This window comes from Lynx rufus, unplaced genomic scaffold (assembly GCF_022079265.1).
Source record: "Lynx rufus isolate CCGP_SWC_20201006 ecotype Redwood Valley unplaced genomic scaffold, mLynRuf1.p SCAF_3, whole genome shotgun sequence".
Taxonomy (NCBI): domain Eukaryota; kingdom Metazoa; phylum Chordata; class Mammalia; order Carnivora; family Felidae; genus Lynx; species Lynx rufus.
In genome coordinates, this window is record NW_025814845.1 from 162,129,336 (window position 1) to 162,255,415 (window position 126,080).

The 126,080-nt window shown below is 42.6% G+C and overlaps 1 protein-coding gene and 1 pseudogene across 4 annotated transcripts; one reads left to right on the forward strand and one right to left on the reverse strand.

Annotated features, from left to right (window-relative positions):
- Positions 1–27,487: 27,487 nt before the first annotated feature.
- Positions 27,488–106,860, forward strand: IKBKB (inhibitor of nuclear factor kappa B kinase subunit beta). Of its 4 annotated transcripts, none has more exons than XM_047092389.1 (22): positions 27,488–27,623; positions 28,308–28,430; positions 48,336–48,430; positions 49,575–49,692; positions 52,283–52,352; positions 82,987–83,075; positions 84,147–84,236; positions 86,311–86,435; positions 90,262–90,369; positions 91,522–91,651; positions 92,017–92,211; positions 93,071–93,185; positions 94,546–94,669; positions 95,225–95,376; positions 95,546–95,607; positions 96,638–96,759; positions 98,179–98,228; positions 98,336–98,435; positions 98,644–98,791; positions 101,814–101,941; positions 104,341–104,431; positions 105,479–106,860. In XM_047092389.1, exons 2-22 carry the CDS (start codon positions 28,326–28,328, stop codon positions 105,542–105,544), a joined length of 2,283 nt encoding a protein of 760 aa, XP_046948345.1. In that variant the 5' UTR covers positions 27,488–27,623; positions 28,308–28,325; the 3' UTR covers positions 105,545–106,860. The 4 variants fall into 4 exon arrangements, with proteins under 4 accessions (XP_046948345.1, XP_046948347.1, XP_046948346.1 ...); XM_047092390.1 differs by having other exon boundaries at positions 27,489–27,623; positions 96,650–96,759; XM_047092391.1 differs by lacking the exon at positions 84,147–84,236.
- On the reverse strand, positions 64,677–77,153 carry LOC124520412 (SIN3-HDAC complex-associated factor-like; annotated as a pseudogene).
- Positions 106,861–126,080: the final 19,220 nt, after the last annotated feature.

Genomic DNA, 126,080 nt, shown 5'->3' on the forward strand with positions numbered 1-126,080 from the left:
ATTTAACTAACTCATATGCATTTATGCCCATGGGCATATCTTCACTACACATTAATTTTCACAAAATAAGGATTTATTTTATTTTACTTCTCACAAGCATTCAGTAAATAGCATTTATAGATTACATGTTGCAAGTTCTTAGATTCTATTTAGGTTTTTATGAACATAGCTGGATTATAGCATCTCCCTCATTTAATAAGATCCCATGTGATCTGAGTGATGTCAAGCTGTCCTCTTATAATTTATGTGCTTTTCTATATGTGTATTAAGGTTACCTTAAAACAAAATAAAACAAAAGATGAAAACACTGTTAAGTGTGACTATGAACCAATCAGTCATGAATTCGTTGTCATGATGTTTTATTTAAGAGGAATTAAGGGCAGTTTTAAGTTGTATGATCTTGAAAAAAAGCTATGCATAGCTCAGCTTAGAAACTGCTTTGAAGGGCTCCCTGCTGGTTCAGTCAGTAGGTAGAGCATGTGACTCTTGATTATGGGGTTTTGAGTTCAAGCCCCATGTTGGGTAGAGAGCTAACTTTAAAAAAGGAAATTAATTGGATTTGATACAATTAAAGAAAAAAGTCTATGGTGTTGAAAGGTGCCTGGCTAGCTCAGTCGCTGGAGCATGCAACTCTTGATCTTGGGGTTACGAGTTGGAGCCCCACGTTGGGTGTAGAGATTACTAGAAGAAGAAGAAGAAGAAGAAGAAGAAGAAGAAGAAGAAGAGGAGGAGGGAGAAAGGGGGAAAGGGGGAGGAGGGAGAAGGAAGAAACTGCTCTGAACAATGGGCCAGGACCAGAAAGATCTTCTCCAACAGGGTTGCTGTTTTTTTTTTGTTTTTTTTTTTTTGTTTTTGTTTTTGTTTATGAGTTTACTGATTACAGAAAGAATGTAGAGATGATATGCATGGAGATAGTATGCGATAGGACCCATCAAAAGAGTAATCATACTTTGCCTTTAAAAAAAAAGCTAATGCAGGGGTGCCTGGGTGGCTCAGTAGGTTAAGCATCCAACTTTGGCTCAGGTCATGATCTCACAGTTCTTGAGCCATGATCTCACGGTTCGTGAGTTTGACCCCTACATCGGGCTCTCTGCTGTCAGCACAGAGCCCACTTCAGATTCTCTGTCCCCTCTCTCCCTGCCTCTACCTCTCCACCAAAATAAATAAGCATTAAAAAATATATAATTAAAAAAATAATTAAAAATGCTAATGCAACAAATATGGCAAAATGTTAACATTTGTGTTTAAATTAGTAGTGGATATACAGCTGTCATATTATTTTCTCTACTTTCTGAAGGTTAATATATTTTACAATTTATCGTTTAAAAATTATACTAGAAAAAGCATTCCACTAAAGTGAGGTACTAAAGATGAGCAATAAAGAGGAAGGATGAGATTAGGCTACCCGTCTTACAAACGTCTTGTTAATCATTAAAAGCTGTGATTAATAGAGCTCAGGTACATGAATAAAATTGCTTTAACATAAGCATTGTTTAGATGTAAAAGATTTTTAAGTACTTTGCTTAATTCCAGTTGGTATTATTATTATTTCTAGCAGGTAGAAAGTTGAAATAGGAACAATTTAAGAAAAATGTTTTAAAAATAGACTTTACTTTTAGGTTCATAGCAAAATTTAAAGGAAGATATAGAAAGGTCCCACACACCCCCTGCTCCCCCAGCTAGTACAGTCTCCTTCTACCATCAACATCCCCTACCAGAGTGATACTTTTGTTACAATTGACAAAAGTGCATTGGCATGCCATTATTGCCCAAAGTCTATTGTTTTCATTAGGGTTCACTCTTGACGTTATACATTCTATGGATTTGGACAAATGTATCCAACATTATTCACATACAAAATAGTTTCACTTCTCTAAAAATCCTATGTGCTCCACCTTTTCATCCCTCCCTGCCCCCTAACTCCTGGCAACCACTGATGTTTTTATTGTCTCCATAGTTTTGCCTTTTCCAGAATTTCATGTAGTTGGAATCATATAGTCTATAGCATTTTCAGGTTGCCTTCTTTCATTTAGTAATATGCATTTTAATTTTCTCCATGTCTTATCATGGCTTGATAGCTCATATCTTTTTAGTGCTGATGTTAGGGAAGGTCATCAAAAAGGCATGACTGCCAGTTGACCTATGAGCTGCAGGTGGTTATCAGAGTTTCCTTACCCCCTTCCCTGTCCTAGAAATGTGAGTTCCTCTCGCCTTTATTGATCTCAGAGCCTGCTCCAAGGACAGAGCGTTGAGATAGTGATGTGGTGTTGAAAATACCTGCACAGTGTACATGGCTGAACCCAGTTATAAAAAGATATGAACTTTTAAGATTCAGCGGGGGCGGTAGGGGGGAGTGGTACAGGGATCCTTCTGTCTTGCTGCTACCCAAGCCTTATATGTAAGTTCCCTCTCTTATTAAAACTCCCACCTCCCAACCTGGAGAGGCCTGCCTCTTTCCTCGTTCTCTCCCTGCTCTCTGACTAGAGGGGCCAGTCTTAGGTTGTACCCAGAAAGCTCCCAGGAGGGCTGCAAACCAACAGCTGAATACATTTCCATTGTTTGGATGTACCACAGGTTATTTGTCCCTTCATCTATTGAAGGACATCTTGGTTGATTCCAAATTCTGGCAATTATAAATAAAGCTGCTATAAACATCCGGGTGTGGATTTTTGCGTAGACATATGTTTTCAACTCATCTGGGTAAATACCAAGGAGCAGGATTGTGGGATCATATGTAGAATATGTTTCCTTTTGTAATAGATGAAATAAATAAACTGTCTTCTAAAATGGCTGTGCCTTTGCATTCCCACTAGCAGTGAATGAGAGATTTCTTGTTGCCCCACATCTTTGCCAACATTTGATATGGTCAGTATTCTGGATTTTGGCCATTCTAATAGGTGTGTAGTGGTACCCCGTTGTTTTGATTTGTAATTCCTTAATGACATATGATGAGGAGCACCTTTTCATATGCTTATTTACCATCTATATATCTTCTTTCTAAGTAGGTTTGATTAATTCCAGTTGGCATCATTGTTACTCCTAATAGGTCAAAAGTTGAAAAAGGAACTATTTTTAAAATATAGTTTTTTAATAGATTGCTGTAAGTAGTATTGTCTGGGCTCATAAACAGAGGATTATGGTTTAAGTGTTTTGTTTTGATTTGTTTCCTTTTGTTTTACTTTCCCTAGGGGATATTAGATTCAGATAGTGTAAATAAACCCTGTTCCTACTTTTTTCCGGGAATGAGGTAAGGTTGTTAAGAGTGGAGAATTCTACAGTAGAAGGCAGTCATGACCAGAGGCCATACTGGGGTGATTTCTTAGGTGCTTCAAGTAATCCCGAAATGGGTCCCCAAATAGTGTTGATTCTAAAAATTAGCTAGGGGTGCCTGGGTGCCTCATTCGGTCAAGGGTCCGACTTTGGCTCAGGTCATGGTCTCGAGGTCTGTGAGTGTCAGGCTGTGTGCTGGCAGCTTGGAGCTTGGAGCTCAGAGCCTGCTTTGGATTCTGTCTTCTGCTCTCTCTGCCCCTCCCCCACTCATGATGTGTCTGTCTCTCTCTCAAAAAATAAACGTTAAAAAAAATTAGCTAAAAGCTTATGAAGTAGAGTTGGTTATAAATTTTTCAAAACATTCAAAGCTGACTTCTTCAACATAGTTACAGAGAACTTCTTGGAGGAGATGCTGTGTTTGCATCTGTTTGACCATAATCATTAACCAATTAATAACATGACATAATTTCTATGCCTTCTTAGTCCATAAAAAGTCTGATAATATTGTTAAGAACAATTATATATAGTGATTATAAATAAGGGTAAATGTTTAAAGTAATTGATTAATACTTAAATAAGTATGTACTAACTTTTGAAAATTTCAGAATTGACCATGTTGTTATTAAAGGGGAAGGAATAAAGGTTACTGAAATAGAATTAAACTTAACACTTATGATTAGCTTAAATACTTGGATTATTGATTGATACAGGTTTGAAATAGAAGTCATCTGTTCTGCATTACTAAATATAAGACCAGGGACAAGACTGGTTATAAAGGCATGGGGGAATATATATTTAAAGGTAACGTGAATATTAATATAACTTATTCAAATGTGTGGATAATGTAGAAAAAGCAGTCATCAGGTTATTACAATTAAAATGGTAAATATAATAATACTTTTTAATTTGGAGTAGCACCTAAAATCAAAAAATAACTACCATTATCTAAAATCTGAAGGACCCCCCCCCCAACCCTGCCACGGTTATACAAGTAAAAGGAATTGGAAATTCTTAAAAATCTTTCTTAGAAGTAATAAACTTCTCTTAGTGAATCATAATCCAAGGTTTAATTTAAATTGTATTTGTAGTACTTGAACCTGAGAATAGTTTTAGGATTAAGTTACAGGAGTACAAGAGAGATTACATGTAAATTTATGTATGTATGTTTATATATAAAAGATGGGTTAGTACAATTAAAATGGTATATAGATGTGCTACATTCTATTTTAATGACGCTGTACAATTGTAAAGAGTTCTAATAACTAAATTTGGACCTATCAGTAAAGCAGTAATGTTTAGTTTAAAAAAAAAAAAAAAGAAGAAGCATTAGTTACAAATTTGCTCCAGTTAGATTAACAGGAGGAAAAAAGCTAGCTTGTTAATTCAGCTGATTGCAATGTTCATAGTCCTCAGATAAATACGTAGTACTCCAATGAGTTTTCTCATGATTTCAATTACCAAATAAGTAATATAGAAGTTCAACCATGAGAGAGTATAAGAGTTTTTGAGCCTATAAACTTTCATATGCTTGAATTAGTGCTGCAGCTAGTATTACTGATGAAAAAGCCATTTGTGATTTTAAATCTTGTTATAAATACATCCCTTACAGGAAATAGTAAAAATGGGTAAGTTCTTCTGCTTCTGGGAAGATGGTGTAGATATGCTCTTCTCTATTCCTCCTGCTAAGTACAACTAGAAACCGTGGACATTACATATAAAATAAACTTAAGATGGTGCCTGAGTGGCTAACTTGGTTAAGTGGTCAACTCGGGTCGTGATCTCATGGTTCGTGAGATTGAGCCCTGTGTCGGTCTCTGTGCTGGCAGCATGAAGCCTGCTTGGGATTCTCTGTCTCCTAGCTCTCTGTTTCCCCCCCACTCACGAAGTCTCGGTCTCTCTCAAAATAAATAAATACACTGAAAAAAACCTTAAGACTCTGAAATGTGGAGAGAAGACAGATTGTCAGGAGCAGTAAGACCCAAGAAACAACATGGTGGTATTTTTCCTGGGCTTTCTTTGTGCCTCACATATCCCACACGTGGAGCTGAAGAAGTGAGCCACTTAGAAATGCCAGTGGGGTGCAGACACACACACAAAGTCCTTAAGAAAAGCCTGCTTTCTGTAGCCAAAGGATCAAGGAAGGGGCAGCCTAGCAAAACAGAAAACTTGTAGACGATAGCTCTACCGTCTCCAAACATTGCAGAAAAACTGGACCACACTCACCCACACCAGAGAGACTGAGCAGGGAGCCTAGACCATCACTCTCTCCCACCTAGAATGAAGTGTTCCTGCCATCCGTCCTCTTTGGAGCCTAGTGAAGAACAAGGACTTTCTCCACCACTAGCAGTAACAAGGTTCCCCCCCCACCCACTGGGTGTCAGTGGAGACAAGATGGGGGGCTGGAACTCCTATAGGGCTCTGCAGTAAAGAGGAGCCCCCACCCCATATCAACATTGGCTCAGTGGGAAAAAATTATAACTACGTGTGAGGATGAATGTTAACTAGATTTGACCCTTGAACAACACTAGGTTAGGGACACTGACCCCCACACAGCCAAAAATCCATGTATAACTTTTGACCCCCCCCCAAATTTAACTACTAATAGCCTACTGTTGGACAGAAGACTTACCAATAACATAGTCACTTAACACATATTTTGTATGTCATACATATTGCATACTGTATTCTTAAGGTAAAGCTAGAAAAGCTAGTAAGCTACAAAGTAAGCTAGAAAAAAGAAAATGTGATTTAGAAAATCATAAGAAGACAACACATTTACAGTGCTGGAGTGAATTTATTTTTAAAAATCCACATGTAGCCAGCATTGCCTTGATTCTAAAACCAGAAAAAGACCCCACTAAAAAGGAGAACTACAGACCAATTTCCCTGATGAACATGGATGCAAAAATTCTCAACAAGATATAGCCAACCAGATCCAACAATACATTAAAAGAATTATTTGCCATGATAAGTGGGATTTATACCTGGAATGCACAGCTGGTTCAATATCTGCAATCAATCAATGTGATACATTATATTAACAAAAGAAAGAATAAGAACCACGTGATCCTCTCAATAGATGCAGAGAAAGAATTTGACAAAATAAAGCATCCTTTCTTCACAAATACCCTCAATAGGGGGGCACCTGAGTGGCTCAGTTGGTTGAGTGTCCAACTTTGGCTCAGGTCATGATCTCGTGGTTCATGAGTTCTAGCCCCACATCAGGCTCTGCGCTGACATCGCAGAGCCTGGAGCCTGTTTCAGATTCTGTGTCTCCCTCTCTCTCTCTCTCTGCCCCTCCCTTGCTTGCTCTCTGTCTCTCTCTCTCTCAAAAATAAATAAACATTTTTTAAAAACCCTCAATAAAGTAGGGATGGAAGGGTCATACCTCAAGATCATAAAAGCCATATACTAAAGACCCACTGCAAATATCATCCTCAATGGGGAAAAATTAAGAGCTTTCCCCCTAAGGCCAGGAACACAATAAGGAACACTCTTACCACTGTTATTCAACATAGTGTTAGAAGTCTTAGATTCAGCAACCAGACAACACAAAGAAATAAAAGGCATCCAAAGTGGCAAGGAGAAATTCAAACTTTCACTCTTCGCAGATGACATTATACTCTATGTGGAAAACCCAAAGATTCCACCAAAAAACTGCCAGAAATGAGCCATGAATTTAACAAAGTCACAGGATATAAAATCAATGCACAGAAATCGGTTACATTTCTATACACCAACAGTGAAGCACCAGAAAGAGAAATCAAGAAATCAATCCCTTGGGGCGCCTGGGTGGCTCAGTCGTTTAAGCATCCGACTTCCGCTCAGGTCATGATCTCACGGTTCGTGAGTTCGAGCCCCGCGTCAGGCTCGGTGCTGACAGCTCAGAGCCTGGAGCCTGCTTTGGATTCTGTGTTTCCCTCTCTCTCTGCCCTTCCCCTGTTCATGCTCTGTCTCTCTGTCTCAAAAATAAATAAAAACATTAAAAAAATTAAAAAAAAAAAGAAAAAGAAATCAATCCCATTTACAATTGCACCAAAAACCATAAAATATCTAGGAATAAACCTAACCAAAGAGGTGAAAAATCTATACACTGCAAAGTATAGAAGGCTTATGAAAGAAATTGAAGAAGACACACACACACAAAAAGGAAAAATATTCCACACTCATGGATTGGAAGAACAAATATTGTTAAAATGTCAATACCACCCAAAGCAATCTATATATTCAATGCAATCCCTATCAAAATAACACCAGCATTCTTTACAGAGCTAGAACAAACAATCCTAAAATTTGTATGGAACAACAAAAGAAGTCAAATAGCCAAAGCAATCCTGAAAAAGAAAACCAAAGCTATAGGCATCACAATTCCAGACTTCATGTATTGTAAAGCTGTAATCATCAAGACAGTGTGGTATTGGCACAAAAACAGACACTCAGATCAATGGAACAGAATAGAGAACCCAGAAATGGGTCCACAAATGTATGGCCAACTAATCTTTGACAAAGCAGGAAAGAATATCCAATGGAATAGACATTGGGGGGGGTGCAAAAAAGGTGATTTTATTTAATTAATTAATTAATTAATTAATTAATTAATTTATAAATTCACATCCAAGTTAGTTAGTATATAGTGCAACAATGATTTCAGGAGTAAATTCCTTAATGCCCCTTACCCATTTAGCCCATCCCCCCACCCACAACCCCACTAGCAACCCTCTGTTTGTTCTCCATATTTAAGTCTTTTATGTTTTGTCCCCCTTTCTGTTTTTATATTATTTTTGCTTCCCTTCCCTTATGTTCATCTGTTTTGTATCTTAAATTCCACATATAAGTGAAGTCACATGATATTTGTCTTTCTCCGACTAATTTCACTTACCATAATACACTCTAGTTCCATCCACATAGTTGGAAATGGCAAGATTTCATTCTTTTTTGTGTATATATATATATATATGTACATATATATACCATGTCTTCTTTATCCATTCATTCATTGATGGACATTTGGGTTCTTTCCATACTCTGGCTATTGTCGATAGCACTGCTATAAACATTGGGGCACATGTGCCCCTTCGAAACAGCACACCTGTATCCCTTGGATAAATACCTAGTAGTGCAATTGCTGGGTCATAGGGTAGTTCTATTTTTAATTTTTTGAAGAGCCTCCATACTGTTTTCCAGAGTGGCTGCACCAGTTTGCATTCCCACCAGCAATGCAAAATCCTCTTTTCCACATCCTTGCCAACATCTGTTGTTGCCTGAGTTGTTAATTTTAGCCATTCTGACAGGCGTGAGGTGGTATCTCATCGTGGTTTTGATTTGTATTTCCCTAATGATGAGTGATGATGAGCATATTTTCATGTGTCTGTTGGCCATCTGGATGTCTTCTTTGGAGAAGTGTCTATTCATGTCTTTTGCCCATGTCTTCACCGGATTATTTGTTTTTTGGGTGTTGAGTTTGATAAGTTCTTTATAGAGTTTGGATACTAACCCTTTATCTGATATGTCATTTGCAAATATCTTCTCCCATTCCGTCGGTTGCCTTTTAGTTTTGCTGATTGTTCCCTTTGCCATGCAGAAGTTTTTATATTGATGAGGTCCCAATAGTTCATTTTTGCTTTTGTTCTGCTTACCTCCAGAGATGTGTTGAGTAAGAAGTTGCTGTGGCCGAAGTCAAAGAGGTTTTTGCTTGCTTTCTCCTTGAGGATTTTGATGGCTTCCTGTCTTACATTTAGAGTTTTGAGTTTATTTTTGTGTATGGTGTAAGAAAGTGATCCAGGTTCATTCTTCTGCATGTTGTTGTCCAGTTTTCCCAGCACCACTTGCTGAAGGGACTGTCTTTATTCCATTGGATATTCTTTCCTGCTTTGTCAAAGATTAGTTGACCATTAGTTTGTGAGTCCATTTCTGGGTTCTCTATTCTGTTCTATTGATCTGAGTGTCTGTTTTTGTGCCAAAAACAGTCTTTTCAGCAAACGGTGCTGGGAAAACTGGACAGTGACATGCAAAAAAATGAACCTGAACCACTTTCTTACACCACACACAAAAATAAACTCAAAATGCATGAAAGACCTAAATGTCTTTCATGAGAGAGCTGGGGAGGGGCAGAGACAGAATTCTAAGTAGGCTCCATGCCGCCAGTGTAGAGCCCAACATGGGACTTGAACTCCCAAACTGTGAGATCATGACCTGAGCCGAAGTCGGACGTTTAACTGACTGAGCCACCCAGGCATCCCAGTTTTTCATTTTTTAAAAAGGTATATTTATTTTTGACAGAGTGCAAGCATGGGAGGGGCAGAGAGAAGGCGGGGACACAGGATCTGAAGCAGGCTCTGTGCTGACAGCAGCAAACCTGATGTGGGGCTCAAACTCATGAACCACAAAATCATGTCCTGAGCCCAAGTTGGACACTCAACAGACTGAGCCATCCAGGTGCCCCTCTTTTATTTTATTTTTATTTTTATTTTTTAAGATTTTATTTTTAAGGAGTGCCTGGGTGGCTCAGTAGGTTGAGCATCCGACTTCAGCTCAGGTCATATGCCACATTTTGGGAATTCAAGCCCTCTGCTGTCAGAGTCTCCTTCGGATTTTCTGTTCCCCCCTCTCTCTCTGACCTTACCCTGCTCATGTTCTCTCTCTCCTTTCAAACTGGAAAAAAAAAAAAGATTTTATTTTATAATTTTAAAAGTTTTTATTTATTTGAGAGAGACAATGTGAGTGGGGGAGGGGCAGAGAGAGAGGGAAAGAGAGAAGACCAAGCAGGCTCCTTGCTAGCAGCAGAGCCCCATGTGGGGCTCGAACTCATGAAACCGAGAGGTCATGACCTGAGCTAAAACCAAGAGTCAGCCACACAGGGCTGCTCTCTGTAATTGGGCCAGGGACTGGAAGGCAGTATCCAGACTGAGGAAATACAGTGAGGATTATTTCCCAAACTGTACCAGGCTGGACTGTGCACCAGGTCTATCCCTGTATTCTATTTTATACCCTGTTGAGGAAGGTCTTTTGTTGCATGATCCGACATGCAACAGAGACTGATCCGAGCGTTTGTTGTTGCCAAAATGATTTATTTTCAGCGTTCCTCAATAATAATAATTTATATTTATTAACTAATTTAAAGCCGAGTTTGTGTGTGTTCTTCATTTCATCCTCATGCCAACCTAGTGGGACAGTTACTATCACCCCACCTTAGCAGGTTAAAGAGGTTGACCACAGGTCAGAACCAGGCTGGCCCCAGGTCAGCCATGCACAGGGCTCCACTGGAAGGCAGCATCCTCAACCTCCAGGTGAAGGTGGTGAAGACAGGGAGCCCGCTGCTGACTGACCAGGCCCATGCTGCAAACACAAGATGACTTTGTGGTTCGTTTTGCTTTTATTCTTTTTAAAGATTTTTTATTTTTAAGTAATCTCTACGCCCAACACGGGGCTCAAACTCACTACCCCGAGGTCGAGAGCCGCGTGCTCCACTGACTGAGCCAGCCAGGCGTCCCTTGTGGTTCACTTTGATTTTCAAAGTCCCAGCTGTTACTCGGTCCCATGCAGAGAAGTGTGTATAAGAAAGCTGTCTGTATAGGGGCACCTGGGTGGCTCAGTCGGTGAAGCGTCCAACTTCAGCTCAGGTCATGATCTCACCATTCGTGAGCTCAAGGCCTGTGTCCCACTCTGTACTGACAGCTCAGAGCCTGGAGCCTGCTTCAGATTCTCTGTCTCCTCTCTCTGCCCCTTCCTTGCTTGTGTTATCTTTCTCTCTCTCTCTCAAAAATAAATAAACATTTTTTTTTTAATTAAAAAAAAAGAAAGCTGTCTGTATTCTTCAATCTGGTCACTTGGTTGTAAGACAGTGGTTCTCCTAACAGTGGGCTAAGGAATCTTCTGAATTTGCCTCATGGCAGATTCCTGGGCCCCTCTTCCTGGAGTCCGATTCCATAGGCTGGGGGTGAGGCCCAGGAACCTGAACTCTTAAGAAACGAATGGTCTGCTGGACACACTTTTGAGAAACAACATAGGCTCTACATTGGAGAGAACTAGCATGGACTTTGAAAAAAAATGTTTAATTGTTGTAAAATACACATAACATTAAATTTGCCGTCTCAGCCGTTTTTGAAGCGTACGTTCAGTGGGATTAAATATATTCACAATGCTGGGCAACTGTCACCAACACACATCTCCAGGACTCTTTTCAACATGCAAAACAAAAACCCTGTATTCATTAAACAATAACTCCCCACTTCCCCTTTCCTTAGCCCCTTGGCAACCACCATTCTACTCTGTTTGTATGACTTTAGCTACTCTAGGTACCTCATATAAGTGGAATCATGCAGTCTTTGTCTTTTTGTGACTGGCTTATCTCACTTAGCATAATGTTCTCAAGGTTTGTCCATGTTGTAGCACGTGTCAGACTTTCCCTCCTTTTTAAGGGTGAGTTATATCCCATTGTGTTCATGTAGCACTTTTACTCATCCGTTCATTTGTCAATGGACACTTGGGTTGCTTCGATCTTTTGCATATTGCAAATAATGCTGCTATGAACATAGATGTACAAATACTCTTCAAGTCTCTGCTTTCAGTTGCTTGGGGTATGTATCCAGAAGGTGGATTGCTGGATCATATGGTAATTCTATTTTTAATTTTTTGAGGAACTGCCATACTGTTTTCCACATACACTTCACTGTTTTACATTCTCACCAATGGTGTACAAAGGTTCTGATTTCTCCACATCTTCACCAACACTTGTTATTTCCTGGTGTTTTTCTGTAGGTTTTTTTTTTTTTTTATAGTAACCGTCCTAATAGATGTAAGGTGGGATCTCATTGTGGTTTTGATTTGCATTTCCCTAATGATTAGTGATGCTGAGCACCTTTTCACGTACCTATTGATCATTTGTGTGTTTTCTTTGGAAAAATCTCAGCTCAGGTCCTTTGCCCATTTTAAATTTGATTATTTGGGATTTTTTTGCTATTGAGTTGTATATGATCCACCTTCAGTTAATTTTTATATGTGGTATAAGGTAAGGGCCCAATTTCATTTTTTATGTGTGGATATCCAATTTTTCCAAGACCATTTGTTGAAAAGACTGCCCATTCCCTAGTATAGGCTTTGGAATCAGTAAGACCTGGGTTCAGATACTGATTGCTCAGATACTGTCCACTCCAACAATACATAGGAAGTCCTCAAGAAAATCTCCTACAAACGAACTTGCCCTCTAAATGGAAGTCAGTCGGATACACAGGCTGGTGTCTGTCTGTTTTCCTAAACCAGCCCTACTAAGGTCTGTGAGCCTTTTCCCAGACAGAGGGCACATCTGCAATTTAGGGGATGATTAAAGGACATCAAGAAAGCCCTGGCCTAAAGGGTCTCTTAAGCATTTGTTTAAAAATCACACTTTTTACAATTCCCTGCACATGAGAAATAGCTCTCCATTTTCCTCTCCTCCCCCCAAAGAAGTGAGAGCATTGTGATTGGATGTCACCAGAGGTCTGCAGCTTCTGATCTGAGGAAAGCAGTAAAACAGGTCAAGAAACTTCATCCCCTCAGAACCTCCAACTGACTGGGCGCACAAAGGCTCAGCAGCAGGTCAGGTCGCTGGCCACCTGTCAGCAGTGCCCAGGGGCCACCTGGCTCTGGGGCGGAGAAACTGTTGGGTGGTTGACAATCACACAGGCAGGCAGAGAGCAGTGTGGGCTTTATGTGCACACCACTTGCTAAGAGTCTGACAGAAAATAAAGAGTGATACCCTGTCTCCAGGATCCTGTAGTTTCATCTTACTGTGATCACAAGAGAATCAAAGACTCAGGCTGAAAGGGGAAAGACATCCCTTAGTTTACCAGACACAAGAGCCCTCCCACAGAAAATGCCTGAAAGCGTAAACATTTTAGAAAGCAATTTGGCAATAACTATTACAACATTTATGTCTGCATACTTCTTGAACTCACAATTCCACTTCTAGGGATTTTATGCAACTCTTGACATGTGTGCAAAGGTACACACACAGGGATGTTTACTGCAGTGTGTATAATGGCGGATATTTAGAACAGCCATTAGTGGGTAAATGGTTAAGAAGTGATACGTCCATCTGATAGGATATTAAGCTGCTATTAGAAAGAACAAGAATGGACAGAGATATATTTTCAAGACACGGTATTATGTAGAAAAAGATTGCAAGGGAGTATCTCTGTACGTGGTCCCGTGGGCGTTTTCACTTTCTGTACTATACGTTGCTGTATTGTTCTGATTTCCCCCCCTGAAATATATTGTAATACATTTAAAAATGCATTTAAATAGGAAAAATGTATGTAATGAAAAATATGTATAAGGATCCAATTTATAAAAGTATATATTTATATAAAGCCCCTAGCACAGATCAGCCATGGAGTGATGCTCACGAAATCCAAGCTCTGCAATATCAGTAAACATCTCTGTGCAATAGACACTTTTTTGATCTTGTTGCAGAAAACCACAGCATCTCAGTGAGGAGAGCCAGTGGAAAACAGTTTCTCCAGCAGTTTTCTGCCCTTTGGCTGTCCCTGTAACAGCAATTGCAAGTTTCCTAAGGAAGATAAACTGGTTCTTTAGACCACTGATACCATCATTTGTCCCACTGGCCATTTTTGCCAGACAAGTGTTCAGTGACTATCAGGTACTGGTGAAATAGAGAGGATGCTCCCCAGAAACCCTTATCTATACCTTATTGCTTCTTTCACAGATGTCTTTGGTTTTACCGCACACTGGCCATCATGTGTGGGGTAGGTATGCCTCTTTTTAGGAGACCCAGATATCCTCTCCAAATATGAATCACAAAACAGATAAGTGTAGAGGCCACTTTTAGGCAACCAACTTGAACAACGGAAATCTGAGTTAAGATAGAAGGGCCCACAGTGACCTCAAACCCCCTGGCTGAGTACAGTCAGGCCCATGAGGTGACCCACTTCAAAATATCCATAAGCCCTAGCTGACCCATGGGTTACTTACACCCGGACACAGGTATCAAGAAAGGAAAATGCCTTATGTTCCCATACCTCCTCACAATCCCCCTCCAACTATAGACCCCCATCACTGCCTCATGACAGTCTCTCCCACACTGTCCTGCCCGCCACTTCTTGCAATGTATTCAGTAAACTTCTATCTCCTTTGTTCTGCTTTGGGTCAATCCTTTCACTGTCCATGCCACCAGCCTCTACCCAATCGGGTCACCCCACATTTGGTAACCCCCATCTGATCGGAAGACCCCTGCCCCGGCCCATGAAGGAGCAAATTTTACAATTACAAAAAGACTCTGCCCTAAGAGAAGATCTTTAAAGAGTTCTCTTCAACAGAGACTCTTTCTGGTTCCTATGAAAAAGGATTCACTTTATAAAAATTGGTTAATTCAACCTTTCATAAACATCTGTTACATGGAGTGAGGAATATCTCCATTAACTGGGGCTAAGATTAACTGCAAGACTTTTACTGTTGCGGGGGACAGTCAGGGTGCAGGGAGCAGCTCTGACAACTCCTCTGAAATCCTAGTGAGATGTCAGAACCTACTAGGCCCTGCTGTTAGGCAGTGCGTTCCAAACAAGTCCTGAAAAGGAAAGGAGAGGCTGGTGTGGGGAGAATGCAGGCATTCTCCTACTTCTCTGTAGTCTGGGGTGAGCTGCTTCATCCCTGTTCCATTTCCTCATTAGCAATGACAGGAGAAATATTTTCATGTATTATCTTCCACGTATTATCTTTTCCACTTATTATCTTTCATATATTATCTTTCCATGTATTAAAACATATTATGAAGCTACAATAATTGCAATAGTTTTTCCCCCTGGAGAATAAGAGAGAACTGAACTAAACAAAACAGAGTTCAGAAATAGACTCAAAACAAATGAAAATGATAAAGGTAGCATTTCAGGGCAGTGAGAAATAAGATGGATTTATAAATAAATGGCTGGAACAATAAACTAGCTCCTTGGGGGAGAAAAATAATGCAGAAACCCTACCTTATTCTTCATACCAAAAGAACTTCTAAATGGATCCTTAACCCCAAGGGCCCCTGGGTGGCTCAGTCAGTTGAGCGTCTGACTCAGGTCATGATCTCACAGTTTGTGAGTTTGAGCCCTGTGTCGGGCTCCACGCTTGACAGTGAAGAGCCTGCCTGGAAGTCTTGCTCTCTTCTTCTCTCCCCGCTCCTCCCCTTGTCTCTCTTTCAAAATAAATAAATAAACTTTAAAAAATGGATTGTTAACCCTAAAAAAGAAAGAAAGAAAGAAACTACAAAATACAAACAGAAAATTTGATTTCTTTATAATTTTGTAGTAGGAACGTGTTGTCTAATCAGAACATAAAGCCCAGAAACCACAAAACATCAGGAAATTGGCTATAGCAAATGTTTTAAAGTTTTTCACAACAACAAAAAACCATACTAAGTAGTTTCAGAAAAGAAGTTGGGAAAAATTTTGTCAAAAGGCTAATTTTCTCAGTTTGTAGGGAAGACATATATATCAATACGAATAAAGAAAATATATACTTGTGAGAAAAAATGTGACCAGGCGGTATGAAATACATATAACCTATAAACCAATAGAAGACATTCAACATCACTTGAAACACAAGAAACCAAAGTCAAATTGACAAATTTTAAAAATTTTGATAGTATTTACAGTTAGTAAGATTTGGATTAATGGACATTCCCATACCCCCTTGTTGGGAAAATATGTGAATCAGTATAACTTTATAATATTAAGTAAAAATTGGAAACATATCATATTTTTGAGTGTATAAACTTGATCTAGCACTTCACTGCTAGAAATTTGCTCTACAGGGGCGCCTGGGTGGCTCAGTCAGTTAAGCCTCTGACTTCGGGTCAGGTCATGATCTCACAGTTCGTGGGTTTGAGCCCCTTGTTGGGGTCTGTGCTGACAGCTCAGAGCCTGGAACCTGCTTCAGATTCTGTGTCTCCCTCTCGCTGTCCCTCCCCCATTCACACTCTGTCTCTCGCTCTCTCTGTCTCTGTCTCTCTCTCAAAAATGAATAAACATTGGAGCGCCTGGGTGGCTCAGTAGGTTACACATCCAACTTCAGCCCAGGTCATGATCTCACAGTTCGTGAGTTCAAGCCGCGTGTCGGGCTCTGTGCTGAAAGCTCAGAGCCTGGAGCCTGCTTTGGATTCTGTAGCTCTCTCTCTCTGCCCCTCCCCTACTGGCACTCTATCTCTCTCTCAAAAATAAATAAACACTAAACAAATGAATAAACATTAAAAAAAAAAAAAGAAATTTGCTCTACAGACATATTCCCAAATGTAAGCCAAGATATATGTGCAAGAATATTCACAGCAGCAAACAACTGGTAACACTCCAAACGTCCATTGAAGGTGACTAGTTATATAAATCATGTTACATACATACCATAGAATAATACCCAGCTGATAAATCAATTAGGTGAAAATGTATGAGCTGCTAGCTGCCTGCTTTTGGTTTCCAAACATCATTCTCCACTAAAAGGAGCCAGGACTCCTGGGAGAAAAGGCTGATCCCAGGGCTGTCGCATAGAAAGCGTAAGATGACCCTAAAACATCCTGTTGCACCAGAATGTAAGGAAGAGCTCAAAGAATGATGGGGACATACCAAAAGGACCTTTAAATTTCAAGTGGCTTTCACTGACCAGCTGGGACAGTGTGATTCTCAAAATAAGTAAAAATAATGGCATTGGATTATAACTCATTGAATCACATAAGAATTTATGAGTTTACACTAATATAAACAAACACATAAATAAATAAATGGCAGAGAAAGGAAACCTCTTTTTTTTTTATAGTACAATGCCAGCTAAAAAAATCAGCTTCTTTACTGTAGATTCCAATTATAAGAATGATGGTAGAAAACCATCCATGGATGCTGAATTGAATGGACGAAAGTTTGATGAAGAATTGGACATTTCCACAAATCACCTTAATTACAAAGGGAAAATAGTAACTTTACAAGGTAGAAATCTGGCAGACCTCGCCTTAACCAAACGATCAAAGTCAAGGGCACCAGAAATGGGTGCGATGAAATGACATAGTGTGTCCCCTGAGATGCTACTCTGAGAAAGACCCAGCATCATGTCAGAGGAACCCATATTCTACAAAATAACTGTCATGTGCTCCTTAAAAAATGCTAAAATGAAGGAATACAAAGAAAGGCTGGGGAAACTTTCCAGAATAAAGGACAGTAAAGGATAGGAAATCAAATGCAGTATTTGATCCTGGACTGGATCCTGGACTGAGGGAAAACAGCTAAAAAGAATATTACTGGAACAACTGACAGAATTTAAGTATGCACTGCGAATCAGTTTTGTATCAGTGTTAAGTCTCCTAATTGTAATAATTGAACTGTGGTTATGTAAAAGAAAAATCCTGTTCTTAGCAAATACACACTGAGGAAATTATGGGGTAGGGGTACAATGTCTCCAACATACTTGAAAATGGTTCAGGAAAAATGATATGTAGATAGATAGATAGATACAGAGAAAATGATTCGGTAAAAGGAGTGAAGTATAAATAATTGGTGAATCCTTGTCATGAATTCTTTCTATTATTCTTGCAGGTTTTCTTTAAGTTTAAAATTATATCAAAGTTAATATATATGCTGGCATGGAAAACACTCCAAGATGAATTATATGGCGATAAAAGGAAGGTGCAAAGCCAAGTCTATATTATGTTGCTTTTAAATTTTTTTTTTCAACGTTTATTTATTTTTGGGACAGAGAGAGACAGAGCATGAACGGGGTAGGGGCAGAGAGAGAGGGAGACACAGAATCGGAAACAGGCTCCAGGCTCTGAGCCATCAGCCCAGAGCCCGACGCGGGGCTCGAACTCACGGACCGCGAGATCGTGACCTGGCTGAAGTCGGACGCTTAACCGACTGCGCCACCCAGGCGCCCCAGTATTATTATGTTGCTTTTAAACAATCTCCCCCCTTCCCCCCCTGCAAAGGACATACAATAAATGTTTGACAATGTCAGCTCTTGGGGGACAGTCTAGGAATCAAGACCTGGAGAGAGAAGTTTTTACTTTTCATTTTGCATCTTTCTTATTGTTTGAATTTTTCCTGCCTCTGGTAAAAGATGTTCAATACATATGAATTTACTTCCTTCTTTTCCTTCTTCCAACTAAAAATCAAATGCTCCAACAAAGGGCCCCACTCATAGAAAAGGGCCTGAACTTGGAGACAGGCCCAGAGGAGAAAGGAGCTGGATGCACTGAGATAGAGCCCCCAACACCAGAGCTGGGAAGGGGTGGTGACCAGTGGCCCGAGACACAGTTTACCTATTTGGGGATTTGGCAGCCCTGAGTGGCCCGCAGCCTCCCTCAGAAAGGGGAAGTTGGCAGGTAGGTGGGACAGAGCCCTGACAAGGGGAAGTGCTGAGGGCAGCCTGAGCGCTCGATGGATTCGGGTCTGACTGTTGAATTGCAACACAGCCCTTGGCCTGTAATTAAAGTTCCCATCTCCGCTGGCTGTGTGGCCTTCTTCCCCACCCAGACTGTGCACTGTCTTTTCCCTTTCCTCTCTGTTCCTCATTCTTGGCATAAACATGGCAGCCTCGGTGATTAGCAGTCCTTCCCGCCTAGGCTAGCTCAGCCTTGCGTTATTCTGAAACCCTTCCCTGCTGGGTCAGTTGTTTGGTCATCTTTGGCCTCTGACTCTTCGGCATGAGAAATCCAGCCCAACCCAGCAGTCTGGCCACAGCTTAGCAGTTCTCTAGAAATGGTTACTAAAAAGTTAAATTAAAATGGAACAAACTGTAAAACTACAATGACTGTATCAGTGGTTGCCAGGGGCTGGGGGAGGGGGTTTATGGTGAGGGAGTATGGGGTGATAGATATGTTCTATAGGGTGTTTCTTACGATAGTTACTAGGCTACATACAATTGTAAAATAACCCATTAAGTTGTACACTTAAAATTGGTAAATTTCATTATATGTAAATTGCATCTTTATAAACCTGATTTTTTTAAATTTTTTTTTCAACGTTTATTTATTTTTGGGACAGAGAGAGACAGAGCATGAACGGGGTAGGGGCAGAGAGAGAGGGAGACACAGAATCAGAAACAGGCTCCAGGCTCTGAGCCATCAGCCCAGAGCCCGATGCGGGGCTCGAACTCACGGACCGCGAGATCGTGACCTGGCTGAAATCGGACGCTTAACCGACTGCGCCACCCAGGCGCCCCAAACCTGATTTTTTTAAAAGGACCAAAATGAAGTAAAGAAATTGTCCGTGTATTTAAATTATATGACATCATCTGATAACAAAATGAGTAGGAGTCTATAGTTCTTTCTCCCCAAGGAATCGACCTTGGGAGTCATGCCATTTTTGCCCACTTTGCAGCCTGCCCAGTGGACCAGTGTGAATTGATTTGGTTTGGCATTTCTGTCTTCTAAGGGCAGGCACGATTCCTAGGAAGTCACTACAGATCCCTTTTTTCTTTTTTTTTTTAAGTTTTTTTTTTTAATGTTTATTTTTCAGACAGAGAGAAACAGAGCAGAGAGAAACAGAAACAGAGAGAAACAGACCCTCCCCTGACGGGGGGAGGGTCAGAGAGAGGGAGACACAGAATCCGAAACAGGCTCCAGGTGGTCAGCACAGAGCCTGACGCAGGGCTCGAACTCGCGACCCCAAGATCATGACCTGAGCCGAAGTTGGACGCCTAACCAACTGAGCTACCAGGCGCCCAGATCCCTTTTTTCTTACAGAAAGTAGTGTTGGGCAGGGACACAGAAAGAAATTAGACATAGCATAGATGACCTGTTGAGCTCAGAACTTGCTCATGCCAAGGGGAGGCTTTCAAGGGGTGGCAGAGGGTCTAGAATGGGTCATGTCAGCCTGAGAAGCTGCAGCTTGTGAGCTGGTGGATGTGGCATCAGCAGGAACTCCGGGCAGGTTTGGGCTGCAGGCCAAGGCAGTGGGAACCATAATGGAAGGCAGAGGCTGTGCTGGGCATCTCACAGCCCCTGGTTGCAAGCTTCTGTTCAGGACCTCGCTGAGGTTGGGGGTTGTGGCTGAGGAGAACTGCTTGCTTTTCGTGAAAAACCAGGAGGGATCTGTTCTTTGTTCAAGAGCAGAAGGTCTGGGAAGCTGGGGGTAGGGAGAATTGGGAGGGGCTAAAATCCAGGTGGCGGAAATGGGAACTTCTAAAGAGAAATTGTCTGATGTTTAATTTCAAATTGTTGTGGCACTGTGATGTACATCTTTCCATCTTGCCAGACCTTTGGTGAAATCTGTGAAATACCAAGTCCTTCTGTTAATGATCATTGAGAGGAATTTGAAGAAAAGGGTTGACTTCCATGCCTGGGCAAAGAACAGGATCCACAAGCCCAGGATGGCAAAATGATCCAGAAACTGATGACATTCTTTTTATTTTTTTAACGTTTATTTATTTTTGAGACAGAGAGAGACAGAGCATGAACGGGGGAGGGGCAGAGAGGGAGACACAGAATCGGAAGCAGGCTCTGGGCTCCGAGCTATCAGCACAGAGCCTGACATGGGGCTCGAACTCATGGACCACGAGATCATGACCTGAGCCGAAGTCGGATGCTTAACAGACTGAGCCACCCAGGCACCCCTGATGACATTCTTCCAATACAGAAAGAATTATAGAGCACCCACCACACAGTCCTAAATGTTTGCTATTATGATGATGTTGTTGTTATTGTAGCCCCTAGTAGGTGATGTGGGGGACAGAATAGGCAGGCAGGAAGCTGCCACCAGGAGGTGGGCAGTAAACAGTAAACTAATATTGTGTTAAGTATTTCTGTAGTTGTGCTAACGTGCTCAGTCCTTCCAAGGAAGGCTGAGCTGGAGTAGGCCCTTACTTCACATGGCAACTAACTAGCACCACGGCAGGCACGCGCTAGCCTGGCACTCACTGGCACCATGGCCTCAATCGGAGTTCGCCTCTGTCTATTCAGCCCTTGAAGGGGATTGGAATATGTAACCCCAAAGTATGCCACTTTGGCTTGTGGATTATTTGCAGCTGAAGGCCATCAAGACCAAGCAGACTCAAGAAAAACTTTTACCTCCTTCTTAACCACCTAAAAGAATTTAGATGGGAAGTATGGCTCAGAGAGAGTGCTAGTACCAGAGACAATTTTATCTGAATGACCCATCTGGATGGCAGGGTAAACCTCTTATTACCAAATACTTGCTCTTCTTATTGTCCTGTGACTCATCCTGGCCAATGTCAATATTGGGAACTTGAGCTGCAATGTAGGAGCCGGTACCCTGCCCCAGCAGGAGGTCCAACCACCTCCAAGGCTGCTGCCTCAGCACAGAAGAGACTGGATGCAAAGAAAGAAGCAAGGAAGGGTCCAATGATGACTTTGGTCTTTACAATTAGATCTCTTTTGTAACATGTTCCATTAAAAGCTGAACTCTCTAGGGGCTCCTGGGTGGCTCAGTCGGTTAAAAGTACGACTTTGGCTCAGGTCGTGATCTTACAGTTAGTGGGTTCGAGTCCTGCATCGGGCTGTGTGCTGATAGCTCAGAGCCTGGAGCCTGCTTCAGATTCTGTGTCTCCCTCTCTATCTGACCCTCCCCTGCTCATGCTCTGTCTGTCTCTCTCTCTCAAAAATAAACATTAAAAAAAAGCTGAACTCTCTAAAAAAGATTAGTAGTGCTCTGAAGGACTAGACTAGAGGTGTAGGGATAAAATAGGGAGTTACGGTAGAGAGAAGGACTTATTTTATTTTTATTTATTTATTTATTTATTAAAAAAATTTTTTTAATGTTTATTTATTTTTCAGAGAGAGACACACAGTACAAGTGGGAGAGGGGCAGAGAGAGAAGGAGACAGAATCTGAAGCAGGCTCCAGGCTCTGAGCTATCTGCACAGAGCCCAACACTAGGCTGGAAACCAGGAACCACAAGATCATGACCTGAACCAAAGTCGGATGCTTAACTGACTGAGCCACCCAGGTTAAAGTTTATTTATTTTGAGAGCTGGGGAAGGAGTGGAGAGAGAATCCAAAGCAAGCTCCACACTGTCCTTGCAGAGCCCAATGCAGGGCTTGAATTCACTAACCATGAGATCATGACCTGAGCCAAAGTCAGACACTTAACTGACTGAGCCACCCAGGCGTCCTGAGGACCTATTTTAAAAGGGTGATTAAGAATTTTGCAAAAGTAGGAGCTCAGAATCTGAGGTTAACTAAGAAACATGCCACCCACCTCACCCACCATCACACACCACCACCTCTTATACCAAATTTATGGAGAGATGCGAAAGGTGCAAGGACTGGAAAGCTTTCACTGTAAGGGGCAGAGGGGGGTTTGAAACCCTTTCATTTTGAACCACAGAACACAGGGACCTCAGCTGACTTTGGGATTATTGCATTTAAAAAATAATAGCATTAATAACTATGACTCAGAGGGCTTAATAAGCACCAAGCTCTATATTAGACACTTTGTATAATCTCATTTATACCTTAGAACCATGGGGAGTAAATTTTATCGGCCCCCATTTTACAGACGAGAAAACGGAGGTGCAGTAAGGTTTAATAAACTGCCTGAGTCTTCAAAGCCAAGAAAATGCAGAGCTACCATTAGAACCTGTGTCTCTCAGGGGCACCTAGGTGGCTCAGTCGGTTAAGTGTCTTGACTTCGGCTCAGGTCACGATCTCACAGTTCATGAGTTAGAGCCCCATATCGGGCTCTCCGCTGTCATTGTGGAGCCCGCTTTGGATCCTCTGTCTTCTTCTTTCTGCCCCTCCTCCATCTCACACGTGTTCTCTCTCTCTCAAAAATAAATAAACATTAAAAACAAAAAAAAAGAACCCGTGTCTCAGACTCCAGATGCCATGTATAACCAAGTACTAAAGTATACAGTATCTTCACATTGGCTGATTCTTTCATTCAGTCAGTCAGTCAGCCAGTAAATTTACATTGAGTCACATCTCTACCATGTACAGGAGTTGGGAATGTAGCAGTGAACAAAATCTCTGCTTCCATGGAGTAAAAGCTCAGAACAAAAGTGAAAGAAGAAACGTATCTGCCAGGAAACACATACACCCAGCCCATATTCACGGTCTCCCTGCCATCATTGCCAAGGGGTGGGCAGCTGTTCTTTAGTTACTTCTTTCTCTTTAGTTTGATTTACTGGAATAAAAATATGTGTGTGTAAAAATGAGGGGAACATGCAAAGTGTTTTCCTCCCTCAAGCTATGTTTCTCCCGAAAGGGTGACTCAGTGCCCTAAATCCTCAGCTTTCAGTGCTTCACGCAAGATTTGAGGCACAGTGGCCCCGCAGGGTCTGCTTCTCTAAAGTTTCACTATTGGCCCAGATCTCATTCACAGAGATGGAAGTTAGCCACGTTTTCTTTTTCTTTCTTCTGCAGCTAGCTCAGCGCTGATCCCTGAGGGGTCCTGGCTGATGCTCCTGTTCACCCTCAGTCTCCATCAGCCCATCCCCATCTCCCAACTCCCCTGGAAGAAAAGCCGTTCCTTCATGTCTTCCAACTAACGAGTTTTCCAACTTTTCTGGCAGAATTTTTGTTTGTTGAAGGAGCAAGTCCTGACTTGCAGAGTCTTCTCTCTGCAGGGCTGGGGTAAAACAAACTTGGAAAGATAATGAGAGTTGCTGAAATCACTGAACCACAGCTGACTCTCTGGGGTGTGAGGGAAATCCTTCTTATTCCGAGTGGTCTGTTTTGTCACCTTCCTATCTGTTAAGCTGGCTTCTCTTATTATGACTCAGCTTCCAGATTGTTCAGAGAACAATTCTTTCCTCATTCAAAAGAGCTCAGTACTGCTTTGCCTGGCTGCTATTAGGTGAGAGAGCAGAGTTTTCTCATCTGATGACACAAAAAGACTGCGTAAGAAGATAGTTATCTCTGACTTACCCTCGGAAGAAGAATTTATTTTAAAATAAACCCCTTAGAAAATTTATCCTTATCACTAGTACTGTGTACTGCCTCCACAGCAGAACAAATTAGCACAGATTTTTTTTATTGCCTGGTCCTAATTACTCATCACTTGATGGGTCTCCGTGGGTCCTTATGTCCTTAATAAGATTCTGGGTGCCTCTGATGAGAGTTACGTTGCTTATATCCCCTGTGTTGGTGGTGCCCGGGGACTGTGTGAAGCACTCAGGCTGCTCAGTGTTTCCTGATTACCCTATAGTCACTGCTAAAACAGCATTAAGCCCCAAAGCAGGAAGAAAAAGGAATATTTTTTTTTTTGCTGCATCTGAAAGTATTTTTTTTAAACAGTTTGCTCACGTCTCTCTAGAGCAGGATAGAAAACAGACGTAGGCAGTGGACATGTCTTATCTGGACGGAAAATGGGGCTTAAGATGATAAATATCGTGGGATATGATAAAATCTGGAGGCCCCTTTCTGGGCCATCATCAAATTTTTAAAAATCTAAATATATGTGATCTTACCAGAGGGATATATGTTCAGTTGAAAACCAAGTTATTTTGAGCTTAGCAACTGAGAACTCTTTTTTTTTTTTAAAGGATTTTGTTATTATGTAATCTCTATACCCAATGTGGGGCCCAAACTCACAGCCCTGAGATCAAGAGTCACATGCTCCACTGACTGAGCCAGCCAGGGACCCCCAGAACTCTTAAATTATAATGATGCAGAATAAATTTTTGCAGATCTGTGGATCTGCAAAGTTTCTCATAGACAGTGATTTGCAGAAGTGACAGAAGAGAAATTATTTTATGATGTCATATAGGAAATAGACTTTACATAGAGCCAGCATATATAGGTGTTCAATAAATGTTTTATGTATTAAATAAAAACTTATATTGCACTTAGAATGCTTTACAGCTATTTACTTATGTCTATTTCTCTTCTTGCTTTGAAACTGAATGTGCTAATTAGCAGTGAGGATAGGGTAAATTGAGAAATACCAGGTGGCCCTGGGTACCGATGACCCATCTCATCTGTTTGGGTTGATGTATGTGCACACACGAGTGTCCTCTGTGTCAGGCATAACTATGGCCATGAACTCCTCTGTCTACAATAACCCTGCTGATTCCTTTCTCTGACTTGTGTGCCCTCTTTTCCTCCAGTGACTCTTAGGCTGAACTGGATGAAACCACTTATGTTTGTTGCTGTTTCAACTGTTTTTGTTTTTTGTTTGGTTGTTTGTTTAAATTTTTTATGTTTATTTTTGAGAGAGAAAGACAGAACGTGAGTGGGGGAAGGGCAGAGAGAGGGAGTGAGACAGAGAATCCAAAGTAGGCTCCAGGCTCGGAGCTGTCAGCACAGAGCCCAATGCAGTGCTCGAACTCACAGACTGGACAGTGAGATCACTATCTGAGCCGAAGTCAGACACTAAACCGGCTGAGCCACCCAGGCGTCCCTGTTTGTTTGTTTGTTTTAAAGTTTATTTATTTTGGGGCTCCTGGGTGGCTCAGTCGGTTAAGCATCCGACTTCGGCTCAGGTCATGATCTTCCGGCTTGTGAGTTCCGGCCCCAGGTCGGCTCTGTGCTGACAGCTCCGAGCCTAGAGCCTGCTTTGGAGTCTGTGTCTTCCTCTCTCTCTGCCCCCCCCCCCACCCCCACTTGTGCTCTGTCTCTCTCTCTCAAAAATAAATTTTCAAAAATGTATAGTTTATTTTGAGGGGGGCATGGGTGGCTCAGTCAGTTGAGTGTCCGACTTCCCCTCAGGTCATAATCTCATGGTGAGTTTGAGCCCTGCATGGGGCTCTGTGCTGACAGCTTGGAGCCTGGAGCCTGCTTCGGATTCTGTGTCTTCCTCTCTCTGTGTCCCTCCCTTGTTTGCACTCTGTCTCTCTCTCTCTCAAAAATAAATAAAAATTAAAAAATTAAAAAATATAAAGTTATTTTGAGAGAGACAAAGAGTTGGGGAGGGGCAGAGAGAAAGGGAGAGAGAGAATCCCAAGCAGCCATGGAGCCCGACACCACGCTCAAACTCACAAACCCCAAGATCAGGACCTGAGCTGAAACCAGAGTCAGGCGCTTAACCAACTGAGCAATCCAGGTGCCCCACAACTGTTTTTGTTTCATTAAAGAAAACGACAATTTCATGTGATTCAACCTAATGTTGTCCACGTTTTAAAGAAGAGTGGTTACCACCCCATGCTTGGAGTGGTTCAGTAATTGGCCCTAAAACCTCAAAGTAGTCAATAACAGCGTATTAGGATTCAAAATCCAGTTTACCTCCTTTTGAATTTTTTAGTATGCCCCTTTTAACCAAATAGTAAAAGCTTGGGCCCAAGAACTAGCTGCTTGGGTTGGAATATCAGTTCATCCACTTACTGGCCTGTGACTTTGACATATTTTCCTCTCCCTGCATTAGTTTTCTCTTCCGTGTAATGGGGTTAACAATAATGCAGTTACTGTCCAATTTGTAGGATTGCCTTGAGGACTGAACGACGAATTCTAGGTACAGTTTAGACAGTGCCTGGCCCTTGGTAAGCACTCTATAAATGTGAGCTATTATCTTCATGTTTCCTTTAATAATTTTTTTCCTGCTTGAGTAAACCAACACACACACACACCTTTGTGTGATAATATAATTCCACAGAACCAAGAAACTCAATAGCAAAGACCTTATTTTATGTCAAGTAGGTAGGAGTTGAACCATAAACCTCAGCGCTGCGAGTTTCTCTGGCAATTTCCCTACATCACTGCGGCTGAAACTGCAGTTTCGTGTGAACACTACTAGATTTTTCTTTATTTTTTTCTTAAGCGGGTGGGGGGGGGGGGCTGTCATTTCCAGGGAGTACAGCTGCGATTTATCATTCTCGATACTGAGCCAAAAATCCTCCAGATAAGGGGGATGCAGCCTGAGGAGAGGAGGCCCGCGGCAATTCTTGTAAACACTCTCTAAATCAATCCTGGCGGGGGCGCGGGAAATTCCACCTAGTTAGAAGTCTAGGAAGCGTGTCAAGTTCACCCCAGGAGGGCTCCAGAGAGGAAATCCCCATCTCCCCAGTCCCAGAAACCGCTTCAGGTTAAAGTCACTGTCTAAAGAGGACGCGGGCGTATTCGGGTTCATCTCAGGGCCGCTTTTATCTCAAGGAGCAATGCCTGTCTAAGTCCGACCGGGGCCGTCTAGAAGCCATATGCTGCCCCCCTTGAATCACCTGGGTCAGGGACCCGGGGTCCTGCCCGGTGGCGTGGCCTAGGACCGCGAGCAAGGGGCGTGGCCTAGGCTGGCGCCCCCCGCGGCGCCTTTAAGGGCGGGCCGCGGCCCACGTGCTCTGTGACGTCAGAGCAGGAAGTGTTTGAGGAAGTCGCGCTGGGCTGGGAGGTTTAAGATTCCCGCATTTTAATGTCTTTGGGGAGGTGCCATAGCCCCCGGTTTTTTCACCTCAGCCCCGCCTCCCCCGCCCCGGGGAGCGGCTCCCCTGCCCTGCGTCCCTGACGACAGGTGAGTCCCTTGGGCGGCCGCGGGGACCCCCTGGTGCCACCTGCAGACCCTGCGTCTCCTCTGCAACGGCGAGCTGGCACCTCCCTCTTCACTTGAGGCTGCTGAAGAAACTTCTGTCGAGTTTAAAAGTCGGGGTTTTCCGGTCGTAGAAGCCTTTCTCTTGTGCGGGTTGGACTTGGGAGGTCCAGAGCAGCCCTGGGCGGGGTGGGTACAGGTGGCCGCTTCGAGGTGGGTGGCTTTGGGAGAGAGCCGTGATTCATTTGGACTGAGTGAAGACAACACGTGACCATGACCATGGGGAAACTCAGCAACAGATTCTGTCCCAGCCACCCTAAACAGAATGCGCGCGGGGCAGGGCGCCCCTTGCTGGAGTCCAGGCTGGGATGCCCTTTCGAGGTGGGGGTGGGGGTGGGGGGGCGGAGTATTCTCTCTTTCCAGTGACTTTCCTGCCTGTCTCCTACAACAGCCCAGGTGGGGGGAGGGGGAAAGGTGAGAGAGAAAAACAAGTTTGCCACCAAAACCCCGAAATAAGTTAGACAACATGGTTTATTTATAAATGAAAACCAGCTCGTTTTTTTCTTCTCTCTTATTGAAGGGCAAGGGTATCTCTTACCTTCTCCCTCTCTTTGAGTTACATTTTTTCTTAACTTTAATCTTTTATCCCCCACACCAAATTGCTTACAGAGTTAGCACATCCTCAGTATGAGCTGGTCACCTTCGCTGCCAACCCAGACATGTGGGGCCTGGGAGATGAAAGAACGACTTGGGACAGGGGGATTTGGAAACGTCATTCGATGGCACAATCAGGTAGGGGCTCTGGAGCTGGGAAGAACCAAGGGCGACCAGGGGTAGGAGCTGGGGAAGACAGGCTCCCCTCAAATTGCCTCTCCCCAACACTGTGCTGGATGGGAGAATGGGGCTCACCTTTGGTTATAGACTTGTTGAGTGAGAAAGGGGAACTGGGAAGGGGCTTCAGGGCTGCTGAGCTGACTCTAAGTGGTCTCCAAGCTTTACTGGCTATGCCCCCGAAATAAATAGTAAACATTTTAAGTTTTCACCTCCAATTATATATATTTTATTTTATTATTATTGTTTTTTAATATTTGTTTTTGAGAGAGAGAGAGAGAGAGAGAGAGCGCGCGCGCACCAGTGGGGGAGGGGCAGAGAGAGAGACACAGAATCCCAAGCAAGCTCTGGGCTCTGAGCTGTCAGCACAGAGCTGGAGGTGAGGTTGGAACCCCTGAAGTGGGATGCTTAACCGACTGAGCCACCCAGGCGCCCCTCAATTATATATATTTTAAATTAGGATCTGTGTTGCCATTATACTGTCATGTACTGATATGTTGTATACTAATATATTACGTGTTCTAAAACATACAAAAATAGAAAAAGTAAGAAAAATTTAAAGGATGAGCATAGTGAAATATACTTAAGTGTTTAAAAAATTAGAAATTTTTTTTAATGTTTTTATTTTATTTTTGAGACGGAGACAGAGCATGAGTGGGGGAGGGGCAGAGAGAGAGAGGGAGACACAGAATCTGAAACAGGCTCCGGGCTCTGAGCTGTCAGCACAGAGCCCTACGCGGGGCTCGAACCCATGAACCATGAAATCATGACCTGAGCCGAAGTCAGACGCTTAACTGACTGAGCCACCCAGGCGCCCCTAAAAAATTAATTTAAAAACATTTTAAATACGTATCAATTATGACATCGTTCCAGTGTTTGCAGTACTGCACAGCACACAGTATACAGATCCATATGAAAGAATTACCATTAGAGATAGTGGAGGAAAATCCATAATTCAAACAATTTTTATAATTTTGAATTATTTGGACTAATTTCTTAAAAAAATTTTTTTTAAATGTTTTATTTATTTTTGAGACAGAGAGAGACAGAGCATGAGCAGGGGAGGGGCAGAGAGGGAGACACAGAATCCAAAGCAGGCTCCAGGCTCTGAGCTGTCAGCATAGAGCCTGACGCAGGGCTCAAACTCATGAACTGTGAGATCATGACCTGAGCCGAAGTCGGACACCTAACCAACTGAGCCACCCAGGCGCCCCTGGACTGATTTCTTTTTAGATCTGATTTGATCCTTATCGTTTTTACTCCTTATGTGTCTGAAATTAGTTTCTCATAGAAGTGTTAGTTCTTCCATATTCCTGTTTGCTTATGCTGATGTTACATGTACTAAATAAAGTTCACTACAGGAATTTCTTTAGCCATTTGTCCATTTTATGAGAGTCATTTTATTGAAATTGGATAATATAATCCATAATCTACCTAAGCGGGGCACTTGGAACCTGCAGCATGCCTCCATAGGCCCCTGTCTGTACCATGCGTGATATGTGCGTGACCTCCTGAAAAATTATCTGAGAGTGCTATAAAGTTAATATCAGAAAAGCTTAACCAAAACTTAACCAAAAGCTTAACCAAGTAGCTAAAATTAGCTTCCTGACCCCAAAATCAGACCTCTGAAGTCCTTGAAGGAGGGCACCTGCTTTTTGATCAGGGGCTGCGGAGCACTTTTTTGGACCAAAGGAATGGCAAATTGTGCACCACTTCCCAGGAGCCTGCTGTGGCAGCCAGTGCGGGGGGGTGGGAGTGGGGGTCCTCAAGGCTACTGGCCAGCCATGTCAGAGCATCATTCCAGACAGCCACCCTCCTTTATCAGTGGTTGGAAGACATTCTAAACCCTGCCTGAGTCCTATCAGCTCTGAGTGGATGAAACGACCCGTGGAGGAATGTGGGGGGTCGGAGCTGGAGGGCAGAGTACAGTTCTGTAGGTGGTAATTTCCACATTCAACTAGGAAACCAGAATTCCAGCAAACCCTCTGGCTGAGGGGGCCTTAGAAACACAACTGGCTTGGAGCGCCTGCATGGCTCAGTCTGGTTAAGCATCCAACTTCAGCTCAGGTCATGATCTCATGGTTCACAAGTTTGAGCGCTGCATTGGGCTCTGTGCTGACAGCTCAGAGCCTGGGGCCTGCTTTGGATTCTGTGTGTCCCTCTCCCTCGCTGCCCCTCCCCTGCTTGTACTCTGTCTTTCTCTCTCAAAAATAAATTTAAAAAAAAGAATAAAAAAGAATCACAACTGGCTCAAATATATTCTGGTCTGAGTATAGCTACGGGCTTAACATTACAACAGAAGACTCAGACTGTTCTGTGGCCCACAGATACCTGGGCTGGGCTGCTCTAGACAGGCCAAGGCTTTTGGATTCTTGACTACAGCAAGTATCTCGCAGCAGCTGAACTAGAGACGTTTGGTTTCCCTCGAAAGGAGTTTTGTCCAGATGCGCCATGTGTCTGTCATCTCTAGCTCAAAATGGCCTCCATCTGCTCCATGAGTTTGGAAAGCTATTGTCAGTTGGAATTTGTTCCTGGCTTTATAGATATGGGCCTGAAAATGTGTAAATGTGTGTGTATGTGTATGAATTAGTCTTCTAAGATTACTACTTTCAAGTTCCTTCCCCTGTTCAAAAATTAATTTGTTTTTCATTTTTACTTAATGTTTAATTGAAGTATAGTTGGCATACATTGTTATAATAGTTTTAGGTGTACAACATAGTGATTTGGTGATTCTGTACATTATACAGTGCTCACCATGGTAAATATAGTTACCATCTGTCACCAAACAATGTTATCACAGTATTATTGACTATGTGTATATATATGTATATATACAATGCTGTACTTTTCATCCCCAAGATTTATTGTACAACTGAAAGTTTGTATCTCTTACTCCCCTTCACCTATTTCACCCATCCCCCAACTCCTTCCCCTCTGGCACCCACCAGTTTTCTGTGTTTATGAGTCTGTTTCTCCTTTTTTTGTTTATTCGTTTTGTTTAGATTCCACATGAAGTGAAATCGTATGACCTTTCTTTCTTCTAACTTATTTCACTTAGCATAATACCCTTTACATCCATCCACGTTGTCATGAATGGCAAGATTTCATTCTTTTTATGGCTGAGTAATATTCTTTATCCATTCCTCTATTGATGGAAACTTGGGTTGCTTCACTGTGTTGGCTGTTGTAAATAATTCTGCAGTAAATACAGGGGTGCATTTTTAGTGTTTTCAAATTAGTGTTTTGTTTCCTTTGATTAAATACATAGCAGTAAAATTACTGGATCATAATAGTATTTCTATTTTTAAGTTTTTGAGGAACCTTCCTACTGTTTTCCACTGTGGCTGTACCAATTTACATTCCTACCAACAGTGCATGAGGGTTCCCTTTTTCCACACCTTTGTCAGCACCTGTTATTTATTGTCTTTTTGATGTTAGCCATTCTGACAGGTGTAAGATGCTACCTCATTGTGGTTTTGATTTGCATTTCCCTGATGATGAGTGATGTTGAACATCTTTTCATGCTTCTGTGGGTCATCTGTATGTCTTCTTCAGAAAAATGTTTTCACCTGTCTTCTGCCCATTTTTTAACGGGATTATTAAGCTTTTTGATGTTGACTTGTGTAAGTTCTTTTTACATTTTGGATATTCGCCCCTTATTGAATATATCATTGGCAAATATCTTCTCCCTAGGTTGCCTTTTCATTTTGTTGATGGTTGTTCTTTTTAAATTTATTTTTATTGTTCTTTGTTTTATAAAAGCCAAAGCCAAACTCCCCAGTCTGCTGTTTGAGGCCTCTTCACAGTCTGGCCTTACCCTGTCTTTGTAGCATCACCTCCTCTTATTGGCTCCCAACAAGATGGTTGGCTGAGCCCTCTCTGGAATAGGCCTCTGTCTCCTGGACAGCTGTACATAATTCTGGCCATTCCTCCAGGATCAGCTCCAGACCACCTCCTCCATAAACTTGCCGCAGATTTATTCATGCAGTGGAAATTAGTTCTTCCATTGAATGCCTTCAGCTCCACTTGGCATGCTTCATACACTGCCTCTTCGTCTGTGTGTAGGAATGTGTCTTGTCAAGGCTCTAAGTTCCTGGTCAGCCAGGGCCCTGTCTGGCTGTGGCTTTCTTTCAGTTCCCCCATAGCAATTTCTTTACATTATACATGTTTGGGGTGCATAAAATAATTCACTTTCTGTAAAGACCTTTTTGGAAAAAGGAAAGAGCTATTAATCAATAATTATAAATGTAAACTCCCGACTCTCATAGGTGTGACATGGGAGAGGGGCCCAGAGCAGTGATACCTTATATCAGGGGGTGGGATCCGTCAGGAGGTTGGGGTAGGCTTCTTCAAGGAAGTGGCACTTAAGCAGAGACCTGAGTTATTGGTAGAAGTTAGCTGGGCTGAGAAAGTGGGAGGAGGGACCCAGGCAGAGGGAGCAGCCTATTCAGAACCCCTGTGAAGGGGGCGGATCTAGGCTAGCAGGTGGGACTGAAAGACCAGCATGACCAGAAGGGAGGACAAGGGGAGCCAGGTGCAAGGGAGGCTGGGGTGTAGATGGTGACAGTGAGATGTGCTTTTGTTTTTATCTGAAGGGCACCAGGAAGCTGTTGGAGGGGGCTCCACTCTGACTGGAAGGGGCCCAGGCAGTGGTGTGCTGGGACATCGGCTCTCTGAGAAAAACGTCCCAATTCGTAGTGTTTACCAGTTTCCACAGGGTAGCTACCCCCGCTGTGACTTGTTTCAAGCCACTGACAACTTAATAAGCAGGTCTCTGGGGCGCCTGGGTGGCGCAGTCGGTTAAGCGTCCGACTTCAGCCAGGTCACGATCTCGCAGTCCGTGAGTTCGAGCCCCGCGTCAGGCTCTGGGCTGATGGCTCGGAGCCTGGAGCCTGTTTCCGATTCTGTGTCTCCCTCTCTCTCTGCCCCTCCCCCGTTCATGCTCTGTCTCTCTCTGTCCCAAAAATAAATAAAAACGTTGAAAAAAAATTTAAAAAAAAAATAATAAGCAGGTCTCACTGAATTCCTTAATATTTAACAATCTGCCCTCAGAAGAGCTTGTCCCAGGACACTACCGGCACTACCCTGTCACGTGGGGACACCAGTTAGGGGGCTTTTGGAGGAGTCCAGGTGAGAGATTGGACTGGGCTGATGATGGTGGAGATGGAGAGAAGTGGGCAGATCTGAGAGCTGTGTGATGGGTAAAGTCGGCAGGACTTATCGGTGGAATAGCAAGCGAGGGCCGAGGGGGTAGGAGGAGTCCACTCTCACAAATACGTAGTGAGCCTGGCTCCAACCTGGAAGCTCTCCATCACCCTCCTGCGTGGACCTCGGGTGGGGAAATCCTTAAGGCTGCTGTGGGCGCTCAGGAGGCTCTTTAGTTGATGACCATGAATAGTGTGTTCTCTGGTGGCTGCCCCTGTGTTCAAAGCCTCTCGAAGAAAGCCTCTGGGTAGGGTGGTTTTGATATTTAACTCCAGTCTGGTATAGTGATTACACTTTGCAGCCATGTACGTTTCCGCATACTCTGTATACTTTATCTTGTGTATAAAAGAGAGACTTTTTAGTTTATCACAAGAGAAATTGCATAAAAGAGTCTGTTGGTATCCCTAGTCACATATGTGATGCCTAATACTCAGACCCATCATTTATCGAGAACTTACCCTGTGGCAGCAATGGGCTAGGCATTTTACATGCTTTATCTCCTGTCCACATAATAGCCCTAAAGGTAGAACTGTTGCTTTTTTTTTCCTAAAGTTTATTTATTTAAGTAATCTCTACACACAACGTGGGGCTTGAATTCATGACCCCGAGATCAAGAGTTGCATGCTCCTGTGACTGAGCCAGCAGGTGCCCCAAGAACTGTTGTCTTTATTCCTGTTTATTACTGAGAAAATTGAAGCACAAAGAGGTTAGGTCATTCACCTAAAGAGCCTAAGCTAGTAAGTGAAGGAGCTGAATCTGAACCTACATCTATTCAGTTCCCAGTCTCCTGCCTTCTCCGCTGTGGCTTGTGGCTTTGCCATGGTGGGTGATCCAAGCCTAGGGACATTGTCCGTTCTCTACAATCAGTCTAAACCATTTTGAAATACTACAGGAAAAAATCCTCCTTTGGAGGACAACATGCATAAAACTTTCTTGTTTAACAGAGAACTCTAAGATGAATTATTTCTTAGTGAGAAAGGGCATTATATCAAATATTCCTACCCTTGTTTCCCTGAGTTTTTGGATTTTGTCACCAAGCATGGGCGTTGGCAGTCCTTGCTGTGTCTATATTCCTTGAGCCTCAGCTTGAGGGTCAGCACAAACCATTTATCAGTAGTCTAGAGAGGCTGATATTTTCAATAAGACCTTTGTTAAATACAGAGGAAGAAGAAAAAGAGATGACTGGAATGACCTGAGCCTGTAGCACTTCTGGGACTAAAGGGGAAAAGCCACATGACTCCCAGTCACACATACCTGGGTTCCAGTCCTGGCTCTGTTACTTGCTGGCTTCATGACTTTGGGCCACAACTTCCCCCCATGGATTTTTGAAGATGCTAAGATATTGAGCTCCTTGGCTCTCAGTGTGTCTGGGCATGAAATAGGGCAGCTGCTCTCTGGAAGCATCTAGGAATGTCCCAGGGTGCCTTGTAAATATATTATCTGTGCACGTTGCTGGGAAAGAGACTGGGAAGTGCTACCTGGGGTCCCAAAGGATGCCTGTGAAGATGACATGAGGTAATGTATGCACTGGCTGTTATAAAGATATAAAAGGTAAGGTGTTATTACCACGTTTATGAAGTAGTACTGCCTTTTACTTGTCTCCTCACTGGACAAGATTAAACTCACTTCAGCTTATGTGTGTGTTTTTGTTTTTTTAAGTTTATTTTTGAGAGAGAGACAGAGCGTGGTGGAGGGGCACAGAGAGAGGACAGAGGATTGGAAGTGGGCTCCGCACTGACAGTAGGCAGCCCAACTCAGGGCTCAAACCCACAAACAGCGAGATCATGACCCGAGCCAAAGTTGGATGCTCAACCACCTGAGCCACCCAGGTGCCCCTATGTGTGTGTATTGAAGTCTTAAAGACTTCAGTGAGTTCACTAAGAATTTATGGAGCAGTGACCTAAGCTCCATCAGGGGAAAAAAGAAATGACCTTGTCTTCAGTGTGCTTATGCTCTTATGGAGGAGGTAAAGTGAATACTTAGCAATATACTAAAAGAGTCTAAATATAAGCACCAAGTTGTGTAGAAAAAGTGGCTGCTATTTATTGAGAGTGTCCTGTGCCAGCTGTGCTAGATGCTTTATCCATATTATCTCTTGAATGCTCAGGGAAGAGGGAAGGCTTCTTGAGGAAATGGAACTTGAGCAGAATCTTGAAGGAGATAGACTGGAATAGTCTGAAAAGAAGACAAATCAAATAGGCAGAGTAACATCTACATGGGTCAGAGAAAGGAAATCATGCTACTTAATTGACTTAAGGCTCAGTCTGTATCAGACACTCCATCTTGTTTTGACTGAGGGATAGAGTCCTCTTCTTATGGATAAGACCTAGAAGCTTAAGTAATGGACTCAGTGTCACACATTTACCAGGTGAAGGATGAGGGAATTACACCTTGACTTGTCTCACCCCTCAAGCCCCTGTGGGTGAGTTTGGAGGCCACTATGTCCGTTGGGTGTTTATACCAAAGGGAATGGGTTGAACTCAGAACCTTCTCAGCATAGATGGGTCAGCATGGTTGAGTCAGGGCTGAAGCTGCAGCCAGACCTTTTAACTCTCAGGCCTGGGTTCTGTCCCTAGGATCTCTCTAGGCCTAGCTTTGTACTTTCTTTCTGAAGCATTCATCTTGGAGGGCAGGGCCTGAGAAGGAATGAGTTGGTTATTACTGATTACCCCCTCTTACCACAATGGCCTGTTGGATGGTTGCCATGGTAACAAGAGGCACCTTTCTGAGCTAAGGGTTTGAATGTACCCTTTGGCTTCCTGTGAGTTCCCCTAGTCATGAGAAGAAGGCTAACTTTGGGAAGCTGGGCCAGCTCCTGTATAGACTGGCCTTCAGCTCACTTGTACTGTCACACCTTTTGGTAGCTCTCAGTCATCTGAGGAAGTGCTTTCCTCCCCTTCACTTCATCCTACACCCCATTCTGCCACGTTTTATGTTTCCATGTGCACAAGATTCACAGACTTGAGGGACCTTCATAATAAACTGCATTCAACATGGGTAACACTGTTGACACCTTTCTCCATTTTCTCAAAATACTAATCAATTTTAAATTTTGCCCTGAGGAATCCATTTACCAGAAGGTGGATGTTGACATGGTTTGGGCCAAGTCTGGTTTTCCACAAGACTGAGCTAAGACTCTAGAAAGCTCCAACCCAAATAAAGATAGTCATCCACTGCTCTTTGAGTTCCATTGCTAGTGAAGAACAAGCTTCCCAGGGTTTCAAAAATAGTATTTTTAGTCTGTTTCTAAACTGTTGAGTTGAATTTTGCTTCCTAGAACAGGTATGTTCTTAGCAACAGAAAGTCAGTCTGTTTTTTTGTCTCAAATGAAGTATAACACATAGAAAACTGGAATGTTTTAGAATACTGCTTAGAGGGCCACTGTGTAAGAAAGTTTAAGTGTGTCTGTGTCTGTATGGGACATTCCCAAGCCTAGGAAGTTAGGATTTCCCCTGCCACCATAGGACTAAACTGAGCTGTCCACAAATAGAAACTGCATTCTGCTCTCTATGCCCAATTATTCCACAATGTGTTCAGTATTCATATTGCTAAGTTCACTGTCTAGTTTGAATTAGGATGTTGAGGCCAATGTCAAATCAAATCTTCAATCTTTAATATCAGTCTTCAATATCAAAATCTATTTCTGGACTCTGGGTCGGGTCAGGTGACAGTTGTGTGTTAGTTCCAATGTTTGTGTTGAACAGAAGACTGCAGTTATGTACAATTATCCAATGTATAGATAGGTTACCTGAAATGTTTTCTAAATCACTTAATCTGCCTTTGGAGTTTGATGTATTTATCAGTTTTATGAAGGAAGCATACTGTTTGTGGTAGGCAGAATAACCCCTCCTGAAGATGTCTGTGTCCTAATCCCCTGGACCTGTGAATATGGTAAGTTACCATGGCAAAGGGGAATTAAGGTTGCTGATGGGTTGACGTGATATGGGAAAATTATCCTGGATTATCTAGGTCATCCCAGTGTAATCACAGGGGGCTTAAAAGTGGAAGAGAGAGGCAGGAGAGTCAGTGGCAAAGTGATGCAATGTGACAAAGTCAACTGGTCCTTGCTGGCTTTGAGGATGGAGGGAGGGGCCAGGAGCCAAGGAATGCAGGCAACTTCTAGAAGCTAGAAAGGTCAAGGAAATTTATTCTCCCCTAAAGCTTCCAGAAAAGAGCACAACCCTGCTGACATCTTGATTTCAGCCCAGTGAGATGTGTGCCAGACTTGTGACCTCCAGAAGTGTAAGGATATAAATCTATGTTGTATTAAGTTGCTAAGTCCATGGCATTTTGTTGATAGTAGCAGTAAAAAAACTAAGTTCGTGGCAATTTGTTAATAGTAGCGCCTGGGTGGCTCAGTCAGTTAAGTGTCCAACTTCGGCTCAGGTCATGATCTCACAGTTTGTGAGTTTGAGCCCTGCATCGGGTTCTGTGTGTCGGATTCTGTGTCTCCCTCTCTCTCTGCCCCTCCCCCACTCACACTCTGTCTCTGTCTCTCAAAAATAAATAAACGTTAGGGGCGCCTGGGTGGCGCAGTCGGTTAAGCGTCCGACTTCAGCCAGGTCACGATCTCGCAGTCCGTGAGTTCGAGCCCCGCGTCAGGCTCTGGGCTGATGGCTCGGAGCCTGGAGCCTGTTTCCGATTCTGTGTCTCCCTCTCTCTCTGCCCCTCCCCCGTTCATGCTCTGTCTCTCTCTGTCCCAAAAATAAATAAAAAACGTTGAAAAAAAATTTAAAAAAAAAAAAAAAATAAATAAATAAATAAACGTTAAATTTTTTTTTTTTTAAAAACTAACATGTTGCTCTGTATGTTGAAGTTAATATAGGTGCAGATCTTTAAATATCTTGAATTATTTATTATTTATTTTTAATATAATTTATTATCAAATTGGCTAATATACAGTATGTAAAGTGTGTTCTTGGTTTTTGGGGTAGATTGCCATGGTTCATTGCTTACATACAACACCCAGTGCTCATCCCAACAAGTGCCCTCCTCAATGCCCATCACCCATTTTCCCTCCCCACCCCCGCCATCCATTCTCAGTTTGTTCTCTGTATTTGAGTCTCTTATGGTTTGCCTCCCTCTGTTTGTAACTATTTTTTTCCCCTTCCCTTCCCCCATGGTCTTCTGTTAAGTTTCTCAAGATCCACATATGAGTGAAAACATGTGATATCTGCCCTTTTCTAACTGACTTATTTCACTCAGCATAGTATCTTCCATTTCCATCCATGTTGCTGCAAATGGCATGATTTCATTCTTTCTCATTGCCATGTAGTATTCCATTGTATACATAAACCACATCTTCTTTATCCATTCATCAGTTGATGGACACTTAGGCTCTTTCCATAATTTGGCTATTGTTGAAAGCGCTGCTATAAACATTGGGGTACATGTATCCTTATGAATCAGCACTCCTGTATCCCTTGGGTGAATTGCTAGCAGTGTTATTGCTGGGTCATAGGGTAGATATATTTTTAATTTTTTGAGGAACCTCCACACTGTTTTCCAGAGCGGTTGCACAAGTTTGCATTCCCACCAACAGTGCAAGAGGGTTCCCATTTTTCCACACCCTCACCAGCATCTGTTGTTTCCTGAGTTGTTCATTTTAGCCACTCTGACTGGTGTGAGGTAGTATCTCAGCATGGTTTTGATTTGTATTTTCCTGATGATGAGTGACGTTGAGCATCTATTCATGTGTCTGTTGGCCATCTGGATGTCTTCTTTGGAGAAGTGTCTATTCATGTCTTCTGCCCATTTCTTCACTGGATTGTTTGTTTTTTGTGTGTTGAGTTTGATAAGTTCTTTGTAGATTTTGGATACTAACCCTTTATCTGATATGTCATTTGCAAATAAATGTCTTTTCCCATTCCGTCGGTTGCCTTTTAGTTTTGCTGATTGTTCCCTTTGCAGTGCAGAAACTTTTTATATTGATGAGGTCCCAATAGTTCATTTTTGCTTTTAATTCTCTTGTCTTTGGAGATATGATGAGCAAGAAATTCCTGTGACTGAGGTCAAAGAGGTTGTTGCCTGATTTCTCCTCTAGGGTTTTGATGGTTTCCTGTCTCACATTTAGGTTTTTCATCCATTTTGAGTTTATTTTTGCATATGGTGTAAGAAACTGGTCTAGTTTCATTCTTCTGCATGTTGCTGTCCAGTTCTCCCAGCACCATTTGCTAAAAAGATTGTCTTTTTTCCATTGGATACTCTTTCCTGCTTTGTCAAAAATTAGTTGGCCATACATTTGTAGGTTCAATTCTGGGTTCTCTATTCTATCCATTGGTCTATGTGTCTGTTTTTGTCCCAGTACCATACTGTCTTGATGATTACAGCTTTGTTGTAGAGGCTAAAGTCTGGGATTGTGATGCCTACAGCTTTGGTTTTTTTCAATATTACTTTAGCTATTCAGGGTCTTTTGTGGTTCCATAGAAATTTTAGGTTTGTTCTAGCTTTGAGAAGAATGCTGGTGCAATTTTGATTGGGATTGCATTGAATGTGTAGATTGCTTTGAGTAGTATTGACATTTTAACAATATTTATTCTTCCAATCCATGAGCATGGAATGTTTTTCCATTTCTTTGTGTCTTCTTCAATTTCCTTCATAAATTTTCCATTGTTTTCAGCATACAGATTTTTTACATATTTGGTTAGGTTTATTCCTAGGTATTTTATGGTTCCTTGGTGCAGTTGTAAATGGGATCAGTTTATTTCTCTTTCTGTTGCTTCATTATTGGTGTATAAAAATGCAACCGATTTCTGTACATTGATTTTGTACCCTGTGACTTTGCTGAATTCGTATATCAGTTCTAGTGGTCTTTTGGTGGAGTCTTTTGGGTTTTTCATGTAGAGTATCATGTCGTCTGCGAAAAGTGAAAGTTCGATTTCTTCTTTGCCAATTTTGATGTCTTTTATTTCATTTGTTTTCTGACTGCTGAGTCTAGGACTTCCAACACTATGTTAAACAACAGTGGTGAAACTGGACATCCCTGTCGTGTTCCTGATCTCAGGGGGAAAGCTCTCAGTTTTTCCCCATTGAGGATGATATTATCTGTGAGCTTTTCATATATGGGTTTTATGATATTTAAGTATGTTCCTTCTATCCTGACTTTCTTGAGGGTTTTTATTAAAAAAGGATGTTGTATTTTGTCAAATGTGTTTTCTTCATCTATTGACAGGATCATATGGTTCTTATTCTTTCTTGTATTAATGTGATGTATCACATTGATTGGTTTGTGAATATTGCCCTGCAGCCCAGAAATGGATCCCACTTGATCATGGTGAATAATTCTTTTTATATACTGTTGAATTTTATTTGCTAATATCTTGTTGAGAACTTTTACATCCATATTCATCAGGGATATTGGCCTATAGTTCTCCTTTTTTGTGGGGTCTCTGTCTGGTTTGGGAATCAAGGTAATGCTGGCTTCATATAATGAGTCTGGAAGTTTTCTTTCCATTTCTATTTTTTGGAACAGCTTGAGAAAGACAGGTATTAACTCTGCTTTAAATGTCTGGTAGAATTCCCCTGGGAAGCCATCTCACCCAGAACTCTTATTTATTGGGAGATTTTTGATAACTGATTCCATTTCTTCACTAGTTACGGGTCTGTTCAAATTTTCTATTTCTTCCTGTTTGACTTTTGGTAGTGTGTGGGTGTCTGGGAATTGTCCATTTCTTTCAGGTGGTCCAGTTTGTTGGCATATAACTTTTCATAGTATTCTCCGATAATTGCTTGTATTTCTGAGGGATTGGTTGTAATAAATCCATTTTCATTCATGATTTTATCTATTTGGGTCCTATTCGTTTTGAGAAGTCTGGCTAGGGGTTTATCAATTTTGTTTATTTTTTCAAAAAACCAACTCTTAGTTTCATTAATCTGTTCTATTGGGTTTGTTTGTTTGTTTGTTTGTTTTTTTGTATTTTATATTGTTTATTTCTGCTCTGATCTTTATTATTTCTCTTCTTCTGCTGGCTTTGGGGTTTCTTTGTTGTTCTGCTTCTTAGTTCCTTTAGGTGTGCTATTAGATTTTGTATTTGGGATTTTTTGTTTGTTTCTTGAGATAGTCCTGGATAGGCCTGGATTGCAATATATTTTCCTCTTAGGACTGCCTTTGTTGCATCCCAAAGGGTTTGGACTGTTGTGTTTTCATTTTCATTTGTTTCCATATATTTTTAAATTTCTTCTTTAATTGCCTGGTTGACCCATTTGTTCTTTAGTAAGATGTTCTTTACCCTCCATGCATTGGGAGGTTTTCCAAACTTTTTCCTTTGGTTGATTTCAGGTTTCATAGCATTGTGATCTGAAAGTGTGCATGGTATGATCTCAATTCTTTTATATTTATGGAGGGCTGTTTTGTGACCCAGTATGTATGTGATCTATCTTGGAGAATGTTCCATGTGCACTCGAGAAGAATGTGTATTCTGCTGCTTTGAGATGCAAAGTTCTAAATATATCTGTCAAGTCCATCTGGTCCAGTGTATCATTCAGGGCCATTGTTTCTTTATTTACTTTCTGTCTAGATGATCTGTCCATTGTTGTACATGGAGTATTAAATTTGCCTGCAATTACCACATTCTTACCAATAGGATTGCTTATGTTTGTGATTGTTTTATATATTTTGGTGCTTCCAAACACGGTGTATAAACATTTATAATTGTTAGCTTTTCTTGATGGATAGACCCTGTAATTATGATATAATGTCTTTCTTCATCTCTTGTTTAAAATCTTTAGTTTAAAATCTAGTTTGTCTTACATAAGTGGCTATTCCACCTTTCTTTTGACTTCCAGTAGCATGATAGTTGGTTCTCCATCCCCTCACTTTCAATTTGAAGGTGTCCTCAGGTCTAAAATGGGTCTCTTGTTTTTTGTTTTTGTTTTTTTTTGTTTTGTTTTTTTAATCTATTCTGATACCCTCTGTCTTTTGATTAGAGCATTTAGTCCATTTACATTCAGTGTTATTATTGAAAGATATGGATTAAGAGTCATTGTGTTATCTGTAGGTTTTATGCTTGTAGTGATGTCCCTGGTCCTTTGTGATCTTTGCAACATTCCATTCATAGAGTCCCCCTTAGGATCTCTTGTAGGGCTGATTTAGTGGTGATGAATTCCTTCAATTTTTGTTTGTCTGGGAAACCTTCATCCTTCCTTCTATTCTGAATGACAGGCTTGCTGCATAAAGGATTCTTGGCTGCATGTTTTTCCTATTCAGCACATTGAAAATTTCCTGCCTCTCCTGGCCTGTCAGTTTTCAGTAGATAGGTCTGCTACTCCCCTTATGTGTCTACCCTTGTAGGTTAAGGTCTGTTTATCCCTAGCTACTTTCAGAATTCTCTTTCTCTTTGTATTTTGTCAGTTTCACTATGATATGTCATGTAGAAGATCAATTCAGTTACGTCTGAAGAGAGTTCTCTGTGCCTCCTGGATATCAATGTCTGTTTCCTTCCCCAAATTGGGGGAGTTCTCATCTATGATTTGTTCAAGTACACCTTAGTCCCTTTTCTCTCACTTCTTCTGGCACTCCCATGATATGAATATTGTTCCATTTCATTGAATCACTCAGTTCTCTAATTCTCTCCTTGTGGTCCAGAATTTTTTATCTCTCTTTTTCTCAGCTTCATCTTTTTACATAATTTTATCTTCTATTACACTTAATCTCCCCTCTGCCTCTTCAGTCCTCACTGTCACCACCTCTAGTTTATTTTGCACCTCATTTATAGCATTTTCAAATTCATCATGACTATTTTTTAGTTCCTCGATCTCTGCAGCAATACATTTTTGCTGTCTTCTATGCTTTTTTCAAGCCCAGCGATTAATCTTATGACTATTATTCTAAATTCTTGTTCAGTTGTATTGTTTATATCTGTTTTGATCAGTTCTTTAGCTGTCATTTCTTCCTGGAATTTCTTTTGAGGAGAATTCTTCCGTTTTGTCATTTTGACTAGTTTTCTGTCCCTTATAAGTTTTAAAAGCTTGTTATGTGTCCTGCACCTGTGAGCACTACTTTATTAAAGAGGGGTCATACACTATCCAGGGCCTGGCCCTTCAGGAGGTGTTTTTTGGAAAGTGTTACTTGCCCTCTGTTGTTGTGACTTTGGTTACTTTATCACCCTACTCGTAGTGATGGTTTGGACCCTCCACCAGGCGTGCTTTGATTTGTTCATTGAAGTAGCCCTGGAAAGGAAAACAAATAAACAAAAACAGAACAAAAACAAGCAAACACACAAACACACAAAAACACAGAAACACCAGCTACAAGTAAACAGCAGGGTGGAGGTGTTGCTGATGAAAGAGGTCTTATTCTATACAAAGAGAGAAATGACAGGGGCAGGGGAAAAAGAAAATAAAATAAAAATTGACCAGACAGAAACTATACAGCTTAATCCAGAGTGAGAGAAAGGAAAATAAAGAAGGAGGTGTAGAACATGTATCAAGAGAATGGATTAAGTATGTCTGCTTAAACAAACCAACAACCAAAGTAACCAGACTAGAGGAGGGAAGAGATAAGAAGGAGAAAAGGAAAGAAGAATATATCTATATAATAAGAATTGTGCAAGAATTAAACTAGGCAATGCAACAGCGCTGGCCTGGAGGAGGGGTCCATCTGGTTCCACAGCATCTATCTCCAGTAGATATGCAGTTACCCATCGTGGAGGGGTGTGGTTTGGTGTAGGCGAATCCTGCCTCCACTGCCGTCCCGCTGTCCAATCCCTGAAGCCCTGCCTTGGTGGTGGTGGGGAGAAAAATGGCGATACCCCAATGTCTCCTACCCGGGCTTGGTATCCCAAAGCACTCTGTTCGAGCCGTCCTCACTGTGCCAGGGGTGCAAACGAGGCAGTTTGTCCTGCTCCACCGACCTCCATGACTCCCTGGCTCCCAGCTGGGACTTAAACCCCAGTGTCTTTAAGGTTCCCATTCCGTCCACCCCAGTTTTGGGGAAGTGCTGCTCCTTTGAGCGGATATATACTTCCCACAGCACTCTAGGGAGGGGATTGCTTTCTCCCACTGCGGACTGCACTCTGAACTAGTTACCAAGCCTGGGGCTGGCTCTCCTCCTCCCCAGGCGCACAAACAGGGCAGCCCATCCCATCCAGCGAAAGCCCTGCAGTTAGGGCTCTCTCTGTCCCAGTCCATGGTTTTCTCTTGTCCAGATATAGTCCTATGCTTCCCCAGCCTCTCTTTCTTTTCCCTTTGTCTCTCTGCAGGAGGAGATCCCTCTCCTCTGTTCATTTTATCTCTCCCAGTTCACAATCACCCACGTATGGCCCGGTAGGTTGTCCCAGTGGGTCCCTGGAAGCGTCTCTGTCACTTCACCACCCAGACTCTTGAAGTTCAAAGTCCTTTGGCCTCAACACTGCTTTTTTTGACAGACAAGGGAACTTCGGATCCCCCTACTTCTCCACCATGTTGGCCCCTTCCCTTAAATATCTTGATTTAAACTCTGAGTCATTCTGTGGTAACAAACCATGAATTGCAAATCTTCTACTAAACTGTTACTTATCAGACTGTCCATCAAAACATTACATGCTAAATGGACTCCCTCAGCATTATTCCCTTGTTTTACATTTGGCCCATCATTTGTAGAACTGGGGTGCATTCCACTCTCAGTTTCCATGGGGATCCCACGTCACCAGAATCAAGCATCTCTAATGGCATGTCAGCACTTCTGTTGATGAAGTTACTGTAGAACTGGCCAAAAATGTTTGAGTCTCCATGCTAAGGGGAAGTGACGCTTGAAAATAAATTGAAATCAGTTTGAGAACAGAGAAGCTGGGAAGTTCATGATGTAGAGAGTATAACATTTTGTGAGATATAATACAGTCTGTACGTTGATTGAAGAAATGGAATTTTCACATGTTCCCTAACTGATGAAAAGTATTAGATGGATTTCTACCCAAGTGCACTTGTACAACTGTACTAATTTGTTCAGTAACAATAGGATTTACAAGTTTTCAAAGAGGTGAGCTCTTCTTCAGAGTACCTCGGGATCTGGACCAAAGATCAGGGTCTAATAGCAACGTGTGAATAATACGGCAGAATCTGGTTATCCATGTCTGCTACCATGGGTGGCACCAAGGAGTGTTTGTTGTTGCAAAGTGAAAGAAGCCATCACAAAAGACCACATATTGTGATACCATTTATATGAAATGTTCAGAGCAAGCAAATCTATAGAGATAAAAGGTAGATTCGTGGTTGTACTTGCTCAAAGGGCTGGGGGAAAATGGAGAGTGACTGCTCATGGGTATAAGATTTCCTTGGGGGATGAAATTGATTGTGGTTTTAGTTGTACTACTCTGACCATACCCCAAACTGTTACACTGCATACTTTAAATGGATGAATTGTGTGGTATGTCAATTATATTTCAATAGCGCTGTTAAAAAAAAAAAAATAGGCAGGTGAGGTAACTGTACAACACACAGCTTAACCACAGCAGTAGTGGCATTTGACAGAAGCAACTTCAGAGAGTATTGTGGAGGTGTTGTAGTCAGAAGACGCTTCAACCTTATTTCTGAATCCCTTTTAGGGATTAATCTAATGATCAGTGATTCAGTGGTTTGGTTAAACAATTTCTGCTCATGTTTGGAGACTTCCATTTTTCGTTTTCTTACTGGGTGGGCCTGTGTTCCCACCAGGGTCATTGCCAGTTTGGTAAATGTGTGGCCACGATGCAGTTCTGCTGCCCTAAGGACAGCCACGTGCACACCAGGAGATCTTGCTACAGTTTTCCATGTGTCTTAAGTCCCATTCAGTGTCATATGAATTGCTGCACTTACAAGAATTATGGTTCTTTTCAATATGCATTTTCATAAAATGGCAAAACTGACAAAATGGACTGTCAGGGCCTCTAGAATATGCTTCAGTTGGGCAAATAGTAGAATTTTGCTACCGTTCTAAAATCTTTCTTGTTGAGGGATTTCCTGTAGCCATCATGCAGGCTGTGGCTCTCCCCCAGTACTTAAGGCTGTTGGGGAGGTTCTCTCTGCAGGTACACAGAACACACAGGATACTGGTGTAAGTCAGCTTGCTCACTGACATCGGGACCAGCTTTCAGCCTGGTGCCACCAAAGGCATAGCCAGAGGCACCTGCTGTCCCTCAGCTATCCTGGAGGCCTCCACATCAGCCTGAGGAGGTGACAGCAGTATAGTGGTGACCCCCCTGTGGTGGTGAGAGCACCCGAGGCCAGAGCCGCTGTCCCTGCTGCTGTCAGCCAGTTAGCCTCCCCTTTCAGGTTGTCCCCTGGGGCTCCTTGGTGCTGCCTAGAGCACCAAGGAAAAGGGATGAGTTAATCCTCAGGACTCCGGCAGTCAGTTAATTATTCAAAAACATTTTATTGATTGCCTTCTTTTCCATTCACAACCCCCCAGCTGAGGGCATTGTCCTAGTTCCCTGGAAGAGGTTAAAGTGCATGAAGATGGAGAAGCCTATAAATTAACAAAGAGAAAATAACCCTATGACTCTACAGAAAATAAGTCTTTGGTTGGTATGTGCAGTGAAGGAATTGCGTGTTTGGAGAGCCGGGTAAGAGCCCCTTGAGGTGGGCTTGTATCGTGCCTGGGCACCCACATGAGCAAGAACATAGACTAGAAAAGCACAGGATTGGATAGGTGGTCTAATCCAGCTACAGTATCAGATGCCTCGGGTGGAGCACTCTTGGGAGAGTAGCTGGGAAGGGCAGGGTAGAGCCAAGGTTCAGAGGATTTTAAATGCCAGGAGCACTTATAAGAGACACAGGTCTGCTCCTCATAGTGTTATTGAACACCTACTAAGGGCTGGGCACTGCTAGGTGCTCAGCTTCATGATAGCCCTGAAAGGTGGACATATGTATTGTCATTTTACAGATGAAGAAACTGAGTCAGACCAGGTACTCTGCCCAAGGTCACAGAGTTAGTAAATGCTGAATTGAATCATCCTGCGTTCCAGCTACTATGCTAGGCTTGCCTTTTCTCTGGAGAGACAAGACTTTTTTATTTTTTAATTTTTTTTAATGTTTATTTTATTTTTGAGAGAGAGAGATAGAGACAGAGCTCAAGCAAGGGAGGGGCAGAGAGAGAGGGAGACACAGAATCCAAAGCAGGCTCCAGGCTCTGAACTGTCAGCACAGAGCCCGATGTGGGGCTTGAACTCACGAAGCATGAGATCATGACTTGAGCCAAAGTTGGCGCTTAACCCGCTGAGCCACCTAGGCACCCCTGGAGACACAAAAGTCTTGCATGAAATAGGACGGCAGTGTGGCATTAACTGTTAGGTTGAATCATATGGAAATGCCATTTGTGTAGGTCAAAATGGTCAATACTAGCAATTTCATATGGTTCCATCTAGCATTTGGGGCTCAGAGGAGTGAGAAAGAAATCTCTTTGGCAGGAATGGCCAGCAGAGGTTTCATGGAGGAGTTGGGAACCAAACAAGGCCTTGGTTTAGACTCTGGATGGGTAGAAATGAGAGAGAAACATGGGAGAGGTGGAAGTATGGAGGCCAGCCTAACAGGCTGGCAAGTGACTTGGGAACATCTATCAGTGGATACTCAAAGTGGGCCTCGGGATCCCAGAGGTGATGTGATCCGTGCTTTGGGCCCTAAGGAGACAAATTTAGATTTGACTCATGGCTTTGTGGGTGAGCTTGGATGTTAGTGCTGCTAATCTTGTCCCTGTGCACATTCTCTCTGCAGGAAACAGGTGAGCAGATTGCTATCAAGCAGTGCCGGCAGGAGCTCAGCCCCCGGAATCGAGAGCGGTGGTGCCTGGAGATCCAGATCATGAGAAGGTGAGGGCCTAGTGCACCAAGCCAAGGTAGGGCCATCATTGTAGGGGGACCAAGAGACTGCAGGAGCTGAGGAGCCCTGGGGCATTGAACTGACATCTGGAGAGAGCCCTCTGGAGCAACAGCTGCACCTGCTGCCTCTGGAAAAGAGTCATAAATCTCAGTCCCTCAGTTAGGATAACAGATGACTTCTAAAGGAGTGGCTGCTAGGTGCTTTTAGTCAGTTGTTTCTTCTTTAATTTTTTTTTTTTTTTAATATTCAGTTTTGAGAGAGCCCAAGCAGGGGAGGGGCAGAGAGAGAGGGAGGGAGGGAGACAGACAGAGAATGAGAAGCACACTCCAGGTTCTGAGCTGTCAGTGCAGAGCCTGATGTGGGGCTCGAACTCACAAACTGCAAGATCATGACCTGAGCTGAGTTGGACGCTTATCTGATTGAGCCACCCAGGCGCCCCTGGTCAGTTTTATTTGTTATATTAAATAATTTAAAATAGCAGTTACAGTGAATTTTCCTTTGTCAGCAAAGATGCTTTTTCCCCCTTATATTTCCAATTCCAAGATGGTGTGTGACTCTCCACCATTGTAAAACAATCACCAATACTTCTTCCTCTAGTGTGGAGACAGGGGCTGTCTGTCAGTCCCGGGATGATTGCTGTCCTCCCAGGTAGTGAGGGGTTTAGGTAAGCGTTGAGGTATACTCGCAACCCAGTCATTTTGCAAGACCTCAAACAGGTGCTCCCTCCATGAACCTCTTAAAAAGGGGAGGCATCACCTTGTTTACACACACACACACACACCCCATCCCCACTGGAATGGCATGAGATTGGAAGTCCCTCTACCTTCTCTGCTTTTAGAAGCAGTTTTGAAGTACAGTGAGAACTTGATATGGGGCACTCTAAAGAAAATTCAGTTGCACATGTTGCACTCACAGTCCTTGTGCTCGTGGTGCTGAAAGTAGGGCTGGGTAGATGCTAACTGACCGGGCACCAAGGTGAATAGCCAGTTCCTGACCTCTATCCTTCTGCTAATTCCTGAGGGCCCTCAGCCAGTCCAGGCCTTTGTTGTAAAGCTTTGCTGATACATGGGCAGAGCGGGGAATGGGTTTGAGCCCGAAGTCTGGGTGTCTCCCTCACTGGTTTCTCCTTCCTAGGCTGAACCACCCCAATGTGGTAGCTGCCCGGGATGTCCCCGAGGGGATGCAGAACTTGGCTCCCAATGACTTGCCTCTGCTGGCCATGGAGTACTGCCAAGGAGGAGATCTCCGAAAGGTGAGACTTCAGGGTGGCGGGACACAGCCTGTCTGGGCAGGGAGTGGTGGAGAGGCCTTTCACCCCTTTTATCACCAGGAAGCTCAGGCAGCCACGGTGACTCTGGCTTGCTTTCCCTTCTCAGATCCCCCTCATCCATGCTCAGGGTGGGGTGACAAGCGTGTGATGTGAATCAAGAGACTGAATCAGAAGCTCTTACGAGAAAGGCAGGGAAGGGCTTGCTGTATGTCCTGCACAGTGATTACTAAAATGACAAGGAAAAGATCACCAGGTTTTGAGGATGGGGAAGGACTGGACAAGTTCCAAAACAAACTTTTCTTCCCTAGGCATGTCAGAGCCACTGCAGTCCTTTAGTGTGTCACCGCTGTCCTTATTAGGAGGGATTTTCTCCTACTGATGTGGTGGCACTGCACACGGGGTCACAGAGTAGAACAGGAAGGGGCTGGCTTAGTAATCAGGGGACTGGGATGAAACCCCAGAGCCACCACTGACTCATCTTCTGGGCATTTGTCCCTCTACCACATTAACTTCTCTTTGCTAGGACGTACACTTCAGGGTGCCTGACGGCAGCCCCTTGTCTCAGGGACGGTCGTGTCTGCCCACCGCCCCAGCATTGTCTGAAACACCACCTGCTTTTATATGTTGCCTTGTTTGATTTTCAACAGCCCTGTGATGTTGGTAAAACTATGATTCCCATGTGAAGGATGGATGTCATGGCCCAGAATGTTGAGGCCGATGACCAGGCCTCACATGGCTGCAGTGGCAGAGCTTCTTTGGTCACAGTCTGCGGGAGCCCCACTGTGGGCCACCTCTTCATCTGTGAAACCAAATGATGCTACATAGTGTGAGGAAAAATAAAAGCTCTGGACAACAGAGTTGTTTTTGTGCTAAAAAAGAGATCGCTCTGTTAGTGTACTTCTCCCCTAACTTTTCACTCTAGAAGAAGGGCCATTATATTGTAACAGGTTGCGGGGGGGGTGGGTGGGGTGGGGTAGGCAGGATACCCAGGCATTTCTTCTATCTTGACATGGCAGTTTCCTGGACCCAGCATCATGGACTGTTCTCATTACTTTTCTGACCCCTTCCGCCTTCTTTTTGTGAAGGAAACTTTCCATGAGTGTTGATCTGCTCAAGTGGCTTTCTCCTGCCATGGGAGGTGGGCAGATCCTGGGAGTGTGAGAGCAGGATGTGAACAGTCATTGGCATGGCCTACAAGCAGGGAACTGATAACGGATGAGAAATGGGGAATTTGACAATGCTTCGATTTTCCTCTTTATTTTCGTAACCTTTGACAATCATCCGATTACTAAATGAGTTATTTAAAATAGGGATAGAGTCATGTTGTTACAGTTGAGTGGATGGTCCTTAGAGGGCAGGGGGAGGGGGGTTGGTGAGATGTGGCCAGATTATGGAGGGCTCTGAAGCCCAGCAGAGAACTTGAGACTTGATCGTGTAGGCAGCAAAGAGCCAGTTAGCCATGGAAGAAGATGACGCACTTCAGTGTAAATGACCTGGCGTGGGGCACGAGATGATCTGTGGGAGGCAGGAAGCCCTTGCACTCTGAGGGGCCTTTGTCCATGCTGCTCCCTCCTAGGGGGATGCGCAGGGAGGGCGCTGCTGCCCAAAGGGCTTGGGATCTCTGTTCTCTCTGTTCTCCAAATGAGGTAGCCTATCTTTCCCTCCTCTCAAGAGTTCAAAACCTACTGCCCTGGGCACAGAAAGGCAAGCTTGGCCAGCACATGAGCAAATGTGGAAGCAGGAACTGATTAGAAGACTGAAGTGTATATGCCCAGCTCAGGCAACAGACTCTTGGATGTTCTTGGATATAAATGCTAGTTAATAACTTTGATCCTCGAGTGGGAAGTTATTTTCTCCGCTGTCTTCAATCGAGGCCAGCTGCCAGCAGCATATTGAGCCAGGGCCAGGAGGGCAGAGACGACAAGTGTTTGGGCTTGGGCCTCAGATAGACATGGCTTTATATTCTAGCACTGCCCTGGAATGGCTATGTGAACAGACAGATCACTGAACCCCTCCAGTCTCAGGCTCCTCACCTGTGAGGTACTCACCTCAGTGGCAGTGGGAGGATGAAATGAGACCGTGTAGGTAAAGCTTTACTGAGCTAATCTGTGCAGAGGTTAGCCAGGTCCTGGGCATGTCGTAAGTGCTCATTAAATATCCCCCACCACCACCATCATCCCGCTGGCAAGGCCACGTTGGAGGAAATGGTCAGAGGGTGGTTTTCAGTGAGTGCCTCCACCCTGTCCTCTGTGGGACTCTGGGGAGTAGTGGTCCCATTGTCGCTGAGTGTGGCCTCTGGCCTGCCTCCTTCAGAACTGCAGCTCAGGTGAGAAAAATCTCTCATCTTAGAATGACTCAGACACCTCACCGATGAGAACGGGAGTACTTCTGGGAGTTGCACTGCTGCTTCCTCCTTCCTCCACCTGCTGCCCAGGCTGTCTTGACAGCCTTAGGTCCTCAAAGCCCAGGGCTGGGGTTAGCACTCGCGTGACTTCAGCTGGGAAGACACACTGTGGACTTGGTGGTGGTAGGGGACCGCTCACTCTGATGCTTCTTTTCAACTTCTTGACAGTACCTGAACCAGTTTGAGAACTGCTGTGGCCTGCGGGAAGGAGCCATCCTCACCTTGCTGAGTGACATTGGTAAATCCCAGCCCTGGAAGTCAGGTCATGGTCTCCACGGAGGGTGTGTGGTGCCCCTGTGAGTTCTTGAGGAGCACAGAGGGGAGATATTTTGGTCCTCTGTTCTTTACAGAGGGTGGGGTTGTCACCAAGGGGCTAGTCAGGCAGGCGCTGAACTCAAATAGATTTCCCTTCCTTCCGGACTAAGTCATGAAGTGAATGATGATGTATATAGAATAACAGATTTCCTTTCTCATTGAAAAGCTCCACTCCCTGCTTTCCTGGAAAGGCCAGCAATAGAATAGGTTGTCATTTGAATGAATTTCATCCCTTGGCAACTAATTTTTCCACTTCCACGTTGACAGCATAGGAAAAACTGCTCTTGTTCAATCCTTTGGTATTGTTAGTGTCCTCAGATGAGGGTGTCTGCTACACTCTGAGGGAGTGTAGAGTGTAGATCAGGGAGAAGAGTGACCTCAGACCGCAGCAGTCAGATACTATCTCCTGGACCCTGGTGCCCACTCTAGGTCAGCACATGGTTCCAGCCTATGGAAACAGACATCAGGGATGCCTGGGTGGCTCAGTTGATTAAGTGTCTGACTCTTGTTTTCGGCTCAGGTCATGATCTCGCGGTTTGTGAATTCAAGCCCCACATCAGGCTCTGCACTGATGCGTGGAGGCTGCTTGGGATTCTCTCTCCCTTTCTCTCTGCCCCTCCCCTGCTCTCTCTCTCTCAAAATAAACATTAAAAAAGAAAGGAAAGGAAAGGAAAGGAAAGGAAAGGAAAGGAAAGGAAAGGAAAGGAAAGGAAAGGAAAGGAAAGGAAGAAAGAAAGAAAGAGAGAGAAAGGAAAGAAAGAAAGAAAGAAAGAAAGAAAGAAAGAAAGAAAGAAAGAAAGAAGGAAGAAAGGCAGGCCAGGCCCTAAGCCTCCTTTTTTTCTTTCTTTATTTTTTTAATTTCCAAGATTGTTGGTACAGATTAATAATTTATACAGTTTAGAGTTATCCAGAGTTTGTCACTGAGTGACTAGTTGCCCCTAGATATGGGCATTGATACCACTTTTCAACCCTCTCCATCTCAGCCTCTCTGAAGCTACATGCTTTTATCTTTTCGTTTACTCAAACTTTTTTTTTTTTTTTTAGAAAAATATCAAATATATAGAAAAGTTGAAAGAGTAGTACGGTGAAACCCACATACCTTTCAGCTGGATTCACCTGTTGCTACGATTTTGCCACATCTGTAAAGCTGTGTTTTCTAACTCTTTCCCTGGAAGGGTAGGTGAGCCTCTAGTCTCTGAAACACTTTGCCTTCCTAGTGTGGGTCCACCTCTCCCTTACCCTCTGTCACTCTTCATAGAGGGTGGGCAAGAAGAAAATGAAGGCGGGGAGAGTCCAGCAATGACATAAAGTTAGGATCCAAACAGTCTGACATAGAAAATTCCATCTCCCTCTGAATCCTGTGTTTGTCCTTTGGATGGAGTTCACAGTGGGGACAAGTTGACATTGCACCAGTTTTATCTGACTTGAGTGGGCGTCCACCACTAGCCACACTGATTCCTTCATGAGTTGGCCTGTGTGAGTCTACTGGAAGGGCCCTCTCCGTCTATCTAGAGGGTCTAGTCTATCAGTTGAGAATCCCACCTGTTTTCTTGACATTTTGCTTAGACAACACTTGATTGTTTTGTTACCCCAGTGGCCAAATTATTAATTTATTCTGTTGAGTTGGGCTAAAGGCTGGTTAGTAGTTTGAGGAATATTCTTTTGCTCTTAATGGGAAACTTATTTTATTTCTCTCTGGTTAGAGCTTTAAGTCATTTTTTAAAATTAATTTATTTCTTTTAGTGGGAGAGAGAGCACATGAGCAGGGGAGAGGGACAGAGGGAGAGAGAGAGAATCTTAAGCAGGCTCCATGCTTCGCGTGGAGCTCAACACAGGGCTTGATCCCACAACCCTGGGATAGTGACCTGAGCCGAAAAAAGAGACCAGTGCTTAACCACTGAACCACCCGAGTGCCCCAAGCTTTAAGTCATTTTTTATTAAGTGTTATCCTCTCAAATATTTTTCTTTCACTGATTATATTAGCAAATAGTTATGAAGAAAGTCTTTAATTTCTTGGCTAGAGTACACAGAACTTTCTACTTCCTCCTAAAACTTTTACTTCCTTAAGTGATTCTGTAGTGATGTTAATAAAGCATCTACTGATTGCATATTCTTTGGTCTGGGCACATTTTGTATGCCGTTACCATTGGCTTGTGTGATAGCTTTCATATTATCTATTGAAGTTGTGGGTGTGTGTTTAAGTTATACATAAGTCAGAATAATGAAGATTGGTAAACTCCCGAGTGTGCATGCAATTCGGCCCTCCTATAGGCGGATGTATATTAAAATTCTTTAGGCCACTGGTTCCCTATCTTTCCTCTCTGTGACCCAAAATTGGAAATAATGAGGCTATGAAGTACTAATACTCTAGGATGAAATTCTTGAAAGCAGAGATTTTAGTCATTGCTGTGTCTCCAGCATCTAGAATAGTGGTATCCTATATAGTAGCCTCTCTGTAAATATTTGTCAAGTGAATGAAATAAATCGGAAAGGAAATTAAAATAACTAAGGACCTATTTATTTATTTATTTATTTAATTTATTTTTTTTTATGTATAATTTTCTGGGTTTTTTTCAACATATGAAGTTTATTGTCAAATTGGTTTCCATACAACACCCAGTGCTCCTCCCAAAAGGTGCCCTCCTCAATACCCATCACCCACCCTCCCCTCCCTCCCACCCCCCATCAACCCTCAGTTTGTTCTCAGTTTTTAAGAGTAAGGACCTATTTAAAAAACAAAACAAAAGATGATGTCCACATTTTATTAACAGTCCCAGGTCAAATACCTGCCTTTACACTTATTGGCATTGTGACCTTAGTCATGTTACCTAATTATTAAGAACATCTGTTTTATTAGCTGTAAAATGAGACTGTCACTCACCTCATTAGAATGGTTATGAGGACAAAATGAGATGATATACAAGAAGCTGCCAGCACAGTGTTTTCTGCTCCTCGCGTAATGTACGGTCAGCAAATATTCATTTCCTTCTCATTTCCTTCCCCCTCTGGATTTGGATTAATAGCATCCCTTTTGAAAAAACTCAGTCACCCTTATTTGGGATCCGGTGAGCCGGGCAGGGGGTTGCCTTGTGAGACTTCCCTTCCTGGACATGGTTCATCTTCAGACCTATTCCTGTGTCCGTCACCTTTTGGAGCAATCCCATCCCCTGATGTTGTGGTTGTGGTTGTTGATAAGCTTGTATTTTACTTTCATTTCCGTTTCTGATTTGTGTACAAGATTCATCAAGTTTATTTCTTTTGCAAGGATCTCGTCACTGAGCCAGAGTTCAGAGGCATCTCCCGGAGCTCATATAACATAACTCTTTTGTATTCTGAAACATTTCCTGAGCATATTTTGTTCCAGTTTGTTCCAAGTGCTGGTCCCATGTTCCCTTTGTTGGAGTTGCCACTGCTGTTCTCTGCCAGGTTGACTTTAGATAAGTGGTAGAGCCACACCCTTGACCACTGGGTCCAGAATTCATGGCCTTCTTTTCTGGATTAAACCTGTTTTAACCAAGCTTCTTCTGAGCCACTAACCTTACAGAGATGCCCACTCAGAGCTGTATCATGGTAATAGATAGACACAGAAAGGATTTTTCCAGTGAACTTTAAGTTGGCCCAGAAGATACTGCAGAATACATAGGAGAAAATGAGCAGTTTCCTGGTGAGCACAAAGGCCAGACAGACCTATTAGACAGTTTCTCCTATGCTGGTAAGTGATCTGGGGACAGGTGCAGAGGCAGCTGGAAATGATCTGGATTTCCGCATAATGTAACCCTAAAATAGCTCAAGGAAGTTATATCTAAGTGGAGTCTATTTAAACACTCTTGCTCATTAGCCTTTGGAAAACATTGGAGTGTATTTCCTTCTGCCAGCAGAGGCGCAAACTGCTGAGTGCTCAAGGTTGAGGGAAAGACTGACACTTTCTGGACGCCCGTGTCTCCACTGTCAGGTGGGGACCTGCCTGTGCCCTGGCCAGTTGGGTGGGCCAGTTGTGTGATCGCCATGGCCTCATCAGATCTTAAGTCTGAGTAGATCTTCCTTGATTTTCCAGATGGCCAGTTTACTGTGGGGACTGACCATCTTGTCCTCTGAACCTTCAGGAACCCCACTCCCCATTTTCATCTGTGCTTCATTCTCTGAGTCACCATCTCTGTCCCTGTTTGAAATGCTCCTTATAGGCATCAGTACCTCAACACTACAAAGCAGAGAGGATTTCAAAGAGAATACAGGGCTTTAGGGAAGAGAACTTATCCTAGGAATCAAAATTTATTTAGTGTTTCTCTGATTGTGTGGATTTATAACACAAGGGGACTACTCGATGTCAGAAATTGAGACCATTTGTATATAAAGTATGTTGGGAAGCATAAATGAACATAATAATCTTAATAGAAGAGAAGACAACTGGCTTTTAGTCCTGGCTTCTCCATTTTCTCAGAGCTGTTACCTCAGGCAAGTACCTTATGGTCCATTTATCTTTTCATTTCTTCTCTGTGGAAAACTGGGTAACTTTCGGGCTTACGTTTTCTCAAACTTAAAATGAAGGGTTTGGGCTTGGTGATCTCTAAGTTCCCTTCTAACTAAATATTCTATTTTCATTATTCAGAGGGCAGGTTTTCAGAATGGGCATCCCAGAATGTCTTTGACATTCCATCCCAGCCTGACTGCATGGCCCAGTTTCTCTCACTTCTCCCCTAGTGCATTTCCTTTCCCCAGAGCTTTGTCTTGATGCTTTCTGTTCATTCCTGCTCCATCCCCTCTGTCTCTCTCTGCACCTGAACTGATTGCCTACTGCTTTTTAATATTCTGTTTGCCAGGCTGTTCTCATCACATCTTTATCAACCATATTCTCTCCAAAGTCTGTGTATCCAACCCTGAGCCTTATCCTCAGCTCCATACCCATGTCTATTTACTTCTCCGCAAATCATTACCAAATGGAAATCCTAGACTTCTTCCCTAAGCCAGATCCCTTCCTAGCATCCCTTTCCTGTGTCACCAGCCCATCTTCCCGTCAGTAACCTAGCCATGAGTGCCAATTCTGAATCTCGTCTCTTAGAACCTGCTCTCTTCCTGCTCCATACCCTCCCATTTAAAGGCTCCAGAGCCTTTCAGCCCTCCTTCATGCCACATATCCTGTTTTCCCTCTCTGTTCCCACTGCCCACACTAATTCAGTGTCATAACAAATCACTGCAATGATCCCTCACCTGACCTCCTTAGCCCCATCTTACTCGTCCATCTTTCATGCTTTTGAAAGGACACTTTCGTCATAATCCTTCAAGGCTAAACCTCTTTGCTTCACATTTCTCTCAATCCACTGTCACCAGCTTAGCAGGTTTGTGGCTCTCAAAACCCCCTTTTCAACCCTCCTGCTAGCCTTTGCACGTGGCACTTCCGAAAGGGGGGCATCCTAAAGAACGCTGCTCCTGCACCTGCCCAATGACCTGAAGCCTTCTTGTCTTTTGGGACACAGCTTTAGACCCACCCTGACCCGTCACTCACAGTGGCTCTCCTCATGGCGTTCCTCTCCCCTGCTGCCTCCTGCGCTCACTTGGTACTTGATGTCTCTGCTGTTGTTATTGGATCTCTGCCTGTGGCTGACCTTGAGGACTGACTTCTGGCTTTGGGGGCTGCTGACCAGGCTCTGCAGTGAGTGAAGAAAATGCCTTGATTCGGTGTCAAATTTCCCACAATACCTAGGAAGCACAAGACACTTCATTAGCACTTGTCGAACAAATGAGAACGATTGTGCACTTTTCTCTCAGCAGTTGGTGTGACTGCCTCGCTACCTTCCTGGGGGGCTATTTTAGCTGAGAAACCTTCAGCCAGATTAAATCTTTTTCCACATGTTCACACTTGGCTTTCTAATCTGTTTTGTTTGGAAAGTCCAGTACACCAGAGTGACTGGCCATAGTAGTGTTAAATGTTAAAAAAAGAAATCTCAACTGAGTAAATTTTAAGGATCTTACTGGCTTTATTCAACAATTCATGAATTGGGCAGCGCCCCATCTAGCAAACAGAAAGGCTCTCTGAGGAGCTGCACAAAATGAAAGACTTTGATAGGCAGAAGGGGGCAGGACAAGGAAGTCACTAGCAAAGAGTGGATTGTTTCAGGTAAGGTCACCTTTCTTTGGAGGATGGCAGGGGCCCCATCAGGCAGATTACCTCATTAGTGCAGACCAGGTAATTCCAGACTAAGATTACATTCCTGGCAGAGGCTGAAGCTACAGTTAGGTTAGATGCCCCCCTTAAATTTCACTTTTGTGACATGGGCTTAGCACAAGTGACTGACTCCATTTTAGGCCTGTTGTCTCTTTTTTACAGTTCCTCCCTTTTGATCAGACTTTGAGCTTAACTGAGAGATGTGATCAAGATTTAAGGCATCAGTGTCACTCCCAGCTACTGCTCTGAAGTTCTAACAGTTTTTGCTGATGCTCTGTGATTATTCATAGGTCATGACTTCTTTTTGCTGAGTCTATGTGGAATGCACAGGTCATGGCTTCAGGTTCACATTTTTTTCAGTCAGTAATTCTCCTCATTCCTTTTTTGACATTCCAGTCTTAGGGCAATCACTTGATGATTAGTGGCTGTGAACATGCATTTACAACTTTTTGAGGAAATACAGCATGCTAGGGAGATTGCTATGATTTTTACACACAGGGTAATTCCCAACGTCTGGAGTGTGCTTCAAGACCATGGCCCCCAAGACCTAACCCAATCAAAATCGAATAAAGACAGACCGTGTTGAGTCACTTTCTTAAGTCAAATGGCTTAGTTCAGTGATTTTATGTAGCTGAGTATCAACTTCTCTGAAGTGTTAATCCAGGCACAGTAAGTAGTGTTGGCCGTAGCACAGACACCTTGCTCAGCTTAAAGATAATCAAGGACTGTCCTATTATCAGGAACAACTTTGCCCAGAGAGTCTAAGGATTTTTGTTGGGCAGCTATTGCTTTAAGAGTTAAGGAGAGTTTCTTGATAATAGCCTCATATGTACTCCTAGCCAGGAAAGCAAGGACCTGCCAAAGGGAGCTAATACTGAATCGTGAATGCTTCCTGGTAATTCCCATTTGGATCCTTGGCACAGGACTGGAATGAAGGCCAGTAAAATTTAAGGGTCTGTGTACCACACAGGTGGTTTTATTCTGGTTACCTTTGCCTTGTGTCCCTTTCTTTGTGTAGAGCCTGGATGCAAGGTTCCCTGGGTACCCTGCGATTGTTAACCAGAGAATGGGAAATGGACCCCCAGGGTTAGAGAGTCTGATGCAATAGAGATGGAGCAGAGTTTGTTCAGAGAAACTGGGACATTGGAAATCAGAAGTTTGTGACAGAGTTACAGAATCGCCAGCATTGTGGTACATCCAATAGTTGTTTGGAGGTTAGATTACCCCCTTAGCAATGGCCTGGGACATACAGATGATGGTGTTATCTTTCCAGGCCAATGCCAGAGTAAAGGACAGAAAAGGAGGAAGAAAGGATTTCATGTTTAAAGTATGAAGTCTTGCTCTAGTGACTTGGGTGGGAGTAGTCTACCTTGGTGTTAGCTATTTCTCTTCCTGGTCAGAGAGCCTGGCTGCCATCTGGGAGAGGAGGACCTGGTGTAGTCTCTTCCAAGGAAACTGAAGGGCAGTCTTTGTCTTTATTGATTCCAAATTAGAAGGGTGGAAGAAAATTAGAAATGTTAGTTTGGAGAATCATAGCCAAATATTTGAAGAAACTAGAAGAATTTAGGATCCAATCTAGTTTATGGGTATATAACAAAACCTCAAAGAAAATTAACAGGACTAGAATCTATCTACAAAAGTGTGAACAGTTTTTCTCTCTACAGTTATCCCCATTTTTTAAATTAAAAATGATCACAGTGAAACTAATGTGTTTGCATTAAACTTGGCCTGATTACTTATGTCAATGCAGCAAGAATAGTGATTAGCCATATAAGCTCCTTTTAAGACTGCTTTGTGGACCTCTTCATAAAGAATGAGATTGAACTCTTCAATCTCTGAGGCCAGGAAGCCAAGCCAAGGATTTATCATCAGATTTTACCTGCAGTACCTATAATTTAGGTGAATTTTCTCTTCTCAAGTTTCCCCTAAATATCCTGGGGTTTCTGGGGCTGCCAGTAAGTGACCTTTCTTAGTCATCTGGTAAGACTGCTAGGAACCTTTTATAAGCAAGGTACCCAGTGATTTTTCCAAGCAGTTCCTTGAAGCTGTCTGGCCATATCTGAGTCTACACACATCTCTCTTAAATGTAACATTTCAGTCAAGGCCTCGATAATATAGCCCAAGTTTTTAACTGTGTCTTGTTACAAGGAGAACAGTGTCTTATTGGACTTATCAAATACCTAGCTGTATTACCATGAAAAGAATACTCAAGAGTTTCTGGATTCTGGAGGGACCAGGTAAGGAGAAAAAGTAGATGTTTCATTCATACCTTTGTTACAAAGGTATGCTTTATAAAATTGCTGTAAGTCAGGCATAGCTTAGAAGGTCTCCTTAGGGGTGCCTGGGTGGCTCAGTCTGTTAAGCGTCTGACTTCAGCTCAGGTCATGATCTCATGGTCCATGAGGTTGAGCCCTGCGTCGGGCTCTGTGCTGACAGTTCAGACCCTGAAGACTGCTTCAGATTCTGTGTCTCCCCCTTTCCCTGCCCCTCCCCCACACACACTCTGTCTCTCTCTGTCTCTCTCAAAAATAAATAAACATTTAAAATTTTTTTAAAAAATAAAAAGAAGGTTTGCTTAAATCTGGAAAGGAAAACAAAACATCGAGGAACCAGCAGTATTTCAAACCAAAAGGCATAATCTTCCTCCTCAGGTCATTCAGTCCCATTTAATTAATGTTTGTTCTGCTTGAATCCAGTTCTCCCATTAATTCGGGAAATTTTTACTGAGGACAATTTTATGATCTTAAAGTTATCAGAAACCTGTACTTGGCAAAGTTCTTTCCCAAGTACAAACCTATTCTCTTTGAAGTACTTCTGCAGAAACACTTCCATAAGAGCATCAGAGTAGGAGAATAGAACAGTAACTTTCTGCAAATGATGAAGACTTAAAAATGATGAGAGTTTATTTGATAAGGGAATTGAGTAATTTCTGTGATATACAACATTTTAGTATAATAACTGGAATTATTATTGATAACATTATTATAGGAAACATAGAGATCCAGGAATTTCATACAGTTTCTGGAACACTTACATACCAACACAAATATAATATAAAGAAAGCTTAGTATTACATCTCATATAACAATGCTTCCCATATAATTTAACATAGCAAATAAGCCCAATTAGTTTTACATACCCTTTTGTATAAAGAGAGAGAATAAATCTTTTGACATCTTCCAGGAGCCCTCTGCAAAATTCTAGTTAGTTCAGGGTCAGAAAGACTTTATTTAGATCAGTAGTCCAAGAAAGCTTTGCCATTTTAAAAGAGAGAAACCAAATTCAAATTTTGTACCATCTTATTTTTGATATTGAAACTCCTTTTTTATTCAAATAATTTTTTTTTTTTTTTTTGAGAGAGAGAGGGAGAGAGAAAACCCTAAGCAGGTCCCACACCTAGCACACACGGGGTTCAATCCCACAGTGATGAGATCATGACCTGAGCCTAAAGCAAGACAGATGGACGTTCAACTGACTGAGCCACCCAGACACCCCTCAGATAAATTAATTTTAATCTTAGCCAACTTGACCACACATAAAATTCCTTTCCCAATATTCCTTTTTTACAAACATTCTAGGTCTTTTTTACATTCATATTTTGTCCTGTGTTTTTCCCACTTTCCCATTCTGAAGTAGCCTCACTTAAGGACAAAATTTATTTTCCCTTAACAAAAATGCCTCTCTGTTCCTCATAGCTTCTCTTACTGAAAACACACATGCTCCTTTCCTTGTGTACAGAGATGTTTCTCTTATTATTTCCAGTAGCTTTTACTGCATATTATTTAGAATTTTTAACCCTTAGAAACTAATTTCTAGTGAAAACTGAGATGTAAGCTGTTGTGAACTGCATGTTAAACCAGCATTCTTCATGTTGGCAAATAATGAATATATTTAATAATTTTTAGAAGCATACACTTTTGTTTAGACTACCCACAGAGACTTTATGAGACATTAGACAAAGACAGCCATCATCCGATTATTTTTCCTATTGATGATATAATATAGATAACATATATTCATATCATATTATCATATAGATAATGAGTTTATTTGATTAGTAAACCCATGTAGAATAAATGTTGTATGTCTGCATTATATTTAATGCTGATAATGCTGAAGACATGTTTATTTTTTTTATTTTCTAGTAAGACTAAATTTATTCAATATCCTAGTAAAACTTTTGATTGTAAATCTCCAACAGTGTAAAAAGTACAAAACACATTTGTAGATTTCTAATATATTAATACAAAGTGCATGACTACATACAGTACATCCTACAGGCAAAGAGGTGGAAGAGGAAAAAGAAGGCTGTGATTGAGGTCTAGTAATAAATCAGAAGTATAGATGATCCATATTATAATATATTCTACCACCAATACTGTAGCCAAAATGTACAAAAAAAATTTTTTTTGAAACAACAGGAGGAAGATGATAGTGGCTGATGCTCTTGGAATTCACCGCAGAGGCTGTGGGAGAGCCAACCCAACCCACGGTGTATTCTGTGCATATGGTGGCTTGTTTTTGCCATAAGGAAGAAATATAAAATTTTAAATTTAGATTAAGAACTATAAAACTATAGGGTACCCATAAAAAGTGGCTCACTCCTTACTGTTACTTATACTGTCTAATTTTTAAAATCCAGTTTTAAAAATAAACACAATGTCATGTTATTATAAGGTAGGCAAATGATCCTAATTATGAAAAGTCTGAACCAGTGATAGGTTATTCCTGAACGTTTAGAAAAGAGGCAATGAGAGTACTTTGGTTTGGGTTCAAGTAAAAAGCCTTTTTTTTTTTTTTTTTTTTTTAAGTAAAAAGCCTTCAAATGAAGATTTTAGAATTGAAGAGCTTCGTGTTCAGGATGCATCATCTAACATTTCAATGTTAACAAAGCCTGTTAACAAAGAAGTCAAACCTAAACCAGCCCACTCAGCATTAACACACACCTCTCTTTTCTTTTAGTATAATTTTACTTCAATATAGAGTGGGGGGAAAAAAAAAAACACCCAAGCCCTAATAGAGTAAAACCAATCAAACAACCACTCTACACAGACAAAACCTTTGCAAAGGTCAACTGAAGTAATCCAGAGCTAAAACTGAATTGTGCAGATTTTCAATGAAGTCACCAGTCATGTAACACAAACAAAAGTCAATTATTTACCCACTAGGCAGACTGTCTTAAGAAATGTGCCCAAAGAAACATTAACCTTTGTTTTTGTGTGTATGCCATTCTGAAGACTTGCACAATTTTTTAGGTAATTTAACATTTTTAATAGACTGTGATCTCCACCATGCGGTAATGCTTTGGTACTCTTCATTTAGGATTGCTCATCCTAAAACTTTACATTTCCCCAGAGGAGCTTTGATTCTGTTTTAGCAGTTTCAATATAGATTAAAATCTTTATCAAAAATCAGTATGGAGGGAGGTGACAGAGGATGCAACATACACACTCAAGTTACCTCTCTGTATGTTTAGAAATTACTCCTTCAAGGTATTTGCACCAGAGAACTTATGTCCTGCTTAATATTCAGTAGTACAGGTTTGAATCATCAGAGCCTTGGCAAGACCTTAAATTATTAACAACTACCTCTTGGGGCAAGTCCATGTTACTGAGTTATGACAAATTTATTATCATGAAGGAAAACAAGGACAGCCAGCCATCTTAAAAATGCCCCAACCACTGCTTCTTAATATAGAAAGAGTAAAACTACATACGTTTATCATACAACAAATCCCATCTCTGTCCCCTGAAATTCCCCTAGTTTCATTCATTAGAAGGGGATTAAAAAAAAAAAAAGTCTTAAAGAGCACTTTATAGCAGCATCCAGCTTTCCTATGAAATACTCAACATCTTAAATATTATGTATACTTTTTTTCTTTTAGTAAGCTGGACACTGGCTTCAGACTTTGTGGAATTGGAGGAGAAATAACAACCCATTCAAAGCTATTCTAGAAAGTGTCTTTTGGCAGAATAGCAAGTATCCAAAGTTAAAAATAGGAGGGTTTTGTTGCTTTGTTTTCTTTCCAAAATTTAAATCGTTTTTGTTGTTGTTGTTGTTGTTGTTCCCTTTCTACCTAAACCTCAGTCACCACTCCTGAGTGGAGATGGGCAGAGGCGCTGGCCCCCGCTCCTCCGGCTTGTCAGCAGCTGCTTTCTTATTGTTGCAGCAAGGCTTAGGTGTGTGACAATAGGTGTGTGACAATGAGGACTTCTCCAAAATGGCCTTTATAGATAATCCCACAACATATTTTCTGTCTTTTCCAGTATGTAAAGTCTAAAAAGGAAAATGGGCATTCTGTTGGAGCCAGGAGCCATCTCTGTATCTGAGCCATCATCTGACTGGTTACCATAACAAGGAGACTGAGCTGGGGAGGCACTTGAGGTGGTACTGTGAGCATCAGAATTGTGACGTTTAAATTCCTTCTGTAGTTTACTGATCTGGTTGCTTTTTATCCTGTTTCCAGATAGAGTCTTCACTGTCTTTGGTTTCAGTGTTGTCTTCAGACTGGGTCCTGTCCTTGCATCTGCTACATGATTCCAGTTTGTTTGTTTGTTTGTTTGTTTGTTTGTTTATACTGCTGGCAGTTTCTTCCATCTTTTCACAAACAGGACACAGGCATTCCAGATGTCTCCTCAGTGAGTCTCATGCAACCCAGGACAGCTCTGGAAGTCTTTTTCATAGCATTTACTGTCAGTGAATCAAGAACTGGAGGACTTAGCTCTGCAAATACAGCAGCCCTCTATACTTGGTTACATCCTTGGGTTGTGAAAACCAAATATCTTTCCTTCTGGGAAACGGTCTTCCAAAATCAGCGGACCTACGCACAATAACGTTCCCGAGGTCTGGAGTGCACGCCAAGCTAGCCTCCCCCCGCTTCCAATTGCTCCCTCCTCCTCAACTGCCTTGTCTAGGACATGTCTATTTTTTTATGTTTATTTTTGAGAGAGAGAGAGACAGACAGACAGACAGCATGTGAGCAGGGAAGGGACAGAGAGAGAGAGAGGGAGACACAGAGTCCCCGGGCTCTGAGCTGTCAGCCCAGAGCCCAACACGGGGCTCGAATTCACAAACCGTGAGATCATGACCTGAGCTGAAGTCTGATGCTTAACTGACTGAGCCACCGAGGCACCTTAAGACATGTCTATTTTAATTAAACCAACAAATTTAAATTAACTTTAATACCAGATATTTTCCCAGATCATGTGAACTTGAAGACCATTTGGGTTAGTTCCTATCATATTTCTGAGTGTTAGGAATACTTAATTCATATAAATGCTTGTTTGTTTTTAAGCCAATTAAATACAAACACATTAATTTTGTCAATACCATTCAGAGGAAGAAAATACCACACATCTATAATGCATTTATGTAAAGATATATGTAAACATGCAGACATATGCAAAGAGAGACCTTATAGCTTTCATTGAAAATTTTAGCAATAAAGGAGCACCTGGGTAGCTTAGTCAGTTAAGCTTCCAACTTCGGCTCAGGTCATGATCTCATGGTTCATGAGGTTGAGCTCCACATCGGGCTCTGCACTGACAGTGCAAAACCTGCTTGATATTCTCTCTCTCTCTCTCTCTCTCTCTCTCTCTGTCTCTCTGTCTCTCCCTCTCTCCTTCCCTCCCTCTGTCTCTGTCCCTCCCCCACTCATGCTTTTCTCTAAATAAATAAATAAATAAATAAACTTAAAAAAAATATTAGGGTATGATAATGCAAAACTTACTAGTTTGTAAAAGCATTTGGATCCAAATCAAGTTTCTGGTAGATGAAGTGAGGTTATCTACAAAGATGTTGAAAGCTTTTTCTACTAATATTTGTGGGGAAGGCACTTAAGATTTATAGTTGTCCTTAAAAGTAATCTTATAGAAGCCGTGAACCAGATTTGGGACAAGGGACCTTCTGTAGCAATTCGTATTTGTAGAAAGCCTCTCCCCACTTTTTTCTTCATTCCTAGGAATTAGGGATGGTCTAGATAAGAGTTCCTGGAGACAACCAGGTAGAGCATTTACCTCTCAAAACCACAGGGAAAGAGTGCTAGTTTCTCTAAGAAGTACTTTTGTTCCCTAAGGTCAGAATTTTTACAGTCCTTACAAACCTTTTGAGAAAAGTAAGGCAGGTTTGGGGATTGGTGAAAAGGATAGGTGGACTTTGAATTGTTTCTGGAGCTGCATTTCTGGTTTTGCAAAGATTTGTAAGATAAGGACAGTTGCTTTTAATTTCTCAAGGAATTGGGTTGTAACTTAAATGATAGCATATGTTGGTTGATCCACCCATTTAAAGCACATTAATTTGCTTTTTTTTTTTCTTTATATCAGTAAGATTTCCAACTAAGATGAAGATCAAAGATCTCTGTGTTCTGAGTTTAGAGCTGTTTGCCTTTTCAGTGTTTTAGCAAATCCTTCCACAAAGTCTTCAGAAGTTTTTTTCTTTCTGGATACATAATTTTAGCTTGGGGAGAAGGGCTAAAAAGAAATTCCTATCAGGCTCTGATCCAGTGTGGTCAACTTCTGACCACTGTGTTACTTTAAAAAGTCCTTTCAGGGGTACCTGACTGGCTCTGTTGGTAGAGTGTGTGACTCTTGATCTTGGGGTTGTGAGTTCAAGCCCCATGTTGAGTGTAGACATTACTTAAAAATAAAATCACACACACACACACAAGGCCTTTCAAATATTTTGTCAAGTTCAAGCTGGGACAAACAGTAAATATTCCTGGCAGTATTGAACAACCCCTTGGACTCAAGAGGCATCCCCAAAGAAGATGCAAAAGATATTTTCTTTTCCTCTCTCTACTGACTACGACAGACAGATACCAGGAAGAGCTGACTCAGGTAAGAATTCTCACCTTAGCCAGCTTCTGCTAGTCTTTCAGGATCCCATCGGTCGACTCTGAGTGGGGTTTAAAGTAGAGAGTGTAGCTCCAGTGTCAGCCAGGATTTGGTAAGGGTTTTTTCATTAGTATTAATTTCAGTTTCCCCTTGGCTGTTTAAGGGAATAATGTAGCACTTTATCAGAAAATCCTTCAGTTTCATCTGTGGGGTCCTTCCTTCAGAGGCAGATATGGAGCATTCGAGTTGGTGCTGAAGGATGTGCATGGGACCTTTGAGAAAACCATTTTTCCAGTGTCCCAGTTGATTGCAAATGAAACATTGATTTCAGGGCCAGTTTTTTGATGAGGGACCCCTGAGAGGGTGCGATGTGGGAGACCTAGGTGTTGTTTTATATACCTTTTGTTTGTTTAATTTTTCATTACCTTTTGCAATGAAACTTTCTTTTTTTTTTTTTTTTTTTTTTTTTTTTATGAAGTTTATTGACAAATTGGTTTCCATACAACACCCAGTGCTCATCCCAAAAGGTGCCCTCCTCAATACCCATCACCCACCCGCCCCTCCCTCCCACCCCCCATCAACCCTCAGTTTGTTCTCAGTTTTTAACAGTCTCTTATGCTTTGGCTCTCTCCCACTCTAACGTCTTTTTTTTTTCTCCCTTCCCCTCCCCCATGGGTTCCTGTTGAGTTTCTCAGGATCCACATAAGAGTGAAACCATATGGTATCTGTCTTTCTCTGTATGGCTTATTTCACTTAGCATCACACTCTCCAGTTCCATCCACGTTGCTACAAAAGGCCATATTTCATTTTTTCTCATTGCCACGTAGTATTCCATTGTGTATATAAACCACAATTTCTTTATCCATTCATCAGTTGATGGACATTTAGGCTCTTTCCATAATTTGGCTATTGTTGAGAGTGCTGCTATGAACATTGGGGTACAAGTGCCCCTATGCATCAGTACTCCTGTATCCCTTGGGTAGATTCCTAGCAGTGCTATTGCTGGGTCATAGGGTAGGTCTATTTTTAATTTTCTGAGGAACCTCCACACTGTTTTCCAGAGCGGCTGCACCAATTTGCATTCCCACCAACAGTGCAAGAGGGTTCCCGTTTCTCCACATCCTCTCCAGCATCTATAGTCTCCTGATTTGTTCATTTTGGCCACTCTGACTGGCGTGAGGTGATACCTGAGTGTGGTTTTGATTTGTATTTCCCTGATAAGGAGCGACGCTGAACATCTTTTCATGTGCCTGTTGGCCATCTGGATGTCTTCTTTAGAAAAGTGTCTATTCATGTTTTCTGCCCATTTCTTCACTGGGTTATTTGTTTTTCGGGTGTGGAGTTTGGTGAGCTCTTTATAGATTTTAGATACTAGCCCTTTGTCCGATATGTCATTTGCAAATATCTTTTCCCATTCCGTTGGTTGTCTTTTAGTTTTGTTGGTTGTTTCCTTTGCTGTGCAGAAGCTTTTTATCTTCATAAGGTCCCAGTAATTCACTTTTGCTTTTAATTCCCTTGCCTTTGGGGATGTGTCGAGTAAGAGATTGCTACGGCTGAGGTCAGAGAGGTCTTTTCCTGCTTTCTCCTCTAAGGTTCTGATGGTTTCCTGTCTCACATTTAGGTCCTTTATCCATTTTGAGTTTATTTTTGTAAATGGTGTGAGAAAGTGGTCTAGTTTCAACCTTCTGCATGTTGCTGTCCAGTTCTCCCAGCACCATTTGTTAAAGAGGCTGTCTTTTTTCCATTGGATGTTCTTTCCTGCTTTGTCAAAGATGAGTTGGCCATATGTTTGTGGGTCTAGTTCTGGGGTTTCTATTCTATTCCATTGGTCTGTGTGTCTGTTTTTGTGCCAATACCATGCTGTCTTGATGATGACAGCTTTGTAGTAGAGGCTGAAGTCTGGGATTGTGATGCCTCCTGCTTTGGTCTTCTTCTTCAAAATTCCTTTGGCTATTCGGGGCCTTTTGTGGTTCCATATGAATTTTAGGATTGCTTGTTCTAGTTTCGAGAAGAATGCTGGTGCAATTTTGATTGGGATTGCATTGAATGTGTAGATAGCTTTGGGTAGTATTGACATTTTGACAATATTTATTTTTCCAATCCATGAGCAGGGAATGTCTTTCCATTTCTTTAAATCTTCTTCAATTACCTTCATAAGCTTTCTATAGTTTTCAGCATACAGATCCTTTACATCTTTGGTTAGATTTATTCCTAGGTATTTTATGCTTTTTGGTGCAATTGTGAATGGGATCAGTTTCTTTATTTGTCTTTCTGTTGCTTCATTGTTAGTGTATAAGAATGCAACTGATTTCTGTACATTGATTTTGTATCCTGCAACTTTGCTGAATTCTTGTATCAGTTCTAGCAGACTTTTGGTGGAGTCTATCGGATTTTCCATGTATAATATCATGTCATCTGCAAAAAGCGAAAGCTTGACTTCATCTTTGCCAATTTGGATGCCTTTGATTTCCTTTTGTTGTCTGATTGCTGATGCTAGAACTTCCAGCACTATGTTAAATAACAACGGTGAGAGTGGGCATCCCTGTCGTGTTCCTGATCTCAGGGAAAAAGCTCTCAGTTTTTCCCCGTTGAGGATGATGTTAGCTGTGGGCTTTTCATAAATGGCTTTTATGATCTTTAAGTATGTTCCTTCTATCCCGACTTTCTCAAGGGTTTTTATTAAGAAAGGGTGCTGGATTTTATCAAAGGCCTTTTCTGCATCGATTGACAGGATCATATGGTTCTTCTCTTTTTTTTTGTTAATGTGATGTATCACGTTGATTGATTTGCGAATGTTGAACCAGCCCTGCATCCCAGGAATGAATCCCACTTGATCATGGTGAATAATTCTTTTTATATGCTGTTGAATTCGATTTGCTAGTATCTTATTGAGAATTTTGGCATCCATATTCATCAGGGATATTGGCCTGTAGTTCTCTTTTTTTACTGGGTCTCTGTCTGGTTTAGGAATCAAAGTAATACTGGCTTCATAGAATGAGTCTGGAAGTTTTCCTTCCCTTTCTATTTCTTGGAATAGCTTGAGAAGGATAGGTATTATCTCTGCTTTAAACGTCTGGTAGAACTCCCCTGGGAAGCCATCTGGTCCTGGACTCTTATTTGTTGGGAGATTTTTGATAACCGATTCAATTTCTTCGCTGGTTATGGGTCTGTTCAAGCTTTCTATTTCCTCCTGATTGAGTTTTGGAAGAATGTGGGTGTTCAGGAATTTGTCCATTTCTTCCAGGTTGTCCAATTTGTTGGCATATAATTTTTCATAGTATTCCCTGATAATTGTTTGTATCTCTGAGGGATTGGTTGTAATAATTCCATTTTCATTCATGAGTTTATCTATTTGGGTCATCTCCCTTTTCTTTTTGAGAAGCCTGGCTAGAGGTTTGTCAATTTTGTTTATTTTTTCAAAAAACCAACTCTTGGTTTCGTTGATCTGCTCTACAGTTTTTTTAGATTCTATATTGTTTATTTCTGCTCTGATCTTTATTATTTCTCTTCTTCTGCTGGGTTTAGGCTGCCTTTGCTGTTCTGCTTCTATTTCCTTTAGGTGTGCTGTTAGATTTTGTATTTGGGATTTTTCTTGTTTCTTGAGATAGGCCTGGATTGCGATGTATTTTCCTCTCAGGACTGCCTTCGCTGCGTCCCAAAGCGTTTGGATTGTTGTATTTTCATTTTCGTTTGTTTCCATATATTTTTTGATTTCTTCTCTAATTGCCTGGTTGACCCACTCATTCGTGAGTAGGGTGTTCTTTAACCTCCATGCTTTTGGAGGTTTTCCAGACTTTTTCCTGTGGTTGACTTCAAGCTTCATAGCATTGTGGTCTGAAAGTATGCATGGTATAATTTCAATTCTTGTAAACTTATGAAGGGCTGATTTGTGACCCAGTATATGATCTATCTTGGAGAATGTTCCATGTGCACTCGAGAAGAAAGTATATTCTGTTGCTTTGGGATGCAGAGTTCTAAATATATCTGTCAAGTCCATCTGATCCAGTGTCTCATTCAGGGCCCTTGTTTCTTTATTGACCGTGTGTCTAGATGATCTATCCATTTCTGTAAGTGGGGTGTTAAAGTCCCCAGCAATTACCACATTCTTATCAATAAGGTTGCTTATGTTTATGAGTAATTGTTTTATATATTTGGGGGCTCCGGTATTCGGCGCATAGACATTTATAATTGTTAGCTCTTCCTGATGGATAGACCCTGTAACTATTATATAATGTCCTTCTTCATCTCTTGTTACAGCCTTTAATTTAAAGTCTAGTTTGTCTGATATAAGTATGGCTACTCCAGCTTTCTTCTGGCTTCCAGTAGCATGATAAATAGTTCTCCATCCCCTCACTCTCAATCTAAAGGTGTCCTCAGGTCTAAAATGAGTCTCTTGTAGACAGCAAATAGATGGGTCTTGTTTTTTTATCCATTCTGATACCCTATGTCTTTTGGTTGGCGCATTTAATCCATTTACATTCAGTGTTATTATAGAAAGATACGGGTTTAGAGTCATTGTGATGTCTGTATGTTTTATGCTTGTAGTGATGTCTCTGGTACTTTGTCTCACAGGGTCCCCCTTAGGATCTCTTGTAGGGCTGGTTTAGTGGTGACAAATTCCTTCAGTTTTTGTTTGTTTGGGAAGACCTTTATCTCTCCTTCTATTCTAAATGACAGACTTGCTGGATAAAGGATTCTTGGCTGCATATTTTTGCTGTCTAGCACCCTGAAAATCTCGTGCCAATTCTTTCTGGCCTGCCACGTTTCAAAAGAGAGATCAGTCACGAGTCTTATAGGTCTCCCTTTATATGTGAGGGCACGTTTACCCCTTGCTGCTTTCAGAATTTTCTCTTTATCCTTGTATTTTGCCAATTTCACTATGATATGTCGTGCAGAAGATCGATTCAAGTTACGTCTGAAGGGAGTTCTCTGTGCCTCTTGGATTTCAATGCCTTTTTCCTTCCCCAGTTCAGGGAAGTTCTCAGCTATGATTTCTTCAAGTACCCCTTCAGCACCTTTCCCTCTCTCTTCCTCCTCTGGGATACCAATTATGCGTAAATTATTTCTTTTTAGTGTATCACTTAGTTCTCTAATTTTCCCCTCATACTCCTGGATTTTTTTATCTCTCTTTTTCTCAGCTTCCTCTTTTTCCATAACTTTATCTTCTAGTTCACCTATTCTCTCCTCTGCCTCTTCCATCCGAGCTGTGGCAGTTTGCATTTTGTTTTCCATTTCCTTTAAAGCGTTTTTCAGCTCCTCGTGCCTGTTCATTAGTCCCCTGATGTCTGTAGCAAGAGATTCTCTGCTGTCCTGTATGCTGTTTTCCAGCCCAGCGATTAATTTTATGACTATTATTCTAAATTCACTTTCTGTTATATTATTTAAATCCTTTTTGATCAGCTCATTAGCTGTTGTTATTTCCTGGAGATTCTTCTGGGGGGAATTCTTCCGCTTGGTCATTTTGGATAGTCCCTGGTGTGGTGAGGGCCTGCAGGGCACTTCCCCTGTGCTGTGGTGTATAACTGGAGTTGGTGGGCGGGGCCGCAGTCCGACCTGATGTCTGCCCCCAGCCCACCGCTGGGGCCACAGTCAGACTGGTGTGTGCCTTCTCTTCCCCTCTCCTAGGGGCGGGATTCACTGTGGGGTGGCGTGGCCCGTCTGGGCTACTTGCACACTGCCAGGCTTGTGATGCTGGGGATCTGGCGTATTAGCTGGGGTGGGAAGGCAAGGTGCACGGCGGCAGGGGGGGCAGGCTTAGCTCGCTTCTCCTTAGGTGATCCACTTCAGGAGGGGCCCTGTGCAGCCGGAGGGAGTCAGATCGCTGCCGGAGGTTTGGCTCCGCAGAAGCACAGAGTTGGGTGTTCGCGCGGAGCGAGCAATTTCCCTGGCCGGAGCCGGTTCCCTTTGGGCTTTTGGCTGGGGGATGGGCGGGGGAGATGGCGCTGGAGAGCGCCTTTGTTCCCCGCCAAACTGAGCTCTGTCGTCCGGGGGCTCCGCAGCTCACCCTCCCTTTGTCCTCCAGCCTTCCCGCTTTCTGAGCAGAGCTGTTAACTTATGACCTCCCAGACGCTAAGTCGCGCTTGCTGTCGGAACACAGTCCGTCAGGCCCCTCCGCTTTTGCAAGCCGGACTCGGGGGCTCTGCTTGGCCGGCGAGCCGCCCCTCCGCCCCGGCTCCCTCCCGCCAGTCCGTGGAGCGCGCACCGCCTCGCCGCCCTTCCTACCCTCTTCCGTGGGCCTCTCGTCTGCACTTGGGTCCGGTGACTCTGTTCTGCTAATCCTCTGGCGGTTTTCTGGGTTATTTAGGCAGGTGTAGGTGGAATCTAAGTGATCAGCAGGACGCGCGGTGAGCCCAGCGTCCTCCTACGCCGCCATCTTCCTAGTCTCCCGCAATGAAACTTTCAATGAAGCTATTTTGGTATCTTGAAGACTTTTGGAAGCTTCTATACATCAATAAAAATAGGTATCCATCCCATTCTGTTTGTTTGATTTGGAAACCCTTGCTGTTTTTAATTTTTAGCCTTTTTTTTTTTTTTTTTTTTTTTTTTAGAGAGAGAAAGAGAGTACAAGCTGGGGAGAGGGGCAAAGGGAGAGAGAGAGAATCTTAAGCAGGCTCCACACTTAGCACAGGGCCTGACATGGAATTTGATCCCACGACCCTGATCATGACCTGAGCTGAAATCAAGAGTTGGCCACTCAACCAACTGAGCCACCCAGGCGCTTGCTTTTAAGTGTACTTCTTAAATAAAGGATCTTGTTTAATTGGAATGTTCCCATATTGGCCATTGTAATTCTGGGTTGTCTTTAGTAAGATTTTTGGAGATATTTATAGCTTCCTAAACCATAGTTTTTAGTCAATAAATAAGCAGGTGGCTGGAAGATGGCATACTCAACCGTTTGGAATTTAAGGATTTTTTTTTTTTTTTTTTTTTAAGCTAAGGCTTTGATTCTCTTGGAGACAACCTAATAACCTAAGGGAAATGTGTTGCTGGTTTAATGATTATAAGGTGTTTTATGGTGTACTTCATCACATGGAAATTTTCTTGAGGCTGCAGGTGACCTAGTGTCAATCTAGGCTATTCTGTGACCAATTCATTTATTCACTCATTGAGTCATTCATTCATCCATTTATTTTTAAGTAGGCTTCATGCCCAGCACAGAGTGCAACACGGGGCTTGAACTCCCGACTGTGAGATCAAGACCTGAGCTGAGAGCAAGAGTTGGATGCTCAACCGACTGAGCCACCCAGGCACCCCTTTGTAAAAAATTTTTATTATTTATTTATTTTTTGGTAACCAATCTATTCTTAAGTTGGATGACCAGCTTAAGACACAGGAGTCTTAAGAGTTAGCTAGCATATATTCTAACAACTTTTAAGTGTTCATGTATGCTCACTAGTTTTGTGGATTTTGGCTTCTGAGATTAACAATAGCCTTCATCAACACAAATCACATTGAACCTAGTCTGACCCTGGTCAGTAACCACCAACAATTACTAACATGGAACTGGGGACTGGGGAAAGAACTAATGCAGCAGATTCCAAAGAATGGGGACTGTGGGCCGGGATTCTAAACAAATGGGAAACTGTGGACTGAACCACCAGCAGTTCCCAAGGTGGAATCTGAGGACTAAACCAAGGATTGGGGATTCTAATCAAATGGGGAACTGTAGAAAGCCAGTTAGATGGGGAGCCATCTAATTGTCAATTTGTGCAAAGAGCTGAGCTCAGAACCAAGAAGAACTCACCGATGGCCCCTGGAAAACAGGAAGAAAGAGAACTGGAAGGGTTCCCGGGTAACATGCTTGTGTTTCTTGTTGTCCCTGAAGCTGTCAGAAGTTTCCTTCGGATCTCACAGCTGTCACCAAATGTGTTGAAAAACAAAATTCAACTGAGTAAATTTTAAAGATCTTGTTGGCTTTTTCAACCATTCATGAATTGGGTGGTGGTAGCATCCCATCTAGAAAATAGAAAGAAGCTCCAAAGAGCTGTACAAAATGAAAGACTTTTTTTTTTTTTTTAACGTTTATTTTTGAGAGAGAGAGACAGAGCATGTGTGGGTTGGGGGTGGGGGGTGGGGCGGGCAGAGAGAGAGGGAGACACAGAATCCAAAGCAGGCTCCAGGCTGCGAGCTGTCAACACAGAGCAGGACACGGGGCTCAAACCTATGAACCATGAGATCATGACCTGAGCCGAAGTTGCTGGCTTAACACACTGAGCCACCCAGGCGCCCCCAAAATGAAAGACTTTTATAGGCAGAATGAGAAGGGACGTGGAAGTCACTAGCAAAGAGTAGAATGTTTCAGGCAAAGTCACCTTCCTTTGGGGACTAGCAGGAGTCTGTCAGGCACATTACCCCACTAGTGCTGCCAGCTAGTTCCAGACTGACTAGTTAAGATTACATTTCTAGGAGAGGCTGAAAATGCAGTTAGGTTAGGAATTAAGTCCCTGTTGGTGATGTGGCCTTAGCACAAGTGACTCCATTTTGGACCTGTTGTCTCTTTTTTAACAGTAGGCACATAGTCAATTTTTATTGAGTGAACAGACATCCTGTTGTACTTCTTACCCATTGGTGACTTAAAGCAGTTGGTGACTGTCTTTCTTTTCTCTCTAATCTCTGTTTCAGCATTTCGGTACATTTACCTTCCCGTTTCTTTTCTATGGAATGTATCCAAAACAAGAATGTTCTTAAGGGAGTTTAGTAATCTCTTTAAATCTGGAGTGTGGTAAGTAGGGATTCATGGATACAGCTCTTACAAAACTGCTTTTCTACATGGAAATCTAGCTGGTCCTAGCTGGTCCCTAATTTGTGGTTTGTAATCTGAAGAAAACATATAGGAACTGTGACTTGAAATTCTGGTTCATCAATAAGAACTCCAGGAGCGTCACATTGTTCAGTCATATATTTGTGTCTCCTCCTGGGATAAGGGAAAGCTAGGGTAACCCGGATGCCATTCCTGATAGGAATAACAGAAGGAGGCAGTTGTTTTCCTGTGGCAAGTCTTAATCTGGACCCTCTCAGCATCAGCTGTCCTAGGAAATGCCATTGTGTAGCTTATAAGTTCACATACGGTGGGTGCTTCTTACAGCTCCTTTCTACAGTTGGAATGTGAGAAATTAACTTTTAGGCTTTATGCTTGTGTGGTTTTCAATTTTTATATACATGTATTTTCACTATCACTAAAGGTTTAGATTTTTAATAAACTTTCAGATGTAAATGTATTTTTCTTAATCTCAAATTCTCATTTTCCATCCAATTAGGTTCTCTTTGCTTGAGACAATTTTGATTCATTTCATGGCACTGCTGTTCAAGTACTGTTTTGTAAAACGTAGCACAGTCAGGCTATGCTTTTTAAAGACTGACTCTGCAAGGGGAGTTGTTTCAGAGTTGTTGCCTGTCAAAATTCTGTGTTACTCAGTCCAGCAAACTGCATGTAATGATACCTGAAGAATTCTTTAATTCCACAGTCAATCTTAAGTGGACAAAAGTGTTTGAGAGTAAATGCCTGCCCTGAAATGAGGATTCAAGTTTGTTTCATGTACAGTTGCTTCAATGTAAATAGACCGCTATTAATAGTAATCCGTGGATTAGTTACCAGCTTGCGTGCCTCCTCACTAAAGATCAGATGACTATTCCTCATCAGCCTGGTGTAGAAGATAGTGCTTTTGGTCTGGTCCAGATGTTTTTCTCCAGTACTGGGGGGCTTCTTGGCATGTCTCTCTAGCTTGTGGCCCATGTTATATGCATGGAGATGTCCATATCTGACTTGAGAGGGGTTGTCTCAGCCTGGGCATGTGTTCTTGCTCAAAATACAATGAATCTCAACTTTCATGTATTCTGCTTTTATATATTGTGCTCTGACACTCTTATCATGTACCAAAATGGGCCTTTTGTGAGTCCGTCAGTGAACATACATGTTGAGTTACTGTACGCAGGGCTCCCTCCCAGCCACGAGTTCAGGTTCAGCTGCACCATGCCTGCACGCAAGGCTGTGTTTGTGCAGTTTCTCGAATGTCTTCCTGTACTTTGCCTTGACTCTTTAACGAAAAATTAGTAAAACACAAATGAAAGTGCTGGTCAGAAGCATCAGTCTTTAAAAGTTAATGCAATTGTCTGTCTCTCTCAAAAATAAATAAACATTAAAAAAATTATTAAAAAAAAGGGGCGCCTAGGTGGCTCAGTCAGTGGAGTGTCTGACTTTGGCTCAGGTCATGATCTCACAGTTTGTGGGTTCGAGCGCCTCATTGGGCTCTGTGCCGACAGCTCAGAGCCTTGAGACTGCTTCAGATTCTGTGTCTCCCTCTCCCACTCACACTCTGTCTCTCTCAAAAATGAACAAACATTTAAAAAAATTATTTAAAAGTTAATACAATTGGGAACAAGATAGAGTGGAATGTTTGGGGCACGCATTGAAAGCAGCATGTCTTTCATTTCATTGGGACAGTCATTGGACCTAAGCCAATCTACTGTATTCAATTATGAAAGAAAAGAAAAATAAGGAACAAGTATGAAACACTGGTCAAAGGCTGTTAAAAGGGTAGATGTAGTTGGAGGTTTCGTAATTAACTTATATTCTGATCTGGAACTCCCCTACTAAGATGGAAGTCAGTTGTTTATCTGGGTTTGACCTTCCGATGCATTTTTAGGAAACTTTCGGCATGAAAGTCTTTTTATACAGCGTGTCTGACTACTTGGTTTCTGTGGAAGGCCTTCTCCTCCTCCTCTGCAGAGCAGACAGGAAAGGCCGCCCACCTCCCTGGTTTGCCTGCGCTCTGTCTGGTGTGCTGAGAGGGAGAGCATGCATGTACGGGCATGGTGGGGCACAGGGAAGCCTCATTGTTGAACCTCTTAGTGTTGTCATTGCTTATTATCTTTTTAAACAAAACATACCTATCTTTGACATCCTCCTGAGTTATATTGTCTACATCGGAGTTATATTCTCTGCAAACTTAAATGATTTTAAGACGGTTGCCTGCTATAACGTGGATCTGTCATAATTTGTCCAGCCACTCCCCATTTGATGATTTGTAGTTCATTTTTTTTCATTCTACCTTTTTTCCTTTTTTTTTTTTTAATTTAAATTTTAGTTAACATACAGTGCAATACTGGTTTCAGGCGTAGAATTCGGTAATTCATCCCTTACATACAACACCTGGTGCTCATCACAAGTACCCGTCACCCATCTAGCTCATCTCCCATCCACCTCTCTCCATCAACCCTTAATTTATTCTGTATTGTTAAGACACTCTTGTGGTTTATTTTCCTCTCTTTTCTTCCCTCCCCCATATGTTCATCTGTTTTGTTTCTTAAACTCCACATATGAGTGAAATCATACGGTGTTTGTCTTTCTCTGATTTATTTTGCTTAGCATAATACATTCTAGCTCCATCCACATTATTGCAAATGGCAAGATTTCATTCTTTTTGATGCCTGAATAATATTCCTGTGTGTGTGTGTGTGTGTGTGTGTGTGTGTGTATGTGTATGTGTGTGTATACATACACACACCGTATCTCTATCCGTTCATCTGTCGATGGACATATGAACTCTCTCCATAGTTTGGCTATTGTTGATAATGCTGCTATAAACGTTGGGGTACATGTACCCCTTTGAGTCTGTATTTTTGTATCCTTTGGGTAAATACCTAATAGTGCAATTGCTGGATCGTAGGGCAGTTCTACATTTAGTTTTGTTTTTTTCTGTTTGTTTACAAACCACTGTGTCAAAGGCTGACTTTGAATAGATCGCAGTGAGGGAGCTGCTCTGCTGTGTTTGAAACCCCGACCCAGAAGCAGGTCATCTAAGAATGGTTTAGCACCAGGTTCCCCAGGAACAAGTGTTGCTTGAGGGGCGAGGGGGTGGCCACCTTTCTGGCTGCACCCCGTTTCTTGGGAGGAAGGGCTCTCTGCACCGGACCCTGGTCCCAATGCCAGGCGGTGGGATGGTGGGGGGCCCAATTATCCAAGGCCAACTGAGTCTCCACGGTGCTGCCATATAGTTCCACCTGGGCTGGATTCTGACTTAGAGGCATTCAGTCATAATACCTCAGATGGTAGCCTTGCCCCGTTGGCTCCTCAGCCAAGCACATACACCAAATATTTTTTGTTTCTTGAGGAACCTCCCTACTGTTCTCCAGAATGGCTCTACCAGTTTGCGTTCCCACCAACAGTGCAAGAGGGTTTCCCTTTGTCCACATCCTCCACACCTGTTGTTTCTTGTGTTAATTTGAGTCATTCTGACAGGTGTGAGGTGGTATCTCATCACAGTTTTGATTTATATTTCCTGATGATGAGTGATGTTGAACATCTTTTCATGTGTCTGTTGGCCATCTGGATGTCTTCTTTGGAAAATGTCTATTCATGTCTTCTGTCCATTTCTTAACTGGATTATTTATTTTTGGGGTGTTTGAGAAGTTCTTTATGGATTTTGGATACTAACCCTTTATCAAATATGTCACATGCAATGTCTTCTCCCATTCCATAGGTTGCCTTTTAGTTTTGTTGATTAGTTTCCTTTGCTGGGCAGAAGCTTTTTATCTTGGTGAGGTCCCAATAGTTCATATTTTCTTCATTTCCCTTGCCTTCGGTGACATGTCTAGTAAGAAGTTGCTCTGGCCAAGGTCAGAGGTTTCTGCCTGTGTTCTTCTCTAGGATTTTGATGGATTCCTGTATCACATTTAGGCCTTTCATCCATTTTGAATTTATTTTTGTGTGTGGTGTGAGAAGGTGGTCCAGTTTCATTCTTCTGCCTGTAGCTGCCCAGTTTTCCCAACACGATTTGTTGAAAAGACTATCTTTTTTCCATTGGATATTCTTTCCTGCTTTGTTGAAGATGAGTTGACCATATAGTTGTGGGTCCATTTCTGAGATGTCTGTGCTGTTCCATTGATCCATGTGTCTGTTTTGTGCCAGTACCATACTGTCTTGAGTACAGCTTCATAATATAGCTTGAAATCCAGAATCATGATGCCTCCAGTTTTGATTTTTTTTCTTTTTTTTCAGGATTGCTTTGGCTATTTGAGGTCTTTTGTAGTTCCATACAAATTTTAGGATTGTTTGTTCTAGCTCTGTGAAAAATGCTGGTGGTATTTTGATAGAGATTGCATTGAATGCGTAGATTGCTTTGGGTAGTATGGACATTTTAACAATGTTTATTCTTCTAATTGTTGAACATGGAATGCTTTCCCATTTCTTTGTTTCCTCTTCAATTTTCTTTTATTAAGTGTTCTATAATTTTCAGAGTACAGATCTTTTACCTCTTTAGTTAGATATATTATTGTTTTTGGTGCAATTGCAAATGGTATCAATTCCTTGGTTTCTTTTTCAGCTTCTTTGTTATTGGTATATAGAAATGCAACAGATTTCTGCACATTGATTTTATATGTGATTTGCAGTTCCTTTCTAAGTATTTCACTCCAAGCTATGCAATAAGCATCCTTATTTGTATGTTATGAGGCTTTTTATTTTTTTACAAGGTAGAGGTGAAAATAATGGGTCAAACAATATGTACATTGTAAGAATTAATAGATATTGCCATATTTCATTCCCAAAAAAAGGCATAGCAATTTTTACTCCTTCTAGCAATGTAGGGAAGTGCCTTTTATTTTCCATCTAAAATCCTTGCCAGTTGAAGACATTTCATTTTGCTTTAATTTACACTTTGTGGACTACTCAGGAGCTCGAGCAACTTTTTGCAGTGTTGTTTGCCATTTGCATTTCTTATGTAAATTACCCCCTTTTCTACTGGAGTTGCTTTCTTAATGATTTGTAAGAACTTGTTGTCCATTAGGCATATTTACTCTTTGGCATATATGTTGCAGATACTTTTTCCCTAGACTTTTTGTCTTTTGACTTTGTGAATGGTGTCATGTTGCCATAAACTTTTAAGACCTTTTTGTGTTGTTTCTATTGCTCTTCTTCATGCCACCTACTTTTCCTCACCTTATGCTACTTTTTCCCCCCTAAATTTATCCCATAGTATTTTAGAGTTTTTGTTTCTAACACAGATAGGATTTTTTTTTCTTTTTCCATTTCAACTGCATGTAGCTGACATAGAGAAAAGCTATTGATTTGAATATAGTTGTGTTGTTTCCAGATTACTAAATTCTTGCCAGTTTAGTCTATTGAGTTTCTAAGCATAGAGTCATATCATCTCCAAATAAAGATAATTTTATCACCTTCCAGTGGTTATTCTGTTTTTCTCTTTTGTAGTACAATGAGCTAGGACTTCTGTTAAAGTTATTAAACCTCTTATGGGTGAAAATCACACCCTGCTTGGAGCCTAGGCTGCAGCTGGAGCCCTGTTGCTCTGTGCCACGGCCCTCCTGTATGATGTCCTCATATTTCCTCCTCATAGCCAGTGTTGTGCAGGCTTCTTCCTTCCCAACTGGATTCTTTAAAGTTGGGCATCATAGGAACACCTGGGTGGCTCAGTCGGTTAAGTGTCTGGCTTTGGCTCAGATCACGATCTTACAGTTTGTGAGTTCGACCCCACATTGGGCTCTCTGCTGTCAGCACAGAACCTGCTTCAGATCCTCTGTCCCCTTCTCTCTTTCTGTCCCTCCCCTATTCATTCTTTCTCTTTCTTTCTCCAAATGGACAAATAAGCTTTTTAAAAAAAAATAAAGTTGGGGGGCGCCTGGGTGGCTTGGTCGGTTAAGCGTCCAACTTCCTTCGGCTCAGGTCATGATCTTGCGGCCCGTGAGTTCGAGCCCCACGTCGGGCTCTGTGCTGACCGCTCAGAGCCTGCAGCCTGTTTCAGATTCTGTGTCTCCCTCTCTCTCTGCCCCTCCCCTGTTCATGCTCTGTCTCTCTCTGTCTCAAAAATAAATAAACGTTGGGAAAAAAAAATAAAGTTGGACATCATATCTCTTATGTCCTTCCTAGAGTCTACCAGAGACTGAGCACATAATTAACACATGTTGAACTGTCAGATGCATGAAATATGCTTCTAATCTCTTCTTCCAGGGCTCTCCACTTCTTCCTTGAAGCTTGCTCTGACATCACTGGACTTTAGATCGGATGACCAAAGTACTCTTTGCCCAGAGAACCCTTCCCCCTTACCCACCCTGTAGAATTTAGAGTTTTGAGCCTAAAGACACCAGAGACATTCCCCTTCTCAAACTTTTCTCAGCATCAGCATCACCTGGAGATCTTGTTAAAACACTGATGGGGGGTGGGGGTGGTCACCCCTAATGTTTCTGACTCAGTAGGTCTGGGGTGGGATGTAAGAATTTTGCATTTCTCAAAGCTCAGATGCTGCTGGTCTGGGCAGTGCAGTTTGAGAACCGCTCTCTAGACTAATTGGTGACCTCGTGGATGGAAAGCTAAGAGTTCTTTGCCTGCAGAAGCCAGATTCTTGTGGTGGTCCACATTCTGCTCAAGTAACCAGGTCCCCTTCACTTCACCCCACAAGCTTCTGCCCCGGGCCTTGTCCCTCCATGTGAGTCTGTGAACTGAAAGAGTGCATGTTAGGGGCACACAGTATTCATCTTTCATGGTATAGGCGATTTTGAAATGAAACACATTTTTTAGGTTTAATGAAAATTGACTCCCCTTTCCACCCTCTCAGCCTCTGCACTTAGATACCTTCATGAAAACAGAATCATCCATCGGGATCTGAAACCAGAAAACATCGTCCTGCAACAAGGAGAACAAAGAGTGAGTGACCCTCCTGGAAAGTCCTGGGCAGCGCCTCAGGGGAGCTGCTCTGGTGGTGAAGGAACACACTTTGTATCTTTGTTTATATTTGCATTTCCTTGACTTTATATTTGTTTTGATTCTCTGGGAACACTTTGATTTGAAACAGAATTAGCAAAAACTCCTGCTCGCAGATTGAGGCAAGTTTGAATGGATCACATTGTTAGTTGCCGGAGTTGCAGGAATCTGATAAGGAAAATGTTTCTCCTCCCACTTCCACCCCAGCCTTTGGGACCAGCACCTCTGGGAAGTAGGCTTTTTGTTTACCATGTGTTTGAGAGTGTAACTTTTGATGCTAAGCTGGAAACCAGCTCTAAGAGAGCTGAGGGAAGGCAGAGTGAGCTATGGCAGAGAGGAGGCATTTGGAGCTGGTACCTGCATATAGAGCTTGGTCTGGCCTGCAGCTTTCCCAGAGCTCCTGGGGACCCTCCTCAGGGGGCCCTCCCGCTTGTGTGTGGCAGTAACCTCCCCATGGGGCTTGGCGCCCGTGCCCTTTCACAGCCTTCTTTGCTTAGCTGGGGGTGGCAAGCAAGGACTCAGCTGAGTGGAATGTAGTAACCCAACTTGTGGGCCACTCACTCTCTTCTGATAGAGACATCAGCATTCTGGGCTTGGCCCATAACTATCACAGTGCTCACCTTTGCTCTAGTTCACACTTATTCTTGTAAGTGGTTCTAAGATTTGAGAACTGAAGGCATTTACTGAGAAGGTCTTTCACATCATAAATCCAGTGTAGCAGTCTTGAGGGCTGGTGCATAGTCTGTTCATTTTGACCTCCCTCTGGTGATTAGTTACAGAGCAAGGAGAACATGTGCCTTTTTTCAGCATTTTTACAGTTATGTCTTCTCTTGCCCTACATCTACCATGTTGGAGGCAGTCTCCTGTGTAAATATTTGGTGGTTATTAGGAACTCAGAATCTAATACCACCTGGGAATTCAGAAATATCCTCTGCTCTGTCACCAGTATTCTCATAACCCTCAGATTTCTCCTTTTTCTTTCTTTCTTTCTTTCTTTCTTTTTTTTTTTTCCAGTTAATACACAAAATTATTGACCTAGGATATGCCAAGGAACTGGATCAGGGCAGTCTCTGTACTTCCTTTGTGGGGACCCTGCAATACCTGGTAAGAAATGGGATTTACGTGTTTGCTTATCAGCTTTTCCCTGCTGACTGGACTTGTGCGGCTCCTCTCGGTTCTGCTTTCAAGCGTCTAAGTCTTGCCAGCTCTTCAGATGTTCCCAGATGTATAGGAATTGTTGTATGACAGAGACATAATCTGTTCAAGTCAGCACTTTTTCCCAACAGAGGCCCAGTGTAAGGATATGGGCATCTTCTCTGACATTTTCTTTGCTAGTGTGTGCCCTTGAACATATCCCATAACATCTTGGGCTTCGGTATTTTATCTGAAAATAGTTTAAACTAGATGCATGCTGGTCTGTAGAAGCCACAGTTTCCATGAGGTGTCTCAGACCACCAAGAAGGAGCTGAGCTCTGAGCTCCCACTCTTTCTTTACATTATTTGGTCTATTTTGGGGTTCTGTTTGAGTCACTCATTCAATTCAGGAAAATGCTGATTGAGTGTAGTCTATGTCTGCGTGCCAGGCACTGTGCTAGGAGCTGGCGATGTGATGGGAAAGAAGACAAGCGTTTCCCTGGTCTTTAAAAGAAACCTAGGGTTTAGTGAGAAAGCAGGCATTACCCCCAAACTTACACAAATAACTAAGAAATTAAAATTGTCGTTAAGTGTTACAAAGAGAAAGTGCAGGGTGTTATAAGAATACATATTAGGAGGACCTTATCTTGTCCGGGACCTGAAGGATGAGTAGAAAAAAGGGGCTGGAGGTAGGGGCAAGGAGAGGAAGTTGAAGGAAAGGATGTAGTCCATTGGAGGACTAAAAGACATTGAAGGGTTTTAAGTTGGAGAAGGATCAGGTTTACCCTTTGAAAAGACCACTCTTGATACAGAGTGGAGAATGAATTGCATTGAACAAGAGTAAAGAGTGGGCTAATGGTAAGGAGGCTCTGATGGGCAGCTCATAGCTGGTGGTAGCAGGGGGGAAATAGAAAACTAGTCAAGAAATGCCTAGCAAGAGACCCAGTAAGACCTGGTAATAAGTTGCTTGTGGATGGTAACAACCAATAAAATTTTGATTGAATAAAGGGTTCTGCAGTTGTAATAAACAAACAAAAGGTTGAAAGCCACGGGGCTAAATGAGCTTAAGCATTTTATCAAGTTCTTGAAAAAGAAGAAGAAATTCTTTGAAGTCTCTTTGAGTGCATTTATACTCCCTTGGGCTCCATTGATTTATACTGGGCTCCACTGACTTATGATCTGCTCTATGGAGTAGAGTTTTCAGAGTGATGACTCATGCGGAGCTGTGATTCAGGCCCTTGTGTCCCTATCATGTAATTATGTAGGTCCTACTGAGCGTCCTCTGGAGTCCTCATGGGCTCAGCAGAGGTTAAGTCGGGGCACCCCATGCTCTGACCAGGAGGCTCAGTCAAATCCTTCACCTTCAGGAACTAAAACTTCTGTCCATAACCAGATCCAGAGCTTGATCTGATCATCCCCCCACTTTTTCCTCTTGGTTTGCACTCCTTGGCCCCTGCAGAAGTGTGACACTTCTAGCCAGACTGTGCACAGTCCTGTCTCCACCCCTTTGCTTGTGATGGTCCTTTCTAGAATGTCTCCTTGCAGACACTCATGTGAGGAGCCTTTTTCAGAACCAAGGTCCATGCCCACCTAGTTACTCCAGCTGTCTCTGCTTGGGCAGCAGTCATGCATCTGGCTTTTTTCCTACCTGATTGTAAACATCCTGTCCCATTGTATGACCACATGTCCTAAATATATGTATTATGCATTTGGTGTATACAGCCTGGTATCATTTTCCTTGTTGTATGTAACTTCCCACCTGGACACTGCCCTCAAGAGGTATATAATGTACTCTGGTCTACCTAAAAATACCTCTAGGGACCCTTGTGTCAGCATCGGGAGTGAATGAAGTAGAGAAAAATTCTAGATACCACTGGCTACACAGGTGGTCACCCCCTCACCCTTGAGTGGACATGCCAGTACCCTCTGGATGGAGTCGGGCAGGTGTGGACACACAATTAGAAGGGCTGGTTGCCCCCTCCTGTGATGGCTCCTCGGAAAAGGAAGCAGCTCAGGTGTTTCCCCACCTCATGTTCTTCTACAGGCCCCGGAACTCCTGGAGCAGCAGAAGTACACAGTGACTGTGGACTACTGGAGCTTCGGCACCTTGGCTTTTGAGTGCATCACAGGCTTCCGACCTTTCCTCCCTAACTGGCAGCCCGTGCAGTGGTGAGTGAGGGACCGGGGCCTGTGGGTGGGGCCAAGAGTGCCACCTGAAGGGAGGAGGGTGTCCCTCTACCTTAGACGTGTCCTTCACCTGTTTCCATCTCATGGGGCACTCCAGCCTGGGCCCGAGACTTCAGTGATCTGTCTCCCAAAGAGGAAGTCCTGTGAGGGCCCAGCATGTGGGCAGTCCAGGCTCCAAAAACCTAGAGAAGTAGAACATTGTTAAGTATGATACCGTATAAAGGATGTTTGCCCTGTGTTTAGTAGCAACATGCCAGTACATTTATAGACTGTTGTATACATGTGTGCACTTCCACTGAGGATGCTGTGGATTAGTAGACAAATAAAGGAGATGTACACATGACAAAGGAGAAGTATTTACATGGAAATGTATTGTCTGCAAATTTTATTATGCTTAAATATTTATTTATTCATTCATTCATTCATTCATTCATTTATTTATTATTTTTGAGAGAGAGAGTGACTGGGAAGGACAGAGAGAGAGGGAGAGAGAGAATCCCAAGCAGGCTCCATGCTGTCACTGCAGAGCCTGACACGGGGCTCAAATGCACAATGAGATCATGACTTGAGCTGAAACCAAGAGTCAGACACTTAACCAACTGAGCCACCCAGGCGCCCCTAAATTTTTGTTTTAAAAGCATAAGAAAGTGCCTTAAAATGTAAACCAATGTGTACACAAATAAGTTACCAAAAAAAATATTTATTAATAAAAAAAACCAAAGGACACAGTTAAGTTTTAAAAGAATTACTCTGTATCTTAACCTTTTTTATTACAAAAATAAGTGTTCATTGTGTATGTGAAGGTTAATCATTATCAAAATACATAGTTTAAAAATTAACATTCCCCTAAATCAGGTTTCATTCAGAGTGTTCCTTGGGAGGCCACACCCTGATGTGAATGATGCTACTGTTGTTTCAAATTTTGTTTTTATTTCCGGTTTTTTTTGTGTCTTTTTGGAGCAGTAATAAGTACACATGGTTCAAGCTTCCAAAGGTATAAAAAGAGTATGCACTGAAAAGTCATCTCTTACTGGCCTCCCAGCCACCTGGCTTCCTTTCTGACAGGCACCTGATACCACTGGTTGTCAGTATGCTTCCAAGGGTGTTCCATACGGGTACGAATTGGCCTGTTTATCTGTTGGCTCGTTTATGTTTCATCCCTTTCCTACATCAGTTGATGGCACAGTAGGAACTATCCTGCATGTGCTCTCAGAGCGTTTTTACACCATGAAAATAAGCTTCACAAAATCCAGAAACAACCACTATGAACATTTTTGTGCATCTCCGGGTTCCTCAGTGTATGTGTTATACTTAAAACAAAAAAAATACACAAATAAATTATTGTACATACTCTCATATAACCTACTTTTCAGTCTTACTATTGAAAATGCTTTATGTTTTTCCGTTATTTGTAATAATTTCTGTTTGGTATTCAAATGAGTGGCTATACTGGAATTTATGTAACTTACCCACCGTTATTGGAAGCATGGGTAGTTTATAATTTTTACTTCTTAAAATAAAACCAAGAATAACATCCTTATAAGGAAATCCTTGTATATCCATGATTATTTCCCTAGGATAATTCCTAGGAGTGGAATTTACTGATCAAAGATTATACACATTTTAGAGGTTTTTGATATGTATTGAGCATTTGCTCAACAGAAAGGTTGTATAAATAATGTTTTTACCAGGAACATACAAAGCTGCCCTTTTCACCACACTGTTGTTAACACTGGCTACTATCATTTTTCTGAATGCTTTTCTGGAAGTAGTGAAAACATAAAGTTTTTAAAAGGATAGGTATTTATATCATGAATTATTTATTTCTAAGATATAGCCTTGGAAATCAATTCTAGAAGAGTGGTTTTATATGTTGGAATCCAGTTCAGTCAGCACGTATAAGCCAAACACTGAAAATTTCAGCAGAGGTGAAAGAGGCCAGGTCCCTGCTCTTCAAGAGTCTGGTGAAGTGGCAAAGTACGCCCCCCTGTGGTGATTTATTTTAAAACAAGCAATAATTGGGGCGCCTGGGTGGCTCAGTCAAGCGTCCAACTTCAGCTCAGGTCATGATCTCAGTTTGTGGGTTCGAGCCCCACGTTGGGTTCTGTGCTGACAGCTCGGAGCCTGGAGCCTGCTTCAGATTCTGTATCTCCTTCTCTCTGCCCCTGCCCTGCCGTGCTCTGTCTCTCTCTCAAAAATAAAAATAAACATGAAAAAAAATTTTTTTAGAAAATAAAAAAATAAGCAATACTTGACCTGCACAGGTTCTGGAATATTGAGGAATTAGCTCATTAATTTATAGTCATGCCATATACTGTGTATCTATACATCAATAGCGTTTTTAACTAAGAAATTGTTGCATTTCTTCAGTTCCAATGTTGAGCTTTTCCATTATTTTTAGTAAGATGAGTTAAAATCCATTAGAACCAGAAGAACAAGTACTATTTGAAAATGTATCCCTGATGTCTTGGCGTCTTTATTGTAAGTCTGTTGTCTGCAGAATCAGCTTCTTAGAACTCCCCTCCCCGGTGCTGGGGGACCAGCTGATGCTTTCAAGTAGGCTACTTGGATGCCCAGTCAGGAGCTGTTCAGTGGACAAGTTTGTGAAAAGTGGCTGTCTCACCTGCTTTGTAATGCCGTAGAGAACTTTTTAAAAATTTCACTCTCTCCTCTCAGATGGCAGATGGATAGTAATTTCCGGACAGATGTGATTTGAGCTTTATAATTCTATTACAATCCTACTTTGAAATACATTACAGGACCTAAGCAATAAGCATTTTATTTACTACAGCTTTTATTTTTACAATTTCCCATGGACAGACTATTCCATTAGAGAATCATCTGTGTCATTTGTATGTGACGACAGTCTTGATACACCTGCCTTACAGTAATCACTGTTCCAGCCAGAGCTGTGAACCACCAGCCTCTGCCACATGCCAGTTCCAGCTAGGCCAACTTACCCCTTGCCAATGAGAAGTGTTCAGGACTAAGACATTTTTATCTGAATTTCCCAGGTGTTTTTGGAAAGGAAAGACTTGGACATTCACACAGTGTAGAAAGAACAGCAGACTTTGGATTTGAGTCCCTAGTTCTGCCACTCTTTAGTTGTGTGGCCTTGGGCAAGTCACCTGATCTGTATTTCCTTACCACTGAATGGGGAACTAAAAACAGTGTCTACCACCTGGGGTTATCATGGCAAAGAAGTATGTGTTCAGTGTCCACTTGGTTATCTATGAAGCATTATTCAAATTTAAGTTATCTTTCTCATCACCAAAAAGATTTGAAACTAGTTGGGTTTAAAATTTTTTTCCCTTCAAATACTATTTCAGATGCATCAATAAGTGCTCTAAATTGGGAAATGTAACAGTTCATTCACCATTAGAGATCATATCTAGCCATGTGCATTTAGAGGGAAGTACACTGTGCACGCATGTATTGTGCGTTATTTCCTGTAAATGTGATCTGCGCGCAGTGATCCTGGTTTGGAAGTTCTAATTTTATCCTCTTTCAAAACATAAATGTTGGATTAGATAAGATGAAAAGTAGAGAAAATGATAAGGATAAGCGAAGGATGAGATAAGGAGTCAGTAGTACTGGCTGTGGAACTCTAGGCACAGGATGGTTGATGACTCTACTTCAGGCAGTACAGACTATTGCGCTCGGAAGGAAGCCATCCTAGCAGGAAGCAAATGCACTGTTACCCAAAGATAGAATCACGCCCTGGGGGTATCCTGTACAGTTGTAAAGCGGTATGTTACCAAAGTACAATGTCTCCTGCCTGCTAAGTGACTTAAGGGCTGTATTGCAGGCATTCCAAAGTCCGGCAGAAGAGTGAGATGGACATTGTTGTCAGTGAAGACTTGAATGGAGCGGTGAAGTTTTCCAGCTCCTTACCCTATCCCAATAATCTGAACAGGTAAGGCCCAGTGGCACTTCTCCTCTATGCGGTTTTCTTCCTTTTTCAGAAATAGATGTCTGCGGTGACATCTGATAGCTTTTAAATAGATTATCAAGGTATCCTGTGACTAGGAATTTGACATAATCGTCTCAGTCATCAACTTAGAATGGATTCCCACCCCTCACCCCATCTAGAAATCATCTCTTTTCTAAATTCACACAGTAATTTATCTGTACCTCTTACCACCCTTAGTAGTTTCTACCTTGTACTACATTTGGTTTTGCATAGCGTTTGTCTCCTAGTCAACTGTAAGCCTTTTCGGGGTAGGGGATTTCTACTTTATTTCTCTTTGCACTCCTGTGTAGCCTCATACTGTGTCATAGTCAACAAATAAACCTTTGTAGTTTGAACAGCATTGCAATCTTGTCTTAGAGCCGAAATAACAGCAGCAATACCAGCGTTGAGTAATAGTACAAAAGCAAGTGGCAAGGCAGTCACAAACAACTGAGTAGCACGGAAAATAATCACCATAAGTATTTAGAGGATGGGGAGAGAGGTACTGTGTGGATTAGAGCTGTATGGAATGACTTTGGATGAGCTAGAACTTTCTGGAAGGATCTGGAAAGATGTGCAGGACATGGATGGATGGATGAAGAGGAAGGAAATTCAAGGGGAAGGAGTGAGGGGAGCAAAGGCATGTTTCAGGAGGCAGTTGGCCTCTGTGGAGGCTGAGAGTGCCTCCATGAGGTAGGTCTGTGCCCAGGAAGGGGCATGAACTGTGTTGTGGGAACCACGAGTGCTTTTGCAGGTAGGGGTGGATTAACAAAATAAATCTGGCAGCATGGGGTCTAGATTGTGTGGGGGCATTGCCTAGAGGTGGGACATGCCTGTAAAGTGTATTTAAAGAGCTTCACAGATCATTCTCATGCAGCCAGGTGGAAGTTCAGTCTGTTGAGAAATCCTGAATTTCAGGGGGTGTTGTAGCAGATCGGAGAGGGGATAAGCACCTGAATCATTAGTTTGGCTTTCCGTCAGATTAATTCATCTTCAGTCATCACATGTTGGTTGCCGTGGGTGTGAGTATGGTGAATGTACGTGGGGTGTGCATGGTAAGGCCACCTGAGGATGGTGTTGGAGCTGTCCCCTCCTACGCTGTGCTCTTCTTCTCAGCGTCCTGGCACAGCGACTTGAGAAGTGGCTGCAGCTGATGCTGATGTGGCACCCACGACAGAGGGGCACCGATCCTGTGTATGGTCCCAATGGCTGTTTCAAGGCCCTGGATGACATCTTAAACCTAAAGGTGAGTGTGGAGCCAGGTTAGCCTCAAGGCGGTAGGTCCCCAGTGGGCTGTGGCAGGGCTGGGGAAAAAAGAAGAGCTCCTTCAAAAGCAAGTCATGGGCCATCTGAGCTGTGGAAAGGGAGGCCCCTGTGAGAACATCTGCTCCCATGCTAGTTGACATCGGTTGTAAGGTCACACTGTGAACAAACAGCAGCATTAAAGACCAGAATGTATGAACTCTGGGCACCGAGACTCCCTTCCTTCCGACTAGCCCCTTTCTTCGTGTGGCTGGGAAATGTTGGGAGGAGCAGACGATCCAGGCAAGTAGGTGGGCCTCTCTGTAAAGATGGGTTTTTGTTTCCAATAACATCTGGGTTGTGTTGCAGCTGGTTCATATCTTGAACATGGTCACAGGCATCATTCACACGTATCCAGTGACAGAGGATGAGAGTCTGCAGAGCTTAAAGGCCAGAATCCAGAATGACACAGGGATCCCCGAGGAGGACCAGGAGCTGCTGCAAGAAGCTGGTCTGGCATTGATCCCTGACAAGCCGGCTACTCAGTGTATTTCAGAGGGCAAGGTGAAGCCCTGTTCCCTAAGGGTGCCCTGCTTTTCCTGGCTTTGCTTCCAGGGGAACTAACTGCGCATTCAGATTTCAGCTCTACTTTGTCACATAATGCAGATAACTGCCTGGTTTTTTAGTTGGAATGTGAGATCCTCTGCATGGTCTAATAGGAGACATGAATCCCTGCACACTTGACTTGGTACTTTCAGACCACTCAGAGCGCCTTTCTGTGGGCTCTGTTGCCAAAGCAGTGCTTTATTCCTCCGAGTCAACCAAAACTGTTGTGTATAGAACAGTGCTGATGACCACAGCAATGCAAGACGTGGTCCCTGCCCCCAAAGAACTGATAAAGTTAATGTGTGAGAAACAACCATGGGATAGGACGGAGAGACCGAACATTTAAATTGCACAGTAAAGATAATAGACAATAAGACCGTAATAAGTTATGATTGAGGGGTGCGTTTGGATAATAAACGTAAAAGGGGGCTCCTTGGGTGGCTCAGTCAGTTAAGAGTCTGACTCTTGGTTTCAGCTCAGTTCAGGATCTCATGGTTTGTGGTTTTGAGCCCTGCTTTGGGCTCTGTGCTGACAGCATGGAGCCTGCTTGGGATTCTCTCTATGTCCCTCTATCTCTTCCCCTCCCCTCCCTCAAAAATAAATAATAAAATAAACATTAAAAAAAAAAGTGTAAAAGGACCAGGAAAGGGACGTGTAGGCTGGAGTCATTAAGAAAGGTTTTATGGGTGCTCAGTACTTGCTGGCTGAAGATGATGCCATTGGGAAATAGTGGGGAACACCCTGAAATCTCTGTTATTACTTGGAAAAGGAAGGGGTGGCATCCACAAGATCTCATCTTCCTCTTATCCTTTTGCAGCTGAATGAGGGCCGCACATTGGACATGGATCTCGTCTTTCTCTTTGACAACAGTAAAATCACGTATGAGACTCAGATCTCGCCACGGCCCCAACCTGAAAGTGTCAGCTGTATCCGTAAGAAGATCATTGTTTTTGTTTTTGTTTTTATTTTTTAATCACTTATGGGGTGCCTGGGTGGCTCAGTCGGGTAAGTGCCAGACTTTGGCTCAGGTCATGATCTCACAGTTCATGGGTTCAAACTCCACATTGGTCTCCGTGCTGACAGCTCGGAGCCTGGAGCCTACTTCAGATTCTGTGTATCCCTCTTTCTCTGCACCTCCCCCACTCGCTTTCAATCTCTCTCAAAAATAAACATTAAAAAAAATCTTTTTTTAAATAATCACTTACAATGCTTGGGACGGGGTAGGAGGGACAGACATGGACTAGCGGAGGGGTCCACACCAAGGAGATGCGCTTATCCAGTCCCTGGGGCAACCTTCTTTACTTGGGACTTAGGAGTAGCCCAGCCAAAAAAGAGTAAAGGAAGTCTTCAATTTCAGCCTCACAAATAGAATTCTAAACCTAGGACAGAAATACTGCCTGCATGCCTCTGAACTTGATCGAATCAGATGGCCATTTTATTTATTTTTGAAGTTTTATTTATATTTTGTACATGATAGAAAAAAATCAAAAGGTACAAAAGAATATACAGTAACAAGCCAGCCTCTCTTCCCAATTTCCCAGTTTCTTCCAGGGAAACCACTCCTGTAAAGTTCTTGGGTATACCTTCCAGGGGTATTCTATGCATTATAAAGTATATAGGTATTTTTCCCCCCAACATATGGTAACATACAACATGTACTGTTCTGCACCTGCCTTTTTCACTTAATAATATATTTTAGAAAATTTTACCCCTGCTGGTGCATATGGAGCTGCCTATTTTTAATGCTTGTGTAATATTCCATTGTATGGGTAGTAGATGGACATTTTAATGCATCCGCCATTCCTGCTATCTCTCTCACACACACACACACACACACACACACACACACACACACACACACACACACACACAGAATAAGCAGATCTAGGGTCGAGAGTCTTAGCTCCAGACTTACTGCTTATTTAATGATGTTCCAGTACTACTGGGTGAAGCTGAATCTGTAGAAAACTTCATATGACTTTAAATATTGTAAACATAAAGGTTTCTGTTGAAAGCATAAGAGCCTGTGTACATGTAATTGACTCCATGTGGTTCACAAAGTGTTTCTTCAAATAAGTAGGTAATTACTGACTGGTACATGCTTGTGCTATTAATGGGATACAAAAAATGTATGTGACAGTAACCAGGCTTAACACCCAAAAAGGTTATGTGATAGCATAGTAGTTTAGTTATATAACTGAAAAATGTAAAAGTGCCAGTGATGTCACAAGGCATGACGTGGTTAATCGCAGGGCAGTTTTTCTCTGACGGTTGCATATGTCTCTGTTCCAGTTCAAGAGCCCAAGAGGAACCTCTCCTTCTTCCAGCTGAGGAAAGTGTGGGGCCAGGTTTGGCACAGCATCCAGACCCTGAAGGAGGACTGTAACCGGCTACAGCAGGGACAGCGAGCTGCCATGTATTATGCCAGGCGGTTTGGGACTTAATTTAAAATCGCGTGGTGGCTTTTTCCACAGGGAGGTGGCGGAGGCAGGGGCCCAGAAGCAACTGCTAGGACAGACAAGAGGGAGACGCTGGTTTGGACAGGCAGGAAGTGGTCAGGTGGGCAGGATTGAGGGAGGCCCTTTTAGACTTTATGAGGTGAGTGAGGTCAGCACATGGAGCTGTAAACTGAGGGGTGGGCTGGCTGAACTAGGGGCAGATTTTGGAATGTGGAAAAGCTCATTGCAGTCTGGGTCAGCAAAGCTGCCCTGATTGTCATGCTGGGGTCTGCCTGACTCTTTCCCCTGGGATATGACTAACTGGGGTTATTGGCCCTTTGTGTGGTACTTTGCCTTATTCCAGTGCTGGCTGAGGGCTAGGAAATTGTATGATTATAAGTGGCTACTTTTGATACAATAATAATAATTATAGTAGGGATCTGCCTTGGCATTTGAGGTGGTTTTGCTGTTGTACAGGAAATGGTATTTGGATCCCAAACATGCCTGAAGGCTGTTTTTTGTGGTCCCTGCAGGATGAATCTCCTCCGGAATAATAGCTGCCTCTCCAAGATGAAGAATTCTATGGCTTCCATGTCTCAGCAGCTCAAAGCCAAGTTAGATTTCTTTAAAACCAGCATCCAGATTGACCTGGAGAAGTACAGTGAGCAGACAGAATTTGGGATCAGTGAGTGTACTCTCTGTAATAAGTTTGGAAAAACCATTACTGTCTTTTTCCCCCCCTCTTCCTAAGGTTTCTTTTGCCTCTTATAATTTAGTTGCTTGTGTCTATTTTGGTTTTGTGGTGTTTTCATTTTGTTTTTCTTTTTTTTTTTTTCCTACATTTTTTTTTCCAGCATCAGATAAACTGCTGCTGGCCTGGAGGGAAATGGAACAGGCTGTGGAGCTCTGTGGGCGGGTAGGAGACTTGTTTTAGATTCCTATCCTTACCGAGGGGGGTGAGGCTTCGTACAACCTTTTCTCACTCTCTCCTCGAACACCAAATCCATCTTGTACGTCCAAAATCAGGAGGTCCTCGCCATGCTCTCTGACCCTAACTGGGACTTAATGGGAAGAGGCCAGGCTGGTAGCCAGTAAAGGGGAGGCCCATGGTGGCAGATGCAGGAGCTGTGCAGACCTGGTGTGCGTTTGAACAAGGCGCAAAATGTGAAGTGTCCTTACGGGAAGCCCAGGCCTCTTCCTATCAGAAAGGGCCTCAGATGAATGATCAACACTCCATCGGGCTGGGGGGTTTGCTTAGTTTTGTTGGGACACCAAATCCATAGGAAAGAAAAAGTCTAAGCATAAAGTTTTAGGACAGCATAAATCAAACACCACTGAAAAACGTTAATTGTGAGGCAAGGGAAGGAAGTATGGCTTAGTGATCCTCACACAAATTGAAGACTGAAGCCTCCAAGACCTTTTCTGGGCTTTTTACTATATCTATATCTATATTATTATCTATACTATTATTATCTATACTATTTACTATATCTATATTTACTGACCAGAGAGACAGTGAGTGCTCCAGCCCATCCTGGCACTCACATCCAGAATCTCCGATAGAGAGCCCAGGCCTCCCAATGTGGGATGGCATTGGGGTAGACAAATTAAGGGAAGAGAAAGGAATATGCATTGGGCTCTTCTCTATGCCAGGTACCGTGCCAGATACTTTACATACTGTATCTTATCTCACCCTTAAAATGGCCCCATTAGAAGCCTATTTTATGGCAGAGGAAACTGCAGCTCAGGAGTTAGGTGCTTTCCCCATGGGTCACACAGCTAGAAAGTGGTAGACACGAGATCCAAACCCAGGCCTTCTGACTCCAGAGTCTCTGTCCCTTCTAGCCAGTCACCTGAGACTCTTCGGTGAGTTTGGAACGTGATCCCCCCCCCCCCCAATCTTGCATCTCAGAACGCCCTTATTACATCAGTTGACATTAGCACAGCTTTTTCATCAGGAGAATGAAGTGAAGCACCTGGTGGAGCGGATGATGGCGCTGCAGACCGACATTGTGGACCTGCAGAGGAGCCCCATGGGGCGGAAGCAGGGGGGAACGCTGGACGACCTGTGAGTACCAACCCAGTGTCCGGCCAAACCCACAGATGCCCCAGCCAAACTTCCATACATGTGTTGAGATCGTCTAAGGATTCAAGTGTGGTTATCACAGAAGCTCTGTGAGACCATTCTATAGAGTGTGATCCATTGGCAAAGCATCTTGGCATGTTCCAGTTGAGTTGCAGAGATGAGCAAAGGGCCAGTCACCATCACTGTCAGCCTTCATTTCCATATCTAGCAAGTGTTGAGAAGAATTGTCTGACCTCACGGAGTTGTGAAGATCAATTCAGATGATTCAGATAGAGCAGGAGTTCATCATCTTTAAAGTCTGTGATGCAGGAGCTTTAACCATGGCACCAGATGTCACTGTTCACGCAGCCCACCCTAATCCAGGTGTGGCTCAAAGAGCAGAAAGTAGAACAGAGAAGGAAACCAGCAGGTCTTAAGATCTTGAACCCGGGAACTGTTCATTTGAGTCTTTATCAGGAATCTGGCCTTGGCTCTGGGAGGTGATAAGGTGCCCAGGCAAAGCAGTCCTACCTGAAGGAAAGCCAGATGAGAGGGAGCAGGCGAGCTGCCTCAAACTCTTGGGAGCTCCCACTTGGGCTCAGCACTGTCCTCCAGTGCCTTTACCAGGATTCTCAGGACCAGAATCTCGAACATCAGAAATCTGATGATTCATTTAAAAAGAAAGAAGAAATCTGATGATTCGTATTCTGTATTTTCTCGAGTTATTTAACCCATTATTCTCCTTTAGTTTTCAAATGAGAGTCACCTCTGAAATGTCAGGTAGTTTCATTGTGTTGAGGTGGAAAAGAGATAGAAGTTTGTGTCTACCCTTGGGCTTGAGTTCTCACGGGGAGCCCGTGTTCTCCAGGCTTAGGTCCAGTGATGGCACTGGAATCACCATTGCAGAAGCCACGTGGACAGGAAATTCCAAGGGACAGAGTAGAACCTCCCTTTCTTAAGATTCTTTCTCATTAGGGATGCCTGGGTGGCTTAGTTGGTTAAGCATCTGACTCTTGGTTTCGGCTCAGGTCACCATCTCGCAGTTTGTGAGTTTGAGCCCCAAGTCGGGCTCTGCACTGACAGCATGGAGCCTGCTTATGAGTCTCTCTCTCCCTGTCTCTCTACCCCTCCCTTGCTTGCTCTCTCTGTCTCTCTCTCTCAAAGTAAATACAAATAAACTTTAAAAAAAAGAGAAAAGAGATTCTCTTGGAGAGAAGGGCGAGGTTTGATAACGAGAGCCATCAGTTCCTCATCATAGGCATCACCTATAATATCACCAGGAGTAGTAATTTCCTCCAGTCAAGGCATAGTGCTGGTCTTGCTTCTAAAAGTGATTCTACTGGTAGGAATTGACTAACCAGTGTCCCACATGTGCTTATTTGACCTCACATCTTGACAGAGTTTCTCCTTTGTATATTTCAGAGAAGAGCAAGCGAGGGAGCTTTACAGGAGACTTCGGGAAAAACCCAGAGGTAAGTGGGCCATTCTGTCTGCCACACATGCCTGGTTCTGTCATGTGTATGGCGTTGACACTCTGCCAGCCACTGGAGGAACTGTGGGACTCTTTGCCTCTTTCCAGACCAACGAACTGATGGTGACAGTCTTGAAATGGTCCGGCTGCTTCTTCAGGCCATCCAAGGCTTTGAGAAGAAAGTGCGAGTGATTTATACGCAGCTCAGGTATCCGCCCCAACTTCCGTTCTCCAGGGTGGAATTCAGAGAAGCGGCAAGGACCCACGTGAGGCCATTTTCTCACTGCCCTCTGACTTGCTTACCCTGAAGGAGATTTATCCGCAGCTGTTGTTGGATTCATAATTACCAGGGATTATGTTCTCCTCCTTTCTCCAACCCAAATGCCACTGGAATTTGTCACATTTATTCTTTACAGTAAAACTGTGGTTTGCAAGCAGAAGGCTCTGGAACTGTTGCCCAAGGTGGAAGAGGTGGTGAGTTTAATGAACGAAGACGAGAAGACTGTCGTCCGGCTTCAGGAGAAGCGGCAGAAGGAGCTCTGGAATCTCCTGAAGATCGCTTGTGTGAGTGAGCCCCATGGCCAGGCCCTTGGCCCCCAGCCCGCCAGCCTCTTTTCCACCTCCGTGCTGCTGTCACCACCCTCCAAGAGAGACTGCAAAGCCACTGACAGACACTACTCAACTGCCACGGCTCAGTTTTCCTTCCTCTTCTCCATGACTTAGAGGGAGCAGGGAGGGGCCGAGTCAGGGCCGTACCAGGTGTGTTTCATTCTGCACGTGTGCATTTCCTGTGGCTGCTGTCACAAAGCGGCACCGCAGAGTTATTCCCTTACAGTCCTGGAGGCCGGAAGTCCGAAATCCAGGTGTTGGCAGGGCTGAGCTCCCGCTGCAAGCTCTAGGGGAGAATGCTTCCGTGCTTCTTCCAGCTTCTGGTGGCCCTGGGCAGTCCTTGGCTAGTCCTTGGCTGCATCACTCTATTGTCTGTCCCTGTCTTCACAAGGCCTTCTTCTCCGTGTCTGTCTTCTGGGTGTCTCAGATTAGTACACTTGCCATTGAATGTGGTTCCCACCTCAGTAGTCCAAGTTGATCTCCTCTCAGCATCCTTAACTTCATCTGTGCAGACCCTTTTTCCAAGAAGGTCACATTCACAGGTTGCTGGACTTAGGATGTGGACAGATCTTTTGGGGGACCTTCACGCACCACAGTGCATGTCTGCGTGACCTGGTTGATCCTCATCTGAGCCTGTGCTGCTTAGTATTGTCAACCACACTTTCTGTGCCCACTGTCTTAATGTAGCTGAGATTCCACTGCATGCTGCTCAGGGAGAAAACGGGACACAAAAAAGAGCCCAGGACAGAGAAGGAAAAGAACCAGGTAAAAGCCATGGAAACCAGAGCTGATGGGAGAAAGACCCACACTATGCCAGCTGCAGCGAGGTTGACTATGATGAAAGAGTGATTTAGCCACTGGTGGTAGTTAAGAGCAAAGAGGAAAATGGGAAGATAGTTGCTTAAGGTGGAGGCAGGGTGCAAGGATGGTGTTTTTAAGATCATGGACTGGAGCATATTTGTAGGTCAGGCAGGAGACAGTGCACTGGGAGAGTCACAGTATCAAAGAGGTGGGAGACAGTTGAGTGTCCAGGTCCTGAGAACAGCAGGGTGTCAGCTTCATGGGCATGCATGGAAGGATTGGCCTGGGGAAGGGATGAGTGACATTTCCTCCTGTAAGAAAGGAAGCAAATTAAAAAAGGAGAGATGACAAGGAGAGAAGCTTTAGGAAGGAGAGGGAAATTGAGGTATTTCCAGTGACAGCCTGATACGCCATCTGCATTCATGTGACGTTTACTGAGCGCCGACCACGTGCCCAGGAGCGAGATGAAAACTGGAGGTAAAGGGGGAAAGAAGCATGGCACCGGGACCAGGAGCTCATAATCAGAGGGGCACACACAGGGAAGTGAATTCAAATGTGGGGCAGGAAGTGTTCAGCAGCAGCTGTGGTGCCATGAGCATGAGCCATAGCATGAATGTGAAGGAGCAACGTCAGCTTCAGGCCTGGAGGTGAGGGAACCACAGGAAACATTCACAAGGAAGGGTTGTTTCAACTGAAGAAATGGTGGACAGGTGGAGACGACATTCCAGAACGAAGACATTGCTCTATCAGAGGCACGGAGGCCTGAAAGAGTGTGTGTGTTCCGGGTGCTACACGCAGAGTGGTGTAGTGTGGGGCAAAAGGGTATCGTTTGGAATGAAACTGGAGAGGCAGGCGAGGACGAGCCCATGCAGGCCACACATGCTTTCGCAGGCATAGCAAACACTAAGGAATTTGTTTTTCTCTCTCATGTCGAAGGAAGTATGGGAATGGTATGATCACATTTGGGTTTCAGAGAAATCTTCATGGCAGCTGGAGAATGGATTTGAGACTTTGGCAAACGTCACCACTGAGGTGGGGCGCCGCTCTGGGGACTGGAGTTGCACAGCCCTTAGGGTGCACAGGACAGGACAGTGGAAGGACTGCTCTCCTGCAGGCCCAGGCTAAGTGGAGGAGGTGGATGTCTGGGTCTTTCCACGGGTGACCATCTGCAGAGCAAAATTGGGTGCTTGACTGACTGGTTGAAGCCAGACCTTGACGTTCAGCTGGAAGGAAGGATGTGGAACCAGGATGGGTCCCATATCTCGTGAGGCTGAGCAGGATGAAGACCCACGGGCTGCGGCAAGGGCAGGAGCCGGGTCTGTAAAAAGACGTGAGGCCAACAGATGAGAGTTCAGCTGGAAACTTGAAGTGGGGCAAAGCACGAGGTGCTGGGAAGGTTGGCATAGGTCATCTGCGGGCTGCAGGTGTGAGGAGGTGCGAGCCCCTGAAGCAGGAGCCACTGGCTTAACCTCTTGACTGAGGTGGGTAGCTGCAGCACCCGGGGGGTCAGGACATCTTGGTTTTCTTGTTGGCTGTCCCACAGATGGTGCAATTCACAGAAGGCCACTTACAACCTTCTGGTATGTCTCAGGCTTCTACTTGAGACAGCAAAGATGTCTCCCTCTTAGTTTCCTTACGAGAGTTTCTGAAGCAATCAAACTAATGAACAAAGCTTACAAATGCAGGTACTCCAATCTCCCTATATTTACAATCTTCTATCAAAAAGTACACCTATAGGGATGCCTGGGTGGCTTAGTCAGTTAAGCATCCTACTTCAGCTGAGATCATGGTCCCACGGTTCGTGAGTTCGAGCCCCTCGTCATGCTCTGTGCTGACAACTCAGAGCCTGCAGCCTGCTTCGGATTCTGTGGCTTCTTCTCTCTGCCCCTTGCGTTCTCTCTCTCTCTCTCTCTCTCTCTCTCTCTCTCTCTCTCCCCCTCAAAAGTAAATAAGCATTAAAAAATTTTTTTAAAAGCACACCTATAGATGCAGAAAGATTTTCTAAGCCTGAATGAAGACTGTGGCCATATGCAGGGATGTTGACTAAAAATTTGTAGGAATAGCTAGTGTATTGTGACCTATTGTTTTGTGAGAAAATACCATGGTGTGAATGCAAAATTGGAATCATCCCTTTGCTCCAAAATTGTGTTGACTCTCTTTTGGTTTTGTCCTTTAGAGCAAAGTTCGTGGTCCTGTGAGTGGAAGCCCAGATAGCATGAATGCTGCTCGCCTCAGTCACTCTGGTCAGCTAATGTCTCAGCCTTCCACTGCCCCTAACAGCTTGCCTGAGTCTGTCAAGAAAAGGTAGGTCACTGTAAGGTGCCGGTGATGGCCGGTGCACTGGAAAGTCATGGGAATAGACATGCATGTTTATCATTGATCATTTTATGTGTCTAGCAATTTTGTGCATGTATTGAGTTTGTGCTTGTTAATATCCAAGCAAATGTGATAGTTTGCTCTCTAGTGCCTTGCAACTTGCTAAGTAGTTGCCTTGTCTAAGGATTGGATTACTAATTGCTTAATGAGGAGATTGAACGTGCTAATCAGTCACATGCTAGTCAGTCATATGCTATTATATAGTCCCATCAGCCATCATCTATCATTCAGAACCAGCCTGCCCACAGGGAGTGCCCTGTTGGCCACGCCTCAGTCATCTCGCCTCCTCCCTCTCACCTCCCACCGCTCTGAGTTACCATATTAGGGTTTTCCACCCACTGCCTCTCCTCACCCCCCACTTCTGCCTTGCTTTCCCCTCCTGTCGCCTGGGCCACTGCCACCAAGGTGGTGAACAGAGCATTTCAGCCTTTTCTGCGAGGCCTTTGGCCTCCCTGCTTCCCATCCAGTCCTGCCTCCAAGCCCTCCCTAGTCAAATTAGTCTTCACAGAATACCACTTGATCAAGTTATTTTTTGGCCAGTAACTAGTAGTGGCTTCCCACTCCCCTGGAGGATTCAACCTGAGCCTTTTTAGACATTTACAGCCACCTCAGCCACCGTCTAGGCTGATCCCCAGTTCCCATACAGACTCCTTGCCCTGGCCCAGTGGTTCTCAAAGTCTGATCCAGACCAGCAGCATCAGCAGCATCTGGGCACTTGTTAGAAATGCAGTTGCTGAATCAGCTGCTCAGGGGCAGGGCAGAGCAGTCAGCCTTTCAGAAGCCTTGGCTGGTTTCTGATGCACTTTGAAGTTCCAGAACCTCTGTGGGCTGGTCCTGGGAGGTCCTTCCACCTACAGGACACATCTGCTTCCCTCTCCTCCAATGCCCTGACCACTCACACAGCTCTCTCTTCTTGGACTGCCTTTGGATGTTTTTGTTTCTAGTTCAGTCCCATGCAGTTTCTTCAACATCCTCTATGTGTTGGGTCTTAGGCACTGGCAATGGTTAAAATTGTCTGTGTGGGCAAATCTATAGACCAAAAAATAGATTAATGATTGCCTAGGGCAGGTGAGGGGGAGGGTGGGAAGTGACTGGTAATGGGCACAAGGTTTCTTTTTGCATGATGAAAATGTTCTAAAATTAGATTATGGTCAAGATTGTATAATTCTGTAAATATACTAAAACTATCGAATTACACACTTTAAATGGGTAAACTTTATGGTATCTAAATTATAGATAGATCAATAAAGCTATTTTAAAAATCCTGTTCTGGGGCTCCTGGGTGGCTCAGTCAGTTAAGTGTCTGACTTTTGGCTCTCATAGATCGTGGGTTTGAGCCCAGCATCAGGTTCTCTGCTCTCAACAGATCCTCTGTCCCCATCTCTCTCTCTCTGTCCCTCCTCCACTCATTCTCTTTCTCTCTCGAACAAACTTTAAAAACAAAACAAAATAAAAATCCTGTTCCTGTGCTTGGGGAATTCATAGCCTATACGTTGTGGTACTTAATTGTACGTGACCTTAGATTGTTAATTCTCTCCCCAACCTACTGTGAGCTTGAGGATAGTAACCAGGTCCTGTGCCTCTTACATTGCCCTTTGGAGCTGGCCCTAAGCCTTCAACCTAGTTGGTAGCTACGTGGAAGAGGCTGAGCAAAAATGTGGCCTGTGTTCCTTCCATCAGAGTGTCATGCTTTGTAAGGTGAGTGGATTTCCAAGGCACTGTCTTCCTGGATTTGGCATTTTCCCTCCAATGATATCCTGGAAGCCCTGGGAAAGTCGTCCTGGGAGCACAGGCTGTCCGTCCATGTCCTAGAGCTGAGGCTAAAATAGGACAGCGGCTGATTATACCTTTCCCTTTCTCCCCATGGCCGTTCACGACAGGTACATTTCTTATCCTGGAAAAAGAGAAAGCAGTTTAAATGAAATCAGTTCCCAGAACTTGCTTTTTCACAGATCTCAAGGAACTATGGAAATGGTGAAATTACGTGGTCTGTATATTTTTTTTCTATTTCAAAAACTGGAAAACAGGTGATTTGTGAGGTATCTTTAGATTTTGGCAGTTTAGAGAGAATTAAATTCAATTATCTGAAGTAAAAAGAGATCTGCTTGCTCTTTCACATTGTGAATGGTAACACTTATGGCTGAGCGTGGGCTTCTGAAAAATGCTTAACTAGATGAAGGAGATTACTGGTCAGTGACACGGTGCTTTACGACACTCAGCATCAAAATAATTGTAACTTCATTTTTAAAATCTTGTCAAAATCCCTGTAGCATTATCTCTGAAAATTCACATTGACCATTTTCTAATAATCTGATCATTTTCCTTAGTGAAGAACTGGTGGCTGAAGCACACACGCTCTGCACCCAGCTAGAAAATGCGATGCAAGACACCATCAAAGAGCAGGACCAGAGTTTAAGGGTAATGGCCTGTGTGAATCCGACATATTCCGTGTCATTTCTCCCCACGGCAAGCCAGAAAAAGAAAATGCAAAGGCAATCCAGCGTTTCCTCCATCTCAGTATATGCTTATGCTTTTCTAGTACAGACTTCTTCTTATTCAGAGTAACGCTAACAATTATTGAATGGATACGAGTACACTATGTGCATTATCTCATTTAATCCTTGTAACGCTTAATTTTGATAAGGGAGGTAGCATCATTCTGAGAAGGTCTTTCTCTCCCTGTGGTTTTTGTAGCACTGCTGAGCATCTGTGTGCATAGAGGTCTGGGGCTAAAACAAGGACCTGTCACAGCCCCGCCTCTCAGGGACTCAGAGCTTAGCAGTAGGTAGTACTACTTATAGGGAAACTAACCTGATGAAAAACTGGTCAAGATGCAGGTACATTTATGGCAAAGGTTCAGAGATGCTAAGCCATTCCTCAGATCTTAAAAGGCCCTTTCCTGCCAATATGGTGACCTGCTAGCCTCCCCCTAACTTCTCAGTTTCCAGAAGAATCAGAGAGGATACCACTACTAATTGTAATCACTTCTTATTTATTCAACTGTCCGTCTCTGGTTTAGGGCTTTTGCTATCTTTTATTTCTGCCCATCCTCCTTCTGACAGCATGTATTTTGATCATTTCACTGCTTATTTGCACTCCTACCAGAGAAATAGGAAGTCTTATCAGGCCATTTCATCTGGTAGGGTTGGAAACTGGTAGCTGAGGTTAGCTCTTGGTACCACCTACCCACGGTCAGAAGTGCTATGAGCCACAGGTGGTACTAAAACTGCCTGTCTAGTTTCCATAGTCCCGGAATCTGAGGTGCTTCAAGCTAGGCCAAAGGAAAGTTCCCTTACGGTTGTGAAAATGTAGCTTTAGCTCGAGAGTACCCTGCAATAACAAGACTGTTACTAATGAGAGGATTTAAATTTCCTTCTAAATTGTGCTGGTCGCCTCCTGAGGAAGACAAACAATCCGAGGTGTATTGGTGGCCACTGTATTTTTAACATGCCTGTTGACTTTCAGTCTCTAGACTGGAGCTGGTTACAGACGGAAGAAGAAGAGCAGAATGGCCTGGAACAGGCCTCTTGACTGTGTGGGTGGCCTTGACCGCCTGATGGGACTGCCTGCCCTGAGGCCCTCCCACGGTGGCCCCCGCTGTCATGATGTCCCAGCAGTCTTCGACACCCAGGCAAAGATCTTCTCACTTCCCCAGGAGTTGTGACATTCACCGTGGGCCAGGGCTGGCGTCCTCTGCAGGCACCGCCAGCAACTTGTCTGCACACTGGAAGTCCTGCATCTTGGAGGCTCAGCAAACACTGCTGCCAAGCATGAGCATTTAGGGAGACCAAGCCACTGCAGCTGCTTCCTCTGGTCTGGAAAAAGTTCTCAAAGTACTTTGCCCCACAGATCACTGGACAAATGTCTAACATGACTCTTTCAGGACAAACTGTGGAGGACGCTTGGTGTCAGCCTGCCCTCTCCTGACCCCTCCTGATCTCCAGAGGTCCTGATCCGCCTGTCCTCACAGCTAATGTTTCATCTGGATTTGGAACTAAACAGACTTTTAAATTGTACACTTGGCATGGCCCCATCCTTTCTCTTCCTCTTTTCATTTCACTGCTGCTAAAATTTCCCTTTTACCCACTACTTTGGTGGTCGTGCCCCCATTGGCAAGGTCGTAGGTGAATGCCAGCTCTCCCCATCTGTAGCCCTTTCAGCCACAGAGTGACCTGCCAGCACCAGGTCAGAGAGCAGCTTCCTTCCTTCGGGTCCCGGAGACTACCTGCGAATGAGCTCTTGTGCAGAAGAACAGAAGAAGAAAAGGGTATCTGTCTACCACAAGTCTGCTGACTCCTGTGCCCACACCTGTCCCTGCTCAGACACATCTATGTGCAGTGGTGCTGGGATGGGGGAGCGCCTGTTTCTCATATCATCTAGCAGTATTATTAAATTGACTTATTTAAAAAATAGTTCCATATTTTGCAACATGACTCAAGCATTTATACTGGGTTCCACAACCTGTTTTTGGCAATATTTATGGTCAGGACTTAGGAACTCAAAAACCAGCTTAATGGAAAATGTTATAAAATTGAATAGTGCCTGGATCTGATGTTGTCTTAGCACCAGCACTGCTTCTTTGACATTTCACAAAAGTTCTTTATGTTAAAAGCAGGAAAACAAAACGAGTTTAGATGATCACAAATAGGCGAGTTTGGTCAGAAAAGAAAGTTGGAATAGGAGGATTTTACAAACTGGCTTCCATGGAAACAGTACAAAGGGTTTCAGGGTCAAGTACATTTAGGAAATGCTTCATGCTTTAATTGCCTCTTGGAGATTCCCATTGTACACTGCCATAGTAAAGTTTCTGAGAGTCCTACAATAATAAACTGGCTTAACTGTGTAAATCTACTGTTTGCCAAATGCCTTTGACAGCAGAGCCGTTTTTCCCCCATGTGAGTGTAACATTTGATACAGCATGATTTTGGAAACACTGGTGAGGAACATAGTGGGAAATAAGACCAGAACGGGAGGCTGCAATGGAGCCAGACTGGGGAGGGAATGAATGCGAGACTAAGGGTTATGGGCTTCACTGAAGAATTTTAGCAAGAAAATGACATCACCAAAGCAATGGTTTAAAAAGGCTAACATAGGGGCTCCGGGGTGGCTCAGTGGGTTAAGCGACTCTTGGTTTTGGCTCAGGTCATGATCTCAGGGTTTGTGAGTTCGAGGCCCACATCAGCTCCACACTGACAGTGCAGAACCTGCTTCGGATTCTCTCTTTACCTGTCTTCCCCCACCCCAAATAAATAAATAAACTTTAAAACATTTTTTTTTAATATTAAAGGAAAAGACTAACTGGAATATGCTGATTGATTAAAAAAAAGTGAAAACCGGGAGATAGGACTTGTCCTTCCAAAATGATAAGGTAAATAAATGTACTTTCCCCTATTCCTCCCTTTAAGTGTGGCTGAAACCTGTCAACATTATCTATAAACAGAGGAAGACTCTGAAAGGTAGAAGCCAGCAGACCATCCAGGGACCTTGGACCTGAGGAAGGACATGGTGGGGAGTTCTGTGGGCTTTGCTTTTGTCTCATCTCTCCCCAATCGGGTGCTGGAGAAGCCACCCCAGAGGCACGACTGAGGAGACTGGCTCCCTCTAGCGGTATTAGATTCCCAGGGCTGCTGTAACAGATGGCCACAAACTGCAGGGCTTAAAGCACCAGAAATTTGTTCTCTCAAAGTTCTGGAGGCCAGAAGTCTGGAATCAAGGTGCTGACAGGACAGCGCTTCCTCCAAAGGCTCTAGGGGAGATTCTGTTCCTTGCTTCCTCTAGCTTCTAGTGAGTCCACTTGTGGCTGCATTTCTGCCTCCATGGTCACATTGCCCCTTCATCTTCTGTCTGTCATCTCTCTCCTGTGTGCCTCTTATTAGAACCCTTGTGATTGAATTTAGGATCTGCATAATCCAGGGTAAGCTCGTCTTCTCAAGACCCTTAATTTAATATGTTTTACCATGTAAGGGGTTTAGGGTGTGGACATTTCTTCTAGTGGGGGGCACCATTTAACCCACTACAATCTATCCCCTCAAAATTCATGCTCATCCCACATGTAAAATGCATTTACCCCATCCCAACATTCTCCAGTCTCAACCCATTACAGAACTAACTGCACAACCAAAATCTAAATGTCGTCAGCTCAGAAATCCTGAATTTCATCATCTTCATCACTTTTGAGGAGAATTTGCATGGTCCATCCTGGCTCCAAAGTCCTCTTATCTTTGGACCTGTGAAACTAGAAAACAAGGTAGCCCCTTCCAAAATAGAATGGTGAGATACACATATAATAGACATTCCCATTCCCAAAGGAAGATACTGAAAGGAATAAAGGAGTTATCAGTCTCAAGCTAGCTTGAAATCCAGTTGGCAAATTCCATTAGGTTTCAAGTCTTGAGAGTAATTCTCTTTTGCTTGAGACTCTGCCCACTGGGCCCAAGCCAGCTCCATAGGCCTCTCGAGTTTGTGCCCACAATGACACATGAGCCTCTGCTTCTGTGCCCATTCCTCCAGCTTCTGCCTTTGTATCCACGGCTCTGCTCTCTGAATCATTCTTTTTCTTGAAGGCTAGCACATGTTTACAACTGAGTGACTCTGTCAACCATTCCTTGCCCACAGAGTTTCAGAAGTCCAACAGACATCTCTCTTCATCCTCTCTGCCCCTTTCCATCCAAGCTGGTTTCTGTGATAGTCTCAAAACTTTTGTGGGTCTCCTATGTATGTCCTGTGGGTCCATACCATTAGAAAAAATGTCCACAGATCTTTCTTGGGCAACCCCATCTCTGGTCCTGGCTTCTGCTGCAATGATTGAGTGGGTCTCTGAGTCACACACATAATCTCTTCAGCAAAAGTTGTCCAGCTGCACCCTTAGCCTACTCTGCAGAGGATGCTTTCCCAACAGTGAATTTCTTCATTTTAGCACCTTTGCAATCTGGATAGGCTGAGAGCCTTGCAAATCATCCAGTGCTGGTTCTTTTTTTTCCTACAGTCCTTTCTTCAATTTATTTCCTCCTTCCTTTGGCATTTTACTATGAGCAGCAAGGAAAAATCAGGCTACACCCTCAACACTTTGCTTGGAAATCTCTGCAGCTAAACATCCAGGTTCATTGCCTACAAGTTTTGCTTTCCACATAATGGCAGAACACAGTTCAGTCAAGTAACATTCCTATTTCTACCAACATTCTGTCAATGATATATGTGTTCTCTAAGGTGATAGAAGAATTTTCTACCATGCACCTCACCTTCTGAGCCCTCATCAATGTCTTTAATGTCTGTTTTTATCACCAGTAGTCTGTTTAAAATAACCTGGGCTATTTCTATAATAACACCTCAGAATTCCTCTAGTCTCCATCCATTATCTAATTCCAAAGCCACTTGCACATATTTAGGTATTTGTTATAGTAGCATTCTACTTCCCAGTACCAAACTGGAGCAAATGACCACAAACTGGGTGGCTTTAAACAACAAAAATATATTCTTTTAAAGTTCTAGAGGCCAGAAGTCAGAAATTAAGATGCTGGCGTGGCTACACTCCCTTCAAGGTTTCTAGGGGAGACATGTTCCTTTCCTCTTCTAGCTTCTGCTGGCTCTAGGTGATCCTTGGCTTATCGGTACATCTGACCAGTTTCTGCATAAGTAGTTATATTGCCTCCTTTTCCATTTATCAAATCTCTCCTGTCTCTGGAGACAGGACCCATTGGATTTAGGACCCATTCCAATACTTTGGGATAGCTCCTCTTCTCAAAATCCTTAATCACATATTTTGCCATATAAGGTAATACAAGTTCTGGGAATTAGGTCATGAACCTACTTTGGTGGCGGGGGGGAGGTCACTGTTCAACCCATTACACTAGTCAAAGAGCTAGGACAGGGGCAGCCTAGGAACACAGAAAATTTTTAAACAATAACCACTCAATTTCAGTTAACACTACAGAAAAAAAAAATGTCTTACCTCTGCTAGAAAGACCAGATAGGAAGCTTAAACTTCACCAGGTGAGGAACTGGGACTTTCACTGGTGCTAAGCAGTAACAACGTCTCCCCTGCCACCCATTTCCAACATCCCGCTGGGTTAAATGGAGACCGAATGGGGAACAGTAAGGAGGCACCTTGCCCCTTCCAACCAAGTTGGTATTGGTGGAGTAATGAAGAGCCCTTCCCACTCAGGTGTCAGCAGAAGCCAAGTGGGAAGCCTGGGCTTCCACTCGCCCTTGGTAGAAATGAGACAGCACTCTGCTTTCCCCACTGGAATAATGTCAGAGCAGACCTGCTAACACAGAAGAATTAAATAAAATCCAGAGTCTCATCACCTGAAATTCTGATGTCCAGATTTCAATCTAAAATCACTCATCATACCAAGAATCAGGAAACCTCAACTGAGAAAAGATAAGACACTGAGGTGGCAAAAATTTAGAATCATCTAAGAGGATTTTAAAGCAACCACCATAAAAAAATGCCTCAAACACTAATGACCTTGCTTGAAACAAATGAAAAAATACAAAGTCTCGGCAAAGAAACAGAAGATGCGAGGAAGAACAAAGTGAAAATTTTAGAACTGAAAAGGACAGTAACAAGTAAAAATGTCAATGGGTAGGGTCAACAGCAGAATGCAGAGTGATAAACCAGTGAGCCTGAAGATAGAACGGAAATTTCCCGATCAAAACAACAGAGAAAACAAATTGGAAAACATAACAACAGAGCCTCAAAGGCCTGTGGGAGTGTACTAAAAGAGCTAATATTGATGTCATTCAAATCCCACGAGGAGAGAAGAAAGAGGGTGTGGTTGAAAAGTAGTCAAAGTAGTAGCTGCAACTTCCCCAAATTTGGCAAAAAACAAAAATAAAACACTTTATATATTCAACAAGCTGAGCAAACCCCAAACAAGATAAACTGACACAAAGAAAGAAATCCACACAAACACATATAGTCAAGCCTCTAAAAATTAAAAACAAAGGAAAAAAATGTGTAAGTCTCCAAGACATGTATTTTACTTTGAGGGAATAAGGTGGTAGAAATTATTTGAATGACAGTGGATTTCTTATCAGAAACGAAGGAAGCCAGAAGAAATGACATGATATTTTTCAAGTGCTAGAAGAAAAGAACGGTCAACCCCGAATCCTTTTCCAGCTAAAATATACTAGAGGTACACTCAAAAATGTCATCTGAATGAAGGACAAATCATGAAATTCTCAAATGAAAGAAAAGAGAATTTGTAGACAATAGACATGCCCTAAAAGAATGACTAACTGAAGTTCTTTCAATACAAAAAAAACATGATAAAAGAAGGATTCTTGGAATTTCAGAAAAGAAGGAAGAGGGGTGCCTGGGTGGCTGAGTCAGTTGAGCATCTGACTCTTGATTTCGGCTCAGATCATGATCTCATGGTTCATGAGTTTAAGCCCTGTGTCAGGCTCTAACTGACAGTGTGGAACCTGCTTGGAATTCTTTCTCCCCCAGTCTTTCTGTCCCTCCCCAGCTTGTGCTCTCTCTCTTTCTCATAATAAATAAATATTTTGGGGAAAAAAAAAGGAAGGAAGAATAAAATAAGGAGTAAAATATGGATAAATACAATAGACTTTACTTTTCTGGAGTTTTCTAGACTATGTTTGATGGTTGAAACAAATATTATGACATGATTTGATATGGTTCCCAATCTATGGAGAGGAAATATTTAAGACAAATTTATTATAAATAGAAGAGGGTAAAGGGATATAAAGAGAGGCAAGTTTTCTCTACTTAAAATGAATTCATAAAGTGACACTTTAAACTCAAGCATCAAGTAAACTGATAAGATTACATATGTAATATGATATCTACAGCAACCACTAAAAAAAGCTACACAAAGATATACACTTGGAAACACTATAGATAAATCATAATGAAAACTTTTTAAAAGTTGATTTGCTTTGAGAAGAAGAGCATGCATGCTGGATGGGAAGGGGCAGAGAGAAGGAGAGAGAAAAATCCCAAGCAGGCCCAACACAGGACTCAAACTCACGAACCCTGAGATCATGATGTGAACCAAAATCAAGAGTCAGATGCTTAACTGATTAAGCCACCCAGGCGCCCCTCAAAGTGAAAGTTTTAAAAATGTTTACATAACGTTAAGGAAAGCAGGAAAAAGAAAACAGACAAAGCACCAAGAATAAGCAGGAAACAAGAAATTAAATGGCATATTTAAGCCTTAACACATCAATAATTATATTAAAGGTAAATAGCACGAATAGAAGGTACTGGTGGAAATGGAAAGAGTGTGGGGAATGTGAGTGATATGAACATTTAGTAACATATTCTATGTATATAAGTGCTTAGTACAAATTGACAATACTCTATTTGCTAGTCAGCGGAGTGCTGGTTTTATCTCTGTCCTTTGCTTCTGGACCCATTCTAATTAATAAATATAAGGTAGCAACTCCTTTTCCCTTCATGTCATCTTGACTCCAATTTACGTGAAATTAAAAAATTTTGAAAACAAAGCTATTATGGCATATAATTTGATGTCCCCATTGATAGAATTTCCTAGAAAAGCGTTGTTCAGTAGAACGTTGTGTGATGATGAAAATGTTCTCATCTTCAACGGCCAGTAGGTAGGTAGCTACTAATGACACGTGAGTGGTGAGCACAACTAAGGAACTGAATTTTTACTTTATACTTTTTATTGGATTTCATTTTAAATGTTCATGGCCACATGTGACAAGTGGCTCCTGTATTGGACAGAGCAGTTTTAGAAGAAAAACACGGTCTTTAAAAGCTGCATTTGGAACAGAACCAGCATTTATGGATTGGCTAGTATCTGCCAGGCAATGAAATAACTTTACTTGAAATACACGTTTCATCAACTCTAAAAAGCACATTTTTTCTCAGTGGGATATGTCTTTGAATGTGTGGCGTGTCACAGATAAAGGGGGTCAGGTGGCAGTTGTGTCTGTTGTCATTTACTTGTGGGAACTTGGTTCTAGCTGTCTCTGTGGAGCTGTATCCCTTTGGTATCACCCGTGTGGAGTTGAATTGCCTTTTATTTTTTTTACTTTTTTTTTTTTTCAACGTTTATTTATTTTTGGGACAGAGAGAGACCGAGCATGAACGGGGGAGGGGCAGAGAGAGAGGGAGACACAGAATCAGAAACAGGCTCCAGGCTCTGAGCCATCAGCCCAGAGCCCGACGTGGGGCTCGAACTCATGGACCGCGAGATCGTGACCTGGCTGAAGTCGGACGCTCAACCGACTGCGCCACCCAGGCGCCCCTGAACTGCCTTTTAAAATCTCTTCAGAAAGATTTCCCTTTTGGTTTGATTTGAGAAATTTACCGTGTACCCAGAAAGGCATAAAAACAGCAGTGAGCATAAATCTGACATGGTCAAATGAATACTTCTTGAGGAGATATGACCATAATTCGTTTCAAAGTGACAGCCACATTCTTAGGGGTTCTAAGACAAGAATATACCTATGGGTAGGTGAGGCTGTCTATTTGTCACTGAAATACGAGCAAAAGGACTGCTTATCACGTGCCCAGCAATGTCACTGAACGCAAGAGAAATTGCAAAATCCCTCAGGATAGCTGGAAAAATTCAAAGCAACAAGAGGCTTTGTGTGTGACTAATCCATTTCTCATCCAGGATTATAGTTAAGACATTGTGCCATAGTTTAATTGATAGCATTTTTTTCTTAGCGGTACATAAAATTATGGCCTTTCTTACGATTTAGTGGGTTTAAGATTGTTAAAAAAATATATATAGTCTTCTATAGTCCTCACAATCCTAATGAAGTAAGTGCTATCATTATCTTCATTTCGTCCATGAGGAAACAGAGGCATGGAGCGGTTTAATAAGGTTAAATTAAATCTGACCTTCTTGAGAGGGCCAAGAGGTCTCCCAAAAGTGACTCTTCATCCTGGAGGGGCTGTAGGAGTGGGCAGAAGTCTCACTGCCTCCCGGTTTGTTGGAATGATGGCCCCCATGGGGTGTTGTGCTCCTGCACAAATTCCTGTGCACTAACGTCAGGATGTTCAGAGGTTTTTAAAAACTTATTTATTGGGGCGCCTGGGTGGCGCAGTCGGTTAAGCGTCCGACTTCAGCCAGGTCACGATCTCGCGGTCCGTGAGTTCGAGCCCCGCGTCGGGCTCTGGGCTGATGGCTCAGAGCCTGGAGCCTGTTTCTGATTCTGTGTCTCCCTCTCTCTCTGCCCCTCCCCCGTTCATGCTCTGTCTCTCTCTGTCCCAAAAATAAAATAAAAACGTTGAAAAAAAAATTAAAAAAAAATTTATTATGGAGATTTGACAAATATACAAATACAGACAAAATCATGTAGTAAAGTTCTATATTCTAATTGCCCAGATTCAAATTTATCCATGCATGGTCAATCATATTATTTCCTCACCAGCTGTTTTATGAATGAAGAAAATCTCAGCCATCGTAACATTTCACCCATATGGATTTCAGTATGTACCTCTAAAAGCTTAGCCCTTTTCTTGTTGTGATTTCAACATAACTACAATACCACTTTCATAATTCTTTCATTCAGGATCCAGTCAAGGGAATGAAACTACACAGCAATTTTAACAAGGAAAGTTTCATTTAACAGGGAATTGGCTTCTAACGGGTAAAGAAAACTAAGAATGCAGGAATAGCTAGAAAAGAATAGCCACTACCCCAATGGCTACAGAAGTCCCACCCCACCCCCGAGGCTGAAAGCCAGACATCATCAGAGAGGGTGTGGCCGTGGCCTGCCACTGCATGATGGAGAAGTTTCCAGAGGCCCCGAGTTGGCAGACTTAGGAAACTGCTCTCTGGCACAGCGTAGGGTGGGGGGCAGCTGTCCATTGGGAGGAACTGCACCCCACAACTCACTGAGAAACTGCCAACGGGAGCGGCACAGCACCTGTAGGGTGCCAGGGGAATCTTCCTGCTGGTTCCACACACTTTAGGAGCTGCCCATAGGATCCCACCAGTGTCCTTCCAGTGTTCCCTGTGGCAAAGTTTAAAATTGTGCCAGGTGGCAAGGGAGAGATGTTCCAGTATCAAAAAAAAAAAAAAAAAAAAAAAAAGACAATGAAGGATGGATTTGGAATTAAGAGGCAATAGATTGGTAATCAGCACAGTCCACCCCTGTGACTACTCAGCTTCCGTATGCATCCTTCTCCATACATTTAAACTTCCATGCAGCAACTAAGCAACTCTGTTTCCACCCAACAAGATACAGCTACCCTTCATAGAAATGAAAATGTCTCCCCTTTTCTCCCCCACTCAAAAGGTGCACAAGCCCAACAGTCACTGTATCCATCACTAGCCATATGAACTACTCCCTAGATTCAGTCACACTAAGTTGTAAAGTTTATCTTCAACAACCTGCATATGAAATAGCATTGGGAAGGAGGGGAGAGAAGAAAATGGATAGCATATGCAAATAAGCACATATATAATAAACGGAAAGAAAATACACAAAGTCACTGCCGTCCTTGTTTCTGTAAGTGATCTGTGTCTCCCATGCGCCTGTAACTGATAGCTACAGGTTTATCTTCCCACTACCCATTCATATGTCCCCTGCCGTCAGCCACAGGCTCAGCTAGTCAGGATTCTTTTTCAGGTGTAGTGATATAAATTTTCATCCCTAAAGGATCCAAGTCCAAAATTGTACAGACTTTTTTTGTTTTTGCTATAATTTTGCATTAATCTTAACGATTGCACATGAATATGCCAAGCGAAGCCCCAGAAAACCCCCTGGTTTCAGGCGTAGCCCTCATTGCCCTGATTGTGTAGCAGAAACTCAGTTTCTCCTTGGCAATCAAGGTCAATCTTTCTAATCAGTAGTAAACTCTTTTTTGGCCTTTTGGCTCAGTGGCATAGGAACCCAAAATGGCCAGGTGGCAACTTCCTGTCCCAATTCAATGGAATCATTGTGGTGCTACTGGTTGAAGTATCCACCCTCCACCCTGCATCCCTTGATCACTAAGACCTCCAGACAAGCAAAGCTCAAGATTGCCAGTGTGGGAAGCCAAAATTTTGCAAGTGGGGTTTGTATATGTAGTGAGAGAAGTCACTCCTACTGTCACCCCCTTTTTTTAATGTTTATTTTTTGAGAGCAGGGGAGGGGGGCACGGGAGGGGCAGAGAGAGAGAGAGACACACACACACACAGAATCTGAAGAAGGCTCCAGACTCTGAGCTGTCAGCACAGAGCCTGATGCGAGGCTCGAACCCATGAAGTCTAAGATCATGACCTGAGTCGAAGTAAGACGCTTAACCAACTGAGCCACCTAGGCACCCCCCTACTTTTATTCTTTGAATCCCAGACCTATGTATTATCACTATGGGGACATAGCATCATATAATGATTTCTGATTCAATGTAGAGACTGCATCCTGTAAGACAGAACCCCATCTTTTTGGGATGTTGTGTCCCAACTGATACTGTAACCATGTCTTCATTAAGCTATTCCAATTTTAGTTATCCCAGCCACTTCTGGATGATAGGGTATATGGCTGTACTTCCTTTGCTATGAAATGAGTTCTTTGATCAGAATGCTTTAGGGATTGCAGTTCTGTGAGCCCACAGACGGTTGGTGCAAGCAGAAGCAGACAGAGAAGGCAAATCCATGTCCCAAATATGTATGTATTCCAGCAGGAAATGATAAGGATAAACATCTGCTCCTTCCAATATAATCAAACTACCCTTATTTGGCTGCCTTGTTTCCTGGGCAATTGTGTCAGATTGGGGGATAGTGTTAGTCACTGTTGGCAGGTAGAGGAAGTATACATTGTTGAACTTGTAATGGATGCATAGCCTCCATCCCTGTCACCATGGCTACTGTGTTCATGGCCTATTGAGTAAACAATGGGATGATGGGGCAAAAAGCCTGGCATCCACTCACCATGTAATTTTGCCAGCCTTATTATCAGGAGCCTCCTGTACAGTGGATGTCCTTTGGTAAGCATTCACATGAGACACAAATATCTTCAGTCTATGTCCATTCTGAGAGGTTTATCCACATGTCTCTTCTCCAGCAATCTTTGAATACTGTCCTCTGTAAGTCCTTGAGCATTCAGCCAATCCATCAGAAACAGTTCATGAATCTGGCCATCTCTTATTCCAGACAAAGTGGACAAACACTGTATGGTTCAAAATTCTGCACACCAAGAGGACTCTCCTTCACTACCGTGCTTCAGTGCTACCCCTGAGTGGAGCTGTGTTACTGCAGCTATTTACTTTCGGGTGGCACCAGCATGTCATGTAGAGCCACCTGTAAACCAGGCGACAGTTTCTCTTCTTTAGTCAACCTGCCATAATGCATATCCTTAACATGCCACAGACATGGCTTTAGAGAGAGGAAACAAAGCAACATCAGACAGTGTTGAGGGGTCTGAAACACCAGCTCATGTCATTTACTTATACCTTTTGGATCTTCCCTCCCAGCCAATTACCCTTATCATCAAAGAGGACAAGTATTTTGACCTCTGTCACCATAGATTAGTTTTGGCTCCTTTAATTTCATATATTGTCACTTAAGTCATTTTTCAATATGTTTTATTTCTACAATTTCTTTTTTGTTGTTGCCAACAGAGAATTAATGTTTGTAAGTCAACCATGTATCTGGGAATCTTACTGAACTTTTATTAGTTTCAACAGTTTGTCTTAATTCTATTGCTTTGTTCTGTGTAAGAATTATGCTTAGCTGCACATAATTATGGTTTTGTTTTTTTCTAGTACTAATACCTTTACTGTTTGCACAATTGTGATGAGAGTGGACATCCTTGCCCTCTTTTGAGACTAAAGTTTCTCTGTCAACAATTATGTTTACTGTGGGCTTCTGGCAGAATCTTTATCAAGTTAAGGATATTTTCTACTATTCCAGTTTTCTGAGTCCTTTTAAAGTCACAAAATGAGGGGCACCTGACTGGGTCAGTCGGAAGAGCATGTGACTCTTGATCTCTGGGTCATGAGTTCAAGCCCCATGTTGGGTGTAGAGACTACTTTAACAAAATAAATAAAATAAAATCACAAATTGGCTTGAACTTTATCAAGTGCTTTTTGTCTGTATATTGAGATAATCATGTGGTGTACTTTTTCCTCTCACTTGTTACTGTGAGGAATCTGTTAAAATAAAAAATATTGTTAGATTTTTCTGATAAACTGATCTTGCATTGGTAGAATAAACTCTATTTGCCCACAATTTTTTAAATAGACTTTTTTTTAATGTTTATTTATTTTTTAGAGAAAAGAGAGACAGATCACTAGCAGGAGAGGGGCAGAGAGAGAGGGAGACACAGAATCCGAAGCAGGCTCCAGGCTCTGAGCTGTCAGCACAAAGCCCAATGCAGAGCTCAAACTCACAACCTGTGAGATCATGACCTCAGCCGAAGTTGGATGCCCAATCGACTGAACCACCCAGACACCCCAATAGACTTTATTTTTTTTAACCAGTTTTAGGTTTACAGCAAAATTGAGTTGAAGGTACAGAAATGTCCCATATACCCTTTGCACTCACACGTTGCACTGCCTCCCCCACCATGGAATTCCCTACTAGAGTGATAACATTTGTTACAATTGATAAACCTACATTGACACTTCATTATCATCTAGAGTCCATAGTTTACGTTAGACTTCACCCTTGGTGATGTACATTCTATGGGCTTGGACAAATGTATAATGACATGTATCCACCATTATAGTATCATACAGAATAGTTTCACTGCTCTATAATTGTTTTTAAATTCAGTTACTTAATATTTTGAGATTTCTATATTTATTTTTATATTTTAAATGGGCCTATACTTTTCTCATGGACACTCAGAATGTGTGTTCTATGCACTTGAAGGTAAATCTTGACTTTTTCAATGGTTGATGTTCATGGTCTTACCTATCATCTTTATGTTGATGGCTACATTTTTATCCCCAAACTTCAAATTTGTACATTTACCTGTGGTAAACATATCTAAATACTTCAAAAATACTGAATTTATTCTCCCCCACCCCCCACCCCCAAACCTGTTACTTGTATATTTTTTATTTCAGGTAATGACACTGTCATCTACTAAGTCCTATAAGGCAGAGATGAGTGATTGTCCTAGACTATTCCTCACTCCTCTCATCCAGGACCCACCTGTTTTTCACCTCTTAAGTTTAAAAACATTTTCCTCTCTGTCTCCTGCCTTAGGTTCTTAAATAGTCTCCCTGCTTTCTAACATCTCCCACTTATCAAAAATTCATCCTCTATAGTGCTGTTAGAATAAAAATTGGAAAATGCTACTTGAAACCTTCTGTGACTCTACAGCACCCAAAGACTAATGTCTAGTCTCCACAGGCTGGCACACATTGACACTCGTCTTGATTTCTAACCTCACACTCCACCAACTTCTGTGCAGTACTCTATTTTCCTGATATATACCACATTGTTTCTCCTTTGGGAAGAGTTTTTTACATGCCTTACCTAATCGAATCCCGTTCATCCTCACTGGTGGCTCTTCCTGTTTCTTGACTAATTCTGGGACAACTTCCTGACCTCTAAACTAGTACCCGACCCCTCCTACCAACACACACACATTAACAGTTCTCTTCTCTAATCTCTTATTCCCAAAGTAATTGAATCCTGCTTCATGGTTTTAAATATCATACAGATGCTGATGGTTTCAAAATTACACCTCCAGCTCAGACCCCTCTCCTGAACCTCAAGATAATGTATCCAACTGCCTCTTCAGCACTGTCAGCTGGATATACATCTCACTTCCAAAAGTCAACTCCTGATTTTTCCCTCCCAGACTTGTTCTTCACTGTCTTCCTAATCTTCTTAAATGACAGCCCCATTCTTCCAGTTACTCAGTTGAATAACCATGGATTCACCCCATCTACTCTCTGTTTTTTCACACCCTACATCTAATTCATCCAATGAATCCCGTTGGTTCAACTTTTGGAATATATCCAGAACCTGAATACTTACCATTTCCTTCAGCATTACTCAGGCCCAAACTGCCATCACCTCTTGCCTGGATTATTGCCTTAGCTTCCTAATCAGTCTCCCTGCTTGTGTCATGTGCTTCCTCTCCTAATCTTCCAGGATAAGTCTTTTAAAATCTATGCCAGATCAAATTACTCCTGTGCTTAAAACCCAACTCCAAAGGTTCCCACCTCACTTGGAGTAAAATCCAAATTTCTTACAATGGCTCATGATCTGGCCCCTGCTCCCTGCTGCTACTCTGACCTCACTTTCTACTTTTACTTTGCTACCACTACTCTGGCCACTTCTCTGTCCCCTGCACATGCTGCACGCTCCTCTGGTACCATCATCTGTCACTCTTATCTTTGCTCACACTGTACCACCCACACTATCTTCACTGCTTATCCTTAATGAAAGAAAAAGGTTTCATTTCAAATTAGGTTTTGTTGGTATCAGCATATGTTAAAATGGTCACATACTTTGTATCAACTTGCCTAGAACTTTTTAGTTTCAGCCTTAGAGTCTACAACTGCTTTTCCCTCTGCCTGGATCACTTTCTCTCCCAGATACCCTCATGGCTCCTTTCCTTTTCCTTTACATTTCTGTTCATAATGTAGCCTTATCAGAGGCCTTTATAGGACATCCTCTCTATACTGGTACCCATCTCCTATCCCAACACCCAAGGACTTCCCTGTGTAACTTTGTTATCTTGACTTATCTGTTTTTATGCCACTATCACCACCTAATGTATTTATTTGTCCCTCCACACCCCCATTAAAAAGCTCCACAAGATGGGACTTGGTCTGTTGGTTGCTATATACACAGCACCCAAAGCAAGGCTTGGCACTTGACGGGTGTTCAATAAAGGTATGTTGCATGAATGAGCACTTTCTAGCTCATACATATTTTGTCAGAAGTGCTTAGCACTATCTCTGTAAAGGGTTTAGGTTTTTGGAATCCTGAAATGAGAGACTAGGGGCTTTCAGTTCTGTCTCTTCCTTATGCTGAGGAAATGAAACAAGTAAAAGTATTTGCTTGGGATGGGTAGAAGGGAAGAGAAAACTGACAGTTCATATTTCCAAAATATCATCACTCAAGGGAGTTCTTCTCATTTTCCCAGGCTTGTAACTTCTAAGGTAGAGAATGTTGGGGTTTTTTGAGTTTTTTGTTTTGTTTTGTTTTTTGTAAAAGCCAAAACGTTATTTCTGTGTGGAAATTTGAGGACTTCTATCATTTGATTTACTCTATCACTCCCAACCAACTTTGGCTCACTCCTTTGAAATTGCGTGAATCTTTGCAGTTTTCACAAGTTATATGGCTTTTAATCTTTTAATCCCTCTTACTCCTTTTCCCCTACTATGCTGAATCTGATTCAATAAAAGTTTACTTAGAAAAAAAGTTATCCAGTTAGGAGCCCTTAAACAGTGCTCAGTGTTTTTTCCAAATTAGGTTTTGTTAGTGACATATCTAAGGGTAACATGTCAGTGTAACCAACTTGTTTCAGTTTGTTCAGAACTTTCTCGGTTTGAGCCCTGAAAATTCTGCATCCCAGGAAACCCCTCAGTCCCCCTACATCACGATGTGTCAATCTCTTCTGTAATTTAAAATATTTGACATTTAAGCAAAATTGCAATTTAGGATGTTCATTCAGTACATATTTATTACCTACTCTGCGGCAAACAAAAATTAAGTCCTACTGTGATGGAGCTTACAATTCACATTAGGGGAGGAAAAAATAGAGCAGGGAGTAGGAAGTAGGCAAATAACACATGTGTAAGTTTCCAATCATTTTCATGGAGTGGAGTAATTCCGCAGTAATAGAGAGGGCGTGGGTGTTGTTGCTCAGGAATGTGACAGCGATGTGACTACCCGGCTGAGACTGGAACGATGTGAAGGCAGCCAGGCAAAGCCCTGAACAATGAGAAAAGAACCCTGAAGCAGGTACATGTGTGTGCTACATAACGACATGTGTGCACTAACAAAGGGAAAAGTGGCAAGAACTGGAGTAAAAGAGTTGAAAGGAGGTAGATCACATTAGACCTTGCAGGCCCTGGGAAGGAATTTGGAATTTATTCTAAGTGCAATGAGAGGGTATTTAAGCAAATGAATAACATATACTGATATACATTTTCAAAAGACTACTTTTGTCCTTTTTAAAAAAATTTTTTAATGTTTATTTTTGAGAGAGAGAGACAGAGCATGAGTGGGCAAGAGGTAGAGAGAGATCAAGACGCAGAATCTGAACTAGGCTCCAGCTCAGAGCCTGGCACAGGGCTTGAACTCAAGAACCGTAAGATCATGACCTGAGTTGAAGTTAGATGCTTAACCAACTGAGCCACCCAGGTGCCCCTACCTTTGTCCTATTTGGAGAATGGCCTTCAGGGGATAAGAGCAAAACAAGGAAGCCCACCCTGGAGACTATGGCAGCAATCGGGGAGGCAGATCGTGGTAGACTGGATTAGAGTAGTGGCAGTAGAGGTGGTGAGTGGCTATCCAATTCAGAGCACATATTCTGGAGACAGAACAGGCAAGACTTGACAGATTGGATGTGGGATATGAAAAGAGCCATTAAGAATGGTTCCTAGGGTTTTGCCTGATGGCAGGGTGGATTAAAATGTCATTAACTAAACTGGGGAAAAGTTAAGAAGTTAGTGGAGCAAGAATTCAAGAGTTCTTTAAGACATGTATTTGTGAGATGCTTATTATGAATAACTAGAGACATCCAGCTGGAAGTTTGATATATGAGACTGGAACTCAAGAGAGAGGTCAGGGCTAGAAATATAAATTTAGGAGTCTTTGAGCTGGCATGGCATTTTAAAAGGTGAGACTGGACAAAGTGGAAAAGCTGGTTAGAGGAGAAAGGCCTGAGGCACTTTCCTATAAAGGCTGGAGAGTGGAGGAGGAACTGGGAATAAGAACAAAAAAGCAGAACAAAAACTTGAAGAAGGAGTGGCTATGAAGGAAGAAGGAACACCCAAGGCATGTGCTGTCTCAGAAGCCAATCTAAAACAAATCATTTCAAGAAGAGAGTAGTCAAAGTAGATCAAATGTTACAAAGTAGATCAAATGGTCCAAGAAGATGAGGAGAGATGACCACTTTCCTTGGATTCTCTGGCATTGATTCTTAAAAAGTCTAATCCTCGTATAAAATGAGTATTTTATACTCATATAAAAATGGTATAATACTCCTGTAAAATGCTCGTAATACTTACATAAAAAATGATCCCACAGTTCCCTAAAGTTGCAACTGTCATTATTCAAAGTCGAATAAAAACTTTTTTATTTAATGAGGGATGATCATTTTTCAGAACGAAATAATATGAATATAGCCTGGAATAGGAACTGGATGGGAAAAAAGCTGAACAGAGAAAAATACTAAGATGACTCATATATCTAAATGAAGGTGGTAATCAAGGTGTTAAGAAGTTATGTTATAAAGGGAAGAGAGAGGGGCACCTGGGTGGCTCAGTCATTAAGCATCCACTCTTGATTTTGGCTTAGGTCATGATCTCACGGTCTGGGAGTTGGAGCCTTGAATCAGGCTCTGCACTGACAGTGTGGAGCCTGCTTGAAATTCTCTCTCCCTCTCTCTCTGCCTCTCCCCTACTCATGCACTCTCTCTCTCTCTCTCAAAATAAATAAATAAACTTAAAAAAAAAAAGGCAAGGCACAAGTTGGGAAAATACATTTACAAATAACATACAAATATAATATACAAAAAGATTAATACTTATATATATAAAAGAGCTAACAAATTAATAATGGACAACTATCCCAATAGAAAAGTGAACAAAGGATATATAGATAGGAAATTCATAAAAGAAACACAAATATCCAATAAGGATAATTTAAGATCTACACTAATATTATGAAGAAACAAACAACCACAACCTTGCTAATCAAGGAAATTACTTGTATCTAAAGCATTAATCCATTACTGAAAAATAATGGTGGGGCACCTGAGTGGTTCAGTTGGGTAAGCCTCTGACTTCGGCTCAGGTCATGATCTCGAGGTTTGTGAGTTCGAGTCCCACATCAGGCTCTGTGCTGATGCCTCAGAGCCTGGAGCCTGCTTCGGATTCTGTGTCTCCCTCTCTCTCTCTGTTCCTACCCCATTTGCTCTCTCTCTCTCTCTCTCAAAAATAAACATTAAAAAATAATTTAAAAATAATGGTAATTTTTTTAACTTTATTTTTTATTTTTTAAAATTTACATCCAAATTCGTTAGCATATAGTGAAGCAATGATTTCAGGAGTAGATTCCTTAATACCCCTTACCCATTTAGCCCATTCCCCCCTCCCACAACCCCTCCAACAACCCTCAGTTTGTTCTCCATATTTATGAGTCTCTTCTGTTTTGTCCCCCTCCCTGTTTTTATATTATCTTTGTTTCCCTTCCCTTATGTTCATCTGTTTTGTCTCTTAAAGTCCTCATATGAGTGAAGTCATATGATTTTTGTCTTTCTCCGACTATTTTCACTTGGCATAATACCCTCCAGTTCCATCCATGTAGTTGCAAATGGCAAGATTTCATTCTTTTTGATTGCTGAGTAATACTTCATTGTGTATATATATATATATATATATATATATATATATATATACCACATCTTCTTTATCCATTCAACGTTTATTTGTTTTGGGGACAGAGAGAGACAGAGCATGAACGGGGGAGGGGCAGAGAGAGAAGGAGACACAGAATCGGAAACAGCTTCCAGGCTCTGAGCCATCAGCCCAGAGCCTGACGCGGGGCTCGAACTCCCGGACCGCAAGATCGTGACCTGGCTGAAGTCGGACACTTAACCGACTGCGCCACCCAGGCGCCCCATATCCATTCATCCATCAATGGACATTTGGGCTCTTTCCATACTTTGGCTATTGTGGATAGTGCTGCTATAAACATGGGGGTGCATGTGTCCCTTTGAAACAGCACACCTGTATCCCTTGGATAAATGCCTAGTAGTGCAATTGCTGGGTTGTAGGGTAGTTCTATTTTTAGTTTTTTTTTTTAATTTTTTTAACGTTTATTTATTTTTGAGACAGAGAGAGAAAGAGCATGAACGGGGGAGGGGCAGAGACAGAGGGAGACACAGAACCAGAAGCAGGCTCCAGGCTCTGAGCCATCAGCCCAGAGCCTGACGTGGGGCTCAAACTCACGGTCTGTGAGATTGTGACCTGAGCTGAAGTCGGACGCTTAACTGACTGAGCCACCCAGGCGCCCCTATTTTTAGTTTTTTGAGGAACCTCCATACTGTTTTCCAGAGTGGCTGCACCAGCTTGCATTCCTACCAACAATGCAAAAGAGATCCTCTTTCTCCGCATCCTTGCCAACATCTGTTGTTGCCTGAGTTGTTAATGGTAGCCATTCTCACAGGTGTAAGGTGGTACCTCATTGTGTTTTTAATTTGTATTTCCCTGATGATGAGTGATGTTGAGCATTTTCTCATGTGTCAGTTAGCCATCTGGATGTCTTCTTTGGAGAAGTGTCTATTCATGTCTTTTGCCCATTTCTTCACTGGATTATTTGTTTTTTGGGGGTTGAGTTTGATAAGTTATTTATAGATTTTGGATACTAACCCTTTATCTGATATATCATTTGCAAATATCTTCTCCCATTCTATCGGTTGCCTTTTAGTTTTGCTGATTGGTTCCTTCACTGTGCAGAAGCTTTTTATTTTGATGAAGTCCCAATAGTTCATTTTTGCTTTTGTTTCCCTTGCCTCCAGAGAGAGACGTGTGAGCAAGAAGTTGCTGCGGGCAAGATCAAAGAGGGTTTTGCCTGCTTTCTCCTCCAGGATTTTGATGGCTTCCTGTCTTACATTGAGGTCTTTCATCCATTTTGAGTTTATTTTTGTATATGGTGTAAGAAAGTGGTCCAGGTTCATTTCTTCTGCATGTTGCTGTCCAGTTTTCCCAGCACCACTTGCTGAAGAGACTGTCTTTATTCCACTGGATATTCTTTCCTGCTTTGTCAAAGATTAGTTGGCCATACGTTTGTGGGTCCATTTCTGGGTTCTCTATTCTATTCCATTGATCTGAGTGTCTGAAATAATAGTAATTTTTAAAGGACTAGATTATAATACTAGAAGTATGTTCTAAAAAATTAATCATGGTTAAGCTGGATGGTGAGATAATTGTTTAATTTTCTTT

Excerpts from the sequence above, each read along its gene's own strand:
- IKBKB (XM_047092389.1), top strand. The coding sequence starts at position 28,326 with ATGAGCTGGTCACCTTCGCTGCCAACCCAGACATGTGGGGCCTGGGAG. Across the intron at positions 91,652-92,016 it reads ATGACATCTTAAACCTAAAG|CTGGTTCATATCTTGAACAT; the intron begins GTGAGTGTGGAG and ends GTTGTGTTGCAG. Across the intron at positions 92,212-93,070 it reads AGTGTATTTCAGAGGGCAAG|CTGAATGAGGGCCGCACATT; the intron begins GTGAAGCCCTGT and ends ATCCTTTTGCAG.